Below are 135,052 nucleotides of genomic sequence, written 5' to 3' on the forward strand. Positions count from 1 at the left end.
TAGTGGCTAGAGAGGCAGAATCAGTTGTGGTGAGACGTTCTGAGCGTGTCTCCAAACCACCTGATCGTTATGTGCCATCTCTAAATTATGTCATGCTCACAGATTGCGGAGAACCATCTTGTTACAAGGAAGCATTACAAGTGGTTGACTCGAAAAAATGGCAGTTGGCCATGCAGTCAGAGATGACAGCTCTGCATAAAAACCAGACATGGAAGTTGGTTAAATTACCACAGGGCAAAAAGGCTCTACCTTGTAAATGGGTTTACAGGTATAAGATCACCGCTCATGATAGTCAGCCAAAGTACAAAGCAAGGCTTGTTGCCAAGGGCTTTAAGCAAGAACAAGGCATTGACTTTGATGAAGTCTTCTCTCCAGTGGTTAAGATGACTACATTGAGATGCTTTCTTGCATTGGTTGCTATATTGGATTTGGTGTTGCACCAAATGGATGTCAAGACAGCGTTCTTGCATGGTGATTTAGATGTGGAAATTTACATGCAGCAGCCAGAAGGGTTTGTTGAGAAAGGCATGGAACATTTGGTATGCCAGTTGTTAAAGAGTCTTTATGGCTTAAAACAATCACCGAGGGCATGGTACCATAAGTTCCACCAGTTTATGCTTTCTCAAGGCTACAAACGTAGTGAGTTCGATCACTGTCTATATACAAAGAAGGCTAAGGATGGCAGTTGGTTGATCCTTATTTTGTATGTGGATGACATGTTGATTGCTGGCAAACACTTGGAAGAAATTTCAGCTTTGAAGTCAAAGATGGCAAAATCGTTTGACATGAAAGACATGGGTGAGGCAAGTCATATACTTGGTATGCGCATTGAGAGAGACAGATCAAAGAAGTTGATTTGGTTATCTCAAACAGAGTATATTGACAAGGTTTTGCAACGTTTCAATATGGAGAAGGGAAAGGCATTGAGTGTTCCATTGCCACCATATGTGAAACTTAGCAAACAAGATTGTCCTGTGTCTAAGGAAGAAAAGGCTGAAATGGATAAGATTCCATATGCGTCTGCAGTGGGTAGTTTGATGTATGCAATGATTGCTACACGTCCGGATATTGCATTTGCAGTGGGAGTGGTTAGCAGATATATGTCAAATCCCGGCAAGAAACATTGGGAGGCAGTGAAAGGTATCATGAGATACTTAAAACATACAAAGAGTATGCGCATATGCTATGGTAGTCAGGATTTGAGTGTCAGAGGATACACTGACTCAGATTATGCAGGAGACTTGGATAAGAGGAGATCTACATCAGGCTATGTCTTTACATTGGCTGGAGGTGCCATATCATGGCGATCTCGATTACAAGATTGTGTTACGCAGTCTACTACAGAAGTTGAGTATGTTGCAGCAAATGAGGCATGCAAAGAAGCTATTTGGCTTGGTAGATTGGTTGCAGACTTGGGAATCAATGCAGATATGCCAGAGTTATATTGTGATAGTCAAAGTGCTATACAATTGGCAAAGAATCCAGTGTTCCATTCGAAGACTAAGCATATTGATGTGAAGTATCACTTCATTAGGGAAGTACTTGAAGACAAGCAGATACAACTGCTGAAGATCCACACCAAGGACAATCCTGCTGATCTACTCACAAAGGGACTTCCAGGAGAGGGCTTTGTGCATTGTCGTGAGTTATTGGGCATTGGATAGATGGCAGCCATGTAAATCTTTGTACATTCATGTTCATAGATTTACAGTTACTTAAAGTGCCACATTGGACTTTAAGTGGGAGGTTGTTGGAATTAAAGCCCAAGTGGCATCTTATGCGGATATGGCCGGCCGCCCGCCTAACTCACTTACCTCTAACTCTTTGTATATACTAACATATTCTTTGTGAATACTAAGGATTTGGGAGATAACCCTTCTAACAGATCTCTGCGTACTGTGTACTGTGTAAGCTCACTGTGTGTGTGTGAGAGAGAGAGAGTCGACCCACGCTCCGCTCCGCGACTTCACTTTGATCCAGTTTCTACGGGTGTAGAGATTGGTTTACAATTTTGCATACCAAACTTGTCCAAAATTTTATGCAAATATTTTGCCTGCAACATGTATATGCCATCCTCTGGTTGCAAACTGAATACCCAAGTAATAATGTAGCAAACCAAGATCAGACATCTCAAAGGTTTTTCTCAAAGCATCTTTAAACGCTTCAATTTCATCTGCAGTATTGCCTGTAAGAAGCATATCATCCACATAAAGTGTTAGCATAATGAGAACTCCATCTCTCTTTTTGACATACAAAGTACTTTCTGTTGGACTATTCTGAAATCCCTGGCCAATCAAATAAATATGTATCTTCTCATACCATGCTCTTGGAGCCTGTTTGAGACCATACAAAGCTTTACGCAATCTACATACCTTTTGCTCTTGACCTTTTACAACAAAACCACTTGGTTGACTTACATAAACTTCTTCCTGCAAATCACCATTCAAAAAAGCAGTTTTGATATCCAACTGATGCACTTTCCAACCATGATGAGCAGCAATAGCAACTAGTGATCTAACTGTGGACGCACGAGAAGTAGGAGCAAAGGTTTCATCATAATCTATGCCTGTCAACAGTACCATCTTGTTTCCTTTTTACCTTAAAAACCCACTTTGTACCAATAGGCTTTTTACCTGTAGGCAAGTCCACTAGATCCCATGTATGATTCTTATGAATAGAATCAATTTCTTGCTGCATAGCATCTTTCCACTGAACACACTCTAAAGCTTGTTCAAATGAATCAGGCTCATCTGCATCACAAAGAGTGCTAAAGCAAGCCAAATCTACTTGCTCTCTGCCAAAAGTAGTACCAGCACGTGTTTTTCGTGGCAACGGTGCATCCAACTTGCTATCCTGCAAAGTTTTCTGAACCCATTTAGGCAAGGTTCTTTCTTCCTTGAGAACTTCTTGCTCTTCACGCACAATTTCCTCTACATCATGAGGTGTCACATGCTGATCAAAAGATTGATCAAGATTATCAACCTGTTGTGATTCTTGATTCTCCACAAAAGAAGGAAGCAAACCTTCAAATACATCATGTGTCTGCATATGAGGTACATCAAAAGCAACCATAGGTTGAGCAGTAGTTTCTGCAAAAATTACATCACGACTTTCAAAAATCTTGTTTGTAGCAGGATTGTAAAGTCTATAACCTTTACTTCCACTACTGTACCCCACAAATATACATTTGATTGTCTTATCATCAAGCTTCCCACGTAACTGCTGAGGGATATGAGCATAAGCAAGACAACCAAAAACACGAAGATAACTGACTGAAGGTTTTCTGTCATACCAAGCTTCATATGGAGTAATGGTCTTCAAGGCACGAGTAGGACACCTGTTCAAAACATGTGCTGCACAAGCAACTGCCTCCATCCATAGCTTATGAGGCAAACTCTTAGCCTTGAGCATACATCTAGCCGTCTCCATTAAAGACATGTTCTTCCTTTCTGCAACACCATTCTGTTGTGGTGTGTATGGCATAGTGCATTGGTGTTTAATGCCTTTCTTTCCCAAAAAATCCTTAAATGCACCTGACATGTATTCACCTCCTCGATCGGTACGAAGAGTCTGTACTTTGCAACCTGTTTCATTTTCAACCATGGCGACATAATGTTGAAAAACTGCAAACACATCTGACTTTGCTTTGAGTGGATACACCCAACAAAACTTGGAAAAGTCATCAATGAAGGTCACAAAATAAAGGCTGTTTCCTATAGATGGCGTCCTCATAGGACCACATACATCACTGTGTACAAGCTGCAACTTTCGTGTCGCTCTAACTGAACCATCCTGCGAAAATACAAATCTGTGCATCTTTTCAAGAACGCAACCTTCACATACATGTCTTGGTGGCATCTCCAATAAAGACAAATCATGCACCATATTATGACGTTGTAAAGTCATCAAACTGCCATAACTAACATGCCCAAATCTAGCATGCCACAACTCAACATCCTGCATGGCCTGAGTCTTTGTTTCTGCAATACATACCTGAATCTGCTTTTCATAACGATCTAGCACAAATAGTCCATTTTCCAGTGTACCTGTAGTGATAAGAGAATAACCATTCTCTTGATCTCGTACAACACATCTGTCATCCTCAAAAATGACCCGAAGACCATTTTTTGCAAGAGAGGATACAGACAACAAATTCTTCTTGATCCCTGGAACATATAAGACATCTGGCAAGCATAAATCTGAACCATCTGAAATGGTAATCAAAATCTTACCAACGCCTTTGATTGGATAAGAAGCATTATTTGCACATGTCACCTTCTTTCCTGCTGGAGCTGCATCCAATGAACAAAACAAATCCTTCCTTGAAGTAATATGCCTGGATGCACCACTATCAAAGCACCAAATCATTTGTGTCTTGTCAACACTGTAAGCAGAAAAATCTGAACATACTACAAAAGCATAAGAATCCTGCACAAAGTTTGCAGACTCTTCTTTAGTTGTAGAAGAATCACCAGAAGCTGAAATAACCAAACTTGACTCTTTCTTCTTTTCTTTCGCAATTCGCTTTTTACACTCACTAATGTAGTGACCAGGTTTCTTGCAGTAGTGACATTTACCTTTCTTCTTGGACGTGTCGGGATCACCTTTAGACTTCTCTGAAGACTGTCCTGCACCAGACTTGGAGTAATGAGCACTCTCTTTACCCTTGTTTTTGTTCTGTACAACAAGAGCATGATCCATACCATCCACCTGTAAAGACTTGTTCTTACATGATTGATCCTCCTGCAATAGCAAAACCACTAACTCTTCAAAATGAAGAGGCTCAGGATTAGCTCGCAAAGACAGAGTCAAAGAAGTCTGAAAAGTCAAATAAGATGGTGGTAGTGAATTGAGTGTTTTGGAAACCAAGTCCTTCTCTGGAATCACTTCATCAATGCTAAGCAATTTCTCTTTAAGATCCCTGATTTTTGTAAGATGCTCGACAATATCGTCACCTTCGTCCATCTATATTTTGTCAAGTTGTTTCTTCAAAAACTCTATTCTGGCAGCGTTTCTTCCTCCAAACATAGCTTGCAGAGTGTTCCAAGCATCCTCAGAAGTTCTGCAAGATCTGATATGTGGTGTGATTGTCCTCTTTATGGTTAAGGCAATCATAGCCATAGCTTGTGCATCTTTAGTATCCCATCTCTTTTGCTCTCGAGTGACTTGTGAGGGTCCTGCACCAACAGTTGCACCACGACCAGGTGTGGCAGGTGCAATGCTACCTGGACGAACTTCATCTCCAGATACATAATCCCAGAATCCTTTACCAACCAAAACATTTTTGGCCATAAAAGACCAAAGAGAATTGTTGGTACCATCCAATTTGTCTTCGGATGTAAACGCACCAAAAATCTCTTTCTCCGTAGATTGAGCCATACTGTGGATGCACACAAGAGAGCAAAAGAACCTCCAAGATATTCACAAATCTCCTCTCCAATGCAAGCAAAACTCTACACAAAATCTCAGCACAAAGCTAAGACAAGCTGCTTCCCAAAAGAACTGTTTACCTGAAGAAAATCTGTCAAAAAGCACACCCTCTTGATCTAAACGCCTCCGAAAAGTAACTTCTGCTACGCTGCTCAGAACAAAATTCTGAGGGCTCGAACGGCTTCGAAAGGGGGGTAAAACCCCAGATTGCTTGACCAGAATACTCCCGGAACGTCGAGGATGCTCCCACGAGCAAATTTTCCGAAAACTGCCTGAAAACTGCGATTGCGCGCGCGAACACGAAAACGCAAGTAGAGTCTCTGGAAATCACCTCGCTCTGATACCAATTGTTGAAGATGATGAAACAAGAAACAGAAGGAAGACAACAACTCAGAGTAGGAAGAAGATGGAGAAGGAGAAGACACAGAGCTTGCGTAGGAGATCTCTGTAGTCTCTCTCTCTGTATTAGAATAATAGAGTATATACAAACTCAGAGCTACAAAGATTATATGAAACCCTAAGAGATAAGGTGTCCTTTCACACCAGATGTCCAAGGGGAAAAACTCAGTGGGAGAAAAGTGCCCCTGGTGAAGCGCGTATACACACTAACACTACTACATGTCTACAATATTGTATACACCTATGACTTGCACCATTATGCTAGATGAGATTCTCCAAATATGACCAAACATGTGGGCAACAATCAAAAAATGCTTAGAAAAGTTTGGTGTAAAATATCCAACTTCACAGATACATGAGGGATCAGAGAGTTGGAAAGCCTCACTTAAACACACGACCAGTACCCTTAAGCAAGGTAGGAGAGTATTGCAAAGGCAAGGATGGCAATACTACGCTTCCCATTGAGTTTCAAGGTGTTACAACCATGGAAATTCTTGACAGTGGAGCGGGTGTGGCCATTGCAACCAAAGAGATATGGAAGAAATGGGGAAACCTACCTTGAGAGCCAAAAGGATAAAATTGCAACTACAAGATGGTTATACGGAGAAACGACTAGGGCTTCTAGAGAAGGTAGTTGTTACTTCTTGCGGCATTGAGTATGAGCATACCTTTACTATAGTAGAATTTGGAAAGAAGAACAACTACGACATAATACTTGGACGACCATTCATGTGACAATTGAAGATGGTCCAAGACTGGGGTTATGATCATATATACCTCAGGCACACGGAACACACAATGCGCATAAACCTTAAAGACCATAGTTACAAAGATGTAAACCAAACCCCAGTTGAAGAGTTTGATTCAACTATATTAGCAAGATCTGAGCTCCCAACTTGGTTAGTAAGCCAAAGGAGCTATGGATGTGTGGAGAATCTCATTGCGGAAGTTTTAAACAAGAAGAGAGTATTTGTATTCTAGAAAGGGCGATTGAAGATAAAGAATACATTCTTGAAACCCTTCCTTGAAGAAACTCTAAAGCCTTTAGAATGGACATATATTCTAGCAACCTTAGATGTGTGTGCTATTTTGGATGGTCCCACAAAAAAGGTTTTGCGACATAGATGATTATGACGTGGTTCCATACTATATGGTTAATGTGGTAAATGGGGAAGATGAGGAACCAATCTCGAAACAACCCAAAAAGGATAAACCGGTGGAAGTAGATGAAGAGAAGTTGTTTTATGACTCTCCAAAGCATCTTGAGCGAGATGATGATGCAGACAATGAATGTACGAGTAAACAAGAGGAAACAATAGCGGATGTTAGGTTCCATGACTTTTCAAATTAAAAACCTAAACGTCAACAATGCTATAAGGGAAAGAGAGCTGAGCACAAGTCAAGAGAGAAGTTGATGCCTAGAATAAGAGGTAAAACACAATTTTTGATGTTGTAAAAGCTGAAGATTGTGTTAAAGACAAAATTTTAGGAAGATTCTCTATAGCTTAGGATCCAAAGACACGAGACAACATAGGAAACCTGAGAAAACAAACTCGAAAGTTTGAAACTGAAACAAAAGCCAAGAAAACAAAAGAACCAGGACTAGACGAGTTTGGAAAAATTAAGTGGACTAGAGCTAAGAGAAAGAAGAAATATAGAGTGATTAAGAAAAATCTGAGTGAAGAATGGACAACAGATGTAGAGAATGGTGAGGAAGAGGATGAGAAAAATGACTACAAGATGAGCGTGCCTTCCCACTACAAAAAATTCACTATCCAAGACAGAAAGGTAGTGATGACATAGCCCATATGAGAGTGAAAGGACATGGAGTCATATGACGGGCCAAAGGATGCAAAGAAGATAGACTTGGCAGAACTAGGAGAGGAGACTAAGCCGGTCTGTATAGCAACTGAATTGAGTCCGAAAAAAGAGAATCCCATAAGTATTTTCATGGAGTACAAGGATGTATTTTCTTGGTCATATAAAGACCTAAAAGGACTAGATCTGACAATATGCCAGCACACGATCCCACTAAAACTTGATGCAAAGCCTAGCCGACAGAAATTGTACACATATAATGATACATTTGCTAAGTGCATCAAGGAAGAGATTGATAAATTGAAGGAAACTGAGTCATTAGGAAAACCCTTTAGGGGCCCTTTGGGATTAAGGTTAATTAAAGGCCAGCCAATGAGAAGAGGGTGGTGGTCACATTATATGCCCTCGAAAAAGTAGGGGGACAAAGTAGTTTTACACTTCTTAATGGCCTCTTACCTAGTGAGAAGGTGGGGCGGGGGGGAGGGGGCGGTGGGCCACTTGGATCCTCCGAGTTTCCCTCCTTTTTTATCCGATTTTGAAAAAACCCCAAAATTTTGAAATTTTCAAAACTCAAATCTTGTCTTCTTAAAACCCCCAAAAATCTATTTTATGGTCAAAAAAGCAGTTTTGACCTCCAAAAGTCAAAACGTACACCCAAAAACCCTAAAATCCATTTTTTTTTCAAAAACTTTTGAAACATCATTTTTTACTATCCCAACACCCCCCCAAAACTATTCCTCAGTCAAAAAGTGATTTTCTCTCTCCAGAACCTCTTTTCCAACCCCTCCTTGGTTGCAACCATCACACTCACCCTCTACTCCAACACTCTCTCTCTACACCATCTCCATTGCTGCAACAAGGAAGCTCCTCTCTCCTCCCCTCCCACCTCCCATTGCCACACCAAGCAAGGGTTATCCACTTCTCCTATCCCCCTTTCCACAACACTCCTCCCCCCTCTGTCACTACCACCTCCCATTGGCACAACAAGCAAAGTCATTCACTTTCTCCCACCTACATTGTAGCAACAAGCAAGGTCCTACTCCTCCTCCTAATTTTCTTTGTTCACCCATGGCCACCTAGAATCAAGATCAAATGTCCTAAAATCGACTCAAAACTCATAGGGAATCCTCTACTTACCAAGAGGTTACCAAGAGGTCACTACCCTATGGACTCTGACCCTATATCCCACCCATGACCACTTGGTGCAACAAACATGTATGAAGACAGGCAGTCTAATACATGACATCAATTATCAACATATGATCCTAATGTGTAGCGCTTCTCTCCGTGATCCTACTAATATGAAGAAATCTCAAAACAGACACAGGGATTGCAAGATAACTCACTTAGAAGCTCATGGGAGCTCGCCTCACGACAGGACCGAAAACTTGCAAGCTTGGCATTTCTGCGCAGCCCTCACCATTGCTAACTTAATGGTGGTGTTTCCTTTGCAATGGTTTCTCCATAGCGTGCGCAAAGAAGATATAAGATCTCTCTCTCTCTCTCTCTCTCTCTCTCTCTCTCTCTCTCTCTCTCTCTCTCTCTCTCTCTCTCTCTCTCTCTCTCTCTCTCTCTCTCTCTCTCTCTCTCCCTCTGAGACCAAGATAATGTGGATGATGAGGTGAAAGAACTCATGACTCTGATGGGGGTCAACGAGCAGACTCATATGAGGGCTTGGAGAGTGGGCATTAAGAAAAATGGGAGCAACAAAGAAACCTCAAAGGAAAGGGAACTTATTCTCCGCTTCCCCTCCATGGAAGAGAAGAAGAACTTCTTGAAGAAGAGACCGACTCTAAAGAAGACTGGCATCTTTCTTGGAGATGACCTCACCCTCTCGCAAATTGCGCATGCAAGAAGTAATGCCGGAAATTGGAGCAGCAAGGGAAAAGGGGAAGATTGCTTTTTACAGGGATGGAAAGGTGGTGATATTGGAGCGACGCCCGCATGAAGGTGCGAGACCTATGGGACCACACTAAAGATGGCAACCTGGAATTGTAATGGTTCACTCCGTCTTGATGTAGGGGCCTTTGAGGATAGATTAACAAAGAGAGACATCATTTTCTACTCTGAGACGCATCAAGCCCCTGGGAAATCCATGCCACAGGTTAGCGGATATAGATGGGAGACAGCCTGGTAGAGAGACGAGGATCAAATTACAGAGGAAAGTGCTCATGGGTATTACCACACATAGACAGTCACGGATTATCTTTTTCCACCTAGTGCGATGAAAGAAAGGGCTTATCTATCTCAGCTAGAGTAGGATTTGTATCACCTATTTATAAGTCAGGACTCAGGCGAAGCATAGAGGCTATTCCACGAGCATTGACCACCACCAGCGGTCACCTCCACTGAGACATGGGGGGAATATGCCACATCTCTCTACACAGCATCAGGGCAACCACCTCTGTCGGACCCACTAGAGACATGCCCGAGACATGTTCTTTCTTTACTGCCGAGAGGGTAAGGAAAGCCATTGACAGGATGAAGACAAGGAGAGCACATGATCATGATGGTCTGGTAGCAGAGCACTTCATCCATGCCAGAGATATGCTTACAGAGGTCCTGGCTATGATGTTTAATCAAGCCATGTATGAAGGCTTCCTTCAGACTTGGAGTATGTCTACGATTGTGCCTATTTTCAAGTCAGGAGATCCCATGATTCCCGGGAATTATTACACCAGCGTGGTTGGTCACACATTAGCTAGGCTGTATGCATCCGTTCTTGAGCAGGAGTTGAGTAGATGGGCAGATCGAGAGGACATAAGAGCACTAGTGCAAGTAGGTTTCAGGAGAGGTTTCTCCACTCTTGACCACATTCTGACACTCAGAGCTATTATTGAGGAGGGTAGACACCATGGGAAGAGGATCTATTGTAGCTTTGTGGATTTCCCTCAAGCTTTTGACACAGTGCCAAGAACCAGACCTATATGAAGACTACAGGACATGCATGTGCCTACAAAGCTTATATAGGATATTCTGGCTCTATCCAAGACAATGATGGGGGGGGGGGGGGGGTACGCACCATTGAGGGAATGTCTTACACGGTCCACTCCACTATTGGATTAAAGCACGGATGCCCCCTATCCCCGACTCTTTTTCGGATGTATGTGGATGAGTTTTTGGACTATGTAGAGCATCAGGGAGATAGAAGGGCTCAACTAGCAGGGAAATGGATTCCGTTGCTACTATATGCTGATGATATTGTGCTATTTTTTTACTCTCCAGAGGGGATGCAGTGTCATTTATATGCTCTGCACACATTTGCTCGTGATAGTGGATTGTCTGTCAACCTGGGAAAAACCAAGGTTATGGTGTTCAACAGCACACCACAATGGGTCAGGAGGTCAGCACCCACATTTACGAATGACCAGGAGACTGTGGAGTACACAGATGCATTTACTTACCTTGGGGTAGTCTTCAGTGGACCGGTGTTTTCACTAAGGAGAGCATCAGAGACCAAATTGATGAGAGCATATGTAGTTTTGAGAGGACTGGAGAGGATGTGTTCGCAGGTTTAGTTTCAAGAATCGCGAAAAAGCTATGGCTTTTTGACACTCTAGTGACTCCAGCTATGCTCTATGAAGTTCAGGTATGGGGACCCTTAGTAGACCACCATGGGAGATCTAGCAACACGGATGTATGGAGATGTATGGAGAGGCCTCTTGTCTCTATGATCGCTTGGATGATTCGGGCTAAGGCCTTAGTGTCGCATGAGATTATCTGAGTCGAGCTAGCACCCCCCCCCCCCCCCCCGTGGTGGATGCATTTACTAGATCAGTATCCTTTATGCACGGTCTATGGGATCTCCCCACGGATAGATACGCTCGGCTTGCCCTAGAGTCATCTCGACAACTAGCGCTACAAGGTGATACAACATGTTGGTATGGACAGATGACAGCATGGTTTCAGTCACATGGTTTCAGCATGGATAGATTGCCTCCGTTTCAATACTCCCTGGATGCACTCTCCCTGTCTCTCGCACGGATAGAGATCACCAGACTCATACGTCAGGATCTGATTCAGCTAAATACCAGGGAGCACATGGATACAGCCAACACAGGAGTTGGGCACGAAGATGGCCTTTCTACAACGAGAATCTTCTCCAACTTACGGAGGACAACTTTGTGACTAGGCCTGCACACATGGATACGCACTTATCTCATGGGATAAGATGCACTATTGGGCAGATACGCACATTCTCACATCAACTCCATATCGAAACTGGCCGATTTCAAGGGGTGCCATCGGGGGCCAGGATATGTCACCTACGTAACTTAGAGCCAGAGACAGAGCTGCACTACACATGTCATTGCCGGACGTACTATGAGATATGCGGACACTTCCACTGCCTGTTCAGAGAAGGTTTCGGGCCTTTTTCTAGAGTCATGAGATACAAGGATCAGAGATGTCTCGGATTGTTCCTACTAGAGCTGCACAGACTTATGGAGAGCTTGCTGAGGACATCAGGGGAAAGATAGCCTGAGAGATGAATCATAGATTTCTTCACACCAGCCAGGGGAGAGCCAGAGGAGTAGTCATTACAACAGATCTCAGAGCCCACCCATACTAGAGGTACGCTGCTTGACTGAGCCACTGAGCTAGTAGATCCAGACGCCCACGACCTCGGGGGGTCTCTCACCACCAACAAAGGCTGCAACAGAAGATACATATCACTCTAGCTTGACATGCAAGACGCCCAACTAGACAACTGACCATGGAGGAGGTTGATGAGATTTGACAGAGCGATCGATGAGAGATTTCATCTGAACCCCCCCCCCCCCCCCCCCCCCCCCCCCCCTCCTCTATCTCGTCTCAATCCCGAATCAATTTCAGATTTATTTCCTTTCTCCTTAGTGCCTTAGTGTTTTAGTTTTAGTGTTAGTCTTTGTAATTTCCGTACTCAGACATGATATCAGATTCACCAATTGTAACTTTTTAGCCTCATAGGTCATTTTGGCCTTTTGAAGACGTTAATATAACATTTCATTTCATTTCATTTCTCTCTCTCTCTCTCTCTCTCTCTCTCTCTCTCTCTCTCTCTCCCTCCCCCCCCCCCCCCCCCCCCCGCCCCACAAGCACACAATCACGACACACACTAGATGCAAAAGATTGATTAATTAGAAGTCTCTCTTAGGCTTACAAAACTTAGGCTTTTATACTTCGCTCTTGAGAGGTACATTCTCACCAAAAATAATATCTCATCTACTGCAATAGGTTCTGCTTGTCCATCAAAATTAAATATTACAAAAATGGGTGTTTCAACTCAGTGTTCCTCCACTTAACACTCCCCCCCCCCCCCCTGAGTCCATATCGTCCCTGACATGATTGGTCCATGTGTTCTTCTAGTCTTTTGTCTGATCCTTTGCTTCAACTTGTTGAGTGGGCTCAATAAAATCCTGGTGTCTTGATCATCTTTAGGTATTATTCATATCTGATGTTGTCAATGCTCACCGTGGGTCCAAAAATCTTACTATCATACATGAAAAACCCTATGTAGAATGCCTCTTCAAAGGCTTGCATGTGGAAGCTGGGCAAAAACATCAGCCATTGATAGAAATAGTGTGATACTTGTGGTGAAGGTTGAGTTGAGAGGTCATATGCCAACTTGAGGAGAGTGTCGCCCGTTGATAGTAGACTTGAGTATGTAGCTTTTTGCACGCTAACAATGTCTTGCAAATTTTCCTGAGAATCACACACGTAAAATCAGGAGATCCAGTGAAGAGCTTAATGGCATTTGTTAGGGTTTGACCATGTAAGTCCCACTTATTCTCTCTTCTTCTTTGGGTGGTGGGAGCTTAGGATAATTCAGCCAAGTTGGGTGCTTCTGCAAAAGCCTTGCTTGGTCTTTTCATGTCCGCATCCTTGGAATTGGGCAAAAAGAGACATCATCTCTTATATACTTTGGCGCATCGACTAAGCATACAAGGTACGATGGGTACCTTGTAAGCCAGCCTTTTCTCCATTTTGGTTGTGAGTCTACTATCTTCTTGGAGACTGCTCGATCCTTGATATCACCTTCAAAGAGTAGTGTCATCTCCTTTGCTTGAATTCTTTTCTTTTTGGTGAGCACTTAATACTTGAGTAATGGGTATGGGAAGGATGGCTCCATCCACCCTTTTCTCCTTGTCTATGGTAGCCCTAATACCCTCTTGAGTGTCTTGTTCATTTAAATTTTGGAGAAGAGCTTCCTCCTCCGCTGTCAGCTCTTGCTCTTCTTCTTGAAGCTATGGAGGTATCTCCACCATTATGGGCTCTTCAAAGCTGTCTAGGATCTCTATCGTCTCCTGTTGGGCATTGTTTTCTGAATCACTTAGACCCAGATATGTGGCTTGAGTCCTCGCTCTCTCCACCTCTTGTATCATTTCTGCCATTTGCTGTTGTACAAGCTCATCTCTTTTGGTGGCTTCTTTTGCATTATTAACTACAAGCTCTTGCAACATTTCCAACCGATGCTTCAGTTGGTCGTTCTCTTCTTGGAGCTCTCGTTGAGGAGGATACCACAGACTCTCCAAAGGCCTCCATCTTGGCACTAGGGAAATTTGCACTAATCCTTGTACCTAACATTTCCAATTCCATTTGGCCTTGTTGTTATCTGTCTGTTGGTATCTTACAAGTGGTCTTGTATTTTTCTTCTTCTTCCATGGCTCCGACCTTTGCTTTCTTCTCTTCTTCCTTAGCATGTTCTTGTGGTTTCTCCTCCATTTTTTCTTCTTTCTTTTCAGTCCATGGTGGAGTTAATGTGCCATATATAGCCTCAAAAGCATCATCATGCCAGCGTTAATGAGATCTTCATAAGTGCACTTTTCTTTCTTTTCCTTGTCTTCTGATGTTGGCTCATCCTCTGATGCCTTCTCTGGTGAATATTTTTGTTGAGATGTAGAAGCATTTGAGCTTGGATGTCGTTGGGTGGATTCCAGGGTAGATGACAGTGGTGTTTTGCTACCTCCCTCCCCCTTGGACTCTCGTTTCTGCTCTCCATGTTCTTCAGGCTGCTCTTGTAGCTTCCGTTTGATATCTGAACCTCTTTAGCTGTGAAGGGCTCCGGATTTTTTTGTTCTAATACCCTCTTAGTCTCTTCATAGGCTCAGATGTAATGATTAAACTCGTATTCAAATGGTCTTGAGGAGTTGTCGCCCGTTTCCTTTGGATCTGGCACCCAATACTCTTTAAAGTCACCTTTGAGCGCTCTTTCAGCCTTGAGCTGCTCGATCAATCTTTTGATGCGAGCCACCTTTTGACTTGTTGTCTCCTTCAATTTCTCTTTCTTGGTCATCACGGTCTTTCCTTTCTTTTTCGGTGGCTCTTCCGTCTTTTCTTCTAGAGCTATCTTTAACTTCCTTTTGAGCCTTATCAACACGGGCAGTGCCACTGATGGTTCATCTTCAACATCCTCTTTAAGTCTTAGCCAATCACTTTGAGTAGTTGAAACTAGCCACTGTCCCCTAGCTTCGGTCGCTTCATATGCTATTTTTGTTAAGATTTCAGCTCCGCCAATATACTTGGGTTTATCAGTTCCCAAACCCACTACTTGTTCATGTAAATACTGTGGGTAATTTACATCCTTTGGCACACTTCTTCTCAGTGTCCGAGTGAAGGTGGGGGCAATGGCATGAGGTGGTGCAGTATACTTTTGTGGCCTTTTGTTGCACACATGGAAGAATTGGTTGTACAATTTACAAATCCTGATTGCTCTTGGATCCACCATGTCTTCAAAGATGGGATTGGTTTTCTTTTGAGAGTATACTTCTACAATCTCTCTTCTTTCTTTGATTGAGCTGCCCTCATTGTGTAATCCCAAGGCATCTGCAATGGGCTGAGGTGTATTTGTCACTTCCTTACTTCCCTCATCAAGTGTAGTGAGGACTACCTAGGCATCCTTCTTCATTATAATGGCCAGCTCATAGACCCTTTGTAAATCAACACCTGTCGGCATTAAAAACCCATGTAGATCCACCCTTTCCAGATGATTGATGATGCTTTCTTGGTTTGCATATCCAATCAGCTCACATGGGAGCATTGGTACATCCATTGTATTGCCTTGTGGATCATTGGTACAGCTTTATATTCTCCTCTTGTAGAGTCGCTTCATCCATCCATGCTTTTGTTGGCTTCAATCTTTCATTGGGAATTGTAAAGGGCTTCGCCATTGCAATAATGTCTTTCAAGGCGAGTCTCTTCTTCTTTCATGGTGATTTATCGACTTCCATTGATCGTTTATCGACTTCCATTGATCGTGCTTGCACTCCAAGTCCAAAAGTTAGAGTCTTTTACTAAATCTGGCAATTGATCAACTTCTAGCTATCCAAATGACTTCAAAATTGAATCACAAGCTAATTAGGGCCTAAGGATGCTATGCAAGTTGACAAAAGTGCATTGAGATGCTGGTAGTAGGTTGTGGGATATCATACGCGTATGATATCTATTTCTTCAGAATAAGGTATATTTGACATGTGCATAGCTCATAGCAAATGGAGCCGTACCAGACATTCAAAATGTCTGGCCACTCTCCTCCCAAATGGAGCCATACCAAACATCCAAAATGTCAATGACACACTCCATTGGCTGCCATTCTCCATGCTTGAGGGATACATGTCTGTTAGGAGCATAATAGCATAAAAAAATATAAGAACAAGCATAGGAGCCTAGTAGCACAAACAAGCAAAAGCAAAGTGGAAAGAACATTCAGTAGTCCAGCACAAAGAAATGAATGACTTACACTTAGATTTGTGCAGCTCTATGCAAAGGAGGATTGGATCTCTTGGGACAAAGGTGAAGCTTTTTGTTGTGCATATAGACATGTTGCACTAAAACTTCCTTGACTGCATTCTTATCTCCAAAAAGGATGAAATCTTTCATTGTTCCTTTCCAACATGACAACAATTGATTTTTTTGAGAAAGTCTTTGGTTATGGATATTGGGATCCACCGGTTGTATTCGATTAGTGTGTCATAAGTGGTGATGTATTCAATAGATGTGCTAAGGCATCTCCACCGGGTAGATTCCATTGCTTGAAGAAAATGACACATAGAAGAAAGAGAAAAAGAGGATAGCAACAAAAAGAGCAAGTAGAAGGTGGTGGCAAGAGGAGGAAAGTGGGAGTAGGAGGGGCGGCGGGGGGGGGGGGGGAGCCATAGGAAGATTCAAAATCTTTTTTTTTGCTAGTAAAAGAGACCTTGAGGTAAAAATATCACGTAATTGAAACTTACATCAGGTTGCCTCTCGAACAACAATCATTTTAGAAATTCCAAAGCAATTTTTTTGAATGAAGGTTTCGTAACGGAAGCACTCCTTTCATTGGTGTACATCTCTCTCTCTCTCTCTCTCTCTCTCTCTCTCTCTCTCTCTCTCTCTCTCTCTCTCTCTCTCTCTCTCTCTCTCTCTCTCTCTCTCTCTCTCTCTCTCTCTCTCTCTCTCTTTGGTCTCTATGATCTCGCTGCTCATTAGAGCCAAGGCTTCAATACCACGTGCCATTATCTGAGCAGAGTTAACGACCCACCCACTAGTGGTTGAGGCGCTCACCAGATTTGTCTCCTTCATTCACCGCATGTGGGAACTTTCCAAAGACAGATAGGCCCGTCTTGCACTTGAGTCCTCTCAGCAGTTAGCCATACAGGGAGATACAACATGTTGGTATGGAGAGATGACATCATGGTTTCAGGCACATGGGTTCAACATAGAAAGATTGCCCGCTTCTAGTACTCATTGGATGCACCCTCTATGACTCTCACACAATCCGAGATCAACAGGCTCATCCACCAGGACCTGACTCAGCTAGACACCAAGAGGACATGGACATAGCCAGCATAGGAGCTGGTCACGAAGATGGCTTTCTACATAGAGCATCTTCTCTAGCTTACAGAGGACGGTTTTGTGACGAGGCCCAGATACATGGACACCCACTTATCTCATGGGATACGATGTGCTATTGGCCAGATACGCACATCCTCACACCAAGCTGTGGATCGAGATTGGGAGATACAGTGGAGTGCCATCAGAGGCTAGGGCATGCCCCCTGTGTGACATGGAGCACGAGACAGAGTTGCACTACACATGCCACTGCCTCGTCTATTACGAGATACGAGGCCTCTTTCACTGCTTGTTCAGAGAAGGCTGTGGACCACTCTCCAAAGTCATGAGGTACGAGGATCAGAGATGCCTTGGTTTGTTTCTACTCGAGCTACGCAGACACAGAGAGAGTTTGATGGGAGGAGAGGCCAGCCAGTCCCAAAGACACATCACAGACTTCTTTAGAGCAGACACTGGACAACCGAGTACTACCATATTTTACTCTTCTAGCTCTTCCATAAATCTCTAATAGGCATTTCGTCCTTGTCTTAATTTGACATTGTTCTAGGAATAGACTTACTTTCAACATCTCCATATTTTTTTTTCACTAATAAAATCGAGATGTTCATTTGTGTGTGTGTTTGTGTCTACAATGTGTGTGCGCACCCGCGTACACACTTGTGTGTGAGGAGGAGAGAGAGAGAGAGAGAGAGAGAGAGAGAGAGAGAGAGAGAGAGAGAATTATTGAGACATAAAGTTTCATGTGTTCAACCTCCAAATTTTTTTTGCATAAGGGAACTATTTAATTGCCTTTGTTTCCTCCTCTTGGATATTTCGGATGGTTCTATTTGGTGTGTGAGTTTAGGACCTAGAAGGGCATCCCAACAATTGCAATATAGTGGGTAATAGTGACACTAGCTATAGAACGCTAAATCTACTAGCTCTCTCTCTCTCTCTCTCTCTCTCTCTCTCTCTCTCATGTGAGCACAAAGCTGGTTACCCAACAAGCAACCGTGAGCATGGGGAGATCAGAGCTTGAGTTGGGTTTTTGGTTGGAGAAAGTAGTTAAATTTAAATTTTGACACAAAAACTTGAACAAAGCAAAAGAGTTTATGTTTAGCCTAGCCGGCCCAAAGCACAATGTTACATCATTACTTACCCTACTTTGTCTGATTTAAATTCTTAAATTGTTTTTTAACCAAGAAAATGTATATCATTGGTGGATAAATAGATATCACCACACAATCAAACTTGTCGAGTACCTAATTGATTCCATAGTGACCGGTATAAATGAGATGGGTCAAATGTATCATTCTTGGTTTTCAATAACCGCCACTGTCTCCCCAATCTCTAAGAAATAAAAAACCTTCCAAGACATCTTAATTGTGTAAGTGAAAGGTGAATGTACGGAATGAAAAGATACATGAAAGTAGGAAGTCAAAAGACTTCATATAAAGAGGTGGTCAAGTTCACATTGGTATATGTCTCTTTTTAGCTTTCTAAAAGAAACCCTTAGTGTTGTGTTGAGTTATGAAGACTTTCATTGTTTTTAGTGCATGATGGAGACTTACGTTTCATTTCACATCCCAACATGTGTTTACTTTTCTCGCCTTCTATTGTTTTAGAATGCTAAAGTGAAACTTCACCTTGCATAATTCTAAAAAATTCTATACACACATATATTAATTAGTTCTTTTTATTTCACCTTTCATCTCAACTTCACGTGGCTTTACATTTCTTGCGCTTTATAGCTTGATTCTAGTCAATGTTAACGTTCGAGAAAGTCCCTTTTATTAAGCAGATGCTGATCGAGTTTCCTCCTCACAAAGAACAAAACCGGAAATACTAGCAGTTTTTTTGAGATTTGCACAATTTTTGGATGACTTTCTCACATATTTCATCGGTTTTTCTTCCGTTTACCATGGTTTGCAATTAGCTAGTCTCGATTTTCAATTGGCTCAAGACTAAGTTGAGGCAATCCTTTCCCAAACACTAATACCTATTTAATTCAACCTAGCAATTTTATCACTTTCTTATTGATTTTGAAAGCCATCGTGACCCTTTCACTTGTTTATTTATTATGCCCATAAAGAAGAGTTACCAAGGTTTCACTTCGTTTAATGTGGAAGTTCAACAAAGTACGTGCGCATTGAGTGTGTTGGAAAGTTTCATGACTAGACAATGAGTTGATGGGTGTTAAATAAGAGCAAAATTCTTTTGTGGCTTCATGTGTCTCTTGGCAAGCATTGTGATTTGATCACTTGTTTCCATTGGTTTTAGACAGAGTGCTCTAAAAGAGTTTAGAGAGAGAGAGAGAGAGAGAGAGAGCTCTTGCATTTTGATGCTTCCTTTTGTGTCTTCTTAGCTCCATCAAGTATGGCCGTCAATAAGTGACTAAATTTGGAAGATGCTGTTCCTGAGAAGAGAAGGTCTCACATCCTTCTCGTTCTTTGTTGTCATGGCATTTGCAATAAACTGCTCAATCTCCTCCCCTACCCCACACATCTCCACATCAAAGTAAAGCGGCGGTTTTCCTGATTCCTGAAAAAGCAATCAAAGCAAGCCCTCAATTCAGAGACTACATATAACCACATCAAAGAAAAGCGGCGGTTTTCCTCCCTCAATGCAGAGACTACATATACCCACATCAACATCTCGTACATGCATACATGGCATATGTATTGGAGTCATAATAAATGTATTCTTAATGGATTTAGCTTAACAATCATGCCTCTGTTACAACACATACCATATGAACAACAATTAGCACATGAGCAACATTGGATGCATCTGCACATGTGCGTGCGCATGTGGACGTGTGTAGAATCTAGAATCTAGTAAAAGTATCAATTAGGGTCCATTATTATACAGTTGAAGCAAGATAGTGTGGGGGATCCCTTGTTTTTACTCCTCTGGGAGTGTTATTAAGCCAGGTTGTGTGAGGTTGATTCTATTCAACCCCGTGTATTAATAAAAAGAATAATTCCTGGCAAAAATGTTAGGCACGTTCAAAAAAAATGAAGAGTCCAAGGTCATAGAAGAAACATTAGTTGAAGGTGTTGTGTCTGGTTTTCTTCTAGATAGAAAAACCAAGTAGGTAATCGTTTAAGGGCCTCAGAAAGTGCTCATTTATAGGCAGCTGGTCAGTTTCTAAGAGAAATAATAAGTTCAAATTAAAACATAGTACATGTGTGTGTGTGTGCATGTGCACATCCTCAGTGTGTTCATGTTCTTGTGCTAGACCAGTCAAGTGATGCACCCTAGGTAGAGATCCACAGCCAGAATAGCCCATAGCGTGGGCGCTCTCGGCCATCAAATCCCCACAGTAAACTAGGGATAAACAGAAGGTAAATTAGGGGTGAATTATTTACCCCTAGTTTACTCAACGGATCCGATGGCGCCGAGAGCACCCACGACACCTAATCTCAGCATGGATCACCTCCAAGAACCCCCCCAACCCAAAAAAAAAGGGCAAAACCACCACCACTTGCCAAGCCAAGAAAAAACAAATAGATAAATTTCTGCTAGAATGTCAAAATAAGCCAGCATACACTTAACTCATACCATGCTTGCTTGCAATGTAGCTCCACCTTTTGTACCTATGGAAGGGTTTGCTGATACATCAAGGTACAGCAAGGACGACGACGAGCTGCTTATAAGCCTGCCCAACGATGCTGCTGCCTCCTCTCCAAGTCCACAACTTATGAGGCTAAGTCCCTGTCATTACAAGAGACAACAATGAAAAAATTCAATCGTTCATAAGATGCATGTATTAGCACCAGGCTCCTTGCAGTAATCTAAAAAACAAGTAATTTTGTCTCTGTTAATCATTTTCTTTATGTAAACATATCATGAATCGTTTGGTAACAGCTTTGACTTAATGCTACCAAAGAGGGAGAAGAGCACCAATATCTTGAGAAAAGAGCAAGTCCTTTCTGCAGTCGAAACAAATCCATTCCCACAATTACAGACGCTTAAATGCTTACTTATGACAAGACACAGGCATGTACATGCACAAGTATCTCCCTAAACATCGAGAGTTCAAACTCATCAAAGAGAAAAAGAAACAAAGAACATGAATTCTGCACTTCTTTTTCTCAAACATTATACTGTAACATACACCAAAACGCAGCCTCTGCAAACTAGATTTGGGGTGGGCGCTCGTACACAAACAGGGTTCATCATCAAATCAAGCATAATGCCTATTCTTTGGATGACTCTCCATAATTCATAGCAACAAGATTGTTCCTTCGGATTGGTAAGGATGATAAGCATATATTCTATGCCTCATCTACATGTCAATTTAGCTAGAAGCAAAAGCAAATAGCATCACAGAAACAAAATCAACAAACCCATCAATCAAAGTGCCTTCTTATCAAACAGTTGTGGTGTAACTTAGTATACAAGAAACCTCCTTGGTAGTAACCCTCTAGTTTTAAGATGTGAAGCAAATTGCAGCATACTACTGTTTTAGATCTCGTTGACTGTTTCAAGGCCACCTCTTCATTCTCAAGGAAATTTTCCCCCTTGGTATATTATATGTTTTGGCTTTCAAGCTGTAGCGGGAAAACTATGTCGTGCTCTGTCACAAACTGCTCACGAGTCAAGCCACTGAAGAACGGAGCCAACCTGCAGATCCCGACCGAGAGACCTAAACCCTAAGGAGAAGCAACAGAAGAAGTTTTACTAACTTGCAAAGTCTTGCCGAGTGGCCTATTTTTAAAGAAGAGTTCCCACCAACTTACGGCACCCCGTCCGATGGGGCCCAAGTGACACCAAGACAATAAATAAAGCTGGACCCACACACACAGAAGACAGCGTGGAGAACTAATGACGTGGCAGCAGCTATACGGCCCGCAGATTGCGCTGACAATGCCACGTGGCAGCTTGTACGATATTCCATAATTTACGTTGCTGGCTGATGACGTGGCAAGCTATACGAATTTCCCTTATTTTGCATTGGTTGCTTTTGGGAGGCCAAATGCTTTTGGAACTTAATTGCTTTTCATGTAAACTACTTTTAGAGGCCAAGGGCCTTTAAATATGACCCATGGGGTCTCATTATGGTAGTCTACCCGCAGGGGATGCAAAGCAAAGCCATGGGAGTTGTACTCAATTGAAGCAATATAAAGAAATACCGAAAGGGGCAACAAGGTTTGGGGCTAGTGCTCTCTTGAGGTGGAACTCCGCCACTCCCCGTCTCGTGTGTCGTGCATCTCTTTCAGTTTAGTTGTTATTTGAAGTGCTTAAAGTTGTTCAGCCTGTCCTTTTCCGTTGGCGTTGGCACATGGTGCCCGCCCTGTGACATGCTCTCTAGTATGGGTGCTTCTTTGTGCAAGATACACAGAACTCTCACTCCATGGCACACAACAACATGATGGCATAACTGAAATGATATACAATAAGAAAATGAACTAGAAGTAGACACGGCAAGATAGACCCCAAACTCAACATGAGCCCAACAACTCTCAATGCATCAACTTTGGATTGGCTGGCAGCGCACACAGCTCCAGACCAAGTGCTCACAAGATACAATGGGGATGTTGAGGCTCAACAGTGCAAGGGAAGTGTTGTGACAATGACTTGACTGTGGACCAAAGACTCGTACCACTAGACCACAAAAGACTAACTATGTATACAACAGATACATCCTATCCATAACTACTAAGAAATATCGATGAGAGACAGCTACACATATTTGGAAGTGATAAGCTGCCCACGGTGTCCACTCGGCTACCACTTCTCCGTGTCCCACCAAACGCCTCTACTCCACTAGACTATCAACAAACAAGTCCATCAGCCAAGTGACCGCGCCCAAGTGTGATCCAAGACCAATTGTAACTACTAACTGCCCGTCCAGTGCATGTCACACTGTAGCCCAGCTACACAAGCCAGTATCAGCGACTATAACTTCTTGTCAATCATACAAATTTCCCAAGACTACAACGTCGAAAGTACTTTACTTTATGGTCAAAAGTACCTATAAATTTCTAAATGAATTTGAGAAGAGCATGTGGAGGAAAGTGTAAGTTATAGACTCATGGTAGTCATCCACAGAACAACTTCGCCATCAGCTTCATCATCCATAGTATTCAATAAAATACTACCAACATTTCCACTAGAGTCCCATTAGTGCTTACTAGCGAGTCACACACATAGACATGTGCACACGTGCGTGCACACACTCACAGAGGCTTGCGTGCACGAGCATTCAATAGTTCAAAGCTCTGTGTACTCAATGTATGTTCATGTCTACTCAACATGAGTTCATGTCAGACATATATTTCACGTTCGTCTAACAATCATACAATAATGGCATGCACACATAAAAACACATGCAACAGAATGTCATACATACATCTATCTCATTTTCCCTAAAGCATTCTAAACTACAAGGTTTTAAACAAAAGAACTATGTTTTTCTTGGACAAGAATACGAGTGTTGTGGGTTTTGACAAGTGGATACATGTACCTTTCTTACTATTGCAATACGTTTTTGTAGGTCTACATGACCAAGAGATGAAATGCAAAATGTTGGAACCTCTACATTTTTCTATCCTTTCTTAAACGCACTTAGGGTAACTGTTGTTCGACATTGAAGCAATGAAGGTAAAAACCACGACATCTACTTCTGTAATTTTAAGTTCATGATATATAGGAAAACTCGAATGCACAACACACACACACACACACACACAAGCATATAAAGAGAAGAGGTGAAGTAGCAAACAACCCTGGTCATTGGTTGAGTGTAGTATGCACAAAACCTATCATCAGACTGGTTACAGATTAGAGTAATGCCCAACCAACTCTGACATTATACTTTCATACATGCATGAGTATGCCACACTTGTGCTTCCATCTTTATAAGAAATTTGAAATCAGTAGCCCCCTGTTGTTATCTGTGAAATTCAGAATCACAAATACAAGCAGAAATTTGCAAGAAGTAAGCTTTACTTGTAATACAGTGTTTGATTGCAAAGCATCAAAAATAGCCCGACCTCCTTCATCCCCAACTTTGTTGTTGTAGCCAAGATTCAAGCAGTTGAGCACAGTGTTAGTTTTCAACGCTTCCGCCACATCCTTTGCTCCTATGATGACCAAAAACAGGAGACTTTTAGCAAAACCAGTCACTAAGAAATGATACCTAGCTGTCCTGTTTAATGAAGAAACAAAACACACACATACATCTGTTCTTGACAACTGTAGTAAATTCATTGACAGCTCTCCAAAGAGTGACCGATAAGAAAAAAAACCTTGCAAAATCCTCCCTAAAACGAACTAAACTTGACAGGTAACAGAGGTCTTCAACACGGAAAGAAAGAAAGGCTTCATGTAACCTTGCCTATGAGACATGGGGGAAGTGGGAACAAGCCATAGGAGGACTTAACAGAGATTGCCAAGGCTTAAAGCACACTGACAGACAGCAGTCAGAATACTCTGTCAGTGACCAATGATTTAGTGTTCTTGTCACCACAGCTATGAAGCTGAGGCAAAAATGGAAGCCCAAAGATAACAGCTCATCTGAGAAGACTACTGATTTGAAGGCTTCAAAGTTAGAGACTGTAGCAGGGCTACAGTGTCACTTTCACAGGACACGCAGTAGTACAGTTGGTCTAGTCGGTCTAGTCTGGTTCACACTGGACGGACTCTCTGGGCTGGGCAGTGACACGTGGCAGGGATACGGACGGTGGTCTAGTGGACATCATGGCCAAGTCACCACCACCACTCAGTTTGGAGATAGACTTAAATGGCTGACATTTATGAGCCGTTGGTGGCTCTTTATGGTTGTACATATGAGTACTAGTTGTTGGGTCATCAGGATTATCATCTTCTTCATAATGGTCCAGCGTCATCGTCTAGAGTAGCAAGTCTATACACACAGCACGTCTGCACCATCCTTGCACATCTGAGCCTCGACACCCCCATTGTACCCGTGAGTTCTGGGCTGGAGCTGAGTGTGCATCGGTTCTTTGAGATAGTCGAGTCCATATGTCTGGTCTGCTGCTATGTCTCTGTGTTGATCAGCTGTTATCTATTGTTTCCTTTGTTTTCATTCTGTTTTGAGTGAGATGTCACGCACATTGCATTGAGGAGCACCCATTGTAGAGAGCACGACACGCTATCTGTGCTATAGGTGCTCTCATTTTTGGCACGCCCGGTGGGACCTCAATTGAAGTCTCACTCTCTGTTGAGTTACAAATCAGGAGCTAGCTGGGTTTACCTAGCCTCGCCTACTTCACCTTGCACAGTGCAGCCTCTTGGTCTGATCCAGTTTCACCCTAGACAGCTTAGTCTAGCTGACCTAGTCTCTCGCCCTTCTGGTCTGGTTCTCTCTCGCCTTGGTCCAATCAGCTCTCGTCCTGGTGTAGTCCTTCCTCGTCCCTGGTCCAGCCAGGTGGTCTAGTCACTCGCCCTGGTCTAGTAGAGTCTAGACCGGTGTTCACCAGTTAAAAGTCTTCTTGCCCAAAGCTTGGTTGGGTTTGTGGTTACTGCATGACACATACAAGGCGGTCAGAAGATGCAGACGACCATGCAAGGAGGTTTGTGTCTCTCTGTAGAGGTCGTGGTCTTAATAGAGAAGATGCTTATTTGGTGTTGTTCCATCAACATTGGATGGTTTAGCAGACAAGTGGTACAATCAATTTGCAGAGAATCACTTTTCAACTTGGGCAACTTTAAGACAACAGTTTTGTGAAGCTTTCAGACCAGGGGACTTCCAAGAAAGGGTTCTGGATGAGTTGGCCAACCTGATGCTTCAACCCAAAGAGACTTTTGCAGAACTCATGACCCGAACAAAGTCTCCGGTCGCCAAGCTTCCTCGACCACCAAGTGATTTCATGGTCAAGAGATGGGTAGAGAAGGCTCTTCTAAAGACTTATTAGCAAAAACTGGGAGAGAATCTCCGACCTCATGCCACCTTGGAGGAGTTTGTTGCGACTGCTACTAGGATAGAGGGGGCAAGGAAGCTGCTTACCGACTCTTCTCGGGTAGAGACTGCCTCTGTACTCTTGGAGAGTCCATCTGACCCTTTGACTTCTTTACGTAGGGAACTGAAAGCGCGAAGCAGAAGGTATCGGTAGGTGCGCGTCGCGATGTAGTGCGGGATTGGGGCAAGAAGCAGGAGACTAAGGCTATGGTATGGTGCAGCTCTAAAACTACAACACGCTCTTCAGGAGGAGAAATCAATCTCTCTTAGACAGGACAAGCCCCCACATCATGACGCTTTGGATCAAATCAAGAGAGAGCTAGAAGAGCTTAGGTCTCAGCAGGAGACTAAGGCTATTGGTATGGTGCAGCTAATGTCGCTCTCCAAGACACCCTCCACAGGACTGTCCCCTTCGTGCTTATTGCCATTTCTGTGAAAAGTCTGGGTATGAAGACAAGGATTGCTACTATATCAAGGGATTGCGGCAAATACAACAAAGTCTAGGTCCTTCTCTCCAACAAAGGGCTAACATCAACATACAATATGGTTTCCCCCTATGGCCATCCAAATTACATGCTACCTTTGCTCAATACCCCTACTGTCCAAGGTATGTCAGGTACTTTTCTGTCTCAAAGTTTTTATCATACTCATGCTCCGTCAGCCCCTCAGAGCTTCTAGACCTCAGCTTCCAACTCCATGCAGCAAGAATAGAGACCACCTCGTCCCCCGTTTCGTCCATCAAATTGGCCCATCTTATGCTATAGATGTGGAGAATATGGGCATAACCAAAGCAAGTGTCCTTTACCTAAAGGGTCTCCTCCTTGCCGTCATTGTCCGGAGTCTAAAGACCACTCCAGTAAGGATTGTCTCAAGCAAAGGGAATCCTCATCTTCAGGCCCAACTCAAAATCAACAAGAATTCACATTCTCGAAGATCAATCTCATCGCAATGAACACAACCCCTCTGCCATCACCTGCTACTCATACAGTTCGGCCACAACAAGTGGGGGAGCCCGCTGGCGTACTCACTCGAGCACAGAGAGCAGCTCTTGGTCTTAGCTTGCCAGCAGGTCCATCTCGTCCATCTCCACTTCCACAACCTGACCAAACTGACGAGCCCTTCATTGGTGCTAAAAGTAGGCCAGTCTCTATGCTTTCAGATATTGATGGAGCCTTGAAGCAGTGGCTGACTTAGAACACGTCAGAGTTCCAGAGGAAGCTCAGATTGAAGGAGCTAAGCCCACAGCGGAAGCAATCTTGAAGAACACCTTTCAATAAGTGTCCCTTTATGTGATGCTCCGAGTAGATGCAACCCTCAGAAGTGACACCCTCTCAGTCATTCAATCTCTGTACCCGGGTGCAGGGCCTAGTGGCAGGCACCTCCTTGTATAGCCCTCAGAGTCTTACATGATTTCTTATCTAGCTGCTCCCCTCACCGACTACAAAAGTCCTCGTCTCACTGCATCTATTCTTGGGCATCATTTCTTAGGCGTCATAGTGGATGGTGGATCCGGGATCAATTTGATGCCAGAGTTTACTATGTTGGCTTTAGGTCTGCAGCCTACCCGCCCCGCTCCATTCACTGTTACATTGGCTGACCGGAGGACAGTCTATCCAGTGAGTATAGTAGATAAGGTGCCTCTGAAGGTACAAGACTTCACATTTAGCTTGGATTTTGTGGTGGTCAGTCTTCCCCAGGTGGAGGGAGGATTTCCTTTGCTTATTGGTAGACCATGGTTGCGGCATACTAAGGCACTTCATGATTGGGGAAACGACGCCATGTGGATAGATACTCCTGGCTCCCCCACGCAACCAATTCGACTCGAAGGAGGTATGGATCCAGTGGTTCATCACAGCTTGTTGTCAGTATAGTCCAACCCCGACCCCGAGCAGCCTATCCCACCTGATGGGTCTGACGAAGACCTGCTGCTGCAGTGGTTGGAAGCTACTACATCGATGCCGTGCTATGTGGTCTCTATTCAAGCCTCACCGCCTGTAACACACTCTCTCCCGACTCCTCAGACTGACACCAGTGACCCAAGTCCTATAGCAGAAAGTGTGCCAGTCAAAGAAGCAAGTGGGTTAGTCCCTGATCACCATGATTCAAGCGTTCCTTTGATGGAAGTCGTCGGCCTTGGTGAACCTATAACACATCACCGAAGGGGAAAGAAATCTCCTCTGCATGAGTTCGCCAACGTTCCACCTCTTCCTCTAACATCTCCCGGGTCTGACGCCCCGCCCACTCAAAAGCACTCTCCTGTGTCTGGAGACTTACCCTTCGAAGAGCTTCCACCAGGATGGTTACAAGAGGAGTTTGCGGAGTTTCCAATCGATCAAACACCAGCCCATGATGTCTCGAAGCTCCAAGAGGCAGCTCACTCTTCGTCTTCTGAGGCACCCTCTCCAGCTACACCTCCTGACCCAGTCAAAGAAGTCAACCTTGCAGACCCTAACAACCCTCAGCACGTCCTCTTAGCAGCTTGGTTATGGAAGCACCCCGCGTTACTCCATCAAGTAATCTCTTTTATACACTCTTTTAAAGATGTTTTTGCTTGGTCCTACAAGGATTTGGAAGGGATCCCACCAGAATTGGGTGTCCATACTGTCCCTCTGGTTGAAGGGGCTAAGCCTGTCAGTGTAGCAGGCTACAGTGTCACTTTCACAAGACACAGTTACAGTTAGTACAGTTGGTTTGGTCTGTTCACACTGGACGAACACTCTGGGCAGTGACACGTGGCAGGGATACGGATGGTGGCGTAGTGGACATGTGGCCAGGTCACACTTAGCTGGCTGACATTTATGAGCCGTTGAGCCGTTGGTGGCTCTTTATGATTGTATCTATGAGTAGTAGCCGTTGGGTCATTATCATTATCTTATATAGATAGTCGGGTCATCGTCTAGGTAGAGAGTCTTACACAGAGCACTACTTCACCATCCCTGCACATCTGAGAGCCTCGACACCCCATTTGTACTTGTGAGTCCTGGGCTGGAGCTGAGTGTGCTGCCACGCCAGAGTCTGTACATGGTTCTTTGAGCTAGTCGAGTCCACATGTTCTGGTCCACTGTTGTGTCTCTGTTGTTATCCCATTGTTTCTGTGTTTCATTCTGTTTGAGAGAGTTTCCATTTGTTTGAGTGAGATTGTCACGCACATTGCACTCAGGGGCACCCACACTGTAGAGAGCACGACACATTATCCGCGCTACAGGTGCTCTCATTTTGGCGATCACGGTGGGACCTCAACTGAAGTCTCACTCTGTTGAGTAGCTGGTTTCTTCGCTTCGCCTGCGCAGCCTGTTGGCCTGGTCCAATTTCACCCTTGACAGTTTAATCTAGCTGGTCTAGTCTCTCGCCTTGTTGGTTTGGTCCTCTCTCACCCTGGTCCAAACAGTCCTCGTCCTGGTCTAGTCCTTCTCGTCCTCGTCTAGTCCTTCTCGTCCCTGGTCTAGTCCTTCCTCGTCTTGGTCCAGGCCAGGTGGTCTAGTCACTCGCCCTGGTCTAGTAGAGTCTAGTTCAGCCAAGTGAAGGTTGTCTTGCCCAAGTGAAGGTCTTCTTGCCCAAAGCTTGGTGGGGTTAGCGGTTACTGCATGACACATACAAGGAGGTCATTGGAGCGTCAAAGTGCACTACTGAGTCCTCTGAAGTACTACCACGGAACGCGTCAACCCTTGGTGCCCAGTAGAAGAATATTAACCCCATCACCCATACCTACTCATACGGCTACCTCCATTCCTTCGACCGGTTCTACATCCTCCAGGTGACCTTCTCCGGTAAGGCTCTCCCCCATTTTGTTACAGCAAGCTAGGGAGCAACAGACTCAGGAGCAAGAGGCCATGGAGGAGCTCACAAGTGTTCTGGCAAAGGTGAACATCAAGTTCCCTACCTTTAAACGTCTCTCCGCAGAAGATGCAGACGACCATGCTCGGAGGTTTGTCTCTCTTTGCAGAGGTTGTGGCCTCAACAGAGAAGACACATACCTGGTGCTCTTCCCGTTCACCTTGGATGGTCTTGCAGATAAATGGTACAGTTAGTTTGCTAAACCACTTTACTACCACTGTTACATTGGCCGATCAGAGAACAATCTACCCGGTGGGCATAGTCGACAAGGTGCCTTTGAAGGTACAAGATTTCACTTTCAACTTGGATTTTGTGGTAGTTAATCTTCCCCAGGTAGAGGGAGGTTATCCCTTGCTAGTTGGTAGGCCATGGTTGCAACATACGAAAGCACTTCACGACTGGGGAAACGACGCCATGTGGATACATACTCTTGGTTCTCAAATGCAACAAATTCGTCTCAAAGGAGGTATGGATCCGGTCGTTCAACATAGCTCTTTGTCAGTAGAGTCCAACCCTGACTTGGAGCAGCCGGTCCCTCCTGATGGGTTCGTTGAAGACTTATTGTGGTTAGAAGCTACCTCTTCGATGCCATGCTATGTAGTCTCTCTTCAACCTTTGCCGACAGATTCACCCTCTCCCCCTGATCCTACACCTAAAGCTAAACTTGAAGCTATAGCGGAAGCCAGTAACCCCAGTCAGCCAAGTGAGCCAGAACCAAGTGGACCGATCTCAAGTGCCCATCCTTCAGAGGGTCCCTTGATGGAAACCGTCGGCCTGAGTGAGCCTATAACCCACCATAGAAGGCGGAAAAAGTCTCCCTTGCAAGAGTTGGCCAACACCCTAGCTCCTTCCTTAGCCTCTACTCCATCCGACTCTCCACCAATGCCGGAGCACTTTGAGGTATCTGAGGATTTACCATTTGCAGAGCTTCCATCAGGATGGTTGCAGGAAGAGTATGCTGATTTCAACACTGATCAGACGCCAGCTCATAATGTCCAGAAGCTAACAGAGGCGGCACGGTCTTCTCTCCCTGACGCAGCCTCGCCCACTGCACCGCCTGACCCAGTCAGAGAGGTCAACCTAGGCGGCCCTGACAACCATCATCCCATCTTGTTAGCCACTTGGTTATGGGATCACCCCGCTCTACTCGACCTGGTAATCTCTTTCGTGCGCTCTTTCAAGGATGTGTTTGCCTGGTCTTACCACGATTTGGAAGGAATCCCAACAGAGCTAGGAGTCCACACAATTCCTCTGGTTGAGGGGGCTAAGCCGGTCAGAGGACAGGCTTACAAATTGAATCCCAAGTATGCAGAAGATGTCGCTGGCCATGTACTGTATAGTTTTATGGACGGGTTCAGTGGCTACAATCAGTTAGGAATACATCCTGACGACCAAATCAAAACAGCTTTTGTTACTCCCTGGGGTATTTTCATCTACACTAGAATGTCTTTTGGGCTTAAAAACGCACCGCCTTCTTTCAATCGCATAGTATATCTCATCTTTTGTCCTCTGCTTACTGATCACCTTCGCATATTCATGGACGACTTTTCCACCTTCTAGGGTGCTCAATGTTCGACCCCAGTAGAAAATCTAAAGGAGCATCTTGCTCAGCTCTCTACAGTCTTCCTCAGGTGCAGAGAGGCACGTTTGAAGCTCAATCCGAACGAGTGTCATTTTTTGGTCATAGAGGGCACACTGTTGGGCCATGTGGTGTCTGCTCAAGGTTTAGCACCTGACCCAGAGAAGATAGTGGCCATCTTGAAGTTACCTCCTCCCATAAATCCCAAAGGTGTTCAGAGCTTTGTGGGCCACACCGGCTATCATCACAGGTTTATACGTATGTATGCACAGGTGGCTCAACCATTGACCCGGCTCACCAATGCTACTGTTCCCTTCCAGTGATCAACACATGAGGCCGAAGCATTTGCATACCTCAAAAAATGCCTCACTGAAGCGCCTATTCTAGTTGCCCCGGATTGGGCCCTACCTTTTCATGTGCATACAGATGCCAGTCTGCTGGCTGTGGGTGCTGTGCTGACTCAGCCTAGCAAAGAGTTCAACTTGTATCGCTCTGTACATTATGCAAGTCGCCTGCTCACCAAAGCAGAGCGCAACTATAGCACCACAGAGAGGGAAGGTTTGGCTATAGTGTATGCTCTACAAAAATTTCGTTACTATTTGCTAGGGGTCCACTTCACAATTATTACTGATCACCATGCCTTGCGCTATCTGCTTGATAAGCCACAGGTCGCAGGTCGAGTATGGCGATGGCTCCTCCTATTCCAAGAGTTTGATTTCGAAGTGGTACTCCGTCCTGGTAAGCATCATATAATGGCTGACCACCTCTCTCGCATTCACACAGGTGAAGAAGCTACCGGGATTGCGGATGACTTTCCAGATAGCAGTCTTTTTAAAATCGATACAACACCGGAATGGTACGGCGAGGTCCTACATTTTCTATCTGCTGGGCTGTACCCAGAGAAGGCATCTCCACTGCAGAAGAGGAGATTGTTGTTGAAGTCCAGGCCTTTCACTCTAATTGGGGGCCAGCTCTACAAATCGGGATCAGATGGTGTTCTGAAGCGTTGTGTCTCGCCTCATGAGGTGGAGCATATTCTGGAGGATGCCCACAATGGTCCCACTGGTGGCCATTACCCTGGTCACATCACTGCCCAGAAGATTCTACAAAGTGGTCTATGGTGGCCCTACGTTTTTAAGGATGCAATAGCATATTCTAAGGTTTGTGATGTGTGCCAGCGCTGTGGGCCGAAGCCAAGTAAGCAATCCAACCGTCCTCTGCAGGTCTCGATGGCGTGGCTACCTTTTGAGAGGTGGGGCTTGGACTTTGTGGGTCCAATATATCCCCCAGCTCAACCAGGTAATCGCAAATATCTGCTAGTGGCTACAGACTATGCAACAAAGTGGGCGGAGGGACTAGCGACAGTAGATTGCACTGGCAATACAGTAGCCAAATTTTTATATGAAAATATTTTATGCAGATTTGGATGTCCCTTAGAGATCACCAGTGATAGGGGCAGTCATTTTGTCAATGACATGATCTCAACTTTATTGGCCAATTACAAGATTTTTCATCGCAAGTCGTGCTCTTATTACCCTAGAGCCAATGGGCAGGCCGAGAGCACCAACAAGGTTTTGATCGCACTCCTGAGGAAAGCATGTCATCTCCACCCAGCATCGTGGGCTTAGGTTGTGCACGGCACTCTTTGGGCATACCGCACGTCTTTCAAAGCAACAACAAATCACACGCCTTTTCAACTCGCTTTCGGTTTGGAAGACATAGCTCCATTTGAGTTCAACTCCGGATCCCCTAGGGTGGGGAGTCTGCGTGCAAGTTGGGGCATGGAAGCTGCTTCTATATCCCGTCTTACCTTATTGGATGAAAGCCGCCTTTTAGCTTCTCATGCTCTGCAAGCGGAGAAACTTCGTCGCAAAGCGTGGCATGATCGCCACCTCAGAAAGCCAAAAATAACGCAAGGCACATTGGTGCTACTCTATCAGGCAAAATATTTGAAAAAAGCAAAGAAGCTGGTTCCAGCTTGGCAAGGGCCCTTCGTGGTGGAAGAGATTTTACCACAGGGGGCAGTGCAGCTAGTCACTCTCGAAGGCGTTCCCTTGCCACTGGTAAACGGATCAAGGATTAAGAGCTATCACTCACCCTAATTATATACACATCTACTGATGATAGCTATCCCAACACCATATGATTATTCCCTCCTCAATTCGGTATTTCTCCCTGGCTTACCATTTTCCCCTCTTCCCAAATCTTCCTCATGACGGCTCTTATCTTTGAAAACTCCCCTTGTTTCAATGTATGCATCAGTTACTGTTGTTCTGTCTCTGTCTCTGCTCCCCCTCTGTAATTTCCGAGATTCAAGTCTCATCGAATAGATCTTTTGATTATTGGATATTGTTCGACGATTAAACCAGCACAACTGCATCTCTCTTTTCCGTCTCTAATTTTTAGAAGCACTCTCTCACCATCAAATCTCTCTTTCCCCCGCACTGTTCTTGCTTACTGAGCCCCTTGTCATCTCTTAACCTGCCCCACATTCCAAATTCTCTCCTCCTACAGAGTTCCCATCCTGAACATGCTTGAATGCGTCTTTTTGCCATGTCTCAAGTTTTACATCACCTAACAATGCCTCGTAGACATCCACATGGAACTCTTCTTTCGATGAATTGGCACTTCGCATCTTCATACCGTTTGCTGCCCACCAATTTCCTTGCATTTTCAATAAGCCTCATCTCATACCTGCTTTTTGTCTGCTTTGTGTCGAATGTGGCTGCCCCTCCAAATTCACCACTAAATTCCCTCGCCCTCGTTCCCCTCTCCAAAGCTCACCTAGTCCCCTGTCAACCCCTCGCCCCTCCAGCCCTCGCCCTCGACCTTCCCTGTTGACCCCTCTCCAACCTTTGCCCTCGCCCCACACCCTATCGACCCCTCGCCTCAGCCCTGCAAAATTCGCCCCATCCTTCAATATTCGCCCTAGCACAAAAAAATTCGCCCCATCCTTACTAAACAGAATTCGCCCCTGCCCTATTTTGTTTGGATTCGCCCCTGCCCTATTTTGTTGGATTCGCCCCTACCCATTTTCCTCTCGGCAATTCGCCCCTACCCTCTCAGCACAATTGGATTCGCCCCTCTACCCATTTTCCTCTCAACAATTCGCCCCTGCCTATTTTCAAATCGCCCTACCCAGTTCCCTCTCAAAATTCGCCCATATCCTCTCAGCACAATTAGATTCACCCCTACCCTAACTTCATTCGCCCCTACCCTAACTGACTCAGATAACTTTCTCGCCCAAATTCGCCCAAGCCTTATTAATTCGCCCCAGATAACTTTCTCGCCCCTACACTCTTCATTCGCCCCTACCCTAACTTACTCGCCCCAGCCTAACTTCCTTTGCCTAGTAGCTCTTGATTCGCCCCTATACCCAATCCTCAATCAATCCTCTCGCCCAGCCCCACAAAATCACTCCAGCTCCCCTTCTGTCCAGCCTTTGCCTAGCCCAATCCCAAATCGTTTACTCCACCTTGGTCTGCAGAAACTCCACCTTGGTCTGCATCTGACTGATCGTGGTGCTTTTCCATCACTTGTTCTACTCAACTGCTACTGTTTTGTCATCCACCCGACCTCACCATGGCAGGAGGTAGCAAGCAACAGGAGAAACATTCAGAAGGCAGTAGCAAGAGAAAGGAAGAATTGAAGAAGAGGAAAGCTCTGGTTGCAGAATCAGAGAGCGAAGCAGAGGAAGTATCTGCAAGCAACAGCCATAGCATAGATGACTTTACCTCCAGTGACCCAAGTGATGAGAGCTACAAAGCAGACTCAGCAGCATCTGATGATTCAGATGTAAATTCCGAGTCAGGTGCTTCCAGTGATCAGGAGGAACATTCAAAAGTGGCTCAGAAGAAAGGAAAGCAGCCAATCATCACTCATGAAATCAAGAGGCCTGCTTCTTCGAAAAATCGCACAGCATTCTCATTAAATTTTTATATGCAGCAATCTCGACAATCTCTCAGTGAGGTGCTTTCGACTGCTCAGCTTCGGACTCTGGGCCTCACAGCATTGGCTGATGCAGATTTACCTGATACGGTTCCAACAGAGATGATACATCAACTGTTGAAAGACTTTCCAAAGGTCCAGGGCCACAAGCTAACAGCTACAAGGCTTGACCATGCCATGGGTATGACCAACTTTCCAGCAGTGAAGCCTACTACTCGCACTTTCTCTTTGCTGTCAAAGGATGCGACAATTCAAGCATGTCAAGAGCTATTGAGTTCGGATCACCCGGATTATGAGCGAAACAGACGGCTTCTCACAATCTTCAGGTATTACTTTCTGGCTCGAGATGCTAAAGAAGACAAGGAAAAAACTGATCTTCTCACTACCTTCTCCCACTGCGACGGGCTGTACTGTTTAATCCACACTATCCCGTGTGGATTCCACCAGATTCTCTTCAGCTCTTTGCAGACTAGGGCGAAAAGATTTCGGGCCAAGTGCAGTCTGTGCAGTTAAGTTTTAAATGTTTTGCAGCACCTCACTTGGCATGGGTCATAAACATACCTATTAACCCAAATGAAGTGGATGAGGAGCAGGGAACCTCGAAAGGGAAAAGGAAAACCGTGAGCATGCAGGTTGACCCCACAGTCACCAAGAAAAAGAAGATCAAGGCGAAAGTGCTGAAGGATACAATGAAGTCTCTACTCTCCTTGCCAGTTTCTGAGAGCCAGCAGACTAGGGTACATCTTCAGCGTCACACGTCTACTTCTACCCCTGGTTCTGTTGTGCCGGCACCAGTGTCTACTGCCGCTCCTCAAGACAGGATGGTCACTTCACCCATACAGGATCCTCTTCCTTCTTCTCCCATCTTCACTCATACACCGGTCAACATATCTCTCGCTCCACCTACAACAACAATCTCCGAGGCACCTACTACACCAACTGTACCTACTTCTAGCTCATCGGCTGTGCCACATGTGCGCCCTCCAGCATCACATGCAGCTGAGGGATTTTCAGGTAGGACCGACTCCACTTCTCTGTTTCAGCTTTCAGAGAAGTTACTTCAGGACTCCAGAGCTGCTATTGCCACCATCGAGCTAGGCGCAGAGCAGCTAGCTGCAGCGCACCAGCATCACTCCGCCACATACGCAGCTATGGAGGGATCTCTACGAGTTGCCGAGAGTGCCATCGCAGATCGAGATGCAACGATTTTTGCACTACAGCAAGCATTGAAGATAAAGTCAAGGATTATTGATGACCTAAAAGCACAGGTGCAGGGATTTCAAGAAATGCTTATGTATGGTAACACGCCTACCCAGGCTCCTGTGGGATATGGATGGACTGGGCCAGGGATACAGGTCCAGAATCCAGCAGGCTTTGCAGCACCAGCAGGTCCCTCTCAGCCCTCTCAGCAGTTCATGGGACACTTCCCAGCAGGTCCCTCTCAACCCTCTCAACAGTTCATGGGACACTACCCACAGCCCCAGTTCCAGTACTTTACTCAGCACGGGTCACAGGTCCAGATGCCACACATGCAGAGCCAGAGTGTTCCTTGTTGTGACGGTGTTGCTGGTGCACACCGCCATGGTTGTGTTACTAGGCGTCCGGAGTACACTTCAAGGCAGGTGCTTCCATCCGCTGTGCAGCAGATGGCTGCTACAACCACAAGAAGCCAGATTATGGAGAGCGCAGTCCAGCAACCGCATCGTTACACAATCGATCTGATGGCTCCTCCCGATCCGGATACTTCTGGAGCAAAAGTGGTGACGACACTTTCCCTTGGCTGATAGGACTGTGCTCTTGCCCCACCTTTCATTGTACATATAGTTACTTTTGCAGTTTCATTCAGTTTTGGCTCACCGAGACGGTGACCAGTCTTGTGGCGAGCAACCTGTAGCAAGCTACAGTGTCACTTTCACAGGACACAGTTACAGTTAGTACAGTTGGTCTGGCTTGTTCACACTGGACGAACACTCTGGGCAGTGACACGTGGCAGGGATACGGATGGTGGCGTAGTGGACATGTGACCAGGTCACACTTAGCTGGCTGACATTTATGAGCCGGTGAGCCGTTGATGGCTCTTTATGATTGTATCTATGAGTAGTAGCCGTTGGGTCATTATCATTATCTTATATAGATAGTCGGGTCATCGTCTAGGTAAAGAGTCTTACACAGAGCACTACTTCACCATCCCTGTACATCTGAGCCTCGACACCCCATTTGTACTTGTGAGTCCTGGGCTGGAGCTTAGTGTGCTGCCACGCCAGAGTCTGTACATGGTTCTTTGAGCTAGTCGAGTCCACATGTTCTGGTCCACTGTTGTGTCTCTGTTGTTATCCATTGTTTCTGTGTTTCATTCTGTTTGAGAGAGTTTCCATTTATTTGAGTGAGATTGTCACGCACATTGCATTGAGGGGCACCCACACTGTAGAGAGCACGACACATTATCCGCGCTACAGTCAGAGGCCGAGCTTACAAGCTCAACCCAAAGTATGCAGACGTTGTCAAGTCAGAGCTAGAAAAAATGCAAGAGGCAGGGATCATTGTACCTGTGGATCACTCTGAGTGGTTATCACCCATGGTGATAGCGCCTAAGAAGCAGTCCAATAAAATCCGTGTGTGTGTAGATTACTGCGCTCTGAACAAGGTAACTATCCTAGATGGTTTTCCCACACCTTTCACTGAGAGTGTGCTAGAAGATGTAGCAGGGCATGTATTTTACAGTTTCATGGATGGGTTTAGTGGATACAATCAATTGGGCATCCATCCGGGTGACCAGATTAAAACGGCTTTCGTGACTCCCTTGGGTATTTTTATCTACACTAGAATGTCATTTGGGTTGAAAAACGCTCCACCTTCCTTTAGTCGAGCAGTATATCTCATATTCTGTCCTTTGCTTACGGATCATCTTCGCATCTTCATGGATGATTTTTCAACTTTCTCGGGTGCTCATTGTTCAACCCCAATGGAAAATCTAGAGGAGCACCTCACTCAGCTCTCAGCTGTCTTTCTCAGGTGCACAGAGGCACACATGAAGCTCAATCCAAACAAATGTCATTTTTTGGTCACTGAGGGCACAATTCTAGGCCATGTGGTGTCTGCTAAAGGTTTAGCATCTGATCCAAAGAAGATAGTGGCCATCTTGAAGTTACCACCTCCCATCAATCCAAAAGGTGTGTAGAGCTTTGTAGGCCATACATGCTATCATCGCAGGTTTATACGCATGTATGCATAGGTGGCTTAACCACTGACCCGACTCACCAGTGCTACTGTCTCCTTTCGATGGTCCAAACCGAAAGCTGAAGCATTTGCATACCTCAAAAAACGCCTCACTGAAGCGTCTAATCTAGTGGCTTCCGAATAGTCTCTTCCTTTTCATGTGCATATTGATGCCAGTCAACTGTCTGTGGGTGTTGTGCTGACTCAACCTAGTAAGGAGTACAACTTGGATCACCCTGTTCAGTATGCAAGTCGCCTGCTCACCAAAGCAGAGCGCAACTATAGCACCACAGAAAGGGAAGGTTTGGCTATTGTGTATGCTTTACAAAAATTTCGCCATTATTTATTAGGAGTCTACTTCACAGTTATTATTGATCACCATGCCCTGCGCTATCTGCTTAATAAGCCGCAAGTTACAAGTCGAGTATGGCGATGGCTACTCTTATTTCAAGAGTTTGATTTCGAAGTGGTACTCAGGCCCGGGAAACATCATGTCCTTGCTGACCACCTCTCTCGCATTCACACCGGTGAAGAAGCAACAGGGGTTGCAGATGACTTTCCAGATAGCAGTCTCTTTAAGGTGGATACCAATCCGGAATGGTACGGCGATGTATTGCATTTGCTATCTACTGGCATATACCCCGATAATGCGTCTCCATTGTAAAAGAGAAGATTGCTTTTAAAGTTGAGGCCAATCACTCTAATTGGGGGCTAGCTCTACAAATCCGGACCAGATTGTGTTATGAGATGGTGTGTCTCCTCTCATGAAGTTGAGAATATTCTGGAGGATGCCCACAGTGGTCCCGCTGGTGGCCATTACCTTGGTCACCTCACCGCCCAGAAGATTCTACAGAGTGGTCTATGGTGGCCCTACGTTTTCCGGGATGCAATTGTCTATGTGAAAGTATGTGATAGTGTATCAGCGCTGTGGACCTAAACCAAGCAAGCAGTCCAACCGTCCTCTGCAGGTCTCTATGGCATGGCTGCCTTTTGAGAGATGGGGCATAGATTTTGTGGGTCCAATTGCTCCCCCGGCCCAATCAAGTAACCGGAAGTATCTACTGGTGGCTACAGATTATGCAGCCAAGTGGGCAACTGATTGCACTGGCAATACTATAGCCACGTTTCTATATGAAAATATTTTGTGCAGGTTTGGATGTCCCCTGAAGATCACCAGTGATAGGGGCAGTCACTTTGTTAATGAAATGATTTCAACCTTGCTTGCTAACTACAAGATTTTTCACCGTAAGTCTTGTTGCTATTACCCTAGAGCAAATGGACAGGCCGAGAGTACCAATAAGGTTCTGATAGCCCTTCTGAGGAAAGCATGTCATCTACATCCAGCGTCTTGGGCTCAAGCTATCCACTGCACTCTTTGCGCTTACCGCACTTCTTTCAAAGCCACGACCAACCACACCCCATTTCAGTTAGCCTTGCTTCAACTCAGGATCTCCACGGGTAGGCAGTCTCCGTGCCAATGGGGGTTTGGGGTCAGCCTCAGTTTCTCGTCTCGCCCTATTGAAAGAAAGCCGCCGTTTGGCTTCTCAAGCTCTTGAAGTAGAGCAGCTTTATCGCAAGGCGTGGCATGATCACCATCTCAGAAAGCCAAAAATTATGCAAGGATCATTAGTGCTACTGTATCAAAGCTAGATATCAGAAAAAAGCAAAGAAGTTGGTCCCAGCTTTTGGCAAGGTCCATTCATGGTACAAGAAATTTTGCCACAGAGAGCGATCCCGCTAGTAACTTTGGACGGTGTTCCCTTGCCGCTGGTAAATGGCTCTTAGTAAACAGTCTGCAGCCGTTTCGCCACTTGTAATTGTTATGCCTAGTAGGTTCCTGAATCTCCCATCTCTCTTCTTTCCATTACCTTCCCACTACAACCGGTGTTTCTTAATGTCTCTGCAACACTCTCAGTCTCTGCTATGCCTGTAGACGTATCCACATTTCCTCCTGAGGTATCCTTTCTCTACACTGTGTAATTGGGATACTTGTCTCATCTTGAAATTCTTGAAATCCAATCATTCTTTCTCTTAGTGTGAACCACCTTGATGGTAATGCTTTCTATCATTAGTGTTGTTTGACGCTCTTACTGGGGTCTCTCTAGTTGAACTCCTCGGCTAAATCTGTAAGTCTCCTGTGATAGTTTCCTATGAAGTTAAAACTCTCTTCATCTTCTCCTTCTTCTAGTGTGACACACTTGGGTCATTGGGAGATTTTTCTACGTTCCCACGCTTCTCTCAGTAGCATGAAGTTGTTTGTCTATAGTCTCCTAATTTGCCTTACAGTTTCTACATAAACATTCACTACCACTAAACCCCTTCCTACCTCCATACTAACCCCTCTTACTCCCTCCTAAGCCTAACTGCCCTCACCCCTCTTTACTAAACCTCACCCTCTCTACTACCCTCACCCCCTTACCGTGTGCCCTTGCCCCTCTCTATCCCCCAACTCGCCCTACCCCTCACAAGTCGCCCCCTCCTCAACTCGCCCCCACTCTCTTCCAACTCGCCCCTCCCCCCTCTCCAACTCGCCCCCCCCCCCCCCCCCCCCCCCCCCCCCCCCCCTTCTCTCCCAACTCGCCCCTCTTCCCACTCTCCCAACTCGCCCCCTCCCCCTCTCCCCAACTCGTCCCCCATCTCTCCCAACTCGCCCCTTTCCCCCTCCCCAATTCGTCTCCCAACTCGGCCCCTCCCCCTCTCCCCAACTCGTCCCTCCCCTCACCAATTCGCCCTACCCCCTCCCCAACTGTCACAAGACAGACCACGTGCCAATAGAAAAAAACAGAGTGAACAGACTTTTAGCACTTCAATAACAACTGAACTGAAAGAGAGAGACGACACGCGACACGGAGTGGCGGAATTCCACCCCAGAGAGTATTGGCCCCAAACCTTGGCGCCCCTTTCGGTATTTCTTTATATTGCATCAACACAGTACAAGCCTGTACTAAAAACTATGCACCTCTAGGAAGCATGCCAGAGAATGAGCCCTAACCTCATATTTAAACTTTAAAGGCCCTTGGCCTGAAAAGCAAATACAGTGAAAAGCCTTCAAAACTCAAAAGCTTTTGGTCCAAAAAGCGAAGCCAAAAAGCTGCCAGCATAAATCACGGAAATCCGTACAGCCTGCCACGTCATCATGCCAGCGCAATTTTCAGAAATCTGCCACGTCATCAATTTTTGCGTGTTTGTGGGTCTTGCTTTATTTTAATAAGTTGGTAGGACTTCTTCTTCTATTACTTGTTCTTCTTAGGGTTTAGGCCCCTCGGCCGGCATCTGCAAGTTGACTCCATTCTTCAGGGCTTTGACACGTCAGCAGTTTGTTACATCTCCCCTTCTTGAAAGAGAGTAATCGTCCGCGATTACAGTATATCTGCAAAACAACTCAAGTTAGCTCAATAAAAATTCAGAGGGTCATTCCGAGGGACAATCAGTTTGCTCTTTTTATTAAGGAGATAGCTTCTCCTCTCGGCTCTTTTGATCAAGAAGTTAGCTTCTCCTTTCGTCTAGATCGGAACTCTTGATATTCCGGCGTAGTAAAATTAGCCATCACACTCAGACCGTACTAATCTTCCACAGGTGTCTTGATGCACTAAAATTACATACCCAGGCAATCTCATCTGAGACAAACGGTTTGCGGTATGAAGCTACTCAACGACTACCTCGTCACTCCACCCGCAAATAACCTAAAAAGGTCCGCGCCATCAGCTCAGAGGACTGTACAACCAAACGCTGCCCAGACCGCAGTCTGCATCGCTTGGAGGTTCAAGCATACAACCAAACGCTCCCCAGGCATCGGCCTGCGTCGTTTCGAGGTACAAACAATACCAAAACAATATTTCTCACTTCTCCACCCGGGAGTAAAAATCACCAATCAATGAAACCAGTATTTAAACCAGAGTTAAACATTTCAAATCGGCACCAAGACAGGTTTAAAACAGATAGCATCCATTTCAAACAAAGTTCAAACAATACTTTCTCAAACAATGTTCAAAAGTATCTAACTAGAAAACAACTAGAGATGTCATTCAAGGTTTTGTTCGGACAACCGAACTTTGAGGACAACAGGCTTGCCCTTCTGCATCACGGTGATGGTTCCATTCTGGACCTGGAGAGTGGCATCATTCTTGTCGTTCCAGGGCATGCCCAAGAGAACGTCGCAAATGCCCAACTTCATAATGTGGAAATCGGCTTTTCCATGATAATCTTGTATAGTCAATGGAAGTGCACCAATGAGCGGTATCACTTTCTGAGTTTGCCACGTGGCTAGCTCAGCTTCAATTTCTCCACCCTCAGCATCATAATCAAAGTGCATCTGCTTCAAGAATTCTAGATGGATGAAGTTCTCCATAGCTCGGAGGTCAAAGAAAATAAGGGCTTTCAAGCCGTTGACTTTTCCATAAGCTCTGCATAATTCATTAAAACTCTCAAGGTGTATACCATAAATATCAGGTACTAGTCCAATAGCACATCTAGCCTTCTTGGCCTGAGGTGGCCCCGAGGATTTGTCTCACGTGGGAGCAAAAGGTTGCACTCAGGACGTCGAGGCTCGCTCAGGACATGTATTGAACGTATGCCCTGTTTGGAAACATTTGAAGCATCGTCCTTCTTGTAACAAGGCGTCTCGTTGACGTTGTGTCAAACGAGGCCGTTGAGGTTTAAGAAATCCTGCCGCTCGAGAAATCTTGCATTCTTCTGTATAGTTTCCTAAAGCATAGATGTTGTCGAATTGTTGTAGGAACTGCAATGCTTTCTTGCGATCTTTCACCCCGGAAAAAGTGAAAAGTTTGATTGTCGTGCCGCCATCTTTAAAATCTTTGGGTTGATTAGACGCATATCCCGGGTATGGATAATAAGGGTATCCAAGTGGGCTCCAACCATTGTAGCCTGGTGGTGGCGGTGGTGGTGGTGGAGGTGGGGGCTATGTTGGTGACAAAGGCGGTTGCACTGGATCAGGGTCCGATGGTTGCACCATATTCCTCAAAACTCCCCCAATCGGAACGGACGGTTGAGAAGGTTGCCGGTTGGAGGCTCTCGTACTTTCTGATGCCGGAGGAGGAGGTACCACCTGGGGCATCAGGGGGTAACATGTAGTTCAAAACTGTTGAAAACTTTGCAGCATCGGAATATTCTGCTGAGGATGCCACGAAAGAATGTCGTAAAGTTCATTGAGCAGAAACTACAAATATTTTGCTGAATCCATGAATTCCAAGTCTTGGGTCCTTTATGGCTTATGCCCTATAAGACAGCGATGAAGACGAGAGCGCGCCCGATGCACGATGAAGAAAGGGTGGGAGTGGCTAATAAGTCTGGGGTCTGAGGTCGAAGATACCTCAAATAAAATTCCAATAGCTATGTCTGCTCTTTTGTAGGACCGGTATGCTTCATCTTCTCCTTCTTCTAGTGTGACACACTTGGGTCATTGGGAGATTTTTCTACATTCCCGCGCTTCTCTCAGTAGCACGAAGTTGTTTGTCTATAGTCTCCTAATTTGCCTTACAGTTTCTACATAAACGTTCACTAACACTAAACCCCTTCCTACCTCCATACTAACCCCTCTTACTCCCTCCTAAGCCTAACTACCCTCGCCCCTCTTTACTACACCTCGCCCTCTCTACTACCCTCGCCCCCTTACCGTGTGCCATTGCCCCTCTCTATCTCCCAACTCGCCCTACCCCTCACAAGTCGCCCCCTCCCCAACTCGCCCCCCCTCTCTTCCAACTCGCCCCTCCCCCTCCCCAACTCCCCCCCCCCCCCCCCTCTCTCCCAACTTTCCCCTCTTCCCACTCTCCCAACTCTCCCCCTCTCCCCAACTCGTCCCCCATCTCTCCCAACTCGCCCCTTTCCCCCTCCCCAACTCGCCCCCTCCCCCTTCCTACCTCCATACTAACCCCTCTTACTCCCTCCTAAGCCTAACTACCCTCGCCCCTCTTTACTACACCTCGCCCTCTCTACTACCCTCGCCCCCTTACCGTGTGCCATTGCCCCTCTCTATCTCCCAACTCGCCCTACCCCTCACAAGTCGCCCCCTCCCCAACTCGCCCCCCCTCTCTACCAACTCGCCCCTCCCCCTCCCCAACTCCCCCCCCCCCCTCTCTCCCAACTTTCCCCTCTTCCCACTCTCCCAACTCTCCCCCTCTCCCCAACTCGTCCCCCATCTCTCCCAACTCGCCCCTTTCCCCCTCCCCAACTCGTCTCCCAACTCGCCCCCTCCCCCTCTCCCCAAGTCGTCTCTCCCCTCACCAATTCGCCCTACCCCCTCCCCAACTGTCACAAGACAGGCACCACATGCCAATAGAAAAGAACAGACTGAACAGACTTTTAGCACTTTAATAACAACTGAACTGAAAGAGAGAGACGACACGCGACACGGAGTGGCGGAATTCCACCCCAGAGAGTACTGGCTCCAAACCTTGGCGCCCCTTTCGGTATTTCTTTATATTGCATCAACACAGTACAAGCCGGTACTCCAGACTCTGCACCTTCTCTAGGAAGCATGCCAGAGAATGAGCCCTAACCTCATATTTAAAGGCCCTTGGCCTGAAAAGCAGTTACAGTGAAAATCCTTCAAAACTCATAAGCTTCTGGTCCAAAAAGCAAAGCCAAAAGTTGCCAACATAAATCACGGAAATCCGTACAGCCTGCCACGTCATCAACCAGCGCAATACGTGAAAATCAGTGCCGCCTGACACATCGTCATGCCAACGCAATTTTTGAAAATCTACCATGTCATCAGTTTGTGCGTGTTTGTGGTTCCTGCTTTATTTTAATCCTTTATGTCACTTGGGGGCCCATCAGACGGGGTTCCCATAAGTTGGTAGGACTTCTTCTTCTGTTACTTGTTCTTCTTAGGGTTTAGGCCCCTCCGCCGGCATCTGCAAGTTGGCTCCATTCTTCAGGGCTTTGACACGTCAGTAGTTTGTTACACCAACTCGTCTCTCCCCCTCCCCAACTAGTCCCCACACCAACTTGCCTGGGGGATGGCTTGTTAACAGCTGCAGGCAGGATAACCACTGGTGTGAGACTGTGTGGGGGAGTTGAACTTGCTGGAATGCTAAGACCGAGAGCGGCTCTCTGGGCCGGGGTGAGGACGCCCGATGGCTCCTCTGCCAACTGTGGCGGCTTATTTTGAGGCGTACCCACGTGGGTAGAAGGGGGCGGCTGAGAAACGGTGCTCACTTCTATCAAATTGAGCTTGGGAAAGGCAAACTCATTCTGGCTTTGACTTGAGTTCGAAGCCATGGATGCACGAAGTTTAGGGCAATCCTTATTGTAGTGATCCTTCGTTTCAAGGCAATGACGGCAAGGAGGGGACCTTCTGGTAGGGGGCATTTGCTTTGGTAATGCCCATATTCCCCGCATCTGTAGCACAAAATGGGCCGATTCAAAGGGCGAGTCGAAGGGCGAGGTGGTCCTTGCTCCTGGTGCATTGAGTCGGAGGTGCAGGCATAGAAGCTTTGAGGTGATGAGGGAGCATGGGTATGATAAAAGATCTGAGAGGGAAAAGTGCTTTGCATACCTTGCATAGAAGGGTTGTCAGCAAAGGTGGCATATGGTGTGGATGGCCACAGGGAGAAACCATGTTGGATGCAGGTGTTGGCCCTTGTTGAAGAGTAGGACCAAGACTTTGCTGTATTTGTCGCAATCCTTGAGGTAGTAACAGTCCTTGTCCTCATGTCCAGATTTTTCACAGAAGTGGCAGTAAACCCGAAGGGGGCATTCCTGTGGAGGGTGCCCTGGAGAGCGGCATGAGCTACACCAAACCGTAGCCTTAGTCTCTTGCTGACACTTGAGCTCTTCTAGCTCGCGCTTGATCTGTTCCAATGCCTCGTGATGTGGAGGCTTCTCCTGTCTAAGAGAGAAGGACCTCTCCTCTTGAAGAGCTCGCTGTAACTTTAGGGCTTCCAATTCCCTGCGTAAAGAAGTTAAAAGGATCAGAAGGACTTTCCAAAAACACAGAGGGGGTCTCTATGTGAGGGGGATTGGTGAACAGCTTCCTAGCCCCCTCTATCCTCGTAGCAGCTGCGATGAACTCCTCCAGAGTGGCGTCGAGTCAGAGACTCTCTCGTAGTTTTTGCTGAGAAGTTTTGGGAAGCGCCTTCTCTACCCACTTCTTAACCATAAATTCACCTGGTTGCTGGGGAAGCTTGGCAACCAGAGACTTGGTTTTCGTCATAAGTTTTGCAAAAGTCTCCTCTGGGTGGAGCACCATGTTGGCCAACTCATCCAACACCTTCTCCTGGTAGTCACCTGGCCTGAAAGCTGCACAGAAATGTTGTCTTAAGGCTGCCCAAGTTGCAAAATGGTTCTCTGCAAACTGGCTGTACCATTTGTCTGCTAAGCCATCCAAGGTGGATGGAAAAAGTACCAAATAAGCATCTTCCATGTTAAGACCACGACCCCTACAGAGAGATACAAACCTCCTTGCATGGTCGTCAGCATCTTCTGAAGAGAGTCCTTTGAATGTAGGGAACTTGATATTTACCTTAGCCAAAACGCTAGCCAACGGCTCCATGGCCACTTGCTGAGCCTATTGTTCAGTAGCCTGCTGTAGCAGAATAGGAGAGAGCTTTACTGGAGAAGGTGATCTGGAAGATGTGGAACAGGAGGGAGGAATGGGTGATGTCGTATGTAGAGGTATGGGTGTTGAGGTTGATGGACTTCTAACAGGTTCCAAGGGTCGTCTTCTGTTGTAGTACTTCAGAGGACTCGGGAGTGCGCTTTGACGCTCGACTGACCGCCTTGTATGGGTCATGCAGCGACCACCAAACCAACCTTGGGCAAGAAAACCTTGAACTGGCTGAAGACTAGTCTAGACTCTACTAGACCAGGCAAGTGACTAGACCAGGCTAGACCAGGGACGAGGAGGACTAGACCAGGGTCGAGGAGGTCTAGACTAGGGACGAGGACAGGTTGGACCAGGGCGAGAGAGGACTAGACCAATTGGACCAGGCAAGAGGAGACACTGCAAGGCAAGGTCGACGAAGCTAGGCAAGGTAGGCGAAGCTAGATAGACCCAACTAGCTTCAAGATTTGCACCTCACAGAGTGAGATTTCAGTTGAGGTCCCACCGTGATCGCCAAAATGAGAGCACCTGTAGCGCGGATAATGTGTCGTGCTCTCTACAATGGGTGGTCCTCCGTGCAATGTGCGTGACAATCTCACTCAAACAGACTGAAAAGAAAGGAAACAATAGACATCAACAGAGCTCACAAAGGCACAATAGCAGACCAGAACATATGACTCGACTATCTCAAAGAACTGATACAAACTCTGGCTGGCAGCACACTCAGCTCCAGCCCAGGACTCACAGGTACAATGGGGGTGTCGAGGCTCAGATGTGCAGGGATGGTGAATAAGTGCTCTGTGTATAGACTCCTTGCTCTCGACGACGATGCTAGACCAAAGGTGAAGATGATACCTCTGATGACCAACCGCTACTACTCATATGTACCACCATAAAGAGCCACCAACGGCTCATAAATGTCAGCCATGTGGTGACCTGGCCACGATATCCACTAGACCACCGTCGGTACCCTGCCACGTCACTCCCAGTCCAGAGAGTCCGTCCAGTGTGAACCAGCCTAGACCAACTGTACTAATTGTGTCCTGTGAAAGTGACACTGTAGCCTGCTACAGCCCAGGTGAGGTCTATGCAGTTCAACTTCAAATGTTTCGCAGCACCTTTCTTGACGTGGGTCATAAATATACATGTTACACCAGACGAAGTAGATGAGGATACACGAAGTGTGCAAGGGAAAAAGAAATCCTTAAACATTCCAACTGATCCTAAAATCACGAAGAAAAAGAAGATCAAAGCAAAGGTGGCAAAAGATACAGCAGAGTCTCTACTCTCTTTGACAATATCTGAGAGCCAACAGACTAAGGTGACACACCTTCCGCGACGCTCTCTGTCTTCCAACCCTCTCTCTACTGGGCAAGTGTCTACTTCCAAACTTCATGACCAGTTGGCGGCTTCTCCCTCGAAGATTCCTCTACCTTCTTCCCCAATATTCACCAATACTGATGCCAATATATCACTGACTCCTCCTGCAACCACCATCTCAACTCCTACTCCACCAATAGTATCTACTCCTAGCAAGTCCCCCTGTGCCACTTGGGAGTCCTCCAGTATCATCTTCAGGGGTGGCCGACTCTACTTCTCTACTACACCTTTCGGAGAAAGTATTACAAGACTCCAGGAATGCTATCACCACATAGAGCTTAAAGCACATGTAGAAGGATTTCGGGAAATGCTTCTACATGGAGATAAGTCTGCTCGAGCTCGGGCACGGGCTCAGCTCCGGCTCCGGTTGGCGTGGGGTTTGGATGGACTGGATCCGGGCCACCATTGCATACTGCAGGTCCTTCTCAGCACTTTATGGGACTCTACACACAGCCTCCAGTTCAGTACTACAGTCAACAATATCCTCAGGGGTTTCAGTCATCGCCATTGTCCCACATGCATAGCGTTCCTTGCTGCGACGGTGTTGCTTGTGCACACCGCCATGGCTGTGTCACTCACCGGCCTCAGTCACTACCAGACACGTGTTACCCTCTGCCCTACAACAGCTGGCGGCTCCTATCATAGGAGGCCAGGTTATGGACAACAGAGCCCAGCAGCCTCTAGTCCAGCAACGAAGTTTCACCATTGATTTGATGGCTCCACCTCCAGAGACTGATCCTTCGGGTTTCACCATGGCAGCAGAGTAGTCATTTATTATTGCAGTTCAGTCTTTTAGCAGTTTCAGTTGTTCTCTCACCGAGACGGTGAGTGGTTTTGTGGCGGGCAACCTATAGCAGGGCTACAATGTCACTTTCACAAGACACACAGTAGTGCAGTTGGTCTCGTCTGGTTCACATTGGACGGACTCTCTAGGCTGGGCAGTGACAGGTGGCAAGGATACGGACAGTGGTCTAGTGGACATCGTGGCCAGGTCACCACCACCACTCAGTTTGGAGATAGACTTAGATGGCTGACATTTATGAGCCGTTGGTGGCTCTTTATGGTTGTACATATGAGTAGTAGTTGTTGGGTCATCAGGATTATCATCTTCTTCATATATGGTCCAGCATCGTCGTCTAGAGTAGCGAGTCTTACACAGCACGTTTGCACCATCCCTGCACATCTGAGTCTCGACACCCCCATTGTACCCGTGAGTTCTGGGCTAGAGCTGAGTGTGCTACCACGCCAGAGTCAGTTCGGTTCTTTGAGATAGTCAAGTCCATATGTCTGGTCTGTTGCTTTGTCTCTATGTTGATCAGCTGTTATCTATTGTTTCCTTTGTTTTCATTCTGTTTTGAGTGAGATGTCACGCACATTGCATTGAGGAGCACCCACTGTAGAGAGCACGACACACTATCCGCGCTACAAAGACTAATAAGTCTAAGGAGGATATAAGAGCAAACGCAAAAAGAAAGGCAATTGGTCGCGTTATTCAATGAAACTAACTAAAACCAGGTTGGCCCAGCCAAAGCAAAAATCTGGTGCATATGCTGATGATCCAGCGGTGCTGCACCTGCTTTTGCCACTTTTGCAAAGTTCAATATAGCCAGCAATGAATGTACCCCATGTAATGACAATACAAACATCCTGTTCACATACTTCATCTTCTTCAAGTATACCATCATTTCAGCTCCATGAAACATGTACCAAAAACTTTTCCCAATCTCTCCTTGCTCAACAGAACCTGAATCTCTCGACTCCTGATAAATGATCCTTTGCCATCCAAAATTTGAAATGTTAATGTAAGTAGCAGCATTTGGAAGTTAACTTCTCAAGTCGCATATGTATGCAGCAAACCCATAGCTTCCTTACCATGTCCCTGATTGGCATATCTGGCATTAAGTGACATTCATTAAACTACACATCAAACAGGAACTCATCAAACAATTATTGCACAATGTTGAGTGGGTCACACTTTGCATACATATCTATCAATGGATTGGCAACCAGAACGTCCCTGTCTGATGCTCTCTATGACAATCTGCGCAAGTGCCTGTTCTCCCTTATCTAAAACATTTGTACAGCCCAAAGAGCACCTGTATTTTCAGCTATGGAGAAATTGAAAACCGTATGTTTTTCTCCAGCCACCAAGAGATACCTACGAATAGGACCTGCTAAAGGGTGGAAAGGAGATAGAAAGGAGGCTCGACAGTATCAGATTTTCATCCTCTAGACAAGCCTTTACAAGCTCGAAACAAAGATTCATTCAGTTATGGTTTGAGCCTTGTTGGTTATACACCTCCATGTGATCTCTTTCATATTCAATTTAAGCAATGGAATTGTGTGTTTATTTAGCTTATGTAAAACACTTTCATACATCAACATCATTGGGCTGTTTTACAGCAACCTCTAGTTACTCTCTCATAAAATGCAAGTAGCTCATAATCAACTCTTTCGATAACTTGCATGTTCTTATCATCTATTTTACAAATGTGAAAAGGCAATTTCCTTCTGTAGGCTAAACAAGAAAGCACTCTGACCTTGACTTGAAAGATAATTGTCTCCAAGGTTAAGACCAGTCAGGACACATTTTTCGAACATTAGAAATTTTGAAATTTCAGCAACACCCAAATCTCCAATTCGGTTGTGACAAAGACTTAATTGTAACAAACCAGGATTCAAAGTCATTCCCTCTAGTAAAATTTTGATCTGCAAGAGAGAAAGGTGCCTCCTTAACTTTTAAGTCCTTAAAAATAATGATTATTCAAATTACCTGAAAAGAAAGAAAGAACAATGCACCTTCTCATCGTCAAGCAGATTGCAAGAAAGATCAAGAACTGTCAAAGCTGAAGCAAGACAGATGGATGCGGAAAATGCCAAGCAATCAGACACCTTCATCCCAAATCTATCAGGCTCGTAAAGCATCCCAGCATTTCTCCATCCGTACTCCAATTTTAACGTGATTAGCTGCCTAATGAAAATATGACACAAGACTAAGCCCTCACTTGCGATCTGGCATGCATCTGTGGTAATTAACACAAATCTCCAATAATAATACACTTTGATTTCAATATTCAAATATTTGAGCTGATGTTCATGTGTTTACTGGCTTGTGGATTTGAAGAAACGCGTAAGATGCAACTTAAAGGGACTATGCATTAGTAGAAAAGATGGAAATCACGATGGAGAGGTATACGCCCTATTTGACAGCACCATACTTGGAATAAAGGTTGTATTATGAAGCATCCAAACAGTGCTCTAGCTTAAAAGCACAATTGCTAAGCTAATCCTACTATCAAACATTTTTAATTCATGAGAAGTGGAATTAGATCTCACCCAAAATGTTTTCTTCAAAAGTAAAAGAGCCTTCACAAACCAAGGCAACCACTGCAAGAGTGGCATGCACCCTGAGCCTACATTCTCAGCAGCCTCTATTGCAGAGAGCAGGATTCATCCATGATTTTTATTACCCAGAGATCTAGTAGAAGCCCCAAGAAGCACATTTATCTTTGAGGAGTTACTTGGCGGCCTACAAACCCATCATTCACTGGAGACCATCTTGAAGTATGTGTCGAAGATCCGCACCAGAGCCTCACCTTAAGCAAGAGAGCATGTCATGTGCACATGGCTCGATGTGCCACGTGGACATGCTCCAATTTCAGACCCAAGGTTTGTCTATAGAGCTTAGGGCATTTTGTACCGGCATGTCCTGATAATTCTGTTGAATTAGGTCTTGTCAATCTCTAACTCTCTTTGCATAATTGTTTATACACTGTGTTCAGCATAAGAGTCAATTTTTTCATTGCCACTGACATTTAGCACACTCCGGTGGGCAGCAGCCAACACTAGCATGTAGATTAGGATAAGACCAAGTCATATCCCAAGTCTTGTGTCAAATGTGTGGACATTCGGGAGACATGTGTCCATTCATAGGCCTAAACTATGGGTCCACATTGCACATTTTGAATCCAAAATTGAAGTTTATGGGAACTGAGGTTTAGGGGCAGGAAAATTGAAGTATCAAAGGAGGCAAGGGGCTTCCCCATGGGTCTCATTTTCTGGAGGATAGGGATTGTGATTGTAGGACTGATAGATCTTGTTTATTCTTTTTTGAGTGTGCCTAACAGGCTGCTCTCTCACTACCCTCCATGTGCAATCAAGGACTTTCTACGAACAATTGCATCAAACTTTGAGGAATTCAGCCATTCAAGGAATTTCGCCTTGGAGACTTCATTCAATCTACTCTTGCATAACATTTTTGTTCAATCTACTCTTGCATAACATTTTTGTTGTACACGTTTGCAGAACGTGTGTCCTCTTTGCATGGGAGACAATTGCAAGAAAATAGAAAGAAGGAACAAAGACCTTAGAAACTCATCATTTGTTTGCAATATTGTCTCTGTTTTCACCACGTGGAAGCCTAGTGCTGTGCAAACTTGTATTGCCTGCCTGTGATTATGTGAAATCCTTCCACAAATAAAGAGAATTCTTAAGGGAGAACAAGCCGTTTCTGCTCTTTGTGTGCCTATGTTTATTTCAATTTTGTAATTGAAGTTGTTGAAGCATTTTGCATATAGTATTCACTGTGGTTTCAATCTACCATTAAAATATGTATGCTGATGTAGCAGGGCTAGTGTCACGGGCACGGGACAGACAGTTAGTTACAGTTGGGCTGGAACACTGGACGGACTTTCACCTTCGCAGTGACACGTGGCAGAGATACGGGTGGTAGTCTAGCCGACACAGGGCCAGATCACCACCACCACAGTTTGGAGATGGACTTAGTTGGACTAGATATTTTGTGAGCCGTTGGTGGCTCTTTATGGTTTTATATATTTGTAGTTGTTTCGAGTCATTAGGATCATCATCTACTTTGTATGGTCGAGCGTCTCGAGTCTCGAGTCTGGAGTTCATGCACAGCACGTCTACACCGTCCTTGCACCTTTGAGCCTCAACACCCACATTGTACCTTGAGTCTGGGCTTGGAGCTGAGTGTGCTGCCAAGCCAGAGTCTGTACGATTATTGAGTTGTCGAGTTCCACTGAGCTCTCAGTCTGTTGTGCTTTGAGTTGTTGTGCCATTTTAGTGTGATCTTCTTTTCTGTTGGAGTGAGGTTTCTTGCATATTGCACTGAAGAGCACCCATTGTAGAGAGAGCATGACATACTTTCCCTGTTACAGGTGCTCTCATGTTTTGGCACGCCCGGTGGGAGCTCAACTGAAGTCGTACTCCGTAAAGAGTCTAGTCAAGGAGCTAGCTGGTTTAAGCTTTCGCATGTGCTAGTCTGCTGGTCTCAAGTGGTGTGGTCCAGCTTCAGCTTGGTCTCATCCAGCTTCCCCTCGACCAGTTTGTCTAGTCTCTCGTCCTGGTCTAGTAGTCTCTTGTCCTAGTTTAGTTGTCTCTCGTCCAGGTCTTGCCAAGTGGTCTAGTCACTCACCCTGGTCTAGTGGAGTTTGGACTAGTGTTCAGTAAGTTAACGGTCTTCGTGCCCAGTAGAAGTCCACCAGCCCCGTTACCCCTACCTTCCTAAGCGGCTACCTCCACTCCCTCAACCTCCCAGGTCACCTTCCCTAGTACAATTTTCACCCACTGTGTTACAACAACCTCTTGAGCAACAGGCTCAAGAGCAGATAGCCATGGAGGAGCTGACAAGCGTTCTGGCTAAGGTGAACACCAAGTTTCCAACTTTCAAAGGTCTCTCCGCAGAGGATGCATACAACCATACTAGGAGATTTGTATCCCTCTGCAAGGGTCATGGCCTCAGCAGAGAAGACGCCTACGTAGTACTCTTCCCATCAACCTTGGATGGCTTAGCAGATACATGGTACAGTCAGTTTGCAGAGAACCACTTTACGACTTGGGCCACACTACGAAAGCAGTTCTTTGAAGCTTTCAGACCAAGGGACTTCCAAGAGAAGGTTTTGGATGAGTTGGCCACCCTGATGCTGCAGCCAAATGAGACTTTTGCAGATTTCATGACCAGAACAACGTCTCTGGTCACCAAGCTTCCCCAGCAATCAGGCAAATTTATGGTTAAGAAGTGGGTAGAGAAGGCTCTACCTAAGACTTCTCGAATCTCGGCAAAAACTCCGAGAGAGTCTCAAACTTAAAGCCACTTTGAAGGAGTTTGTCGCGGTTGCTACTAGGATAAGAGGGGGCAAGGAAGTTGTTCAACGACTCTCCTCAAGTAGAGACTGCCTCTGTACTCTTGGAAAGTCCGTCTAACCCCTTGACTCATGTACGCAGGTAACTAGAAGCACTAAAGTTACAACGAGCTCTTCGGGAGGAGAGATCCTTCTCTCTTCGAAAGGAGAAGCCTCCACATCACGAGGCTTTGGACCAGATCAAGCGCGAGCTAGAAGAGCTCAGGTCTCAGCAGGAGACTAAGCCTATGGTCTGGTGTAGCTCATGCCGCTCTTCAGGGCACCCTACACATGAATTCCCCCTTCGAGCCTATTGCCACTTCCGTGAAAAGTCTAAACATGAGGACAAGGATTGCTACTACCTAAATGGATTGCGGCAAATACAACAAAGTCTTGGTTCTACTCCCCAACAAGGGTTAGCACCTGCATCCAACATGGTTTCCCCCTATGGCCATCCAAACTACAGGCCACCTTTGTTGAATACCCCTCATATGCAAGGTAGGCCAAGCTATTTTCCATCTCAAAGTTTTTATCATGCCAATGCTCCCTCAGCCCCTCAGAGCTTCTACACTTCAGCCTCCAGCTCCATGCAGTGGAGCAGCCACCTCGTCCCTCGCCTCGCCCATATGCTACAGGTGCGGGGAATATGGGAATTACCAAAGCATATTTCCCTTGACTGAAGGGTCTCCTCCTTGCCGTCATTGCCCTTAGCCTAAGGACCACTACAGTATGGATTGTCCCAAGCAAAGAGCATCCACGTCTTCAAGCCCAAGTCGGAACCAACACATTTCCAAAGATCAACCTGATAGCAGCGAGCACCATTCCTCAGCCGTCACCCGCTACTCATGTGGTTACCCGTAAGGATAGGCTGAAGTAAGTGGAGGAGCCTGCTGGCGTCCTCATTCGTGCACAAAGAGCAGCTCTTGGTCTCAGCCTTCTAGAAGGTCCACCTTGTCCATCTCCACTTCCACAACCTAGTCTACCTACCCCAACTGACAAGCCATCCATTGATGCTAAGAGCCGACCGCCCTCCATGCTATCTGATATTGATGGGGCCTTCTTAGTAGTGGCTGACCCGCAACAGATCAAAGTACCAAAGGAACTCCTGATCGAAAAAGCCAAGACTACGACAAAAGCTATCTTGAAGAACACCTTTCAGCAAGTGTCGCTTTATGACATGCTTCGTTTAGATGTAAATCTAAGAAGTGACACCCTTACAATCATTCAGTCTCTCTACCCAGGTGCAGGGCCTAGTGGTGGGCACCTCCCACTGCAGCCCTCAGAGTCCTACATAATTTCCTATCCCGCTGCTTCCCTCATTGATTACAGAAGTCCTCGTCTCACTGTATCTATTCTAGGGTGCCAATTCTCCAGTGTCATAGTCGATGGTGGATCTGGCATCAATCTGATGCCTAAGTTCACTATGTTTGCTTTAGGTCTGCAACCTACCCGCCATGCTCCCTTCACAATTACATTGGCTGACCAGAGGACAGTCTACCCATTAGGGATAGTGGACAAGGTGCCTCTGCAGGTACAAGATTTCACCTTTAGCTTGGATTTTGTTGTGGTTCGTCTTCCCCAGGTTGAGGGAGGATTTCCTTTGCTCATCGATAGACCATGGTTGTGGCACACTAAAGCACTTCATGATTGGGGAAACGACACCATGTGGATACATACTCCTGGCTCCCCAATGAAACCCATTCGACTCGAAGGAGGCATGGATCCAGTAGTTCATCATAGTTGTTTGTCATTGGAGTCCAACCCCGACCAGGAACAACCTACCCCACTTGACAAATCCGACAAAGACCTACTGAAGTGGTTGGAGGCTACCACATCTATGCCATGCTTTGTGGTCTCTATTCAATCCTTGCCTAAGGATACACTCTTTTCCACTGCTCCTCCAGCTGAGACCAGTGAGCCACATCATTTAGAAGCAAGTGTGACAATCACAGAGGATCATACTTCAATTGTCCCCTTGATGAAGAATACGGCCTTGGTAAACCTATAACACACCATAGAAGGGGGAAGAAATTCCTTTTCAGGAGTTCACCAACGCCTCACCTCTCCCCTTAGCCTCCTCTATGCCCGACTCCCCAGCAACGCAAAAGCTATCTTCTGTGTCTGAAGACTTACCATTCGAGGAGCTTCCACCAAGATGGTTGCAAGAAGAGTATGTTGATTTTCACATCGATCAAACACCAGTCCATGATATCTCGAAGCTCGAGGAGGCAGCACAATCTTCATCTTCTAATGCACCCTCGCCAGCTACACCTCCCGACCCGGTCAGATAAGTCAACCTGGGCGACCCTAACAACCCTCAACCCATCCTCTTAGCCGCTTGGTTATGGGATCACACCACGCTACTTGATCAAGTAGTCTCTTTTATGCACATTTTTAAAGATGTTTTTGCTTGGTCTTACAAAGATTTGAAAGGAATCCCACAATTGGGTGTCCATACTATCCCTCTGGTTGAAGGGGCTAAGCCAGTCAGAGGCCAAGCTTACAAGCTCAACCGTAAGTATGAAGAAGCTATCAAACTGAAGCTAGAAAAAATGCAAGAAGAAGGAATCATTGTATCCGTGGAGCACTCTGAGTGGCTATCACCCATGGTCATAGAGCCGAAGAAGCAATCCAATAAAATCTATGTGTGCATCGACTACGGTGCTCTGAACAAGGTAAGAATCCCAGATGGTTTTCCCACACCCTTCACTGAACGCGTGCTCGAAGATGTGGCACGACACATACTTTACAATAACATGGATGGGTTCAGTGGCTACAATCAGTTGGGCATCCATCCTACTGATGATCAAATCAAAACCGCTTTTGTGACTCCATGGGGTATTTTCATTTACACCAGAATGTCTTTTGGGCTGAAAAATGCTCTACCTTCTTTCAATCGCACAATATATCTCATCTTTTATCCTCTATTCACAGATCATCTTCGCATATTCATGGACGATTTTTCAGCCTTGTCCGACGCTCAATGTTCCACCTTAGTGGAGAATGTGAAGGAGCACCTCGCTCAGCTCTCTGCCATCTTTCTCAGGTGCAAGGAGGCATGCATGAAGTTCAATCCGAACAAATGCCATTTTTGGTCACTGAAGGTACACTTTTAGGCCATGTGGTGTCTGCTAAAGGTTTAGCGCCTGACCCTGAAAAGATAATAGCCATCTTGAGGTTGCCTCCTCCTATCAATCCCAAAGGTGTTCACAGCTTTGTAGGCCACACAAGCTATCATTGCACGTTCATCCGCATGCATGCACAGGTGGCTCAACCATTCAAACGCCTGACCAGTGCTATTGTACCCTTCCAATGGTCAAAGTCCAAGGCCAAAGCATTTGCTTACCTCAAAAAACGCATAACTGAAGCACCTATTCTAGTTGCCCTTGATTGGTCTCTCACTTTTCATGTGCATACAGATGCTAGTCAGACGGCTACGGGTCTTGTGCTGACTCAGCCCAGCAAGGAGTTAAATCAACCGCGATCGGCACATTCGCTATGTAAGTCAATTGCTCACTAAAGCAAAGCGCAACTATAGCATGATAGCAAGGGAAGGTTTGGCTATTGTGTATGCTCTACAAAAAATTTGTCACTATTTATTAGGGGTCCACTTCACAATTATTACTGATCACAATGCTCTACGCTATCGGCTTAATAAGCTGCAAGTTGCAGGTCGAGTGTGGCGGTGGTTACTTCTATTTCAGGAGTTTGATTTCAAGGTGGTCCTCTGTCCCGGCAAGCATCACGTCATGGCTGACCACCTCTCTCGCACTCAAACAGGTGAAGAAGCTACAGGGATTGCGGACGACTTTCCAGATAGCAGTCTCTTTAAGGTGGATATTGTCACAAACTGATGACGTGGCAGAACTGTACGGACCAGCTGATGACGTGGCAAAATTGTACAGATGATCGAGAATTGCATTGGCATGTTGACGTGGCAAGCTGTACGGATTTCCGCAATTTTTTATGGATGCTTTTAGCCCGGTGCTTTTGAGTTTGCAGCTTTTCGTGTAGTTGCTTTTGATTTTGAGGCCAAGGGACTTTAAATAAGAACCCAATCTTTCACTCCGTGTGCTGACAAGCATCTGAGCAGAGAGGGTCCGCGGGAGTTGTAACTTTGCTCAAGCATTAATATAAAAATAAGTACCAAAAAGGGCACCAGATTTTGGGGCCAATGCCTCTAGGCACGGAACTACACCGAGCAATGTCGATTGTTTTAAAAATGTGATAAAATTGTTAAGTATTTTAAGTAATTCTCTCGTGTGTCGTGCCCGATCCTCGACTTGTGGTCTCCAAGTCTGTAACAGTGGTATCAAAGATTCACACGTGTGCTTTTCTCAAAGCATACTGGTCCTACCAAAGAGCACACAGAGTACTTTAGCGCTTCCAAAGTTTACTGGAAACTCTATTAAAGATCTTCGCCACTCCCACTCTTACTTCATCGCGCATTGGGTGTGCTCCCATCTTCATCGCTTTGTCTTACAAGGCATAAGCCATAAAGAACCCCATATTACACATGGATTCAATCGACGAATCCCGCAAGAGCTAGATGAACCCACCCGACAACTCTGGATCGAGTGAAAGTACGAAAAATTCAAATGGACAATCGAAACAAGAGTACGTGACACGGAATATGAACAAATGGAGATGCAATGTCAACAGCAGGTTGATGCTTGTGCTAAGAAGATGCTACAATATTCAAAGGATCCTCAGTACGCGAAAATTTTGACCCAGCATCCGATTGACGAGGTGTATTCCTGATGGTGTACGGCCATCAAGTCACCATTAAAGTCCACATTCAAGAAACCACCTGTCCCGCGGATGTACACTGAAGATGAACTTGATGATGTGATCGAGCGACAAGTCAACCAAATATTGAAGACCATGAAGCCTCCAAAGAGACGTAGCAAGGGAACAGATTACCCTGGTTATTTGGATCGACAGTCTTCGTTTGCAAATGCACGAAAAGCCAAGAAGCGTGTACACTTCAAAGGTGTGTCCAGTTCATCCTCATCCTCTTCTCACAGTTTCGACAGATCCTCTTCTGATTACAGTGATAAAACGAAAAGGGCAAGAAACTACAGAAGAACCCAAGACATGGAAAGGCCAAGAAAGGTAGATCACACCGCAGATCTCAAAAATTTCCTGACGGTTTTGAGGAGGATTCATCCTCTTCTGAGAGTTCGGAACTCTGATGACTAAATGCTTTATTCTAAGAGGAAGCACTTTTATAGAGCGAATCAATACGACTTTCTCGAAAATAAGAGCAAGAAGACCAAAGAATTCAAGGAGGGCGGACAAGTAATAAAATTTGATACCTTTTCAGGTTTTTGAGATGCGCACAAGGCCCTTGCTTTTATCCAACAGTTTGACATAGATTTTGCTGGAGTGAGCTATTCAAAGCACTCCAAGATTAGAAGGGCAGCATCCTATTTAAAAGGAAATGCACGGACACAGTGGCCCACTCTTCTCTTAGGAAAAGAAGCATCGACAAAGTGACTTAAGTTCAAGAGACTTTTTATTTCCTCGTGGCTCACTCAAGAGTACAAACGAGACGTGATTAACAAGAAAACACACTCTATGCCTGTCAAAAAGACTATTAAGGCACATCAAATGGCAACCCTTACCGCCTAGAATCATCTTACAATGGCCAAGGCAGATCACAAACTTACTCATGCAAAGATTGGTCGTGCAATCGGAATGACCACATTCCGTCTTTGAAGCCGGCCACGCGCACATACTCCCAGCTTTCCAAAGATGCCACCATTCGGGCCTGTTAAGAGTTGATGCATCTTGATCACCCAGACTATGCGAGGAATAAAGAGTTGTTGGTCGTCTTTAAGTATTAGTTTTTACTCAGAGATTCCAAATAGTCGAAGAAAAGTTGCGAGGTGCCCACAACATTTTCCTACTGCAATGGTCTCTACTGCCTGATCCACACTATACCATGTGGATTTCATCAGATTCTATATACATCCCTACAGTCCAGGGCTAAACGATTTAAAGCGCAGGTGCAATCTGTATAGTCGAGCTTTCAGTGTTTTGCAGCTCCTATGTTAGAGCTTGGGTCATCAATATACATGTTAGCCTTGTGGATGTGGATGCGGATATGCAACAAATGCACTCAAAAGCAAAAAGGAAATTTGTTGCCAAAGCGGTGGATCCCACACTAGAGAAGAAAAAGCAGAAGAGGGCAAAAGTGGTGAAAGACACAGCCGAGTCACTACTTCCATAGTCAATAGACTAAGGTGACTCACCCTGCACGACACTCCTCGTCTACTTCCGCTCCTTGTTCAACTGAGCCGCTGCTTTGCTCTGGTCTTTCAGATCACTCTTCATGTCCCAGCTACGGCTTCGCCATTGTGTGCTCCTCTCCTTCTCCCATCTTCACTCCTACCACAATGACTATCTCCCATACCCCGCCTGCAGCTCTCTCTTCTCCTATACCTATCTTAGCTACACCCACTCCACCTGTCTCAGCCACACCTACTATGCATGCTACCACTTCACCAGCAATGCCACTTGCAAGTCCTGTCCCACCAAACACCGCTGTTGGATCTTCAGCAGTGGCGGACTCTACCTCGCTCTTTTGGCTATCTGAGGAGATACTACACGAGTCCAGACATGCTATTGCTACCATTGAGCTTGGAGCAAAGCGGTTGGCTGCTACTGCAGTTATGGAAGGGTCTCTGCATGTCGTAGAGAGTGCGATCGCGGATAGAGATGCTACTATGACTCCTGTCGGATATGCTTAGCCTCAACAATTCCCATACTATCCTCGAGGTTTCAGCGATCGGCCCCCACACCGCAGTTGCAGCCGACACAGAGAGTTTCTTGCGTGGCTTTCCTGGTGCCCACTGCCATGGCTGTGATAGTAGGCGGCCTCAGTACACTTCAGGACAGGTGCTTCCATCTATGAGCAGCAGGTGGCTACTCCATTCACAAGGAGTCAGTTTATTGAGGGCAAAGTCTAGCAGCCTTTAGTCCAACAGCAGCCTCCCTCCATCGATTTGATGGCTCCCCTCCGGAGGTTGACACTTCTGGTGCAGCAGTGGCGACGACTCTTTCCCTTGGCTGACAGAACCGGGCTGCTTTGCTCAACTTTCTTTTGTACATATGCAATGCCTTCCTTTCAGCTATTTCAGTACCCTAGCGGTTTCTTTTGCAGTTTCAGTGTTCCTCTCACCGAGACGGTAAGTGGTCTTGTGGCGGACAACCTGTAGCAGGGCTCAATGTCACAGCAGACAGTTAGTTACAGTTAGGTTGGAGTTTAAACTGGACGGACTTTCACATGAGCAGACACTTGGCAGAGATACGGGTGGTAGTCTAGCCGACACAGGACCAAATCACCACCACCACAGTTTGGAGATAGACTTAGCTAGACTAGATATTTTGTGAGCTGTTGGTGGCTCTATATATTTGTAGTTGTTTTGAGTCATTAGGATCATCATCTACTTTGTATGGTCAAGCGTCTTGAGTCTCAAGTCTTGAGTTCATGCACAGCGCCTCGACACCCCCATTGTACCTTTAAGTATGGGCTTGGAGCTAAGTGTGTTGCCAAGTCAGAGTCTGTATGGTTCTTTGAGTTGTCGAGCTCCACTAAGCTCTCAGTCTGTTGTGCTTTGACTTGTTGTGCCATTTTAGTGTGATCTTGTTCTTTTTTGTTGGAGTGAGGTTTCTTGCATATTGCACTGAGGAGCACCCACTATACAGAGAGCACAACACACTTTCCCCGCTACAGCTACTCAATTCATTTCACAAAAAAAAAAGTGCATAAAATTGATAGGGTAGATATACAGTCTCCTGACACATAGTTTTGTGCATCTCATACTTTCACTGCTTGCAATTCAAACTGTAGTCTTCTTGTTCTTTGATTCTTGCTGAGACATGTTTTGAAGTTTACATGAAGCAAAAATTTGTTTATGTTTTCAAGTATTGATAAGTCTATGTTCAAAGTCCTAAGCATTGTCAATTATGCTTTGGGCTGTCATCAAGGATAATCAAAAGGTTGTGACAACAGTCTAAAAAAATCAAGAACAATTTTCCACCCCTTGCATAGCAGGGCAACAAGGTTACCTGCCAAGCAACTTGAATACAATGCACATACTGAGGCGAGAAGGCAATTGTCGGATCTCTAAACTACGAACAAAGGGCTCACTGGTCTCCATTAGCTTCATCAATATGGTCCCATCCTCCAAAGTTGGATCATAGCTTCAACAACACAAATTGTAATTAAGAATAAGCAACAACCATGACACGACTCTACATACACGTTTTAAGTATACGTGTGTGTGTGTGTGTGTGAAAGAGAGAGAGAGAGAGAGAGAGAGAGAGAGAGAGAGAGAGAGAGAGAGATGAGAGCTTAAAGTTTTCCAAGATTGCATTGCCCATACCTTAAATTTTAGGGCCTCAGTCACAACTATTTATGGTAATCACCCATTAGGTTTAGGTTTTTTTAAGGTTACTATCCCAGCCCTAGGGAAATTTCATGTCAAAAAAATCCAACAGTACTAGAGGTTGCATCAGTCCCACCCCGGCTTTTTTTTCGTGCATGGTTTAAAGTATGACCGCTCCATATCATCACCTAGCCCGAGGCTGCAAGAAGTTAGCAAGTACAGTAAAGTTTTATTCAAAAAAAAAAAAAAAATCTCTGAGAAGGAGCTCACAATTGCTCAATCAATCTCATGACATTATAAGTTAAAAGGAATTTGGAAAAAACGGGTGGAGTGTCGTTTTTTTATCAAAAACTATTGATAGTTCAAAGCAAGTCACACAACCTTAATCAGATGCTAAGGTCTAGGATACTTTACACCTTTTGAAAACATCAATATGCAAAAGATAAAGCAAGAAGCATTCACTTTTGACGTGTTTCAAAAAAACTTCGCTATTATAGCAAACAACAAAGAGAGAAACCAGTTCGGCTTTAACAAGTAAGAAGACAAGTATTCTCCCAACAGTTCAAGCCAAAGTATTGGATTATCTAAAGTAACCGAAAATAAACCAGAGTGTACTACAGTTAAAAAAAAAATTATCAAAAAAACCTGCATGGTTAAGAACCGACCTGAGAAGCGGAGCCCTGCTCGACCAACTCCATGATACAAAGATTTTAGCAATGCTAACCAATAGTATGCTTGACAGAAAGAAGGACTCAAAACTCTCTTTCCCAAACACACACGACGCAAGCAAGGCTTTAAATAGGGGAGCCTCAAACTGCAGACCGGCAGAGACCCCCGCGGAGTATGCTGACGAGAGACCAAGAAGGCACGCCACGGTATGCTCTTGTAGTGCACACAAGCCTGTGTATGGCAATGGTGGCAGAGTGAGGGTAAGAGAGAGAGAGCGCGTGGAGGCAACAGGGGTTGCCGCAGAGCATCGAGGGCAAGGATGGGTTGATGACCATCACAATTGGGAGAAGAGTCCTCATAAAAGACCGTGTACATATATGTACCAAGGTAATAACCAAGGGACGGTTCCCCTGAACATAATCTTATTGGAGTTCATTAGGGTAGAGTTTCATACAAGATTAAACCCGAAGGTAATGCCAAAGCTAAGTAGGTTAGAGTGTATGAAGGTTAGCTTACCACTGTATGGGTTTCCAATCAATCTACGCTAGGGTTAGGTCCTATCTGGGCTATAGTTTAAAGCCATATATAGAGGGGAGGGGTTTTATTATTTGGCCAGGTCAAGTTTATAATTTGAGCCACAAGTTTTAAAGTGTAAAATAGGCAGTAGATATACCCTAGGTATACCCTAGGTGACGTGTGTGTTGTTGTTTTTAGACTAATACTTAAACACAAAAGAACATATTAGTTCAAAAGACAGCCGGCTTTAGACAAAGGACAAGGATTAGCACAAAAACAACTCAGTCTTTGATTCATTTTTGTACACCATAGTGAGAATGAGGTATCATTCTTGTGATTTGTACATAAGAAAGCTAGAAACAACTGATACTAAAGTGACAGAGGCCAAGTATATCGGTGAAGCCAAAAAGATCCTAAGTTAAGATAGAGTCCTCACCTGCATCCATATAAACAAAACAACAGACTTGTTAGCCTTGAATATGTATTACAAGTGTCAACGAGCCTATCAGTTGTTATCCATGTCCTACTTAAAACCTTTTTAAACTTATACCTACGATCCATGAAAAGTTTAATTCACCAAGTATTCATTCCCAAAAAAATGTAATGATGCTGTCACAGTGAGCCCTGAAGGCCCATACTCCAAAAATGTGTGTTTCAAAAAGTTTTTTATAAAATTCACTTTCGTCTTGTGATTAGAAGGCCATCACCCCTTCCAATCTGAGTGGTACCTTTATAATAGGTTGTAAAAGTAGATAGTTAGCCTAATTTGTTAAGAAATTTATACATAATAATTAGATTAAATTCTGATCAAAAGGCCATCACCTCTTTTGATCCAAGTGTCTTACCCATCATGAAGCCCCCCCTTTTTTAGTCAAGCTTTAAGATTTTCCTGTTTTGTAAAAATAAAAAAATAAAAAAATGATCTGACCATATCTTAGTCCAAACCATCAATAGGACAATATTTCGGGGCAAACCTTTTTGCTAAAACTAATGACAGTTAAAAAGTGGTTTAGCCCTAAAATTTATATGTGTTATAAGCAAGATCCTCAACCAGCTACTAAGTAACCACTTAGTAAGGTCCAGTCATAGTGTTCAAAAAGAAATGCCAACCACCACCTAGTAATGTAGGTGACACTATATGCCAAACAGACCTTACAACTAAGGAATAAAATTATCCTTTTGAGCTAGTAAAACCGTATGCTAACACCCAACATGCATTGCTTTCAATATGCCTTATATCCAAAACCACTTGTAGTCTAAAGTGTTTTTTAAACCAAGTCACTAATACAAAAAAAAATGCTAGTAGCCAAGTATCACAACTTGATAGAAATCCTAAGAGAGTAGGTGATTCAAAAAACCTTAATTTAAATATACCATAGAGTATAATATTTCAAAACTCAAAGTAGGAAGTCTTAATATCACTATGTTAGCAAAGCATTATGAGCCAACGGAAGTCCAAGCATTGCTAGTTCATATGACTCTCTTAGTTTCCAAGTAAAGGATCAAGATTCCTATAAACAATTGATCGATGAAAGCATCAAGAACTAGCAATGTTCTCAGCCTAACATGAGTCGAAACTCATAACTAATACCAGTTATATTATCTAGGGGAAGCCAGCTCTAGACCAAAGCAAGCCCAACCCTTGGTTAAGTTCATACTAACATGAGTCGAAACTCATAACTAATACCAGTTAAATTATCTAAATCCCTATGTAAATTAAGTGTTTTTCATGCATCAATGGTAACATTGGTAAGCCAGATAAATGCACAATATTTGATCAGATAGAGCAAAAAAGACTGGGCCAATCAATCGGTAAAAAAACCATAACCTAGAACCAATGAGAAGGAGCTAACATAATGCTCAATCAATCTCATGGATAGAGGAGAGAAACACCAAGATACAAAGAAAGAAGAGAAAAGAAAGAAACAAAAAAGAAGTAAAAAGAAAACAAACCCGAAACAAGCAGAGCAGCAACGAAGCAGTTGGACCAACGGAGGGAGAAATGCACGAAAAACTATCAGGGAGTTTGCAACACCAAGAGGAGGATGGCCGGTGTGGGAGGCGAGGTCACACAAGTAACCTCTCCATGCAGAGACAACGGTCCTAACGGCTTCATGTTGATGGATGATAGGCAGCACCTCCGGAAGTGGGAAAGTGATTGAAGAGGAGAGGGGTTCTGTAAACCTTAAGCGACCACTGTAGTTAAAAGTACGGTGGTTGCTTAAGATGGAGAGCCGTTCGTCACAGTGGAAAATCAATCCACTACGTCCAAGTCCATCATGTGGAGGTCACTCCCCTTGGGACCTCTCTCTCTCTCTCTCTCTCTCTCTCTCTCTCTCTCTCTCTCATAGCGGAGCACTTTATACATGGTAGGGATATGTTGATGGAGGTTCTTGCAGTGTTGTTTAATCATGTCATGTGTGAGGGGTTACCTGAGACTTGGAGGTTGTCTACTATTGTGCCTATCTTCAAGGCAGGTGATCCTACAAAGCCTGGGAACTACCGCACTATTATAGTTGGACACACATAGGCACAGTTGTATGCATCCATTCTTGAGCAGCACTTGAGTAATTGGGCAGAGGGTGAGGGTGTACGAGCAAAGGGTCAGGCCGGTTTCAAGAGGGGTTTCTCCACTCTTGATCATATTCTGACACTCAAAGCCATCATTGAGGAGGGCACGTCACATGGGAGACGGATTTATTGTAGCTTTGTGGATTTCTGCAAAGCATTTGACATGGTATCGATAGCTCGATTGATGCGCAGACTACAGGAGATGGGGGTGCCCATAGAGTTGATATGGGGGATTATGGCTTTGTACAGATCAGTGATGGGACATGTACGCACTCCGGAAGGGGTATCTGATTTAGTTCACTCTACTATTGGGGTGAAACAGGGCTGCCCATTGTCTCCTACTCTATTTGGTATGTATGTTGATGAGGGATTTGATTCCATTGACAGAGAGGGTGACAGAGGTGCCCAGCTGGCAGGGACGTGGATCCCATTGTTGTTATATGCTGATGATATTGTGTTGATATCTGACTCACCAGAGGGTATGCAACGACATTTGGATGCACTACACAGTTTTGCAGAGCAAGGTAGTACCGTACGTACGTACGGATGACATCCGTACGGTACGTCCGTACAGTACGGATCCGTACCGTACGGATTGCATCCGTACGGTGCAGTATTTTTTTAAAAAAAAATTGGCCAGCGCGTGTGGCGTCCGTTGCAGCGATAGGGTAGCGTTTTATTTTTTCAGTAAAGCTCTTTACAGAGAGTGTGCGCTTCTGTAAAAGTTGCAGAGCAGGTGCAGAGCAGGTCTGTGAGCGCCTTTCTTGCAAAGAAAACACCATGCCTCGCGAAGCCAACCCCCTCTGGAACATTCACACTAATGTCATTGAGATTGTGAAGACTCCAGGGCAATCCGGATCAGGTACACGACGTTGGCAATGCAAGTATTGTGGGATGCAGAAGACCAGTACGGTCACTCGTGTCGTCAGACACTTGACGGCAATAGGATGTACAGCCAATTGTGGAGCATGCAAGAAGGTGCCGCCTGCTGTAAAAGATCAACTGATTGCAGAAAAATTTCCAGCAATGGCAGGAGTAAACAAAGGTAGGGGAAAACAATCTACACAAGATGCTCTTCATGATGCCCTTCTCGGAGACCTTGGGGAGACGGACACTCAAGATCAAACGGTGGGAACTAGTGAACCTAGTGCACAGGCTCAGTCTAATAGGAAGAGGGCTCGTGTCATGCAAGATGTTGAGGATGTGTTTTCTGAGGATGTTAATGATACGGAGGATGTCACAGGGCCTAGGCAGACCACCTTGCCCTCGTGTGTGCATACTCAATCTTGGATCAAGGAGCGACAAAAGGTGGCGGAGATGGAGATTGCTCGCACTCTTATTGAGTGCAACATCTCCTTCAATGTATTGAGGACTGACCAATGGAAAAGGATGGCGAAGGCTATTGCTCAGGTTGGTCCCACAGATACATGGACTGGCTTAGAGTACAAGAAAATGCGCACAACAATGCTTGATGAGCAAAAGGCTTTGATTGACAGGGCTTTGGTTCCAGTGAAGGCAGGATGGAAACAATTTGGGTGCACAATCATTTTAGATGGTTGGAGTGACATACGTCGACAACACATCATCAACATTCTTGTGTCATCTTGCCTTGGCACATATTTTTTGCGAGCCGTGGATGCAGGGAAGGCAGGGGAACATATCACAGGTCAGTTCATTTACACGCACATTCGGCAGGCCATTAGAGACGTTGGCGCAAAGAATGCGGTACAGGTTGTCACTGATAATGCATCAAATTGCAAAGCAATGGGTGACTTGATTTCAGCAGAGTTTCCATCCATAGTTTGGACCCCCTGTGCTGCACATTGCCTTGATTTACTCATGGAGGGGATAGGGAAACTCCCTTGGGTGCTGCCTATTGTGTCTGATGCAACAAAGATCACCACTTTCTTCCGCAAGAAGCACCAAGCACTTGCCATCTTTAGGAGCCACAGCCAGTTGGATATGGTACGGCCTTCAAAAACCAGGTTTTCCTATATGTATTTGGTGCTCCATAGGCTCTTCAAGCTAAGGGATTCCCTGATGCAAACAGTGGTGGATCCCAAATGGAGAGACATGCACAATTCCCAGCAGGAGAACACTAAGTACATCCAGAGGCGTGTTCTTGATGAGAGCTTTTGGACAGAGGTGCAGTCTCTCACAGTGGCTTTGCAGCCTGTTCACGTGTTGCTACGTGTCACGGATATGGAGGGGTCCACACTAGGGCTGGTTTACCATCTATTCTTGCAGATGAAGAGCCACATTAGAGAGTGTCCTTCTTTGTCTCAGCAGCGGTATGTTTCCTTGATTGCATCATTGGCAATTGTTGGCAATTGTTTTTTTTTTGATAGCTCGGACCTGCTACACTGAGATGCTTCTTTTTTGATGGATGTGTGCAGACGAGATGACATACTGGCTATTGTGGAGAGTCGGTGGACGTTCATGAGCCGTCCTATACATGGAATGGCTGCATGTCTCCATCCTCTCTACAAAAAGCCAGAACTATTCCATGATAGAGATTTGCTTGCACTACGCGATTCATACATCTCGTTGAGGTATGACGAGGACACACAACTGGAGATTGATGCTGAGATGACGAGCTTCATCAACAGCTTAGGTCCTTCCTTTGTGCGGCCTGTGGCACTGAGACAGGAGGCCACCAAGTTTCCTTTGACTTGGTCACCAGAGGATAGTGGATTGTCTGTAAACCTTGTTAAAACCAAGGTTATGTTGTTTAACACCACACCACAGTGGATCAGGAGCTCAGCACCTACTTTCACATATGGTCAAGAGATTGTGGAGTATACAGATGCATTCAATTACCTGGGGGTAGTGTTTACTGGGCCGAGATTTTCTTTGAGAATAGCAGCAGAGACTAGACTGACTAGAGCTTATGCGGCTTTGGGAGGATTGGAGAGGATGTGTTCGCAGGTTTAGTTCCAGGAACCTAGGACAAAATTATGGCTCTTTGATACTTTGGTTGCCTCTACTATGCTATATGGGGTGCAGGTTTTCGGACCTTTTGTAGGCCAGGATGGTTGGAGACGTATGGAGAGGCCCTTGGTATCTATGATCTCTTGGCTGATTAAAGCCAAGGCCTCCATACCGCATGATATCATTTGTTAGCTGACAGCCTCACCCCCCTATGGAGATTGAGGTGCTTACCAGATCAGTCTCCTTTGTACACAGCCTATGGGATACTACCAGAGGTAGATATGCAAGGTTGGCCCTAGAGTCCTCCAGATAGTTAGCTCTATAGGGGGATACATCATGCTGATATGCACAGATGACATCATGGTTTCAGACACATGGCTTCACCATGGACAGGCCGCCTCCTTTTCAGTACTCTCTACAGGCACCCTTGATGTCTCTGACACGGGTGGAGATTACTAGACTCATTCGTCAGGATCTTATCCAACTGGACACGAGGAGGACATGGATAGAGCCGATACAAGAGTTGGGCACGAAGATGGCTTTCTTCTTCTCCACCTCACAAGGGATGGGTTTGTGATTCGACCTAGCTATATGGACACACATCTTTCTCATGGTTTGCGTTGTGCCATTGGCCAGATTCTACCACAACACAGCAGAGATTATGGACGCAGAGTCTGAGAGCAGAGGTTCCTGCGGGAGTTGTACTTTGCTCAAAGATTAATATAAAAGAAATACCAAAAGGGGCACCAGTCTTTGGGGCCAATCTCTTTGGGCACAGACCTACACCGGGCCATGTCGACCAAATTGAACTGTGTTTTTAAAGTTGTGAAGTATTTTAAATGACTCTCTCTCGTGTCACGACAGAATCTAGACTTGGGGTGTCCAAGTGTGTTACAACACACATATGTCTCATGGTTTGCGATGTGCCATTGGTCAGATACGCACATCCTCACATCAGCTGGAGATTGAGACTAGTAGATTCAGACTCCAGAGGATACCAATGGACAACAGGATATGCCGCTTATGCCAGCTAGAGCCAGAGACAGATCTACATTACATGTCATTGCACAGTGTACTATGAGATACGGGGCCGTTTCCCCTGCTTATTCATAGAGGGTTTCGGTCCTTTCTCTAGGGTCATGAGTTATGAGGATCAGAGATGTCTTGGGCTATATCTACTTGAGCTACACAGATATAGAGACACTTTACTCAGGAGAGCCAAAGAGAGACAGTCCCAGAGACAAAAATTACAGATTTCTTTTCACTAGATATGGGACAGCCAGAGAAGCAACCACTGCAGAGCTCGGTCCACACTCATTTGACCACTATCGGCACTCTCATCGGCCGAGCACTGGAGCTACGGCGATCCAGACGGCCACGATTGAGGAGAGGGGCTACACAGCATCGACGGAGACTACAACAGAGGATTCGAGCCATACTCTCTCGACATCCAAAGTGCAAATGAGGATGGATTCTAGTAGTAATAGTATTTTTGTTCTAGTTCTTTTGTACCCAGACATGGTATCAGATTCACTATTTTGTAACAGATTGGTCTCATAGGTCATTTCGACCTTTTGAAGACGTTAATATAACAATTCATTTCATCTCTCTCTCGGATTATTCCTACTTGAGATTCAGAGACATAGAGACGCTCTATTGAATGGGCAAAGACAGAGACAGTCCTAGAGACGCATCTCAGATTTCTTCAGTCTGAGTACCACAGAGTCAGAGGGGACACCACCACCAGAGAGCTCGGTTCCCACCCATACACACATCAGCGGTACTCTCATTGATCGAGCTATAGAGTTAGGGAGATCGAGACGACCGCGACTGAGGAGGGGAGCCACGCAGCACCGGCGGAGATTGCGGCAGAGGATCCACAAGATTCTAGCACGACACCCAGAATGTCGATCGGGATAGGCTTCATGCTACTGCTATATTGTATCATGGTGACACTTATCCCCACTTTGTACCTTTATGGCATGATACCATTGCTCAGCCTACCAGCCACCCATAGGAGTCGGTAGCACTCCTATCTGTTCTTTGTTTGTAGTTTTCTTGTTTGTACCCAGGCTTGGTACTAGACTCATCATTGTAATCAGTTGGTCTCATAGGTCATTTTGGCCTCTTGTAGACGTTAATATATCATTTCATTTCATTTCATTTCTCTCTCTCTCTCTCTCTCTCTCTCTCTCTCTCTCTCTCTCTCTCTCTCTCTCTCTCTCTCTCTCTCTCTCTCTCTCTCTCTCTCTCTCTCTCTCTCTCTCTCTCTCTCTCTCTCTCTCTCTCTCTCTCTCTCTCTCTCTCTCTCTCTCTTCCATTGCTTGTTCACAGAGGGCTTTGGACCATTCTCTAGAGTCATGCGGTACGAGGATCAGAGATGCCTGGGTTTGTTTTTGCTCGAGCTACGCAGACACAAAGAGAGCCTGATGAGAGGAGAGGCTAGCCAGTCTCAAAGACAGATCACAGACTTCTTTAGAGCTGCCACTGGACACCCGGAGGAGTTACTACCACAGTAGAGCTCGTCGCTTTACACCAGAAGCATACTGATCGGCCGAGCGATTAAGCTGGGGAGATCCAGACGCCCACGACTGCGGAGGACTACACAGCATCGACAGAGGCTGCATCAGAGGATTCGGGTCACTTTGGCTCGACATGCACAATGCCCGATCAGACTACTGACCATGGAGGAGATTGATGAGATCCGCCAGCGACAGATGCTGGATCTTCTGTGATCTAGCTATCCCAGCTAGCTGTTTAGCTGCTTAGTCCATACCTAGCAGTTTAGGATTCCATAGTATTTTATTTTGTCATTTTGTCATTTTGTCATTCTGTCATTCTCTCATCTTGTTACTCTGACTTTGTATCAGATCCACCACATTGTAACTTTCTGGTCTCATAGGTCACTTTGGCCCTTTGAAGACGTTAATATAACATTTCATTTCATTCATCTCTCTCTCTCTCTCTCTCTCTCTCTCTCTCTCTCTCTCTCTCTCTCTCTCTCTCTCTCTCTCTCTCTCAATCAATGAAATTTCATTGCACATTCTAGAACTTTTTTGCAACTACTTCTAAACATAAACCACTTACTTTTCCAAAGCCTCCGCGAGATTGCATTCAAAAAAAAGTTGCTTCCATGAATGCCCATGGCGTGAAGGGTCACATGTCTTCCACTTCAATAAAGCTCTTCTTTTCCAATAGTCCTTGTCAAGGATGAACTGCAAAATGGGGATGAAGCAGTTTAGTGTATAATTTGAAGCATGCCTTGTGACCATAAGGTTTAGATAGTCTTGATTTCAAAACTTTTTAAAGTCATTGGCTAAATCACATAATCACATTATTGCATAGAATTTGAGTGAAATTTATTAAAAAACAAAACATAGTTGATAGAAAACCTCAAGCCAATGGGTCTTCTAAGCAAGGTTTTGTGTTCTGAAGAGTATTTTGAAATAAATGAGAGAGAAGCACATAGACCTGGTGACAAACACAAAGGAGAATGAAGCAATGAGTCTAGCCCAAGAACTCAATAACTCTATGAGGCGTGTATAGAAAGGCAAAACAAGGCACCAAGAACAAAGGTTAACCATATAAAAAGAGGATCAACAAGGTAATGGTACTCCATAGCATTCATCTCGAGGGTATCGGAGTAGATGAGGGTAAGAGATAATGGTCAGATAGCGAGATGATAAAAAAAACTGCAGCAACCAAAGAGCGTGTACAGTAGTGTCAAGATACGACTGATTCTCAACTTCAGCAAAAGAAGAGCCAGTAGTCTATTACATATTGAATTTCCATGAGATACGTACAAACGATAGAGAAAAACATAATCACAAGGAGATCTCTGTGTGGCAACACACCGAACCCCATCCAAATCACTGAAGCCAACAAGAGTATTGCCAGTAGCATAATGAACATTGCAATCAATAGTGTCACGTTATCACTGCGGAACACGAGTATTGTCACCGGCTGGCTGATGCAGAAAATCCAGCAAGACGTGATGAACCACATAGTAGCCAACAACACCTGGTTGACCACCACAACCCTGCCTGCAAGAGAAAACCGTGCTGAGCTCCAATGAAGTAGTTTCCTCCTGATGGACAAGATGAGAGGAGCTATCTGTTGCTCTGGTGACAAATCCAACCTGACCCGGCAGCCCAAGTAACGTACTGGTGTACTTGGAGGGATCCACCTAGAGCCCTCACCAAGAGACCACTCAGGCGTGGGAGCACTACCAACCCACAAAGCTACTGTGTTTCTCCAGTTCATTAGTGCCTCTAATGCACAACAAAACACCTCAAGAGCCTGCTCACACCTGTGTAGGTTGGCCATTCGGCCCTCCAAAAACAAACCTGAATCATCAGCAAACTCAGCATCCAGAAGCTCCTGGCCCCGAATAGGCAACTGCAGTCCATGCAAACCAACCTGCTGTGAAGTCAAAAACCTGCTCATCGCCTCTGCATAGAAGAGAAACAGGAAGGGAGCAAGAGGGCAGCCACGGCGAACCGAGTGTGAGAGCAAGAAACGCTCCCCTCTTCCCCCTGCTAAAAGCACTGTATGCCCACCTGTAGAGAGCTGATAAACCCTGATCCATGCATCTGAGAGCCCGCAAAGTGCCTCGAGGAAGTCCCATTCAACTCTATCGTACGCCTGCTCAAAGTCAAGGAGTATCACAAGATCCTCGCCTCTACACGAGCTAGTGCAGACACCTCCCAACAGGTGAAGATGTTGTCAAGGATGCTGCGTTCCCTGACAAAACCAGTATGTGTCTCATGTAAAAGCCTTAAGGCTCTCCAGAAGCGGCTAAATTCTCAAACTTAGAGCCTTTGCTAGAATTTTGTAGGCTGAGTTGAGAATGGTGATGAGTCGCCATTGTCGGATCTTGTCCAACGAGCCTCCCTCCTAGGGGATAAGATAGATCAATCCCTCACTAATGCTGTCAGGCATCTCTCCCGTATGCACAATGTGTCGGTACGCACAACAAAGGTCTAAGCCCAACACCTCCCAGTACTCTAGAAAGAAGCTCGGAGTCGAGCCATCTTCCCCTAGGCAGCTACCCCAGGGAAGTGCCATGAGGGCATCCTTCAGCTCCACTCGCAGAAGCAGGCTCTCGAGCCTCTGGCGCATCTCCTCAGTGACTAAACAAGGCATCTGTGCCCACAGCTTCTCGCCGCTCTAATTGTGGCTCAGCTAAGAGTAGCTCACGGTACAAGTCAGTAGCAACTGAACACATATCCTCCCGCTCTGAAGCAACTGACCCATCGGACCTCCTCAACTAACTAGCACTAGTATGTGCATGGCGAGGACCCACCATCTCAAAGAATTCCCCAGTAACTCTCTCACCAACCTGTGTCCACTCGGATGTCTGCCGATGAAAAGAAAACTCATGGCGACACTCCTCTATGGTGATCAACTCCCGTCGAGCCTGCTGCATCTGTCCCTCCAGCCAAGGGCTATCTGGGTGACACTCTTGCATCCGCTGTAAGGACGCAATGCCCTGTCGGAGCCGCTTCTCCTCTAGCCAAGCGAGTTGCAGACTCCTGGAGGAAGAAACGGCTAAGCTCACTAAGGCCATTGGCCGCTCTAGTAGCAGGTCCCCTTGCATGGCCATGCTCTCTGTCCACAGTGCCACAACCTGCTCTCCGAGCTCTCTCCAACAAAATCCTCTCTGAGATCGAGAGAAAGAGAGGCTGACCGAGGGCCGTACAAAGCCTGCATGCTGCCATACATCTGTGCAGTGTGATCCTCAAAGTCATACATAGGTGCTCCCAAGCAGCCAGCTCTCTCCCATGAATAGTAACATGACTGCCCCGAATCCTGTCCGAGGGGTCCTCCAACATGTTGAAGTCTCCCCAATGCACCATTGCTCTACATGAGGCAAGGCCTCCACAAGGAGAGAGTACAACTCAGCCGGTGCACTCGCCTGGTTGGGCGCATAGATGTTCAAGAAGCCTATAAGGCTACCTTGAACCTCCATGGTGACCCACTGGGCCCTGCCTCTGGCATCACAATGCCTCTGCACACAATGGCCTGTTGCCATGAATCCGCAATGGTCATGCATACACCTCCCTAGATGCCAGTAGGCCCAAAAGCAGCTGACCAAAATATCTCATAGCGGCCACGCAAAATCTGTTCACAACACCGAATACGGCTCTCACAGAGGTGGTGCTCCTGCAGCATGAGAATATCAATAGGGCCACCCACTAAGCATCTCTGCAACTCCTGTCTTAGATGGCTCTGATGGCGCACAAACTGTGGACCTCCAAGGCCTTGGATGTTCTATGAGACTATCCTCATGGGATCAGCGGGAGAAGACTGATGCTGCTACAGCAGCCATACGAACTATCTTCGAGGCCGGTTTGGGTGGGGAATAGTTCGCATCCAAACGACCGCGAGATAACCTAGTCTGCATCTCGTGTCTAACCCATGCCCAATAGGCCCGTGCAGTCCTCTGAGCCACAGCCTCTGCCCAAGAATCCTCATGAGTATATACATAACAAGGAGAGAGTTGTGCATCTGCAAAGAAGTGAACAAGAATGTGCCTACATCCTATAGCATCTCGCAAGGTCACTGTGAACTTGGCCAACGGCCACAAAGTCTGCACCAGATCTGTGATCCCGAGCTCCCTTGTGTGGTGGGAAACTCCAGGGCCTGAGCCAAGTGTTGAGTCCAATGTCCAATCCTACTGGTCTCGCCCGCACAGTGGAAAGGAGTAGCCCACTGCCGAGCCTAGAACATCTGTACCACGTGCCGCAAGGAACGGAACATGCACTCAAAAGCAGGCTGCCTCTAGGTCAGCATGGGGGTCGCCCAAAAAGCGGGTAAAAGCGTCGCTGAAGGGGTCCCACCGTCTGCTGATGTCAAAGCTAGAGGCGCCCCTTGGAATAGCCCCAAAGGCCGAAGTTTCAACCAGAAGAGGAGGTCGAAAGAAGGGGGCTCTCCCGAGCTAGCCTACTCAAAGCGAAGGAGCTAGCAACAGCAGGAGGAGAGGAGCGAGGGGGCGGTGGGGGAACTGTGGTGGGGGGTGGAGAGGCCGCCGAGGGGGAGTCGCTGAGGCGCGGGAGTAAGGGACGAGGGGGGGTGGCAAGGGTGAGGGGCTCCTCCTACTCTGGAGGAGAGGAAGAAGATGGGTTTGTGTCGGTTTCCCGTTGTAACGGTCCGAAGCCATTTCCCGTAGGAACCCACTCCTGGTAAGGGAAAAGCGGGGCGGCCACTCGGGCGAGGAGCTTAGCCCTGTCGACGACGGTCCCGAACCTGGTGCCACCCCTCCTCAGACTGGTGGGCTGCCTTTTCTGAGTCAGAGTCTCTGGGGATCTTCGAAGCCCTAGTAGGCGGGACATCGGAGCTCGAAGAAGGGCCCGCTTGCGGGGCCTGTGACTGTGGAGCTGGTTCGGCTCTCCTGCACGGACAGGCCCGTCCAAGGTGGCCCAGCCTGCAAATGAAGCACTGCTTCGGGAGGCCCGAATACTCCACTCTCTGGCTCAATCATCCACCACCCACTCGAGGTAGGAAAACCTCCTTCGGGAGGGTATGTGTGTCTCGAACAAGAACCCTCACAGTGGGTAGTCCTGCGGCCTTGGCCACTACTGAAGCTGCAGTGCGCAAAGTCACATGGAGCCAATCCTCAAGAGCAGAGGAAGATACTCCCGCCTCAGTCCAGGGAAGTAGACTAAGATAGGCCTATCTGCCTCCTCCTCGAGTACATTGGTAGTTAGGTAGAAGCCGTGGCACCACTGTCCGCGAAAGACTCGAGCCGCCCGAATACTGAGCGGGCTCATCGAAATCACTTTGGCCGCCATCTCTGGAGACTCAAACTCTATCTGATAATATCCTCTTCCGAGAATGTACACATCAGTGATCTTGCCCACTTCGGTAAGGAGTCGGGCCTAGAGCAGGTCCCTAACCTCGCCTCAGCTGGGCCAAGTGCCAACAATCTTGCAAATGACCGAGGTGGCTTGAAGCCATTGCACCTCGGGACAGGGTCCTTCTATTTGTCAGATACCCCATGTGGACACTGGCAAAGGATGCACAAGAAAGGGCTGATCTAAGGCATGATAGCTGGCTGCGATCCACCAATCAAACACATTAATCTAAGGAGAGAGAAGGGCATCAAACTAAGGGCTATCTGATGTTGCTGCTTGTTCTACCTTTTGGGTGAAACGAGACCCTGATGGGTCCTTTTATACCATCTTTGAAATGTTTTCCAACCTTGGTCCAACCTAAAGACTCTTTAAATTGCTTGTGCCAAGGTGTCTCACACCAAGTGTAACTACAAAGACACACGAAGGAAGACATGCACATGCATCATGCTTTGCAATTACGTAGAAACAAGACTGCGAATACACGTACTACTAGTTTAAACTACTAACATCGTCAGTTGCCTACACCTTGTATAACTACTTATGCTACTAACTGATGTCATTAGTTTTCCTAGCCTATGGGTTGGCCTCTGAGTCGAATTAGCCTGTCCATGAAGCACCTTGAGCCCATGTGCACACTACACGCAAAGGTCGTGATATAAATCCCTAGGCTTTCCTAGTCTAGAGATTGGCTCTGAGTCGTTGTGGCATGTCCACGTGGCACCTTGACGCCATGTGCACGTGACATCTGCTCTACTTAAGATGAGGCTAGCCTAAGCTGCCTCCCACCAATGGCGGTGGTTCGCCGCTCATCTTGGACCACAAACCAACCTCCTTTAAATCTGGGTGGTCTATTACTCTTAAACCTTATGAAATAGGTCCTCTTTAGTCCAAACTAACACATCTTTCTTGCGCTTACCAAGACTCGCGATGAGACTTTGACTCCAATTTACAGCTCCTTTTCCTTCTGATTTTGATAGTTTTTCACACTAGAAAGGCCTCTTCCTAGAAACCGAAGGCAATACGGCTGGAGGAATTTCCAAAAGCAAGGGGAAAAAACTATTTCAACTCCAAATTCATGTGCATTATCATACTTACACTTCTCAAGGCCTCTAGGGGCATCTTGGTGATCACACTTGTCGAACTTTGTGGGTAAGATACTTACTTAGCCACATTGAGCCTGTTATATTTGCATTTTGAAAACATTGTTTGCATATCCTTAAGCAGCTCAAGACCTCCAGAGATCCTAAAAGTTGAAGTGAGCATAGCCAGACTAAGATCAATGACATAACCGTAAAGTGAGCGCAAACTTAACTACTGGGTCAGGAGATCATTTGACTCTTCATCAAACTGAGTCAGAGATTGAAAAAGTCGAATTGAGCATAGGCTTGGCCAAGAAACTAGGTCAATTATGACATATGTAATGATGACCACAGGATTTTGCAGCTGAAAACTATGATGCAATGATTATTTTCTCAGTATAAAAGATACCAAAACCTCTGCAACAAAACAAACGTAACCTGGGAGCAGGGGAGGAGAGGGAGGTCGAGGGGTAACTTGGCTATGACTTGTGTGCATATGTCGGCGGGAAGTGATGCAAGGAGGTCGAGGATGCCGGGCTGTCTGGACAAGATAGGCACGCACAGCTCTACCAGGGACGGCCGCAGGCGGAAAGGCCTGTTCATCAAACATAAGGGCACCCCCGCTGCCCGGCCCATTGTCGGGTTATGCAGCAGTACATGCCCCTCTGCCATCTCTCGCTCGCTCGCTCGCCCCCTCTCTCACTCTCTCTCTCTACGGTTAAGCCTCTACGCCCAATTCATATTCACCCGTTGATGTTCAAATTCACGGCATCTTTCTAAGTTCCGGTTGTACTTTAAACTGGATTGCTTGACTAAGCAAAAGATACATGGAGTTGAATATTAAAGATTTCATGAAACACATTGTTGATGCTTAAATCATGTTGTAATTGTTAATAGTAAAATCAAATACAAAAATTTTGTGTAAGCACGATTTTAACCTATCCAACGATACAAAGCACGGATCTAGGAGTAATGTCACAAGTTTGCAATTCAAAAATCTCAGCTTTAAGGGGTTGAAATGTTTCAGGGCTAAAACATTTCACTATCATGTTGGTTAAGCCTCTGAGAGCAAATTAAGAGAGACAAGTGAATCAGTTGAAGCTTCAGTACCAGGGCATATGCACAATAAGATCCCCTTGATCTCTCGGGGAAGACCTATTGTATTGGGTCTCTGAATGTAGCTCTGATGCATCGACAACCTTTCTTCTATCAAGTAGGAGAATAAAGCATAGGAATCCTTGTGATGTTTGCCGATAATTGATATGAGGTACATCATGTTCCCCACTATTGCACAATAGGGTGAACAATGTTGCCAGTGTCATGGAAAATTGTTGCAGTTCAGCTTTGGTAGTGAGCCGCTAATAAGGACCATTGAAATGTCATGACCTAGAGCAGGTAGAAGGAGAGGGCGAGGTACATTCATCCTAGTGTTCTCCTTGGGCTACCTTTGAGGGCTCTTGGAGTTCCAAACCATAGCATTTGCTTCGGTTGTATTCGTTTTGGTTATTCCACCCTCATGAGTCATGCCATCATCTGCATCTCATTTGACGCAAGAAGTCAAAATGAGAGAGAGAGAGAGAGAGAGAGAGAGAATGCAATTTTTGAGCGAGCTTTGCAAGTGAGTTACAGAGTGAGCTTTTTGTTTGTTTAGTGCAATGTGGTTTGTTTCTTCAAAAAAGCTCGCTCCGCTCACTCGTTATCTTACAAGATGGTTCCATGCATCATACCGAATTACAACACATACATGCCTATCACCACATGCATGCCCACAAGAGCACAAACACACCCAAGTTCCCACCATGATCTATACATCAACTTATTATACATTTGAGTTACAGAGAGCGAGAGTGAGAGAGACGGAGGATAATCAAGAAGAAGAAGAAGTGAAGAGAAGGCCAGGATTCTCTATATTTAGTTCTAAAATTTGTATTAGTGACAAGAGCCTTACTTTTTTAGCATAAGGCTTGATCATGGTTATACCATTGGGTAGAGGGTTGGGATTGAGTAATATTTTCCTTTCTAAATGGAATTGGGATATATTGCAGCCATGCATGCCTTAGTTCATATACTTGGCGCTTAATCTATAAACACTCAAATTGAACCCCTATGATGAGGTCATGCATAGAAGTAGGAGACTGATACCCATTGTGGTTATACCATTGGGTAGAGGGTTGGGATTGAGTAATATTTTCCTTTCTAAATGGAATTGGGATATATTGCAGCCATGCATGCCTTAGTTCATACACTTGGCGCTTTATCTATAAACACTCAAATTGAACCCCTACGAGGTCATGACTTTGAAGGCATAGAAGTAGGAGACTCATACCCATTGGATCATGGTGCCACTCTTTCCAATGATCATCACCTTGGTAGCAAAATCCAAGGGAAATGAGGTATGAGGAGAGAAATATAGTGTTTGTAATGGTTTTAGCTATTATAACCTAGCAACAGAAACCTTCTACCAAGCCGATGCTCAAGGAGATCTCTCTACTCAAAACTCTATTATGGGTTTAGCGTAACAAATAATTGGATTATTGTTTATATTTCTTGTTTGTGCTTGAAATAATCTCAAAAAAATTGTCTTACTTTGGGTTTTTTCATAATGTACCTTGCCCTATCTTGCTCTGTTCAGCCTAGGATTGCTTGAAAATTCTTGCTCAAGGTTTGGGATTCCTTCTTTACATGTACAAATCGAGCTACTTGCAATATGAACTTCATACATCTCATCCCAAACTTGTGAAGAAGATGTTTCCACCATGAATTTCTCATGCATGTTAGTCTTTACAACAGTGTGTTGCACAACCCGGACTTCCATGGTTACTGCCGATTCAATTCTCTTGGAGACTTAAATTGATGCTCTTGGCCGATAACGCACATTGTTGGTCTCCTTACCTGCAATCTTCTTTATTGTGAAGCCTCCTGCCTCCAATTCCTGCAACTCTGAATCAGTCATGTTTGTTCCCTTTTTCATTGGCCATATATTGGGGACTCTAGCAGAGCATTGAGTGATTGTGTTACAGATTTTCCATGTGTGATCCACACCATCATTGCAGAACCACATGAATTGTGCCTTTGAACTTTATATTCTTTCTGCTTTAATGGCTCTAGATCCCAACCACCCTTGATATTGAACCCTACTTCCCTTTGGTATACGACGGATTGCCCGCATTGTCTTACGAATGCATGTCTCCTCAACCACCAGCCCACCCTCGTGTTCATCGCCTACCTGACCGGTCACTCTGGTAGTTGCTTGGAGACCTCTACCATTTTGTGGGATGTTTTATGTGTGATACTCAAGTCGATCTGAAGCATTTTCCTCCTCACAACTCACTTTTCTGGCTTGTTTTTGCTTTTTGGCTGCTGTAATATCTCCATCATTGGTTGTTGATAGAGGGGGTAACTCCGAGCTCATCCTCACTCTCTCTTGCAATCGTACCCGAGCTCGATGCTCGGTCTTGTTATGCCCGACGAGAAAGTTTTTATGCAAAAGATTAGGCCCATGATATCTACCTCCACAAAAGCAAGCATCTTCACACTTTGAAGCAAAGCATTTGACAGATCAGACACGCATGCATTGTACAAGCTCAACATTTCTTTGTTTCCCTTGCCAGCAAGCCAACTCACATGATTTTTTTCATCAAGGTTTGTATTAGGAATGTATGACACATGATCCACTTCCTACAACACTAAAATAAAATGCACCCTCAAATATTGCTAGGTAATGTCCACCCCAACAAAGTGTTTTCTCCAGCAAGGGTACCGTACATGCCACCAACATAGCCAACAATCTATTTGCGACAAGTTACAGTCAGCCAGAAGCCCACCAAGCTTGTATATTTTTGTACAAGCTGGTTGCCTCTTCCTCGCTCATTGCACAACGTAGAGTGGTGGGGTGGACAACAATGGCAACACATGTCTACGATCCTACAATGTATTACGGCTTGGGAGAAATTTGGTAGGTCACTCTTCATACATTACACCACCCATATTGCCCCCAACTACAAAACCATGTTCTTCGCTGAAAGAGGAAACCATACTCACACTTACATGCTTGAGTCTATCCCCTTGTCAGCGATACACACTATCGCAGCCATTCGGCTAAGCTCCCACTCCCTTTGATGCGAAATAGGGCATTGGGGCAATGGAGAAGAGTCAAATTGATCTGCATGTTACGCTCACTACAAGTTCGAGAGTCTGAGTACCACACACTACTACAATGCTTAGCTTTTGGTACAGCCAAACTTGCTTCCCTCACATTTTTAGCCATGACTTAGACCTACACACTTTCCTCTCCCAGCCATAGTGTGGGCTCTCCATAGCGACTCTCATCACCACAATTTTGGAGCATTGAGAGTCACTCCTCAACCATACATATACTGTAAAGTGTGAGCTTTGTCCTAAAGTGTGAGTCAAGGAGAGAAGAGTGGAATTATCCCACATGCTGTGGAGCAAGGCTGTAGAGCTACTTAAAGCTCATTTCATGAATGAATAAACACAACTCTATTTTGCACTACATGCTTGTCTATGGTGAGCTTGTGCTAAGCTAAGTCAATACTCAAGATTGTGTTTATGAGTCCAAGATAATTCTATCTTGGAACCTAATTCACACACACACACACTCATAACCTTGCTTACACACACTCACACATTGACGCTATGTTTTTCTTTCATCCACCATAGCTAGCACGATCCCATTCCCAACAATTGGTATCAGAGCTATGGTGTGCTAGCTAGGATTGTTGCTATGTGTTTCTGTGTTAGTACAATTAGCATTACTTTATCATCATTAGATAGATCCATTAGATTTTCTCTTCTATTGCATACCGCATGCCTGATTAGTGTTCCATTGGCTAGCATGAGCATGTTCTTGAGCTAAAGACTCTTGGGCCACTACTCACTAGCTAATTGGAAGATTAATTAGCATAAGATTTTATTAATTTGCCATTAGAAACTTGCATTTTTCATTCAATAGTTGCTCCCTATTTTAGCAAAATTAGCACTTACAATTGGTGTGTGTGCATAGCCTGTCTCAAGAGCTCTCTACCGACTATCTCCTTGCTCAAATCATGCTCCGTTAGAGCACTTAATCATTTAATCAATTTTTCACTCAAAGTGCATTCTCAGTCTCTCTAATCCCTGCAGCAGTTCAGAATTTTATGTGTGTATGCCTAACGGCAGTTAATGCCATGTGCCAAAACTTCTCAAAGTCAATGATAAAAGACAATGGGTAGTCCTAATTTAGTGGGTACCCTTCCCCAAGTAGGAGCTCAAGGCCCCACACTCAAAGGGACTCTGTCTGCGGACCTCACATGCCGCCTTAGGCCGAATTGAAAAGAAGTTTCGGGTCCGAACGGCGGACCCCGGCCGGCCGCACCTAAGCTAGAAGCTAGGAAGCCTTCGGGCGTCCGGTCTTGCCTGTGCCTGCTCGAAAAAGGTGCCCGCTGCCCCGCGCCTGCCCGTGCTTGCCCGGGAGTGCCGCCCGCCGCCCAACTTGCCCCCGCCTGCCCGATGTCCTGCTCGGCTACCCGATCTGCCCGACCCACAAAAGAGGGCCCGTTCCCGCGTACGAAGAATTCCACTCCTTCGCCACCTTTCCCAAGCCTCGGATTAATTGGTGCCCCCACAAAGGCAACCATTCTCTTTGACATTCAAAGGCGGCCTTAAGCACTAAAGAGAAAGGTAGAAGACCTTCATCAATGGCTTATTCAAGCATACAAAACAAAGCATCCAAGGAGTTCTTTCAAACTTCCTTAAGGCCTCTAGCTTTGAGTTCTTTCTCACGGGCAATACCAAGTGAACACTCCACAAGCAAGGCTTGCTCCCACCAAGCTACAGCAAAGCATCTTCAAGCATTTAAAAAAAAGGATCTCCAAGGGTATCCAAAGTAAACTTGAGGTACTTCACAAAGGAATATTTAAAATAATTCTCTCTCTCTCTCTCTCTCTCTCTCTCTCTCTCTCTCTCTCTCTCTCTCTCTCTCTCTCTCTCTCTCTCAACTTGTAATGAAATGAAAACATCCAAGCACAATGAACTTCAAATAATTAATTTTTAAGGGACATTTGTGCTCGTGTAAAGAGGTAGACAGTCGCTAGGAGAGTCTCCTAAGCTAAGACCCCTCTATTAGCACAAATGGGGGACAAGGGAATAGAAAAATTCAACGGGGAAAGGTTTCACACCTGGCAAACAAAATTAAGAGGTTACCTTATGAAAAAATGTTTATGGTAGAGCAACAAGCCGAACCCGATGGAGTGCACACTAGAGCATCTACACTCGTAACAAGTGCACTGAATTTGGCCAAAGACGAACAAGCGTTAAGAATCATCATCACCTCCTTGCATGACAATTATGTGCATTTCATAGACAAATGTACGCATGCACATGATGCCTGACATGTTTTAGAAAGCAATTTTGGAGCCAGGGCCAAAAGAAGTAAAGTTAGTCTCAAAAGACAACTTTACAAGATCACCATGATTGAAGGAGAGGACATTGCTAGCTTAGGAAATAGGCTTACGAGCATTGTCATGCAGCTCACTTACATCCAGGTCGAAGTACCAGAAGACGACAAAGTAGCCATACTATTAAGTGCACTTCCACCTTCTTATGACCACTTAGTCAGAATTCTTGAAGAAAAAGAACCAACTCCACCTTTTCAAGATGTCGTCAACTCAGTCCAAGCAGAAGAAAGAAAGCAAAGAGGTTCATTAACTCCATCAGAAGGGACCTTTGTCACAACATCCTCAAGGGGAAGACATTCACCATCGACATCATCAACCGGAAGAAAGTGTTATGAATGTGGAAGAATGGGACACGTAGTAAAAGACTGCTACACAAACAATCCTTGCAACAAATGTGGTAAGAAGGGACACCCACCTTCTCGATGCTACTCAAATGGAGGCAGTAGCAGTGGAGAAAGCAGTAGTAGCAGAAGCAATAGCAAAAGCTACGAAGGCAAGAGACCTAACAAAGGATCAGCTCACATAGTAGAAGACAAAGGAGAGACCAACCTTGTCTTTTATGAAGACGTACTTTGAAGATGCAGCCTCTCTACTTGTAGGGGAGGACTTTTTTTTTCCTGTGTGGATACCGTGTGGATTTTGTCAGCCTGTGTGGATTTTACCATCCTGTGTGGATACCAGCTTATCATCCTGTGTGGATCATGCATCTTCAGTATTTTGTCATAGTCCAAACCTCAAGGGGAGGATTGTTAAAATGTGAGCTTTGTCCTAGTGTGAGTCAATGAGAAAAGAGTGGAATTATCCCACATGCTGTGGAGCAAGGCTGTAGAGCTACTTAAAGCTCATTTCCTGAATGAATAAACACAACTCTATTTTGCACCACATGCTTGTCTATGGTGAGCTTGTGCTAAGCTAAGTCAATACTCAAGATTGTGTTTATGAGTCCAAGCTAATTATATCTTTGAACCTAATTCACTTGAGTGATAACCTTGCTTACACACACACTCACACATTGACGCTATGTTTCTCTTTCATCCACCATAGCTAATACGATCCCATTCCCAACATATACTACATCACATGTAACTTTGGTCCCATAGGTCATATTTGACCTCTGAGGACAATAATAAAATCTATCTATCTATCTATCTCTACCTTTCTCTTCCCTCCTCTGTATCTACCTCTCTCTTCCCTCCTCTTTCTCTCTCTATCTCCTTCTCTCCCTCTTTATCTCTATCTGGTCCCCTTTCTCTCTCGGGCCTCTCTCTCTCTCTCTCTCTCTCTCTCTCTCTCTCTCTCTCTCTCTCTCCCCACTCTCTTCTTTCTCTCTCCTCCCCACATTCTCTCTCTCTCTCTCTCTCTCTCTCTCTCTCTCTCTCTCTCTCTCTCTCTCTCTCTCTCCATCTTTCTCTATCTCCCTTTGTCTCTCTATCTCTCCCTCTCTCTACCTCTCTATCCCCCTCCTTCTCTATCTACCTCTCTCTTCTCCCCCCCCCCCCCCTCTCTCTCTCACACCCACCCAACTCAAACAAAAAAAGGCAGAAATCTAGAAGATGCGAGAAGCACGCACATCAGGGAAATGGGCAATCTATCGAGGAGGTAAAGCCATTATTCAAGAGTTTCAAACTCCTAAGCCGGTTCCCTCCTCACCTTCGCCTTCTTAGTTTTGTTCATTTTAGCTCTTCCTTTTGACACCTCTTTGGACCCTCAGTCCTTAACTGAGATGTATCTCATGATCCTCCCGTTTAGAAGAACCCCTTTGTAATGTTTTGATTTCGGTCCCATGGGTCATATCTAACCTCCATGAACGATAATTCAATCTCTCTCTCTCTCTCTCTCTCTCTCTCTCTCTCTCTCTCTCTCTCTCTCTCTCTCTCTCTCCCCTTTGTGTGTGTGTGTGTGTGTGTCACTCACAACGAGTGAGTGAGAGACAATGTAGTGAGTGAGAGAGTGAGAGATAGTGTAGAGAATCATAGTGAGTGTCTCTCTCATAGTGAGTGATAGACAGTGAGGAGAGACATAGAGAGAGAGGGAAAGAGTTTTAATAAAATTTCAGTCAAGGTTGTAGATTTTCAAACAAAAACTATCTATGTTTTTAGTTTAAAAATGGATCTCTCTCTCTCTCTCTCTCTCTCTCTCTCTCTCTCTCTCTCTCTCTTCCCCTCTTTCTCTTAACTTACTTCTCCCTCCAACTTCCTCCCTCTCTCTCCCTCTACCACTCCCTCCAACTCCCTCTCTATCTCTCTCTCCTCTGTCTCTCACTAGCGTCCACTTCTAGTCATTGCGCGCGCGCGCGAGAGAGAGAGAGAGAGGGGCGGGGGGGGGGGGGGGGATTTGGAAGGAGTCCAAAGAGGGAAAATCACTTTAAAAAAAGAAAAAGTTTATTTTACTTTTTAGCAAGCTCTATATAAATAGTCTCATGTTGTAGTGAACATCACTTTGCATCTCCAGTTTTTTTTGAAGACTTTATGGAGGTAACTCTCTCTTTGTCTCCCCCTCCATCGTACTCTCTCTCTCTCTCTCTCTCTCTCTCCTTTTTCCCCTTGCATTAAGTGGGCGCTAGGGAAGGAGGAGGGGAGAGAGAGAGGGGGGGGGGGGGGGAAGGATATATATATATATATATATATATATAGCGAGAGAGAGAGAGAGAGAGAGAGAGAGAGAGAGAGAGAGAGAGAGAGGAAAATATGGAAGGTAGGTGCCTACATAAGGGCATGGAGAGAATGTTTTTTAAGCGTTGAAAATTTTAATTGTTCGAGAACTTTAGGTAAATGACATAATTCTCTCTCTATTATCACTCACTCACTCTCCCTCTCTCTCTCTCTCTCTCCCCCCCCTCCCCCCCTTTCCTTCCTTCCTCCCCGAGGGGGGGAGAGAGGGAGAGAGAGGGGGGGGGGGGGGGGGGGGGGGGGGAGGGAGGTGGAGATAGAGAGAATTTCAATTGTTTAACTTTAGGTAAATTACATAATCCTCTCTCTATGTATCCCTCACTCTTTCTCTGTTCCGAGAGAGAGAGAGAGAGAGAGAGAGAGAGAGAGAGAGAGAGAGAGAGAGAGAGAGAGAGAGAGAGGGAGGGAGGGAGATAAAGGGGAAGAGAGAAGGATACGAGAGAGATCAAGGGAGGGAATTGAGAGATATATAGAGAAAGAGAGAGGGAGAGAGAGATATATAAAAAGAGAAAGGGAGAGAGATAACAGGGGGGGGGGGGGAGAGAGAGAGAGAGAGAGAGAGAGAGAGAGAGAGAGAGAGAGAGAGAGAGGAGGGGGGGGGGTAAAGGGGGATAGAGAGAGAAGAAGAGATAGATAGATAGATTGAATTATTGTCCACGGAGGTCAGATATGACCTATGGGACCGAAAACAAAACAGTACAAAGGGGTTGTCAGATACATCTCAATTAAGGACTGAGGGTCCAACGTTGGGGTGAACAAAAACCTAAGGAGGGGTAGGTGAGGGGGGCACCGGTTTGGGAGTTTGAAACTCCTGGATAATGGCTTTACCTCCTCGGTAAACTGCCCATTTTCCTACCGTGCGCGCCTCTCGCATCTTTTGTAGTTCTGCCTTCTTCTGTTTGAGTTGGACGGGAGTAAGGTCTTCCGCAAACCAACTTTTTGTGTCTTTAAGAAGCCTTGATTGCTCGAGGAGTTTGATCCGGTCTGCCTTGGTCTTGAATGTGAGGATTGCATGGTTAGTGCGATGTTCGTGCGTAAGGGAGGTGATTGCTACTAGATCCCACTGTATCATGTGGGTTGTTGTTTGGATGTGGGCAAAGGACTCACGGAACTTGAGATCCCCCTCACCTTTCCAATCGCTTGGAAGCCCACCAATGCAGACATTGAGGGCTAAATCCTCATGTCGGTCTTGTTCCCATAGCGTGGATGCCACACGATCGTCAACCTTGTGTAGGATGACCTCTTGCACTTGATTCTTGATTGTCTTGGTGAGAGAAGTTTCTACCTCTACCTTTGTTTTGTTGAACTTGACCTCCATCTGTTCCATCTCTTCCTTCTTGCAGTTCTCCACTCCGGTGAGCCTAGCCTTGATGACCGCGAGTCTCTGTTTCAACTCATCATTCTCCTTGCGGAGTCTTTCGACTTCACTTTGAAGGCGGGCAGTGCTATCCATCTGCGGCGGTGTTGCCACGACCCGGACAAAAGAGAACTTACCTCGGGATGAGGCCCGAGTTGCCATGGTTGTTGTGCGCAAAAGTTTCAATGCCGACCAAGAGTAGCTCCATGTGACTCGTTGCTTGTGCTCAAATCATGCTCATAAGGATTTCGGAGCCCCAAGGGGTGCTTCTTCTTTTTCTCGAAATGAAACCCAAGGAAGAGGGGCGACAGTCGGGGATAACAGAGTAGGGCCGTGTTGCGTTTCCAATTGGGGGCGAGCACGGACAGTCGGGGGCAACAGAGCAGGACCGAGTGCTGCCAATCAGGGGCGAGCAGGGACAATCAAGGGCAACACAACCGGGCCGCGTTGCATTGCCAGTCAAGGGCGAGCAGGGATGCAGTGCTAGTTGGGACAGGGCTCTATGTTAACGCTCCCCCCACAGGGCAGCGCCTCGCCCAAGGGGAGACTGGGGAAGGCATAAAGGAGGAGGCGGTGACGCTAGGGCAGAGAGAGAGAGAGAGAGAGAGAGAGAGAGAGAGAGAGAGAGAGAGAGAGAGAGAGAGAGAGAGAGAGAGAGAGAGAGAGAGAGAGAGAGAGAGAGAGAGAGAGAGAGAGAGAGAGAGAGAGAGAGAGAGAGAGAGATGACAATTTAAGCATTGTTTTGCAGATCAAAGCCTTTGTGCAAGAACTTTTTTTCTAGACTTAAGATGGCCCCTCCCAATAAATCCGATGATGGAGCCTTCGTTGAATTCATTTACAATGGGGAGGCAATTGGTTTAGGCCAAATCGAGAAGACATCAAACTTGGCTTGTCTTCATGGGAGCAGATTGCCACCTGGATGCTATTTTGTTGCAGTCTTTATAGAAGTATATGATGGCAAGGATGCTCCTCTCCCACATGTCCCTTTGACGAACGAAGAAATGACTACCTTGAAGAAGGCATAGAAAAGTCTTATTGTGTGGCCTAAAAGTGATCTGGTATTATTTTGTGCTATCTCTAATGGTTTTGGATTAGCTTCTCCTTGCGTGTAAAGTATTAAAGGGCTAGTATTGTGTTGTTGTTTATCATCGAGCTCCAAAGATAGCAAGGAAATAACAACAAGAAATGTCTCCATCTGCTAGTGTCTGAGTTCCCAAGAGCAAGCCAATTGGCATTGTGCCATCACCACCCGTTGTGTGACATCAAAAACAACATCTACGAAGGGTGCAAAAGGAAAAGCAAAAGTGTAGGACGGAGCCTCTTCTAAAGTAGTTGCTGATGTTTTAGACTTTGAAGAAGAGATCGATGACAGGGAAATGGAGACATACATGTCAATAGGAACAAACGTTGGAGGTCAATTTCCAATTAAGGAAGATGTTACAAGTCGCCAAGATATGTTGTGGAAACATTTACAAAATTTGAAGGCGTGTAAAAGCATTTAAGTGTAATGGAGCAATAATTGATGCAAAGTGTGGGTTTTAACATGTTTTGGACCATGTGGGAAAAGTGTGAGACTCCATTGTCTTGGGTTCCACTAAGCCGATTGACTAAGTTGGAGAAAGCAAGATAGGTTAGCTTGGACCCTAACTAGCTAAAACTATTGGTCGATACATTCTTGATGGAGGGGTACTATGAGCCTAATGGATTCTTTATATGCTCGCTTGATGCACCGGGCCATCCAATTGATGTCATCTTACAAACATGGGGTCCCTTGTGGCAGGCAGCTAACGATGAGTTTGAGGCCAAAATTAAAGACACTTGGTGGGCTGACTTGTCCGGCAAAATATTGTACACTTGGGATGGAAACACCGCATGGATGGGAGTATTCAAAGAGAATAAGTTATATTATTTATTGTTTAAACCTACACATGTGTTCATTGTGCTTATCAAGTGTCCTTTTCTTTGGTTTTAGGTGTTGCTTATGAGAAAGACGTCAATCTGCACCCAAGAGTTTGAGTTGGGCTCGTGACAATAGACTCTTCAAACGAGGCTAATATATTGAGCATTGTCATCGGATAAACAAGTAAGATTCATTGGATGGTAGTGTGTGAGTAGCTTTAAAAACATTTTGTATTGACGCTTTCTTTTGCAATCCCATGTAGATTGAATGACACATGTTACGTGGCTATCTCTTACACGAATATGCTGTGGATGCTGGGGGCAATGGGACTTGCTTCAAAAGAGGCTATCATGGCAAAGCTACCGTGTGTTGTCTATAGCTGGATGCATGCATAGATTGATAGGAGAGTTGGAAAGAAATCATGGTACAATGTTCTTGTTGCTCTGATGTTGCAGCTTCTTCATCCTATAAGTTGCATCGTAGTGTTTCAATTTATAATTAGATCAATTTGTTCTATCAAAGATTGGAATCATCATTGGCACCATGCGCGTAGGACAAGTATACCCTTGCCGTGAAGAAGATTATGGCAGAGAAGGATACAATGTTGTCCTCAGAGTTTCAAGTCCAATACAAAAAGGCATTTATTGAAATAGACGAGCCATCCAGAAGAATGACAAAACATGCATTGGCCATTATTGATCCGACTTTGGGAGAAGATTGGTGGAGGTTGGTTGCGTCTAATTCTATATGGTATATGAAAATATACATGGAGTACAAATCAATATTGATCCATATGGATGTCCATGCAAGACACCACACACAATCAAGTGGACCAGCCACCCAAAGTGGGTGACGGAAAAACGATTGTACGGGTTGGCTTGTGCAAACCTCGCCACAAGGGAAAAAACCTGCTTTCTCCGGGCGATGCATTCAAGTGATCCAAAAGATGTGAAGAGTTTAGACATCCCTCAAGCTAGTAAGCTGACTATCTTGCTACCTTTTTTTTTGTTGGACTATGAGATGTGAAGAGTTTAGACAAACCTCAGAATGGTAAGTTGACTATCTCACTACCTTCCTGTCTTTTTGTTGGGACTATGAGAATATTTGAAATATACAAAGTGTAATTGAAACAAGAGAATTTTTCGTCTTTCAAGATTGGCTGTGGATCAAGGTTTTGTGGTCGTCTATTGTTTGTAAAAGAGGCCAAAAATGTCCATAGCTCTGTCAAGAGTCTACATGTGAAATCAATACCTGGTATGGACCTTGATTTGCTCCTCGAGGATGCCAAAGAGCAACATAGGGGTAAGACCTTTGCTTATGAGCTAGGTTTTGAAGAAAGGACCACAATCTAAGGTGAGCAAGGCATTGGCAAACGCAAGGAAAATATGTCTATGCAGGTGTGCATATTACGTATTTACATTAAGAATGAACAAGTTAATTTTGGTGCTTACAATACACTATGTTGTGTTAGATGGATAAGGAAGAGCAACTTTGACATTAAAAGTGTCAAAAGTTTGCAAACATTGCTTGATGTTGGAAAAGCAGACTGCATTTTCAACCCGATGGAGATAGTACATAATTTCCAAAGCACTGTATATACGAATTTGTTGTGGTTCTTGGAGTATGCTAAGGGGTACTTCTCTCCTAACAAGAAAAAGGCACACAATGATGTTGTAAAGGATAGATAGGAAAGCGCGGGTGAAGGTGCATAGAGTACACATCACCAGACCTCCCAAATGCTCGCGGCGATGGAATCTAGTGTGCAGATGTCTCAAAAAGAAGAAATTGCTACTACGTCTCAGATCTGTGGTTTGCAGTTTCATATAATATTTTTTTCTCCAATTTATTCATGAAGCTAGTTCTTGATAGCCATTTTAATTTTGTTGCACAGATCGAGCATTTTGGAGAAGCTACAGGCTCGCAAGGACCTGTTCATAACAAGGAAAAACATAAGTTGTGTTGCCATTCATAAAATAATAAAGCATAATTCACTTTTTAATTGCTATCTTTGTGGTGTTCAGGAAAAAGGATTGGAATGTTTGTGAAGGAAGTAATTGACTTTGCAACAATCCTTGAAACAAAAATATTTCATGTGTCAAACATGCCATTAGTTATGTACTCATCATCCGGTAAGTGGCCTTCATGAATGGTAGTTATTCAATATTGTTATGCAGATTAGGATCTTGCTTGATCTGCTGACATGGTGTGCTCTTGTTTGAGGATTTTTGCAGACAGTAGTGGCGGTCGCATTCAGATTGTGCATTTTAGCTCGGACAAGACATAGGATGACTTGATGACTGCTTTGCTGAGCACTATGAAGCCAAACATTGTGGAGAAATTCCTTTGTCCGTTCCGTGAGGGGTCGACCGTTGAGCTTGTAGTGAACGCTTCTATTTTATTTTTGCCATCCAATACTTCTGTGTATGGGCTTTTTTATTTTGATGTGCCCGATTGGAGTAAAATGGAAGTATGCGAGTTTGGACAACTCGCTCTACTCGCGCTTGCAATAGCCGATGACAAAGGCGTGTTTGTTGTGGTCTGCCAATTTGATAATTATGGCATGTTCATGATATCACTACTGTTACTGGATGGTGTGAAGACAATCTAAACGTAGTTGTTTGTAAGACACCGATTTGCAAGAAAGAAAGTAGGATTGTGCGCACATTGTTTATGTACGCAATGAGGAAAGAGCACACTCAGACATCAGAAGCCATTGAGATGTCGGAGGACGATGCCTGATTCGATTGGCTAGAGGAGGAGGATTGGATGAAATAGAAAGATGCCGCACCTTTGCGAGGTACACTTTGTCATATTCTATGTGAAAAAATATTTCACTACTTTGTTTAACTTTCTTTTGTTATGCAGGAGGTATGGAAGGCATGCATTGCTTTGTTTGGCAATTGCTCACGCAATACACAAATGAACATGACATTCTCGTCTAGTATGGAGGAGGATGTGGGGCGTTGACTTTGTTGGGAGCCAGATGGGCCTGATGGTGACAATATTCGAGAGCAACAAACAATTCGCCAGCAAACTATGTAACGTTTTGGAAATGCAAGCTTGTCGGCTTAGAGAGATGCAGGATGAAGACAAGAGGCATGTAGACGAGGTGGATGGTGCACTGAAGGAAGCATCTTTGGTGGGACCCCTTCCAAAGTTGCAGAGTTAGATCTAGAATCCCATCACTTAGAGTAGATATTTTAGGCTCCACCACACATGATGTAGACAATGATCTTTTTTGTAAACCGTTATGAATGGTCCCTTTTAACATGCTATTCAATAGAGATATGTTTTGTCAAGCGGTCTGATCTTGTAAGTATATGGATTTATTATGTTCCTGTGACCCTTTATGTGAACTATGAGAGATATGTAGAGATTTGATGTGTGCCAAATAGAGAGAGAGAGAGAGAGAGAGAGAGAGAGAGAGAGAGAGAGAGAGAGAGAGAGAGAGAGAGAGAGAGAGGAGAGAAATTGGGAAAGAAGAGTGAGATGGACTAGACGATACATTTATCCTTCCTTGACCTGTACCTGTAACTGACTTGTACCTTTGACTAGGATAATTAGTTAGCAATTACCCTTGCTCTTTTATGGACGTTTTCCTTTTTGGTCCCAAGCCTTGACCAGTTGGTCCATTAGCACTTAATCAATTTCACTTGTTCTCTTTTTATTTTTTGTAGATGTAAGTAGCCAATTTAAGTTGGAAAATACTTTTAGAAGGTCATAAATTAATATTTATGGCATTATCTCTCCCTTGAAATCATAGTCATCCTTGACTATGGGGTAGGGAAAATAAAGTCATAGCTAGTCCTTGTAGGTCTTTAAATATCTTGGCTTACCAACATCTATAGTATTTGATAGAGATCCAAGAATGACTAGCAATTTTCGGAAGGTTCTCTTTGAGAATTTGGGTACTAAGTTGAATTTCTCCTCAACCTATCGCCCACAAACAGATGGCCAAAGTGCAATAGCAAATTCAACTATCATTGATCTACTTAAAGCCTATATTATGGAAGTAGATCAAAGAGATTAATGGAAAAAGTATTACCCTTAGTAGAGTCTGCATAGAATAACACTATCCATACTCCTATAGGAAAGGCACTCTTCGAGGTAATTGGAGGAAGACCCAAGCTCCCATTGATAGTCAAGACACTTGGGAACATATTTGCCAATGATGAGTATATCAAAGATCTTAAAGAATCTTTTGAAAGATCAAATAAGATATATCCATCACGCAACAGAAGCAAATGGCTACTACTGATAAGCATAGATGAGCCTTGACCTTCAAAGAAAATGATTGGATATTGCTCAAGTTTCCAAAAGCAAGCCTAAGTTACATTACGAGCAAGGGAACACAAGGACACCCAATGGGTCACCATAAATATTATGCTAAACTAGCAAAAATATATCATGGCCCATTTCAAGTTCTCAAGAGTATCAATGAAATGGCTTACAAGTTAAGGCTACCAAGTACCTGGCTCGTTCATAATGCCTTTCATATGAGCCTCTTGAAACCTTATAAGGGCGAGCACCCAAAGAACCAGTGATTGAAGAACCACCTGAGTTTGAGGATCAAAAAGAGATTTTACAGCTAGAAAGCATCTTACAACATGAAGACAAGGTTTTAAGAAGTGGCAAGACTATCCGGCGATATCTTATCAAATTTAAGTATTATCCTTCAAGATGCAAGGTGGATGCAAGACATTCAACTAGAGAATGATGCAAACCTTGTAACAATGACTCCTGTCAAAGGTAAGAATTAGGTATGAACAAGTATATATATATATATATATATATATATATATATATATAGTCTTGTTTTGACACCAAGACTTTTTTTATTATAAAGTTCATAAGTTTTAAATGTATGACACCAAGAATGCCGACGTGTAAAAAGGGATCCTCTATCCAAAGCAACACAACTAACTGTGACTTTATTTTTCCACCCCATAGTCGAGGAAGACTATGATTTTAAGGAAGAGATAATGTCATGAATTTTAATTTCTAACCTTCTAAAAGTATTTCTAACTTGAATTGACCACTTAAGTTTATGGAATATAAAAAGAGAACAAGTGAAATTAGTTAAGTGATAATGGACCAACTAGTCAAGGCTTGGGACCAAAAGGGGAAGTCCATAAAAGAGCAAGGGTAATTGGTAATTAATCATTTGAGTCTTAAGTATCCTTCAAGGTAATTCAAGGAAGACCCAAGCTCCCATTGATAGTCAAGACACTTGGGAACATATTTGCTGATGATGAGTATATCAAAGATCTTAAAGAATCTTTTTGAAAGCTCAAAGAAGATATATCCATCATGCAACAGAAGCAAATGGCTAATGCTGATAAGCATAGATGAGCCTTGACCTTCAAAGAAAATGATTGGGTATTGCTCAAGTTTCCAAAATCATGCGTAAGTTACATTACGGGAAAGGGAACACAAGGATGCCCAATGGGTCACCATAAATATTATGCTAAACCACCAAAAAATATATCATGGCCCATTTCAAGTTCTCAAGAGTATCAATGAAATGACTTACAAGTTAAGGTTACCAAGTACATGGCTCATTCATAATGCCTTTCCATATGAGCTTCTTGAAACCTTATAAAGGGCAAGCCACCCAAAGAATCAGTGATTGAAGAACCATCTGAGTTTGAGGATTAAGAAGAGATTTGGCAGCTAGAAAGCATCTTACAACATGAAGACAAGGCTTTAAGAAGTGGCAAGACTATCCGACAATATCTTGTCAAATTTAAGTATTATTCTAAATTTGAAGATGCAAGGTGGATGCAAGACATTTAGTTAAAGAATGGTGCAAACCTTGTAACTACTTACAATGACTCCTGTCAAAGGTAAGAATTAGGTACGAACAAGTATATTCTATGATTTTTTTTTGTCTTGTTTTGACACTAAGATTTTTTGAATTATAAAGTTCATAAGTTTTAAATGTATACACACCATGAATCAAGCTTATGACATCTTTGTCTCTCAAGCATCTAGTAGACCTTGCCAATCTACTATGAAATATGATTAGGGCTAAGTAAAGACATGCTTGCGATAGCTACACCCTCCAAACACCAAGCGGAGTTAGTCAATACTGTGGAAGAATGTCGATGGGTAAAAAGGGATCCTCTACCCAAAGCAACACGACTAACTGTGACTTTATTTTTCCACCCCATAGTTGAGGAAGACTATGATTTTAAGAAAGAGTTAATGTCATGAATATTAATTTCTAACCTTCTAAAAGTATTTTTCAACTTGAATTGACCACTTAAGTTTATGGAAAATAAAAAGAGAACAAGTGAAATTAATTAAGTGATAATGGACCAACCAGTCAAGGCTTGGGACCAAAAGGGAAAGTCCAAAAAAGAGCAAGGATAAATGGTAATTAATCATTTGAGTCATAAGTACAAGTTAAGGAAGGATAAATGTATCCCGTGCAGCCTTGATCAAAGGTACACGACAAAGGAGATGACCGAGAGCAATTATAGGAGTCTAAAATAAAAAAATGATTTTGCTAAGCTCAAATCATTAGAATAATTCTTTACACTCTAAGTATGAAGTTTGGGAAGCTTTAGGGTGAAATTCTAACTTGCCACAAAATGTCTAAATTTAGTAGGTCTAAATTTAACAGGTTTTGGGAGTAGCTTGGCGGCACCTCCAAAGCATTGTGCTAAGGTTTTGCACAGGAGGTGAAAGTTATAAAGCCTAAAGGGTGAGTTTTATTTTTACCAAAGATTATCCTAATTTAGCGGGTCCTAAATTAGCAGGTAGACTGTAGCCTTGGGTCAGCTTCATAAGCCTTCAAGGTTTGTGCAAAGGTCTTGCACCTGAGCTAATTACTTAAAAGGTAAGTTTAGGGTTCTTATCAAATGAAAGGAAAAAGCTAAAGACTAAGTTTAGATAAGCTCTTCCTCATTTAGTAAGTTGAATCTAGTCCTGATTTACTACGCTTAACTAAGCCACATGTCCAAAGTAACCTACACTTGCTTTGAGAGTGAACTTAACAAGTGTGTGTGAGTGTGTGTGTGCCGTTTCCACTTGCGAAGATGAGTCCCAAGAGGGGGGGGGAGGGGTGAGTTCTAGCATGCAAGGTTGTTACCATATACATGTGGTAGTGATGTGTGTGAACACACTAGGACCGCCGGGGTATTTTTTCCCTCTTTAGGAGGTTTTTTCCCCCGTGCATTGTATATACGCCCATCACTCTAGGGCTATCTATCTTTCCATTGCATACTAATAAATACACTCTCTATTGTGTGCCTTGAGCTTCCTTTGTCTTCTCCAAGCTGTGTGCGTGTCTCTCCAACCCTAATTCCAACAATTGGTATCAGAGCAGGTCATGTCCTCTCGGGCTTAGTCGACAACTGCTCCAGCACACGCCTGCTCACTTTCTCCGATTTCAGTGAGCTTTGGCGAGTGTTCGCAGGTCGACATATATTTTGGGTAGGCTCTAGAGCTCGGTCTGCTCAGAATTTTGATTTGGGCTCATTTCGGCCTCCGTTTCCACTACAGGCAGTACTGCATAGGCTATTTCGTCATTTTGTGCAGAATTTTTGACAGTGTCGTTTTTTGCATAACACGTGACATATAGTCTTCTACGGTTTGTGCTATATAGCACAGGTTGTTCCCGCTCTGTTTCTCCTATTTTTGGGCAGTTTTCACATCAGGTGCAACATTTACCATGGCTGACAACAACAACACAGATGTGTTCAAGATGTTTGCTGCTGAGGACATGTTGGATGGGGACAACTACCCTATGTGGGCTTATATTATGCAACATGTTCTTGTGTCAAAGGGTGTCTGGAACATTGTGCAGGGCATTGATGTACGTCCTGGTTCGGAGGATGTAGGCGATGTTGAGGATGTTGCAGGTCTTGCTGCAAGGATTGCAACTGTTAGAGTTGTTTTGCCTACGACAGAACAAGCTCATTGGGATGATAAGGATGTGTAGGCTCATGCATTGATTGCGTTGTCTGTGAAGCGCACCATTGTTCCTCACATTCGTTCAGCAAAATCTGCAAAACAGGCTTGGGATATTCTAGCAAGTCTTTATGCAAGCCGCAATGAGGATAAAATTGCTTTGCTGCGTAAAGAGCTAGAGTCGAAGATTATGCATGAGGAAGATGATATGGACAATTCCCTTGCTAGTGTCAAGGATATCAATGAGCAACTTATTTCTGCAGGTGAAGTTATTTCAGACAGTTCCTTTGTGCAGACTATTCTTGATGCCTTACCAGATTCTTATCAGACTTTTGCTAGTACTTGGAGACTTATGACCCAAGGAAATCCAGAACTTGTCAAGTTTGATGCATTATGCACATTGCTGTTGCAAGAGTCACTTTCCAGAAAAAACAGGACTAGACAGCGTGCAGTTGAACAAGCTTTTATTGCTTCTCAAAGAAAGGGTGGTAACAGCAATGCAGCCACTTCTTATGGTTCTGCTGCGAGTGGCAAAAATTCTGTTCCTAATGCTTCTGCTGGCAGCAATTCGTCTAGAAATTCTGGTGATAAGGGCAAAAAGAAGATGCGTTGCCATTATTGTAAAGCCAATGATCACTTGATCAAGTCGTGTCCTAAGTTGAAGGCAAAAGAGGCTAAGAAGAAAGAGGGTGGTTCCACTGCAAATGATGGTTCCACTACAAATGCAGCCATTGTTGAGTCTTCTGTGAAAGGAGACTGTGATGTTGATGTTGATGCAGAATGGGCTTTTAGTGCAGAGTGCAACTTACAATCCTGCTGTCCATGATGCATGCTTGTCAGTTGCTGCAGATTCACATGTGTGGTATTTCGACAGTGGTGCTACAAAGAACATTACCTCACATCGTGAATTGTTTACCTCTCTCGAGTCTGTCCCTCATGGGAATTCAGTTACTTGTGCCAACAATGCCTCTTATCCAGTTTAGGGAGTTGGAAAGATTGTGCTTACTGCTGCTAATGGCAGTTCTTTCACACTTGTTGATGCACTTTATGTACCTGGGATCAAGAAGAATCTCTTGTTTGTATCCGCACTTCCTAGACTTGGACTTGTAGTCAAATTTGTGGATGGTAGATATACAGTTCATGATCTCAGTTTTGGTGATGAAATTGTTGCATCTGGCCTTTTGTGCCGTGGGCTGTATAGGCTCACTTTGTATGACAAGTGTGGACAAAATTTTGCAAATGCAGTTGCAGATTCAAGGGCTATTTCAGATGCAAAACTTTGGCATGCACGTTTTGGTCATCTGAATTTTTCCAGTTTGCTACGTTTGCAGAAATCTGATATGGTTTCTTCTTTGCCGCCTCTTGAAGCACCTGTCAAACATGTTTGTGAAGGCTGTATTTTGGGTAAGATGCAGCGTTCTAAGTTTCCAAAGGATGGTTCAGTTCGGGCCACGTGCAGGTTGCAGCTTGTGCATAGTGATGTTTGTGGGCCCATGCAAACTCCGTCCTTGGGCAATTACCTGTACTTCGTGACTTTCATTGATAATTACTCCAGGCATGCATGGGTATTTTTGCTTAAAGCGAAGTCCAAAGTTTTTATGTGCTTCAAACAATTTCTGGCTATGGCTGAAAATGTCTCGAAATGTACTATGGGCACCCTCCGTTCTGATTGAGGGGGGGAGTATATGTCTCATGAATTTAATGCATTTCTCGCTAGTCATGGGATAAAACACCAATGTACAGTGCCTTATACACCTCAGCAAAATGGTGCTGCTGAGAGGAAAAACAGGTCACTCACGGAAATGGCACGATGTATGGTCAAAAGTCAAGCTTTGCCGCATTCTTTTTGGCTTGAGGCCATCATGTGTGCCACTTATGTACTTAACAGGTGTCCTACGAAAGCTTTGCAGTCTATTACTCCATATGAAGCATGGCATGACAGAAAGCCTTCTATTGAGCACATGCGTGTTTTTGGCTGTTTGGCATATGCTTTGGTGCCACAAGTGCAGCGCAGAAAATTGGATGATAAGGCTGTCAAATGTATTTTTGTTGGTTATAGTGCTGAAAGCAAAGGTTACAGTTTGTATCCTCCGCAAACAAAACATATTCTAGTTTCTCAGGATGTAGTGTTTGTGGAAGATTCTGTTCAGTCCTTGTTGTCATGTACTAGAGATAGTAATGTAAGCTCACAGGACATTTATGACACTTTGTTGCCTCTTTTCAGTGGTGGAAACACGAATGTAAGTTCCAATGAGGCAAATGTACAGCCTATGGGGGTTTCTGAAAATGTTATAGATCAGCCTATTACTGATGCAGATGTACATGATGTACTTGATGAGGAAAGGGCTGAAAATGAGCAGGCTAGAGGTATGCCAAAATGGCTGGTGCACACTTTGCGTGACAGTAAATTGGATGCACCTTTGTCTAGTCGTACTCGTCAGGCTCTCGCCATGCATCTTATGCATCAGATTGTTATGCTTTGGCTGTGTCTAGTTTACATGATGTTGAGGAGCCTCTGTCTTTTGATGAAGCACAGAATTCAGAAAATTGGATGGCTGCCATGCAATCAGAATATGATGCACTTATAGAAAATGAAACATGGACTTTATGTGATTTTCCTCCTGGCAAAAAGGCCATTGGTATGAAGTGGGTTTACAAGTTGAAACGCAAGCCAGATGGTGAGATTGATCGCCATAAGGCTCGACTTGTTGCAAAGGGTTATGCACAACAAAAAGGCATAGATTATGAAGAGACTTTTTCTCCCACTTGTTGTATGACTACTCTGCGTTTTCTATGTGCATTGGCAGCTCATTTTGGTTGGCATGTACATCAATCAGACCTTGTTACTGCTTTCTTGAATGGTGACATATCTGAGGAAGTTTATGTAACGCAGTCTCGCGGTTTTGTCATAAAAGGACAAGAGGACAAAGTGTGTAGATGTAAGAAGGCTTTGTATGGGTTGAAGCAATCTCCTCGTGCTTGGTATGAGAAAGCTGACACTCATTTGGTTAAACAAGGCTTTCGTAACAGTCCAACAGAAAGCACATTGTATGTAAAGTGTGAGGGTGATGTACTTCTCATTGTGGTTCTTTATGTTGATGATTTGCTGACCACTGGACCAAATGAGAGACATATTGCTGAATTTAAGTCTGATTTGAATGCTACTTTCAAGATGAAAGATTTGGGGCTGTTGCATCATTACTTGGGTATACAGTTTAAGCAGTGTGATGGTGGTATTGCCTTGTGTCAGAAAAGTTACATAGAGACATTGCTATGTAAGTTTGGACTTGAGGATTGCAAATCTATTGCCACTCCCATGGAAACAGGTTTGAAGTTGAGTCTACATGATGCTGGCGATCCTGCTGATGTCACTCTTTATCAAACTGCTGTTGGCTGCCTCATTTATGTATGCAACACGAGGCCGGATATTCAGTTTGCAGTCTCATAGGTCAGTAGATTTATGCATAGCCCAGGGTCTAAGCATTGGCAGGCTGTCAAGAGGATTTTCCGCTACCTTAGTGGCACTTTACATCTTGGCTTGTTTTATCCCAACGGGGGATCATTGCTGCCAGACTTACATGCTTTTTCGGACTCAGATTGGGCTGGTTGTTTTGACACGCGAGTGTCCACAAGTGGTTTTGTTTCATGCTTGGCAGTTCATGTATATCATGGTTGAGAAAGAAGCAACCTACTGTGGCCACTTCGAGTTGTGAGGCTAAGTACAGGGTAGTCTTCAGAGCTACGGTTGAGTGTGTATGGCTCAGACGCCTTATGGCTAATTTGGGTGTTGGACAGGACACTGCCAACACTATCTACACTGACAGTCAGAGCGCATTGGCAGTTGCGAGGAACCCAGTTTTTCATGCTTGCACAAAGCACATTGAGGTGCATTACCACTATGTCAAGGAGAGGCTCTTAGCAGGAGAGATCAGCTTGGCTTATGTGCCAACACAGGACAACCTTGCAGATCTTTTCACAAAGGCATTGTCTCATGAGAAGCTTGAAGCTTTCCACAAAGCTTTGGGCTTACTCCCCTTTGTGGACTGATCATGTCCTCAGGGCATGCACTTCCCTTTACTCATGTGCCAGCTCTCGTTCACCGCATCACTTCAGGGGGGATTTGTTACCATATACATGTGGTAGTGATGTGTGTGAACACACTAGGACTGCCGGGTAATTTTTTCCCTCTTTAGGAGGTTTTTCCCTCGTGCATTGTATATACGCCCATCACTCTAGGGCTATCTATCTTTCCATTGCATACTAAGAAATACACTCTCTATTGTGTGCCTTGAGCTTCCTTCGTCTTCTCCAAGCTGTGTGCGTTTCTCTGCAACCCTAATTCCAACAAAGGCAAAGGGGACAAGTGTTGGGCATGATTGAGTTGCATTAGGATGTGTTCTCATCTCATTGGTCAAGTGTGAAGCGTTGCAGTTTAAAATAACTATATAAGAGAGGGCTCGCTGCATTTTTGAAGCTCTTGCTCCTCTCACACACTCTCTCAAGTGCCCAAGATTGGAAAATCAAGCTCTCTCTCTCTCTCTCTCTCTCTCTCTCTCTCTCTCTCTCATGGGATCTCTAGAGACGGGCTCTATGCTCAAGCTCTTGGCTATGGATACAAATCCAAGCCAATGAAAGTTTCTTCCTCTCCATCCCTACTATTCTATTACTAAGCTATGCTAAGAGCTTTCTCATGAGTAAGTGTACATGGAATATCAATTCTCTTGCTTGAAAAATAATTCTCTCCACCTTCATCTTCCTCTTTCCCCGCAGTTCCTTTATTCCCAATGGGGTGTTTAGGGTTGGGGAAGGAGGGTTATACCATGGAATCTTGAAGAACACCATCTTCTTGATTCAAGCAAGGCTCCACAATTTATTTCTCCCCACTGTGGTGTTTAGGGTTTGGAAAAGAGAGTCATACAATGTAATCTCAAAGACATCATTTTCTTGATTCAAACAAGGCTCCGCAAGAGCACAAACATGTATTGTAACAAACCTCTCTTTTGAGAGGATTATAACACAAGTCCTTTTGGAGGGGGGACCGTCCAAGAAAATCCGATCCTCGTCAAGTTGTCAATCTTAATTGGTTATTGTATTTGAATTATATGAATGGTTAAAGTGTTTTTAATGAGCATTCGTGTAAAGAATTCAGCTTGGCACAACCTATGTTCTCCTTGGTGTTAGCAGCAAGCTAACACAGATACCACGGATACCATTTTTCGGAGTTCTCATTGTAAAAACACTTATTATTTTGATGAATCGAGAATATTGTAACTCCTATTTTTTCGGATAAACCTTGTAATTAATGAGCCGGGGCTACAAGCTTCCAGATTGTATCAACCTGTCATTACCCATCTTTGGTAGAACTCCCAGATTATTAGTTTTGACCACCAAAAACCTTGGCTAAGGTATAAAAGCCAATTTTTGTAAGTAATTATTAAGTTTTGGATAATGAAATACACAGCGTGAGCTAACGATGCTCACTCCTCTCCTTCTCGCGCTTCCTACTCCCTCTCCGGTTGTCACATTTCAGTCGCGTTTGTTGCATTGCAACCGCAGGTAAGAGCTCTACGCATTGACGTAAAAAACATCACAGTAATTCGTAGTTTTTGGCGTCGCCGACCCGCGGCCTAATTTCATCATAACTAGGAATTTACACTTTCAAATAAAAAACTAAGCATAGGTGGGGTATTGGGGCATCATTGCTAAGCATTTAGATGCATTCTAGGTCAAAAACGACTAGGTCAAAAATCCACTGCTGTTAATAATCATGATTTTGACACTTGACCTAAAGTGGGGTTTGAGACCATAAGCATGTGTGCTTAGGTCTTATAAACTTGTCCTAGAAGTTTCGTTACGTTTGGATGTCATTTGATGCGGTAACGGATGTGATTTGTTTGTCAATGAACGATTGGCTTTTGGTGATTTCAGTCACTTTAGTGTAGCTTGAGTTAGATGCGAGTTGTTAGTTGTTTTTTGAGAGATTGACAACCTCTTGTAGCCTCTATGCACTTGTCGAGTCAACTTCATCCCATGGATTGACAATTTAATTGTGGTTCTCGTTAATACTGCAATAAGATAGGACGGTGAAGTTAGACATGCGTCCCACATTTGGCGCCGCTGCCGGGGATCGAAGAGACCTAAACTAGGAAAAAACATGAGAGTCTTGTGAAGTTATCCTTTAACCCGCTAGGATCGCCTAGAGTTCAAAACTTTCTTTTAGAAACCGCATAGCCTAAGATTGTCGTCTTTTGATGTGCTGAGGTAGCTTGGAAGTAATCGTACTTGCTGAGTGCCTTTAGGATTGTAAAAATAGATTAGGATTTTGAGGATGATTGATAGACAGGACAAGTCTTAAGATCAATGCTCAGAAAACCATAAAAGACAAGAAAACGAGTGTTTGTGGACACTTTCCACAACCCCATTGCATGAGAATGTAGGAGTAGGGTAAGTAGGATCCGAAGTGGATTTTAGAACATTGCTCTCTCTGAAAGAATCATTGTGAGTTTTTATTGGAAAATTTTAGGTCTACGGCTAGAAATAGCACGAAAAGACTCTAAACCACTCAATTCGACTGGAGAGTAAGCTTGAAAAAAGTTGTCTGAACCAGTGGGTAAGCTCAAGGATACTTCGAGGTAAAAATTTCAAGAGTTGGCCAAAACTTCGATTATTTACTTTTTCTTGATATTTTAAGCCAAATTAAGTTTTGGCTTGATTCATAGGCTTAAAATAGCTCATAAAAAGACTGTCCATTGAGAAATTGCAAAAATTGGTTCATTTCAAGCCTGAAGTTAATAATCGTGATTATTAACTTTTAGCTCAGATTTGACCAAGCTTCATACCATTGACTCATTGCATGTGTACAAACAACTTTTGTAAAGGTACAAAAGATTTGGATCACCAAACTCGCGAAAAACAAGGTAAAAACTAAAGTTTGTATTGACTTTCTGAATCTTGAGTGTAAATTGAGAAAAAAAAATTCCAAACTTGTTGAAATTTGATTCATAGGCTTATATTGATGTGTAAAGCATGTGTACATGCTCACTTGATAAAAAAGATGCAAAAAGTTACAGTTGTAAATAATCGCGATTATTTAGATTTGCCCCATTTTTAAACTTTTTTGAACAAGTTGGTATACCACTAGCTTTACCATGTTGTAATAAGCCTACAAACCAAATTTGGTAAGATTTGGATCATTGGATTGAATATTGTGACCAAACTTGCAAAGTTAGTCTGCGGACAGAAAACTGATGACCATTTGATCAAAACTTGTCCAAACTTGATGAAACTTGGCTAGAGACCTTAACTTGAGATGCTTAATAGATCTGTATCAAAGTTGGGATAAAAATTTGTAAAAATATAGCTGGAGTAAATAATCATGATTATTTACATCTGCTTCAAAACTTGAAAATTTTGCAAATTTAAGTATACCACAAGGTCAAGCATATCAAGTAGACCCCACAAATCAATTTTGGTGAAATTTGGATCACAAAAGTGAAGCCAGATTATTGAAATCAGAGTTTGCAGACACAAAACAGTTGATAAACTTGATCAGATTTTGTCCAAACTTGTTGAAACGTGACCAGGGACTTTAATAGGTTGTATACTTGCCAAACCAATCTAAAAAGTACAAAAAACTAGCAAAATTAAATAATTGTGATTATTTACTATTGCTACCCAGGGACATCAATTTTGACTTTTGAACTTGTACAGTGTTAGACCAGCATAATACAAAGCCACCGGGTAATTTTGGGTTCAATCGGATCCAAATTGGTACATGTTCACTCACTTTCCAAGTTGCAGACTAATCCTTTGATTTTTTGCTAAAGTCGAATCTAAAAGTCAATTGCTGACTCCCATAGCTTGATTTGAAGCGATACACATAGACCAATCACGACAGTTAGCAAAAACTCTACTGTCTTTATAGAAGAATAGCTAACTTGATCAAATCTGTGCAAGAATCAGGTTGTAGACAAGGAATCAGTAGCTTGATAGGAAGTTGCAATCGAATCAAGTGGAAATTGACAACAAGTCAATCCAAAGGTGAGTACTCTATCCAGCGCTTCCTAAGTCTTTATGAACCTTAGATTTGGTCGTGTACTAGGAAATCAGGGCATACTCGGAGAAACCTCCAGTAGAGTATCCACCGAAGAAAGCATTAATCAAGGCAATTCCTTGCACACTATTCTTGAAGAAGTCTCAGACACTTTTTCAGATTCAAAATCTGAAATGTCTTCTTACTCGACTCACTTGAAAACCGGAACGACAATGCGCTATAAGCATATACTCTCTTTTTATAAGACTAATTGCCATGGAGCTTAGGTTTACCTGGATCCTAACGAAGAGTATGCTATTCGCATTGATGACCATGGTATTGAGTTTGAAGAAGAGATTAGGTCAAATAAACAAGGAAAAATGTACATGGATAGAAATGGAACTCAGTATGTACAAGTCGAAAACCCTGACGTGATAGACAAATGGGGGTTAGAAGTAAACACATAATCCCAGATATCTCAGCAAAAGAAGGACCACCAACTTTAGAATTCAAGGGATATGATCAAGTAGATTTGAAGCTTTTGAAACGGCTTAGTACGGATAATCCTAGGATCGGAGTCTATTGTTGGGAGGAGAGAAACATAAAAGATCTTCTGTGGACTCCGCATGCCAAATCAAGACAACTAACGGCCATGAAGATCATCTTTATCTTCAAGATCAAAGATAAAAGGATCAACAGACCTACCAACCTACCTGTTTGGGGATTGTTATAACAACAACTTTGTTATGCTGACTTCTAAGGAGGTAGAACAAACCAAATACCAAGGGTATTCCATAAGGGATTGGATATTGGGACAAGGACCAAAAACAATTCCAAGAGATGAACACCGTGAGAGATCATCTGAGATTAATGTTAAGAAACCAGAAACCACCTCATCACGAAGAAAACGGGTGACACTAAGGCCATTCCAAGGCTACATGAGTCACTGTTTCCAACAGACTGGTTTGAAGGACTCGGAACATGACCAATTGCCAGGAGACAGGGAGTTGAACCAAGCAGACGCGTTAGACCAGCTGATTTTAAAAAATGGGTCAGAAAATATAGTGGATCAGGGGATCCATACAACTACTTATCAAGCTTTAAGCAAGTGCTAAGAGCAGAACGTATATTCGATTTCCATACTCAATTCGAGGAGTTTGGAATGACATTAGAAGGAAAAGCATTGACATGGTTCCAAAACATTTCACCAAGGTCAATCATGGACTTGAACACATTAGCTCAAGGATTTGTAGCTGCTTGTTTCAAAACGGGGATCAAACATAATACGGTAGCTCAAATCTATAGATTTAAACAGAAACATGGTGAGTATGTTAGGGATTTTGCAACTCAAATGAAACAATACATTGCCAGATGCCCAGGGCTAGAGGTACTTGCAAAAGAATGACTCGTATCTTTGTTTCTAGAGGGACTGCTAAACAAAGAACTTCATGCTATACTCTATAGCAAGAAGCATACAACCCTAGAAGAGTGTGTGTCAGATGCTATTGACTTAGGAGACAATTGTGATATTTTTAACGAAGAAGATGTCCCTAAGGATAACCAAAGCGAGAAAACAACATCCACTAAACCAACACAAGTGGGAACGGCTGCTGCAACACCACTTTTAGCCATAGAAGATATTCTCAAACAGATGAACAACATGCAAAAAGCACCTATGAGGGGACCAGGACAAGGAATACCTCAACAGGGACAACCAATTAGGCCACAAAAATGGTGTGCAATTGAGGATAAATGGACCAACCATGAGACCCAGGAGTGCTACTTCTGACCAAATAATGATGGGAATGTTTAGTACGTGCCTATGAGGCCACAAGGACAACCCATGTTTAGATATCAGCCTAATATGGCCTAAGCTCAAAGACCACCGATGGGTATGGAAAGATCTCAATGTGTGTTGGGTCAGCAATCTCCGTATCCAAGACATAATGCAATGCCTGTAAAGTACATACACTCCGAAGGAGTCATAAATGAACAAGCATTAGCTTCTGTTACACCCTATGCGGAGCCTAGTCCATCTACAGTAATGGTAGAAGGAGCTTGGTATAATTCACATCCACCACCAATGGAAGAACCACTGACTTATGCTCCACCAGAGCTCGCACCAATGTATTATGTAGCTAATCAAGGTGTCAGACCTCCCATGGTAAGACCCATGATTAAGCCAAGAACAAGAAACTGTCACAAGTGTGGTGCAGATGATCATTAGCCTGATAAAAACCTCAAGCCAATTGAAGCCTATTGCATACAATGTTGCAAAAAGGGAGGACACTTTCCGGAAGATTGTTCTAAAAATCCTTTAAACAAGGGTAAAATAGTAGTAAATGTAGTCCAAGTGATACCTAGTAGCTCATCTGAGAGTGAACCGATTGTTCCAATCAAGGTAGTCACTAGAGCGCAGGTTAAGAAAAAGAAACACAACTCCTTTGATGATTCGAAAAATACGGAAGTTTCCTCTCAAAGGATTAAAAGAAGCAGAAGCAAAAGATATGAGACGAGAAAACAAAAACAACGGGTTGAAATCGAGGAGAAAGCAAAAAAGCTATTTCAGGAAAAGGTGAAAGAAACTGGAAATGAAATCAAGGAAACAACCGTGAAATTTGGAGGATCCATTTTGGTTGATAAAATTTTTGAGCCTATTAATGCAGCCTTGGAAGCCTTCCAAGCAGGACTTAAAGCAGGCCAAAACATGGAAAACAAATGAAAAAACTATCCTTCTCCAGACATGGAAGCAGCTTAGCTTGAAGCTTATCAAAATTTGGTAAGAATCACGCAAGAAATGCTGGAAAAACAACAACCCAAGCTTGAAAGTATCGCAAAACCTGAGGAGCTTGTGGTAAGAGACACTAAAGAAAAACATGATGTGGTGGTAGAACCCCACCTTGAAACAAAAGAACCATAACTTATAGTGTCGGACAACGAAGATGCCTTAGACGAAATTCCATTCATAGAGGAAGACTGGCCAGGACACTTATGGGAAAAAGTTAGAGAGACCAATGATGGGATTCTAACTCTAAAGTCAGCTCCTATAGAGGAAGTTTGGTTGGACAACCTACCTTTTGATATGAACATGGATGTACAATCCTTGTACGGGGATTGCGGATCTGAAGCTTCAGGAATGTCGAAACCATTGACCTTGAAAATATTACCCTCTTACTTGGGAGATACGAAGATGAATCCATAGTGTGTAAGACCACTCAAGTAAAAAGAGCTGAACAGACCCTAGAAGTAGACAACATTCATTCAATCATGTCTACACCCATCCAACGCACTCTTACCTTGGGAGAACTGTTAAAATCAGACCATATTTATAGAATGATCTACAGAAAACTCTAGAAAAGATGGGAATAAAGGGGCTAATCTCAAAATTTTTGAGAAAATTGAAAAACAAAATGGACAACAAAGAGATTCGATCTGTTTCAATGAATAAAGTCGGAGAATATTACAAAGGGGAAGAAGGAAACACCACCTTTCTAGTGAAATATAATGACATTGAAACCATGGCAATACTGGATAGTGGGGCATGCATAGCCATAGCCACAAAAGCAGTATGGGAATCCTGGGGAAAACCAGCCATTAGACAAACTCGAATGAAATTGCAGTTGGCTGGCGGACACATTGAGAGACCATTAGGGCTACTTGAAAAAATGATAGTCAATTACTGTGGAACTGAATATCAACACACTTTTGCCATAGTAGACTTTGGAAAAAAACTCAATTACGAAATTATATTGGGAAGACCTTTCATGCGACATGTACAACTTATCCAAGATTGGAGAAACAATTATCTGTACTTGAAGCAAGTGGGATCTATAATAAGGGTAAATCTAAAAGATCACACTTATAGAGATGACTTGAAAACACCCATACAAGAGTTTGATTCAACCTCTTCGGCTGAAACGAAGCTTCCATCTTGGCTAAACAAAGACACTCCTATTTAGATGTGTGGAGCTTCAGAAAATGGGAGTTTAAAATGAGAAGAATGTATTCTAGAAAGGGATTGCACAGACGAATCCTATGTACGTGAACCCTTTCCAGAGCATTTGTTTGAGCCATTTGAGTGGACTCAAATTCTAGCGACAATGGATGTATGTGTGAATACGTCTATGCCTACTCAATTTTGCAATGAGGATGGCTACGACATAATTCCTATCCAATTGATTTCAACTCTCAACATTGAAGATGAAATTGAGGAACTCAAGGACTTGATGAAAGCTCAACAAGTCTTTTCAGACCTCTACTACGATGCAACAGATGAGTTAGACGAACACTCAGCTACCTTAGAAGATTTGAGGTCAGAAAAAGAACATACGAGAGCTAAACTACTCTTGAAAGGAGGGGAGGAAAAGTTTTTTGACTTTCCTAACCAGATTTCAAGAAGAAAAAAATGGTATAGACAAAAAAGAGACACTAGAAACGTGAAAACACAATCTATGTCATCAGTCTCCAGTAGAACACAATTCCTGATGCAGATAGAGGCACATGATTGTGTCAAGGATAAAATCACTGGCAGATATCCTTCAAACAAAAATTCAAAAATGTCTAAAACATCGAGAAAAACAAGGAAGGATACTCAAGCAACGCCAAACAAATAGGATGAGGGGCCAATCATGACACAAGTTGAGCGGAAAAGAAATATCAAGAGTTGAAAAAAGCTCTAAAGGAGATATATACGACCGAAATGGAAATCGTGGAAGAGGATGGTAAGGATGTAATGAGTGTTCCATCCCATTACAAAAAGTATACTCTCCAAGATCGAAAAATCATAGTCGAACAACCTGTTAGGGAATTACATAAACAGGACGAGTTCTACGAAGGGCCCAAGAACACGAAAAAGATAGACTTGGTTGAACCAGGGGACGAACCTAGGCCTGCTTACATTGCAAACGACCTAACAGAGGAAGAAGAAGAGCTTTTGCTAGGATTGCTAAAAGAACACAGAGATATCTTCGCTTGGTCTTACAAGGATCTCAAGGGTGTTGATCGAGAAATTTGTCAGCATACCATACCCATGAGAGATGATGCAAAACCGAGTAGACAAAGGCCATACACATATAATGAAACATTTGCCAGGAAAATTAAGGAAGAGATTGAGAAACTAAAGGAAGCCGAATTTATTTACAAAATTGAGCACACAGATTGGGTGTCTCCAATTGTGGTAGTACCCAAGAAGAATGGAAAATTACGAGTGTGTGTCAATCTCAAAAAAGTGAATACAGCTACAATACAAAATTATCAGCTCGCATTGATGAATGTATGCATAGATCCCGCATAGGTCATCCATATATACTTCCAAGAAATTCCTAAGATATTCTTTAAAAGCATGTCTCATCAATCTTTGAAATGTGGTAGGAGCATTAGTTAACCCAAAATGCATAACCCGACAGGCAAAAATACCCCATTTTGTTGCAAAAGCAGTTTTATGCTGATCTTTTGGGTCAACCAGAAGTTGATTGTATCCCAAAAAGCCATCTAAGAAATTGTAAGCTTATTTTTCTGCAACTCTTTCTAAAACATGCTCCATGATTGGAAGAGGAAAGTTGTTTCTACAAAAAGGTATTTGAAAAATGTAGACTTTATAGGATTTGCCTAAATCCTAAAAAGTACACATTCATGGTTAGACAAGGAAAAATTCTTGGACATATAGTGTTTAAAAATGGCATAGCTACTGATATTGAAAAAATTCATGTCATTGCTGATTTGCTTAGACCAACAATAATCAAGGGGGTTCAAGATTTCATGGGGCATTGTGGATATTAGAGATGGTTCATTTACATGTACGCTATAATTGCAAAACCCATGTATAGCTTGATTACACACTTTGAATGGATTGAGGCATGTGAAGAATCCTTTATGAAGCTTAAGCAAGCTCTCACTTCAGCTCTAATATTGAAAGCACCATATTGAAATAATATATTCCACATACATGTAGATGCTTCCAATTTTGCTATCGGTTGTATACTAGCTCAACTAGGAGACGGGAAAATCGACTTTCCTATTTCTTCTGCTAGTCGGCAATTGAACATGGCAGAAAAGAATTACACTACCATTGAAAGAGAAGAGTTAGGAATGATCTATGCCGTTAAAAGGTATAGACATTACCTATTAGCCAACAAGTTTGTGTTCTATGTAGACCATCAAGCTTTGTTGTATTTGGTCAACAAGCCATGCAGCACATGAAGAATAGTGAGATGTTTCATCATTCTTCTGGAATTTGATTTCACTGTGGTTATAAAAAAGGGCACTACACATCAAAGAGAAGATCATTTGTCAAGGATTGTTTCAGAAGAATCACCTAAAGGGGTAGACGATGATCTACCAGATGCCTATTTTTTCTCCGTGGAAATGATACCTTGATGGTCGAAAAACATGGTATCATTGATGACAATAGCTCAAGTGGATTCACAAATACCACTTCCCATTACAATCGGATTAATTGAGCAATTGGCTATGTATCAATTACTAGCTGCTAGGCTATAGAAAAGAAATCAAGATGGAATATTGCTTTTATGCATTAATCCTGAGGAGAAAACCCAATACCTAAGTCAAGCACATATTACCATAGTAGGACTTCACTTTGTGAAAGACCAAACTATGCAAAGAATCTTGAGACTTAGAGTATTTTGGCCAACTATGAGGAGTGATGTTCGATCTTTTGTAAAGGATTGTCTTTAATGTCAAAAACAGACACCCATACCTCATATAACTTTGTTCCAAATGTCGCCTATTCTTAAGTGGAGTAACTATCTAGTTACTTACTTATCAAGCCAAACATTTCCTAAGGATATGAGTAAACACCATCAAAGAGAAATTGAAACTGAAGCAAGAGAGTATGCTCTTATTGGGAACCAATTGTATCGCAGAGATAAAGATCAATATTTGCATCTTTGTGCAAATGAAGACGAGTATATTCCGATTATAGAACAAGCACATGTTGGATTCGCTGGAGGTCACTTTTCTAGTGAGACCACCGCAAGATCAATCTTGATGGCAGGCATATGGTGGCCAACACTTTTTGCAGATACCAAAGAAATGTTCGAAGGTGTGATGCTTATCAACGGGCAAAACTGCCAACATGTGTAGATAGCATGCCCTTAAGACCAATGATGGGGGCTAGAGCTTTCGCAAAGTGGGGTATAGATTTTGTTGGGCCGATACAGCCACCTGCTTATAGAACCCAAGCTCAATATATCATTATAGCTACGTAATATTTGACCAAGTGGGCCGAGGCTAAAGCAACTCAAAAGAATGATGCCAGAACCACTGCCGCATTCTTATATGAGTATGTATTCATGAGATATGGACTGCCAATAGAAATTATCAGTGATAGGGGAACTCATTTCCTCAATGAGGTAATCGAGTATTTTCTTAATGAGTTTATGGGCATCCATAACAAATCAGCTCCCTATCACCCACAAGCAAACGGACAAGCTGAGCATACGAACAAAATTCTTAGCTCGGTACTGACTAAAGTGGTTAGTTCAGGAAGGACAGACTGGGAAATGAATCTCCATGCAACTCTATGGGCTTATCGAGTTTCATTCAAAATAGCTTTAAATGCTACACCCTTTAACCTTGTTTATGGTCTTGATGCCATACTACCAATAGAATTTCTATTGCCGACAATAAGGGTAGCTAAGGATCTTGAGTGGACTTGACATGAATTGTCAAGAAGACTTGAAGATTTGGAAAAGCTAGATGAGCAAAGGCTAGCTGCTGTAGCTCATATCTATGCACAAAAGCAGAAACAAAAAAAGTTTTTTGATTCCCATCTAATAACAAAAATCTTCAAGAAAGGGGAATTAGTTTTAATATGTTCCCTTAAGCAATACATTTCCAAGTTTGAAAACAAGGGAAACGGACCGTTTACCATTGAAGATGTATCTCCAAGTGGAGCAGTTAAATTATCCACCCTAGATGGTGAACCAATGGCTAATTGGATTAGTGGATGCCGTTTAAAGAAATACAATTTGCCACTAATCAATGAATTGCTAGAAAGAATGCATGCAGCCAAGCAAAGGAGGATTAAATGATAGCAGGTTATTGATGAAGCCCAAGAGAAAGCTCGGCTTCGGGTACTCAAACGGAAAGCTGCTCTCAGGAATCAACAAATACCTATTCCCATCAACACTCTGGAAATAGATGATCGACAATGGGAATTACCTAAAGATGCAGTTTCAACAGATGATGAATGGTTAGATGGAATGGACGTGCGCATCAAAGTACAGCTTAACAATCATAGCACAAATGCTTTGGTCGACATAGGAGCTAGAGTAAATGCAGTCAGTTATTCCACGTACAAGAAAGCAACAAGTCAATCTTTAATAGCAGGAATAGCGAGAATCAAAGAATGCAACAAGAACCCAACACCAACATTGGGAGTAGTCAACTTGAACGTGATAGTACATGGATGTTCATGTCCTCATCAGTTTGTATGCTTACCAGATGAACACATGAATGAGGCGATGATTCTTGGAATTCCCTGGATGCGAACATACAAAGCAGTACCATATTGGGATACAAATCAGCTCAAGCTATCACCTAAAGGCGGGCAACTCATTGTTCCAATTGCACCAAGTAAGGAGGAATGGAAAGGAAGCAATAAGCAGACCAAACCACAAAGTAATCAATCTTCTCCATCCTCTCGACAAGCAAATGCTACAAGTAGCATGCAAGGAGTCAGAAAAATTTGGGTACCAAAAGCACAACTTAAAGATAAGCGGATTCAAATATGAGTATCCAAAACATCACCGACAAAACCAAAGAAGGTTCCAAGGGTCAAAACACAGAGACGAGCATCTCCAAGCAAGGAACCTAACTTGAGATGGATTTGATAGAAAAAGGAGCACTTATCTTCTCCACAAACTGTAAAAACAATCAAGCAATGGAGAGTTAAGTCTCAAAAGACTCCACCACACCATTCCACACCAAGCAAACCAACCTACCAACGGCGAGAAAAAGCTCGACAACAATCAAAGGTGCTACCAACAGCTCAGGCAATCAGTGTGTTGAAGCATCCTGATGGTACAATCAAACAGAGAGTACACAAGCTACAAAATTTGCTCTTTGGAAGACAGCATCAAAAAGCCTCGACATCAGAAACCCTTGAATTAATTACTCAAGACCCAGGTCTTGCACAACATAGTGGTTTGAATTGCATTGATCTTCAAAGCATGGTAGAGCCAACCACGGCTATGCATAGACACGATTGTTCAACCCATGCACAGAGTCGTCCCGGAGTACGCCATCTAGGAGGGGTGGAAGGGCACTAAGTAATCAAGGACAATGTTTGAAGAGGGAGGAAAAAGTTCGATATTAACGTGTGATTTTTTGTAAAATTACCTAATAATGCCCTTATAATTCATTAACAAGGAAAAATTCACTGATAATATCTTCCCGATGAGTGTAAATAGTGTATATACTATCAAAAAATCAGCAAAAAATAGTTCTTTTTTGTTATTTTTCATCATTTTTCTTGATAATGAGACTTAAAAATGGAGAAATCCAACAAAAAACAATAAATCTGTGTTTTTCAACGGATTTTCTTAATTGTTGAATTTTTACTTTGCTTTTTTAGCGCATTTTGTTATTTTCTTTGATTTTTTTAATAAACAGATAAAAAATTAATAATAAATAGCAAAGGAGCTCATATGAAAAAATGGAAGACATGATGGTGATCAGAAAGACAAGGCGGAAAAGCAATAAAAAATTCAATGAAATCGGAAGATGGAAGCGAAAAGCCTTAATTAGGCGACCAAACCTACTTTTACAAAATTCTTACAAATGAGTTACAGGAATCCGATCGGGGAAATTTTTGAGGCTAACATAGATTTCACGGCCTAGTAGGACTAACGGGGGAATCTGGGGAATAATGGTTCGGGAAGTCCGGGTATAGATATCCCAGGTAGGCTAAAAGAACCTCATCTCCACTTGTCACCTTTGCAGAGAGAGCTTTTTAACCTCTTTCACGCATACTTTTCGGAGTGTACAGTTGCCCATTTTCAGCGCCTTCTCACACGAGACATGAGGGGTAAGTTCTTTACTCATCAATGATCCATTTTGTATGGCTGGTAGCTAGTCTAAACCCCTAGAAAAAACCCTAGATCTGAGCAGTGCACGAAGACCTACAACCAAAAACTGACCATGGCGGCCTGTCACCTCGACCAAATTAGATGGGATTTGAACTGTAGCATGCCCTAACATAATAGAACCTTTCTATATCATCAGTTGACCATTTGGCAGGGGTCGAGGGGGTCCCCAGTAGAAAAGCTAGGTTTTTGGCAGATGCCAGAATTTGGTTCTGACTCCATATACAGCTCGCCTACAAGGTTTATATAGAATGTATATGATTGGTTTTGTGAAATCAATCAAGCAAAGATCTCGAAAAGCAAAAAATGGTTAGAAGGTTACAAAGCGTCAATTTTGACATACGAGGTCAAACTGACTCCAAATGAGCCAGAATTGGATGAGTTGCTTCACGACTATATTGCGGACAAGTCCAAAGCCTCACAAGTGACACACCAACTCAAGAGGCAGTGTAGTCACAAAAATCGGTGATTTCAGAGTCGACAAAGCACAAAGTGATGCCGACAAGACCAAACTTGACCAAATTCAATTTAGGACTGGTTCTAGGTGTATAGAATGTGTTTAGGTCAAATTTTTAGGTTTTGCAAGAAAATTATGACTGCTGTAAATAATCGCGATTATTTACTTTTACACTATTTTTGCTTGGAAATTGTATCATCACCTCACCTATCATGTGTACACACCAATTACATGCCAAAAATCAAGTATGAGCATCTATAACTTGGAAAATTGCCAAAAAACGCACAGAAGTCTTTGCAAGCCAAAATGAGCATCTATAACTTGGAAAATTACCAAAAAACGCACAGAAGTCTTTGCAAGCCAAATTTTGAGTTATGGATCACATTTTTTGATCCAAATCACCTCATATCACATACACAGAGTCTATACAATGCGTAGAACCAATTTGTACCAAAAAATATTGATTTTGGTAGAAAAGTTAATATTGAATTTTGCTATTTTTCCATCATATATCCAAAGTACATGATGTGTTAAGCCCACTAGCCAAATTTGAACCAATTTGGTGATCAAAATCTCAAATTTCTATTATATCTACTGTTTCAGAGACTCAAAGCCAAAATCTGGTACCATTTTCACCCTATGCATCCAAATGAGCCCATATTTCACTCAGAGCATGTATTTGGTATATACTTTAAGCCTGTGATGCCAAGTTTGCAAAATGTTGAAAAAATTACTTAACTGTAAATAATCGTGATTGTTTACTTTTGTTGCAAATTTTTATTTGAACTTTCAATTTTGTTCCTTGCATGTTTTTATGCATCTATGCTTGTTCAAAAATTGATTTGAAGAAAATTGGACCAGAATTGTCAGCATTTCAGACTAAAGGACACTTTAGAGAAAAATCTGTGGCTGCCACCACCTTCACGCAAGTCTCAAGTCAACAACCAGGAAACCGATGAACCATGCACAATACTTCTTGACCACTTTGAAAGGAATAAAGAAAGAAGGAAAGATTACATACCTGGATGCACCAGAGGTGTTGACAAGGATTGCATACCATGCCATCGGCATGGCCGACAACTTACCACCTGCCCCAGACCAAAAAACTTGGATAGTGTCAGATCAACCATCTCCTCGAGCTACAAGATCGGCCAAGAGATCCTACAAACCTGATGAAGAATCGGTTGAGAGCTCGCCGGAATGGCACAGCAGTGAGAGCTTGGATAATGAAGAAAAAAGAGTACGACGGGAGGAAATGAAGAGAAAAGCCGTGGTAGCACACCAAGAAGAGAATGTTCAAAAGCAAGCCCGGTTTGAAAGAGAGAAACACGCTTACCAATGCAGCCGTCAAGCACAAGGAAAGGACCCGAAAAAGTGGGTGCCTAGTGGGCTTAATAGACCAAGAACCAAACATCACACCAGGAAGCAGGCTGAAGAACACGCTGAAGTGGAACGAATGTACCAAGAGGCAGAAGCTTTAAAGCTAAAACAAGCCGAAGAAGCGGCAAAAAAGGCAAAGAGACGGAAGAACATCAAGAGCATGTAGAGGAAACCACTGCACAAGGAGAAGCATAACGTGCTCAAGGTGATGTGTCTCCCCGCATCCCTTCTCCTGTTTCTGAACACCAAGATCAACCAATGCCAAGCCCACCACCATCACCAGTTAGAACCACAGCAAGTGAGCCAACGAAATAAGCAGAAGCTGAACAAGAAAAAACAGCTGAAGTTACACAAGAATCTGAACAGCACGAAGCAGCAGAAACAACACAACAAGCAACTGTCTCTAATCAAGAGAAGCAAATAGCGAAAGAGCCAGAGAGAGAAAAGGTAGTCAGTCCTGCACCAGAAGAGGACTCCACAGAAGCTGAGTACACAAGAGAACAAGAGGCGGAGGAAACATCCTCTACCTCAACAAACAAGATAAGGCTGTTATACAACTCTCTATCTCAAAAGGAAAAGATCAGCTGACACAAGGGCAACAGCAGCAACCAGCAGCCATGACGCAGCCAGAGGTAAAAGAATATGCAGAAACATCAAGGCAATTAACACAAAGTGAAGACTGGAAATCAAATGATGAAGTCATCCTGAAAGTGAACGAATATGCTAAGCAAATGCTGGAGATGACAGAAAGACTTCGCTCAATAGCACTTGGCCATAGCACACGGCCCAAAGAATTAGAAATGGTGATCGGCGCACTCCAAGGGGAGTTAGATGACAGACTTAATGTCATCACCGATCTCCAGAGGCAAGTGCAAGATTCAAAGCGGAAGCTGAACAGCATCAGATCGCAAGAGACAAGCAATAGAAGGAAATGAAAGAACTGGGTGAGCTGCTTACCAAACTGTCAGATGCATGCAAAGCCAAGGATGATTAGCTGACGAAAGTGACAAATGAACTTCTAACTAGCACTATACAAGCTCAAAAGATCCATGTACAGTTGGATGTGGCCAATGCTTCTTTAGAGTACTTAGAACAAAGAATCAATGATCAGGCGATATTGTTGCGGCAAATACAAGAAAATCCAGTCGTCACCTCGATCAAGGGAGCAGACGAGGTCTACAAGGCATTAGAAAAGAAAAATAAAGACCTTGAGCTGGAGCTGAAATTAGAGCAGTCTCAATAAAGAGATCTGGCCTTGATGCGGGTCCAGAGAGAAGACGAGCTGCTAAAGGAGATAACTGAACTTAAACAAGTCAACCAGCTACTGAGAGAGGGAATGGTATTTCAAAGGAAGCACAGGAAAGGATTGAGCTAGTTGGAGACATCACTGCAACCTTCTTAGAGGAAGACTATATGATTCCAAAGGAACATGTCATGTTCCATATCCTCACTAAAAGTTGTTATGATGTTCACATCAAAGGTGAGTCAAGCTCTCAAGGGGGTAGCTATATAGAGATCTTGTATACCATGTGCATTCAACCTCCTTACATCTTCCTTCCCGCATAATAGCTTAGACCGGTAGTCACGTTTTCGGAATATCATATGTACACCTAATCTAAGGTCTCGTATGCGTCCCTCAACAAGTATTTATAAAACCCCCTATTCAACATTTTTTGAGGTATATAAAAACCCCTTATGTACCGCTTTTCTCGATAAAAAGATCCCTTATGTACCTAAATTTTTACTTTTTCAATTTAAAACACCCTTCTATTTATGTATTTTTTGTAAGTTTATAAGAGAAATTAACCGCTTCTACTGATCTCACATGCTGTTCTACATAATTTTGATTGAACCCCTTGAGGCCAAGCTGTACATGTCAAGATTTCCCATAAAGGTTGATAGCTCAAAAGTCATTCATTGCTTGTTAGCACGCTATTATGTGTATGTGCCTACTTTGGGCCTACAGATCAAAGAAGACATGGTAATCCATCAACCTAAATTGACCCCGACGGATGTTACCTAAAAAGGCAAGCCAAGTTGTACATGTCCAAATTTTTAGAAACGAGTGATAGCCCAAAAGCCATTCGCTGTTTATAAGCACACATATTATGTGTATGTGGGTCTACAACCCAAGGAACACATGGTAATCCATCAACCTACATTGACCCCAACGGATGTTTCCTTCGTATTAAATCAACCACGAATTGCAATCCCCATTTTGTAAATCCTTAATCTGCTGCAACTTTGCAAATAGGAAACCCCATATTGTCCTCCCCCTATTTAGTGAACCCTTAAGCCTCAATTTTTTGATTGTGGTTTTTATGTTGAACGGTGCATCACAATTTTTTTGAGCTTTTTGGGTTTATGAATCTTATTGTGTTGACAGTACCTTTGTCCTTTTATGTATGCACTTAAAGGCACAAATCACAAGCATAATCTTGCCATGTGGTTTTGGTCCTATTGGTTAGAACATACATAATTTCTCTACAAGTAAGCTTTCATGCACTACTTGGAATTTATGGTGCTAGAAAACAACTCAAAAAAGCTTAAAAAAACCACAACATTTGAAAAATAAAAGCTCATTAAATAAATGTAGTCGCTACTAAGATCTAGATAATATGAGCAAGATATTAAACCTCTGTTTGCATAAAGGTACATTTGCTCTTCTTGGAAGATAAGGCATGCTGCCTAAGAAAATCAAAAACTTGTTGGAAATGCTCTAAATGTCCTTCCTTAAATGACTCTAAACAAGTATGTTGTCTAAAAAGACAAAACCACAAATTTACCCAAGTAAGGTCATGCGACCGTATCCATAAGTATCATAAATGAAGCTAGAGCATTTGTCAACCCAAAGGGAAGAATAAAAACTCAAAATGCCCAAAACTTCTCTGGAAAGCTATTTTAAGAATATCTTCGGCATCAATTTTATAACTGATGATATCCCAATTGTAAATCAATCCTTGTGAACTAAATATAGCCCCATACAGTTGATCAAAAAGCTCATCAACTCTAGTCATAGGATACTTTTCTTTATGCTAACCTTAGTTAGACCTTGATAGGCTACACAAATGTGAATTGAACCATCCTTCTTCCTCACTAGAAGCATTGGGGATGCCAATGGAGAAGAACTAGGTCTAACAAAACCTTTACTGAATACTCGGCTAGCCGGTGCTCCAACTCTTTTGACTAAACCTATACGTTTATTTTCTTATAGGTTTTCTATCTAGCTACACATCTATAATATGTTCTACTTTCCTCTCTAGAGGTGAACTCAAAGGTAAATCATCTTGAACATCTTTATATTCACACAAAACTCGATTATATTCATCACATTGAGAAACAAATTATGATTTTTTATCTTCATGTACAGAGAAAGTAGACAAGCAGTAACACAAATAAGTATTCTCTATTTCATTTTCTTTTTGCAATAATCACAATTTAACTATACATCTTATAGGAGAAGAAGGGACATCTAGTTCTTCAAAAAATAAAATATGACAAACATAAGTCTCAAACTAAAGAGTGTTAACTACTCTTCAAAGTAGGTCCTAGGCTATAAAGACACTCACAACCAAGAACTACATCACCTCTTGACATGCTCATAACGTAAAAATTGATGCTCATAGGATGGCCATGAACTTCCAATGGCACATGCTTTACCATAGTGTCCCAAATATCTGAGCCTTGCCCTTGCATAAGAGACACTATATAGCTGCATGCTCTTTGTCTATGGAAGCTTCAATTGATTCAATAAAAGCATAATTGAGAAAGCTATGAGTATACGCACCTTGTGCCCGTTAATGTAGCCATGTAGGCAAACTAGCTAACATGGACCCATTGGTTGCTGGCCACATTGAAACTGTAAGCAAGCACTAATGTGCTCCTATGGTGTGAGAGACTTCCACCTCAACAAACTTTGAAGATGGATTTAAATATAGTAATTGGATAGTGCGTAGGGCCTTGCCCTTAACTTTACTTACATATTTTCTCATTGCCTTAGCTTTTTCCTATTCTTTGCTTTTGCTCAAAGGGCAATCCCACTTGTTATTCTTATTTGAAAGGCACTTGAAGCATAAATTATCTTTATTTGCCCTAGAATTTTTCTTTTGTAGACAAAGAACATTGAGGGATCTGATCCTCTTTTGCACTTTCTTGGACATGAGAAGATGCCTTGTATTTATGGTTGTGATTATTGCGAGAAACAACTCAAGAATCTACTACTGGCCCCGTGAGCTTGTAGCCCGTTGCCATTGGCATCATATACTAAAACTTTAGAAATTGCAGCTTCCAAAGTTTTAGGATGCAGGTGAGCGATCTTAGCTTTAATTTCTAGGTGCAACCCTCGTAGAAATCCCTGTAGTGTGTGAAATTTGCTTAGGTTATCAAGCTTGAGGATCACTTTGTGATAGTAAAAATATATAATAGTAAAAAATGATATATGCATGAAGCACTTATCCCAAGCTTTCTAGTCTTTGTTGTTGGGAAGAAACTCCTTTTGGAACATGACTTGGAATCAGTGCCAGGTTGTAGATGTTTTTGTTTGGCTTCAGTGACATCCACCACTTATAGGACGTTCCTTCAAGTGCTACACTTGTTTCAAGAGAGCAGAAGATGTTTAGATTTGCACACAAATGACGGACATTGGTCCAATTGTGCCAAAAACTATTTCTTTGTTTTGCTCTTTGTCTTCATCTCTATATACTAGCTGCTTTAGATACTTCATTCGAGAAGGGATCTTCTGGTCCTCTTGCCCTACCAAAAGAGCATCTGACGGTGGTGTTCCACCATCAGTCCCCTAATTGGCTGCAACATGATTTTGTGATCGATCCTTGATTATCTGCATTATAAAGTTATTCACTAGCTCCATGGCCGTGTAGTTAAATTGGCATTGATGGCCACTGAGTTCCTTTCCATTTGATTTGAGCAACACAGAAGGCCATTAAATTTGTGCTTATAGAAAACGTGTGGTCGTCATGCAATGCATCACATTCCTCACCCTACACATCCTCCATGGCCTCCACAGTTGCAAGTGGAGCAAGTGTGAAGTCAAATTGTGCTCGTGGGGTACTACTCAGCAAGTTTGCCAAGCCTCTGATGAATTCCCAATTATGAGACTACATTTTACACGGGACGTTCTCTATGTGGAGAGCATGGCCAAAAGAAATCGCTAACGGGGTGCCAAAGGGGTGAAGGTTTCTCTAGCAAAGAGAAATGGCATGCAGGAAAATATAGACAACATGATGGGGAGAAGAAGCACTCGTGAAGGCTTCTATGGCACTGTGTTGCCCATGCTCAAGAGACAAAAGTTGAATGGCTCCCTAGCGAAATGCCTTTTGGAGATACATTCGCTTCGTTTGGTGTAGATCACCAAGCCCCTTTCATCTATCTAGGTCCCCGATCACATGCTGCCTCCTTGCTTGAACACACCCGCCATCGAACTTGAGAGAGAGAGAGAGAGAGAGAGAGAGAGAGAGAGAGAGAGAGAGAGAGAGAGCAAGCATGCCACGCAATGTTCATGCAACCTCCATGCCTCTTTCCCTCATCCCAAGCTTGAATTAGCTTTGACACCATTGAAATTCCATAAGCCTTTGGGATGATGATGAACACTCCCCCCCCCCCCCCCCCCCCCCCCTCCCCTCCTTCAACCTACCCCTAGCTTTATAACTCTTGACCTAGGGAGGGCCCCATGTGGTCATCTTGGGATGTGCCCACTAGCTAGGACCCTTGTCTTGCGTTTGTCAAGTACTTTGGTGACTCCTTTGAATTTCTTTTATAAAAAAAAAAAAGGATTTCACCTATGTGCCTTATAAGGAGGTTGACTACCAAAAATAAGGGTAATTCTATGATCCTCAGGTCTGGAAGAACGTAGATGTGGAGGGTAGTCAAAGCAAAACTCTTGATATTGTAAAAGATGTGAGTGATGTGATGCAACGATTGGTGAGGAGAAGGGTCTTCAGCTTCATTAACATTAATAAATTATCCTTTCTTTATGGTTGTGTAATACATGACAAGCTTATGTCATGTGAGAAATTAATAGAAAAATTCCAAGTAGTTTGTTACTAGAGATTTTGATTATATCACTATTCTTTTTTGAAAGTCAGTGTGTGTGGAAAATAATCTTGATGAGAGGGTATTGGTCTCATCTTCACAAGAGTAGTTAACTAAAGCAACAAAAAAATTGTTAACTACTCGTATGCATGTAGTTAACTAAAGCAACAAAAAAATTGGCATTGAGAGCGAGCATCTTCACAAGAGGTTTGCCATAGGAATCGAGAGTGATGTGTCCATGACACTCACACTTAAAACAGGGATAAGTGAGTGCATGGGGTGGGTTGGATTAGACACCTGTTATTGAAAGAGTTGAAGTGCCAAGGTTTGTAGTCTAGAAAAGTGGGTCAGGCAAGGAAAGTTGAATCTATAGAGGCTTGCAATTGTTTTGAAGCAGATTGAATCTTGTTTTTAGCATTATCAACAAAATAAATTGCTTCATAGAAAGGGGGTTTCTAATCACCGAGCAAAAAAAAACCAAGCGAAGATAAATTCAAGCAAATTGATACAAGATCAACAATGATGAAAGCAAAAAATTATGCCATGCACATTACTTTGACTACCACAAATCGGACACTTAATTGACAAAAAAAAATGAGATTTTATAACCATTATGAAAATTGAAAACTAGAGACACAAGCAATTTCTTCATACTCAAAACATAAATATAGACAACCAAAAATTTAGCGCGTAGTGTAATTTGGTGTAAAAACCTTCAACTTTTGTCAATTTACCTATGTTGTTTCACATATGTAGGTTTGCCAAGTTTTTGGAAAAAGGTTTTTTTCGAGCACTGGTCTACACCTGCACGTCCTATATGGTCTGCACCTCGCCCGTCTTGCATATCGAGTTCAACCTCGAGTCCAAGTCCGTAGATCGACAAGGTTGTGTGTGAGAGGGTATGTTGCGAAATACCGTGCGGGAAAGGGCAAGGCTATACATGTGTGGGCAACTAGCTAATGCAAAGCAAGGCAATGTATTGTTTTAGAAAGCCACTATGGTTCACCTACTGAGGGTTAGGGTGATGGTGCATGAAGTCCATACACAGAGTATTGCGCGCAGAGAGAGAGAGAGAGAGAGAGAGAGAGAGAGAGAGAGAGAGAGAGAGAGAGAGAGAGAGAGAGAGAGAGAGAGAGAGAGAGCATTATTCATTTGCTTGACTTTTTTTAATAAAGAAATCAGCCTACCCACATGACCCTACCCCTCCTTGGTCTTCTGTTGCAACCAGTCCGCGCCGGCGTGGAATGGTTGCAGCAGAAGACCAGGGAGGGGTAGGGTCATGCAGGTAGGCTAATTTTTTTTTAATGAAACATATTAATTTGGTCTTCACGACGGCAGAAAATTGTGCCTCAATTGTGCCCGTAGTGTGAGACCTTTAATACATACAACAAAAACCTCTACCTATCCTCCCCTAGTCCCTCCTCGTCGAGATCATTACCCTTGCAAGATGCGTGGACATGGAGGTTGGCACACCCTACGCTTGCCAATAGATGCCACCGTCGTGCATGAGCTCGCAGGGACAACTTCCCTCAAGAGTTGAGCGGCTCGAGCCCCTTCCCCTTCCTCGGGCACATGCCCTAGTGCACCTCAGGCTTCAGCCCTTCACCTCGATAGTCGAACGTAGCTTGTGTGCCCAATAAACCCCAAATAGTTAAAACTCCAACCAGCAACCGGCTTGGCTGTAGCTACTAGAGACTTAACTTGCACTTCAACTCCCTACCCCTCTTGGTTTGGTGCTAGAACCATTCCGCTCCCGCGCGGACTAGTTACAGCACCAAACCAGGTAGGGATTATTTTTATTAAAAAAACGGCTTTGTCGTCATCCTTTCACTAGAAGGTGGAGAATATGCCAATGAGGGCCACCTGCAGAACGAGAGTAGTGCAAACACACACACACACACACACACACACACACACACACACACACACAGAGAGAGAGAGAGAGAGAGAGAGAGAGAGAGAGAGAGAGAGAGAGAGAGAGAGAGAGGAGTGGGACAGTCTGGGAGTCGAAGACGACCACCATGGCAACATTTACAGTGCCAGCTCACTGAAGCGCCTGAGGCATGACTAGAGGCCCTTGATTGCATGGTGTCCCTGACCATCTCTCCATGGCTAGCAATGATTGCACGGTGTCCCTGAGCATCTCTCCATGGCTAGCAATGAGCAAGGAAGGTTTTCGAGAGATGCCACTACTGTGAGCTTCAACCCTCCCATTCCCATCCTCTGTGTATCATTGCCTGCAAGCCAAGAGTACGACCCTTCCAAAGGACCATTTGAGCTTGCTTTTTAGGAGAAACATTCTTGGCTCACTGCTTGGAACGAATGCGAGGTCAAAATTGCAGAACGATGCGTGGAATAAGGAGGAAAAGGAGGCATGTGAGGAATGGAAGATGCAGAATTGTCTGGCATCAGCCCAGAGTAAATGTGCCAGCTATGCAGAGGAAACATGCGAGGGAGGATTTTCAGATACAAGGATATTGGATTCTGAAACTCGGTTGGACTCATGGAAGTACAGACTTTTGAAGGGCTCCTCAAAAGCAGAGGTGTTGGAAAATGTCCAATCAAGCAAAAACCATGTGATGAGCAAAGATGACCTTCATAAGAATGTAAGATGGAAAATACATTCTCTTAAGGTTAATTTGAAATCTTGATTCATAAAAGAGAGAGAGAGAGAGAGAGAGAGAGAGAGAGATGAACTTGTTGTAGACTCTCACGCTGCCCCTCCCCCTTACTGCCTTGTCCCAACCTCGCTTTGCCCTGACCCTACCTCGCACTGCACATTTCAACATCCGTCCTCTCGTGTGATGCCATGCCTCGTGTCATTTCAACACCCGCCTTGCTCAGCATTGTGACACCCTTCTCGTCATCCCTTGCTCTGTCCCTTCACCCCCTTGCTCTGTCCCACCTCAACACTACCTTGCCTTTGTCTTGCTTTGCATTACGTTGCCCTCTTGGTTTGTCATGCCTCAATACTACCCTGCCTCCATCCTTTGCGTGCAGCACGCCTTCGTTGGCACGTCTGATAGAGTTGGATTGCTGTCAAAAATCACCCGTATTTTTTGCGAGATAGGCCTATCTGTAATGCATATATGAGTGAGTACTCAAGACGACAAATCATTCAGGAGGGTCGGCGAATATGAGGAATTATACAAGCAATAAGAAATGAGATTGGCAAATAGATCTTGCTCGTCAAGGAGGTGCCCTAGTTGAGTGAAAGGTGCCCTAGTTGAGTGAGGGCTCCTACTCATCAGACACTAATCTAAAGTCATGTTTTTCTTACGGCCCTTCTTAGAGTGCAATGGGATTGGCTCTCTTTGAACTGTAGTTTGGTAAACTAGAGTGTTATACTCTGTGTCATGGGAAGAGATGATGGAGTTCTTCTACTTGACTTTAGTGCTTACCTTTGTCGATGGCTCAAATATGTAGAGTAGGAGTTTCTGCATACACTCTAGCCGTCGCCTTCCTATCCTATCACAATGAATGTTGTGCAAGAACGTGTCAGGATGCAATAAATGATGGCATTAAGAGAGAGAGAGAGAGAGAGAGAGAGAGGGAGGGAGAGAGAGGAAATGAGCCGCCAATCCACAACATATGCGCAAAGGGAAGATGGGGGCAGAGAGAGAGAGAGAGAGAGAGAGAGAGAGAGAGAGAGAGAGAGAGAGAGAGAGAGAGAGAGATGGACCCTCCTAGTTTCAACAAAAGCATCCCAATTAAAGCAATGCACCTGTCAAGCACTTGATGTGTACAACTAGGGGTCCACACCCTCAACATGGACAGAGGAGAGGATATTTTGTATAAAACTAGTGTTCATTCTTTGTTGTGGGTTTTGCTCGGTTTTACCATTCGCTCGGTAACGTTCGCTTGGTGTATAGTAAGACTCCATATAAAGACAAAAGCTTAAGCATATCCAATTCAGTCTTTAAACATTCTTGAAGTTTGCTTCATATTTTAATTGAAACATGTCTTCAAGAACTTTTTCAAGGATTTGTATATTCAACAAAGTTTAAGAAAATCTATTTGCTAAAAAACAATGTCGCATTGAACCTAGTAAAAATTACTCTGAGCATGGCGAGAACTAAGATGAAACTATGAAGGTAAAGATGATTTGAGTCTGAAGCCTTGGTATTTTGTCTCAAAACATTTCTCCATGATAAAGCTTTTGTAGTTATGTAGTTAGTATCATATTTAAATGTTTTTATGCTCATAAAATATTTTGCTAAAGCAATAATCATCAAATTCACGAGACAATTAAGAAAATTCTCACCCTTTTTTTGACCATCATACTTCTCTACTCTAAAAGAAAGAGGTTGATTTTTTATTCTTTTACAGTTGAATTGAATGAGTGCTCAAAGGTTGTGGATAGAATCTTTGCAATCTTTGATCGTCAGCATTGCGGTTAGAAGTAGGTTGCCTGCCAACAACAGTCTCCAAAGCTTTACATCAATTTGTCTTGAGCATTGATTGCTCTTTCTATAGCTTCACAAAGATATTCACTGTGCGGATCTAGAAGAGCTTATTGTGGTCCTTCTTTCAAACAATTTGGGTTGATATCACCCAAGAAAATTATTGCCTGCAGCATTCATGGTGTAGTGTTGAAGGTGGTGGGAAAGATTTTTTGGTGGGTTAAATGGTATAGTTCAAAACGATGTAGCATTGAATGTAAAAGGAAAGCCTTTGTTTAGGGAGTTGGAGCTATTAATTTCTACTTTTGAGCATTGGCTTTGGGAATAGTAAATAAAAAAGGTGAATAGTCAAGTGGTAAAACACTCCTCTTTACCTTGATGTGGTGTTCTCAAGGCAACCTTTGTCCAAGACTTTGTTGGGGACAACCCCTATGCACACATTAGCCAATGGTGCCTATGAGTGGCAAGGTTCATGCCTTGGTTGCTACCTTGGTCATAATGCTTGCAAGGATGCTAAAGTATGCACAAGGAATCCGTGCTAAAACGATCTCTTCCTTGTGTCTTTTCTCCATTTCTAAGAAACTTGCGCACATAATTTCCATTGGGAGATATCTTGAAGGCAACCATAGTGTGGTTACTAATTTTTGATATGGTATTGGGCTTTGTGTTGGAAATAAGAATATAACAGTTAGAGAGAAAGAAATGGATTAGCAAACTGGAAATGCTACTAACAATACTTCATGAGTAAATGAGAATGAGTGCCCATATGTACAATGGAGGTAAAGTTTATATAGCTCTAGATAAGATGTCCATGACCTCACTCTTTAGGTCGGTGAGAGGCATGCTAGTCTAGAATGGGTTATCACCTAGGAATGCAGACCTGTTCTATCATCCTCCCCTTCATATCATAAGTGAAATCAACCTATGGGATAGCACATAAGGTGAGAAAATGGATGCATAATTTTGAGTGTCTCAGAAGGGTTAAAGAAGAACATGGGCAAAAGAAACAGATGTATAGCTCAGAGGCTAATCAAAAGCTAGCTTGACTTAGAAGCATGTGTTCTTGGCTCAAAGGTTGGGAGTCCATGAATTCCAACAAGGCTATGAAAGACTTATTATTGGACAAAATAATTCATTGGCTATTATTCTCTCACTAAGGTATGATAGGTTAATTTTTCAAATGATTACAAGGGGTAAAGTTGATGCAAATGCATAGAATGGTCTTACCACATAGAGAGTGTCTTAAGAACCCTTACAAAAACGATATCAAAGGTAAAATTTGGAAGGAAAGACCTTTTAATTGAAGTACGCAATGTAATAGGTCCTAGAAACTTATTCAAAAATTGTATTTCTAGACAACCAACCTATCTCAACTAGGAAGCAATTTGGTTTGTTGCAATGGCTTGTTCAGAGTCTTTTGATATTTCTTGTTCATATGGTTAACCACTAAGATTAGCATGTTGCACGTTTTGAAGCATTGATCAATAGTGTGCCCAATCTTTCCGCAAAATTTATATTTCTTAGCCTCCATGACTAGAAGAGCTTTAGAAATGGATTCTTGTTCAAATGCCTTGCCAGGTATCCAATCTACCTCCATAAGAATTACTATCATCTCTAAGCCATCTTTTAATAAGTATTTTCTCTACCGATTCTAAGTGCAATGACAATCTCTACAAAATGGTATCATTCAGCAAGGCTATTGAGAAGTATGGAATTCTTGTCATCATCATTGGGAGGAAATTTAAAAGAAATCAACTCTTGAAACATAGGATGGAAACCATCGAGATGATTTTAAAATGTATGTGCAGGTTGATAAGTAGAACTATACAATGCCAGGAATAACTTTGAGTTGTTAAGGGTACCTCAAAAGTAGCCTCAAGAGACGACTAGACCTCCTTAGCTATTATGGTTGTCAAGGTGGTGATGTAAATTATTTATCAAACCAAATTCAAAGAGAGCTAATTGTAAGGACATGGGTCCTATGGGCAAGGCCACCGGCACGGCCGGCCAGTGTGTACGCTAGGGGGAGGCTATAAGATAGCACAGTTGGGTGGAGACTAACACACGCATTACCACCGCCTTTTCACTGGTATCAGAGCTATTTTTGGAGAAGAAGAAAAGCGGGTTGCATGTACATGCGACGCACTGCTTATCTCCCACGTTCCGCAGACAGCGACGTCTCCGCTGTGCAGCAAAAGAAGACATGCACACTTTCCTGTGCGCAGCGGGTGGATAGACAGCAACAATAGAGTTATGAACATGGACCGTGCTGATGTAGTTTTAGGACGGGAGTGGCTGCATGGTTTAGGAAACACATTGCACACTAGTTATGAACACAACTGCTTATCCTTTATGGCCAATGGTAAACATGTGCTTTTGCTTGGTGAGAAAAATACACCATCTGCACCTCTTATATGTACATCCGAGCTTTCTATTTTGCAAAAATCAGATTTAATAGATGAAGTATTTTTGTGTTACTGCTTGTCTCCAAGTCTTGTGAATTCTCAAGAGCAAAGTGCGGTGAATTCTAGTAATGGTATGCAAAGTGCAATGAATTCTACTGATAAACAAAGTGTTAATAAATCTAACGAGCAAAGTGCTCTCAATTTTAATTCTATAGAGCAATGTGCAATTGTTGTAAAACAAACATTATAGGAATTACAAGATTCTCCATCCCAGCATAACTCTAGTTTACTTTCTCCTTTTGCACGACGAAAGCTGACTCACTTACTCACAAAGTATAGTGATGTGTTCTCAAGTGATTTACCACCAGGTTTACCCCCTATACGTGATGTGCAACATGGCATAGATGTCTTGCCAGGCACTAAACCGGTGAGTAAACCACCTTATCGTATGAGTGCTAAAGAAGCCAAGGAGGTTGAGAGTCAGTTGGCTGACTATCTCGCCTGTGGTTTCATTAAACCTAGCATTTCGCCTTGGGCATCACCAATTCTATTGGTTAAAAAAAGAGATGGTACTATGCGCACGTGCATAGATTATCGCGGATTAAACGCGATAACCATCAAGAACAAGTATCCTCTACCTCAAGTCGATGAGTTGTTTGATCAACTCCACGGGGCAAGATACTATACAAAGATAGATCTTCGTTCAGGATACCACCAGGTACGTATCCTACTACAAGATATCTCCAAAACTGCCTTTAGAACACAGTTCGGAAATTTTGAATTTTTCGTTATGCCTTTTGGTCTAACCAAAGCTCCAGCTCCATTTATGACACTCATGGATAATGTCTTATGTCCCTATCTTGAAAAAGTTGTTGTGGTTTCCTTGATGACATTCTCATTTACAGTAAGACTGAAGATGAATACATCGAACACTTACGATTAGTGTTCGAACAACTACGAGCTCACGCATTGTATGCTAAGCAAAGCAAGTGCAATTTCTCTAAAACAGAGATACATTACCTCGGTCATGTGATCTCTTATTCTGGCATCAAATGGACATTGACAAGGTCACTGCCATTCTTCGATGGCCACATCCCAACACAGTTGAGGAGCTTCAAATATCTTTAGGCATGGCTGAATTTTATCGACAGTATATCCACGACTATGCCAAAATCACTGTTCCTATGACGTATCAACTTAATGCAAAAGGTAAGACCTTTTCTTGGGAAGAGCCCAAAAACGCAGTTTTGAACAGTTCAAGGTAGCTATAGCCACTGCTCCCATCCTAGCAATTGTCGACCCACTTAAGCCATTTGTGGTAGAGACTGATACTAGTGATAAAGCCATTGGTGCGGTACTTCTCCAGGAGGGAAGACCTATAGCGTTTGAAAGTAAAAAGTTAGATAGAGCTCAACATAATTATTCTGTTTATGAGAGAGAGCTCTATGCCATAATTCACGCTTTACGAAAGTGGCGACACTATTTATATGGTGCCGAGTTTGAAGTAGTTTTTGACCATGAGAGTATCAAATGGTTTACTACTCAAACAGATTTGAAGGGCCGTAAAGCTAGATGGGCAGAAATCCTTCAAGATTATGATTGTAAGCTATGATATCGCAAAGGACGATATAATGTAGTAGCGGATGCACTAAGTCGGATGCCTCATATTAATTCACTTGCTTTCACGGAAATAAAGAGTGAATTTTTAGAGTCATTACGTGGCAAGTGTGCACAAGATCAATCATATGCTAAAGTGTGGAGTGCAATTTTAAAAAGGGATCCCTCACACTCATATGTCTGCACGTGCATATAAAAACTCCAACACACAGAGCTCCACCCCTACTCAGGAAGAGCTTAAGCGATGAAAGAATTTTTCCATTGATGATGGCTACTTACTCCACAAAGGTAGAGTATGTGTGCCAAAAGACTCAAACACTAGGCGCCAAATCTTATTTGAGTGTCACAATAGTCCAAGTGTTGGTGATCCAGGTATTCGTAAGACGTATGCCTTAGTTCGACAGCAATTTTATTGGCCGGGCTTACATCATGATGTTCAAGAGTACGTACTAAATTATCAACAGTGCCAAGTTAATAAAGCAGAGCGCCTCAAGGTAGGTCGCCTTTTACATCCTTTAGAGATTCCACAAGGTAAGTGGAAGAGTATCTCTATGGATTTTATAGTAGGACTACTTACTACAAATCGTGGCCATGATGCCATTTAGGTAATTGTAGACCGTCTCACAAAGATGGGTCGATTCATTTCCACTGAGACTACGGTTAAGACACCGAAATTAGCATGGCTATTTGTAGAGCATATATATAAACTCTACGGTCTTTCAACTAGTATCATTAGTGACAGAGATTGAAAGTTCAATAATCACTTCTGGAGAGATGTGTTCCAAAGGCTGAAAACTAAACTTAATTTAAGTACGACTGATCATTCAGAAACAGATGGTCAAATAGAAAGAGTTAATCAAGTGCTAGAGGATATGCTATGAACGTACGTTAGCAAGAAGTGCTAGAGGATATGCTACGAGCGTACGTTAGCAAGAAGCAAACCAATTGAGAAGACTACTTACCTATATTGGAATTTGCTTATAATAGTTCAAAGCATGTGACTACAGGGTTTAGTCCATTTATGCTTTTATATGGATTTCAACCTAAATCACCCGTTACGGTGGGGTTGGCTAAGGAGAAGATAAAACAAGCTAAGTATTTTCTCCAAGACCATTTTGACATGCTTCGAGTTGCTCGACAGAATGTTAAGCAAGATCAACATCAATATAAGAAGTACGCAGGTGAGCAACGTCGTCTTGCTACGTTCGAAGAAGGAGACAAGGTTTTCCTCAAAGTTCCAAAGCATTCAGAAAGTCTGAAGAC

The 135,052-nt window shown here is 43.7% G+C and overlaps 1 protein-coding gene across 2 annotated transcripts; it reads right to left on the reverse strand.

Moving 5' to 3' along the window:
• Window positions 1-19,488: 19,488 nt before the first annotated feature.
• Window positions 19,489-79,779, reverse strand: LOC147461421 (uncharacterized). 2 transcript variants are annotated; one of them, XM_086508983.1, is made up of 8 exons: window positions 79,482-79,779; window positions 73,196-73,323; window positions 63,102-63,236; window positions 51,682-51,853; window positions 51,423-51,591; window positions 24,391-24,524; window positions 20,998-21,150; window positions 19,489-19,974 (listed from the first exon to the last, which is right to left on the reverse strand). In XM_086508983.1, the coding sequence occupies exons 1-8, from the start codon at window positions 79,713-79,715 to the stop codon at window positions 19,828-19,830; spliced, it is 1,272 nt and encodes a 423-aa protein (XP_086365109.1). In that variant the 5' UTR covers window positions 79,716-79,779; the 3' UTR covers window positions 19,489-19,827. The 2 variants fall into 2 exon arrangements, with proteins under 2 accessions (XP_086365109.1, XP_086365110.1); XM_086508984.1 differs by lacking the exon at window positions 63,102-63,236.
• Between the last annotated feature and the right edge of the window lie 55,273 nt (window positions 79,780-135,052).

The sequence above is a fragment of the Adiantum capillus-veneris genome, chromosome 3 (genome assembly GCF_014529385.1).
Source record: "Adiantum capillus-veneris isolate H3 chromosome 3, ASM1452938v2, whole genome shotgun sequence".
Lineage (NCBI taxonomy): Eukaryota > Viridiplantae > Streptophyta > Polypodiopsida > Polypodiales > Pteridaceae > Adiantum > Adiantum capillus-veneris.

Excerpts from the sequence above, each read along its gene's own strand:
- LOC147461421 (XM_086508983.1), bottom strand. The coding sequence starts at position 79,715 with ATGGCAGAGGGGCATGTACTGCTGCATAACCCGACAATGGGCCGGGCA. Across the intron at positions 73,324-79,481 it reads CTCTCCTCCCCTGCTCCCAG|TTCATCCTTGACAAGGACTA; the intron begins GTTACGTTTGTT and ends CCCATTTTGCAG. Across the intron at positions 19,975-20,997 it reads CTACATTGCAAGCAAGCATG|GAATCAGGAAAACCGCCGCT; the intron begins GTATGAGTTAAG and ends TTGCTTTTTCAG.